The sequence below is a fragment of the Dendropsophus ebraccatus genome, chromosome 2 (genome assembly GCF_027789765.1).
Source record: "Dendropsophus ebraccatus isolate aDenEbr1 chromosome 2, aDenEbr1.pat, whole genome shotgun sequence".
Classification (NCBI taxonomy): Eukaryota; Metazoa; Chordata; class Amphibia; order Anura; family Hylidae; genus Dendropsophus; species Dendropsophus ebraccatus.
Window position 1 is genome coordinate 188,624,032 of NC_091455.1, and position 144,179 is coordinate 188,768,210.

Here is a 144,179-nt window from a genome sequence, read left to right on the forward strand (position 1 = left end):
AAAAAACTACTAATTGTAAAGAAATCTCGTGTCTGGGACAAACTTTCATCCCTTAACTAACTTATGGGCCTATTACACAGGACGTTTAGAGGAGCAAACGAGCGCTCTCAGCGCTATTCAACGCGGCTGCAGTGAGCGGGAGGGGGCGGCAGGGAGCTGCGGGGGGGCTGCCCGGGGGATCGCTAGATCGTCCGGGCAGCCCATAGGATATAGCAGCGTCGTATTCAATGGAGCGACAGCAGCAGATCGCTGCTATATCAGTCGCTTGTTTTTCAACATGAACCATGTCGGCTGATAGTTGCACTCTATTCCACGATATCGCCCGAATACGAACGATAATCGTTCCGTGGAATAGGGCCTTTAGGCATGAGAAAAAAAAAAAAAGAAGAAGAATTATGACCACAGTGAGCCTCTCTCTCTCATGTTAACTTCCACTTTCTATTCCTCTATCTTCCATATCATTCTGATAAAGATGTAGTATGGGTTTCTTTACCTCCCCCTCCCCCAATAAAAATAAACCACAACAACACAACACTGTTTTCTTTTTGTTTTGCACCTAATAGTACATAAAAATAAGTCATGCAGAAATTCTGGGGTAAGGCCTCTTTCTCCCCAATATCATAATTGTAATATAGTTTAACAGCAATGTTTATCACATAGAGCTTCTTCCCATATGTCAGTCAGTCCAATGTAGTTTCCTCCAGCACGCTAGTAAAATGGCAGAGGTAACTGCGGCTGAAAGGACAAACAGGTAACTTCTTAGAGGCGTTTTCCAATCTGGCTTTAAAAATTTGGTAGTGGTGAAAAAGCCTGATGGGATTTTGTCATAATTGTGGGGTCAAAACCTAATCCTGATCCTTGTGGTCCTCTCTCCTCCTCTCTGCTTCCTGTTTCCCATGACACCTCAACCCCACAGGCACTGGTGTAGCTACCATAGAGGCAGGGTAGGCAGCTGCTATGGGGCCCATGGGGGAGGGGGGCCCAGGTGATGCACAGGGAAGATAACACTCCTGTGTCCTTCTTCTTAACCCCTTCTCAACCCCTGTACTGCTGTGACCCAGTGTTCACTTACATGCTGCAACATAAAAAAAAGGTTAATATGCAGAGGACAACGAGATCTCTGCTTTACTGCTCTGATAACCCTTGACCTCTGTGACGCAATCAAGTAGAAAAATCTGCCAGAGGTCAGGGGTTATCAGTGCAGGAGCAGTGAAGTAGAGATCTCCATGTCTTCCTTTTTAACTCTTTTTTTTTGTGTTCCAGCATGTAAGAGAACTTTGGGTCACTTACGCACTGCAATACATAAGGGGTTACCTGTACCTATGTATTTAATCATAAGGGCTCCTAATGGGCCATTGGGTCTCTGCTCTGCCAGTCACTTTTGCAGCTGCAGGCAGGATTTTGCCTCTGGCCACACGAGATTTTAGTTTTTGTCCACATCATCGAGCCTGTATATATATATGCGCAGTACTTTGTGTTTTGCATAGGGGAGGAAGGCCTCATGATTTTTTTGGCACAATGAATCCTAGCTACGCCCCTGCCCACAGGAACTGCCTAATCATTGACCACGGCACTGTAGGGTTAACTTACCAGATGAACCAGGAGGCAGTGGGAAGCGATGAGGATTGGGAAGATTGGAACAGCAGCGGCAGGGGATCAGGGCAGGAGAGTATTGCACTTCTTTTTTATTTTTATGTCATCATATGTCATTTTTATATCATCCTGAGGCCCTTGTAAGTTTTTTTTGTTGTTGTCTTTTTTGAGTTGTTGCCCCCTCAACATTACTGCCCTAAGCACAGGACCATAGGGGCCTAATGGCAAATACAGCCCTGAGCCCTACCAGTAACATCTCTTATGCTTCTAACCACAAGTTTTATAGACAACAGCTGGTAAATACCTTTAATTTGGAAAAACCTCAGAACTAATACTAAACAACCCTGCATCGATTTATGTTAGCTTAGTAATTAATCATTCTATTTAACATGATCACAGCGGCGGTTTATTATTGGTACAAAGCTCTTTATAATGCAGACTATAAATTATAGCAGAATGAGGTGAATTCATTACAATCTATACCTCCGCACAACCCATTACCGAGCACATAGAAACCTGGTGTGTTAGCTTTCTGCTTTCCTAGAAAGATTCCTGATAATTTATAGTAGCTTAATAAACAATCTCCAAAGTACAAGTTGTTTTAATGGAAAAAAAAACTTGAAAGGTCCTATGTTATATAGAATACTGCTTAATTTATAGGCTGCTGGGATTTCCTTTCTAGGATTTAGGAGAAAGTCTGAGTATGTATTGAAAATAAGAACCCCTGATGAAAGGATCAATGACCTAACCCACACTGGAGAGCCCTTTAATATCTTATAAATTACTCTGCACTATACAACTATGTAGCATATAAAAGTGCAAAACCGACAAGATGATCAAAACTTAAAGAGGTTGTCCAGAAAAAATTAACTTATCCCCTTTCCACAGGATAGATAGTAAGAGATTACGGGAACACAGAAGGGACACAGAAGGCATTATTACTACATAGGGGCACAGAAGGCATTATTACTAAATGGGGCACAGAAGGCATTATTACTACATAGGGGCACAGAAGGCATTATTACTAAATGGGGGCACAGAAGGCATTATTACTACATAGGGGCACAAAAGGCATTATTACTAAATGGGGGCACAGAAAGCATTATTACTACATGGGGGCACAGAAAACATTATTACTATGTGGGTAGAATTAATAAAAAATTGTATTGTTTTGAATGTCTAGAAAAGGAGCCTATCAACTTCTAATATGCCTGGCCCATTTACCTGATGAACTCCCTGCACCACTCCCTGTTTGCAAATACAAATTATGGTTAGGCTCCGTGCACACGGAGCAAAAGTGTCGGAATTCTGCGGTGGAATTCTCTGCCGCAGAATGCCGCCAGCCTCCCTGTCATAATGACAGTCTATGGGAGGCCTGTGCACCTCCTCTCCCCGCGCTGAAGAATGAACATGTATATCAGGCAGTCCCGCCTGTCACTTTTTTGAGCGGAGAGCGGCAGCCAGGGGCGTAGCTAGGATTCAAAGGGCCCCATAGCAAAATTTTTAAGGGGCCCCCCTCGCATACGCACAACACAAAGCACTGCGCATATATATATATATATATATATATATATATATATATATATATATACTTTACTGCTGGTACACTGATAACCCCTGACCTCTGCGAGGAGCTCAGCACATTTTCCTTTCCTACTTTATTGCCAGCTGGAGAACAGAGGTCAGGGGTCAGTGAAGCAGAGATCTCTGTCTTCTGCTTGTTAAACCTTTTTGTGTTGCAGCATGTAAGTAAACATTGGGCCACTTACACACTGCAGTACATAAGGGGTTAAGCAGAAGGACACACCTTACCTTCTTCCCCGGGCCCCCCTCCTGCACGGGCCCCATAGCAACTGCCTACCCTGCCTCTATGGTAGCTACGCCACTGGCGGCAGCAGCGGAGGAGCACGCTCTCTCCCATAGAGAATCAAGGTCACAATGACGCAGCGGTATGCTCAGTGTGAACCCTAATCATGACAGGTGTGAATACACGTCCTATCAGGAAAGAAGAATCTTATTACATTGATGGCTGATGGCTATCTATGTTATCTGATATTTCTTAAATGTACTGTGAAGGGTTAATATTCCTTTTTATTACTATATACAAACATGTTAAAATAGCCGTGTGTTTATTAAGTAAAGCGTTTACTTTGGAGGGCACGTCTACTTTTATTTTCATAGTCCGTGACCTTTTTTTTTCCTCTTTTTAAATCAATGTTTTATAAAATTAGGCCCAAGAATAACATCTCGGAGGACAGTCTGTCATAATAGAATAATAAACAAGTGGTAAATGAGAGACAACAGCTAAAGCCTACACAGACCTATGCGACCAGGAATGCAGATGTGATGGGGAGCAGCATGGAGCTGGCTCACGAATCAGAAGCGGAGAACTACGCGACATCTCTTTTATACCAAATTTCTGGTTCTGTAATATGCGTAATCCAAAATAAGCAGGGCCCTGCCATATGTCTACCTTAAAGGGAACCTGTCATTAGTTTCATATCAACTAAATCAGAGTTAGGGAACCTTGGCTCTTCAGCTGTTGCAAAACTACAACTCCCATCATGCCTGGACAGCCAAAGCTAAAGCTTTGGCTGTCCAGGCATGATGAGAGTTGTAGTTTTGCAACAGCTGGAGAGCCAAGGTTCTCTAGCACTGTCCTAAATGATAAGTCACTGTGGTGGTCTTTAGTATGTGTTTCCCTATATGCAAACACGGAGAGATCTGCCATTTGAAGGGGTTATCCAGCGAAAATCTTTTTCTTTCAAATCAACTGGTGTCAGAAAGTTATATAGATTTGTAATATACTTCTATTTTAAAATCTCAAGTCTTTCCATACTTATCAGCTTCTGTATGTCCTGCAGGAAATGTTTTCTTTTCAATCTAAAACAGTGGATTCTGCTGACATCGCTGTGCGGGACAGGAACTGTCCAGAGCAGGAGAGGTTTCCTATTGGGATTTACTCCTGCTTTGGACAGTTCCTGACATGGACAGAGATGGCAGCAGAGAGCCCTGTGTCAGACTGGAAAGAAAACAACATCAACAAGTTTCGGAAGATGAGATTTTTAAATAGAAGTAAATGACAAATCTATATAACTTTCTGAAACCAATTGATTTGAAAAAAAAAAATGAAAAAAAAGAAAAAAGATTTTCGCTGGAGTACCCCTCTGTCCTTTTAGACTGTTAGCTCCGCCCCCAGAGTGCCAATCCTCCCCTTCTAATAATTATTAGTCAAGCAGGCCATCCGGGGGCGAGCCGAATAGGTGCTCTGGGGGCGGAGCAGTGCTCCAAATGGCCTTACAGGGAAGAGCACTACATTAAAACAGCACAGGAATGGCGCAGATGATGAAGGTAAGAAACCTGCCTTCATCCTCAGCGCCCTGTGTGAAATAGGGGGCTATTAGCACATTAGATTTGTCTAACCTGCTAATAGTTCCCCTTTAACCCAAAGTCAAAGGTTATTTATGCTCCTAGTTCAATGTAGATGTCTAGCTGTGTTGCAAAAATATCCTTTTTTTTTTAATTTTTTAAATTTGTTTGGGGGAAAAAAAGCAAGTCTGAACATCTATCTTGGAAAGCCTTAGCAACACAGTGATTACCCCATAGGCTTACAACTTGTGTTTTAATTCCTCACCATTTTCACCATCTCCGCTTCTATCATGAGAACATTCTTGGAGTAATCTCTGCTGCTTTAACCCAACTAGAAGAAATAAAGAATATGTTAGTAGAACTTTGAGGACTGAGTTCACTTTTCCCTCCTCCTGGCATATGTTCACATTGTACCTTTCATGTAGTTATGGGAAAAAGAAACGCTCAATTAACCCCCTTGAAGAGATGACTAATGAGACCGACGCATTTCGTTATGCACTTGAATATAACAAATCATATGAATATATAATGCCGTCGCCAAGTCCGTCGCTCTCAATCCATTGCATTCCATTAATGTCGACAAAAATAATGCACCTTCTAATGTCCCCTCCTAACCATAAGTGATAAAATGAAAGACCCGACACCCTATGCAGCCAGGACTTAATTACCAAAATTACTTTACAGCTAGACACACACAGTGATTGACGGAAAATGGCACAGTGTTTGTGTATTCACGATTAACATAGCAAATTAAACACATTTTGAGGACAGTACGTCGGCGTCTTCCATGGTGTCAGCCAAAGAGCATCGTGTGGTGTCAGTGCCAGGTCAATCACATGGGGGGAGGGGGGGAGGGGAAATCTCATAGTAAACAATGAATAAATTATTGCAAACTAAACCAGAATGTTCAACTTTGCGTGATTGCATTTGGCAACATTCACTACCTTGTCATCAGTTTTGGAGGACCACATCCACGCAGAGCTTACTTTTCTCTAAATATTTAGTAAATATAATGATCTTCCCTTTTCTGCACTTGAAGTTCAAGGTATCTATGGCTTAGGCTGGGTTCACACTACATTTGTGCAATCTGTTTTTTTTTTTTTCATCTGTTTTTGCAAAAAAATGGATGGAATAACGGATGCATATGTGTGCATCGGTTTTGATCTGTTTTTCCATTAAGTTTCATTTAAAAAAAACGGATCAAAACTAGCGATGAGCGAACCTCGAGCATGCTCAAGTCGGAGTCCATCCGAACCCGAACTTTCGGCATTTGATTAGCGGTGGCTGCTGAAGTTGGATAAAGCCCTAAGGCTATGTGGAAAACATGGATATAGTCAACCTTAGAGCTTTATCCAAGTTCAGCAGCCCCAGCTAATCAAATGCCGATCGTTCGGGTTCGGATGGACTCGAACCCGGCTCGCTCATCTCTAATCAAAATGCATCTTTTTTTTTTTTAGCGTACACAAAATGTGGTCAACCACGTCTTTTGTACGTTAAAAAAATAAGATGCGTTTTAATCCCTCTTTTTATAATGGAAGTCAATGAAAAAACGCATCAAAACGATGCTCACAAATGCATCTGGTTATTAGCATACAAAAATGTGTGTGCGTGTGTGCGTGTGTGCGGGGGGGGGGGGGGGGGGTTGGGGTTGACAAGCCTGTAACCCTGTAACCCTTCCTTTTTGTCCCTCTTCTTAGGGCAATGGTTTCACCCAGCATTTGTGGTTTGTGGGTATACGGGAGGTAGTATTCAGAACATGTACATCGAATGCGGTTCCTCCAAAACATGCCATGTGGCATCGTCCCATGTAGGTTCCTGTAGACTCCCCCCAAGAGAAGAATGTATACAGCTTGGAAAAGAATCTGCATAGAATGGTGCAGTATGCTGCGATATACTATGTAGCAAATCTAAAAATGTGAACTAATGTATACTGCCCCTTCAGTTGAATAGAGGGAATGGAAATGTACCTATATACAGATCTTCACAGCTATAGCATCACTGCTGGCTGGAACAGCCATGTCCTGCTGTGCCCAACTGAATCTGTGAAAACAAATCAGGAGAGATAGTAAATATATGTATCATTTGTGGGGTTATTTGTGCGTTTGAATGTCAGTAGGGGGCTGCGTTCACACTACGTATATTTCAGTCAGTATATTTCAGTCAGTATTGCAACCAAAACCAGGAGTGGATTAAAAACACAGAAAGGATCTGTTCATACAATGGTGAAATTGAGTGGATGGCCGCCATATAACAGTAAATAACGGCCATTATTTCAATATAACAGCCGTTGTTCTATAATAACAGCAAATATTTGCCATTAAATGACGGCCATCCACTCAATTTCAACATTGTGTGAACAGATCCTTTCTGTGTTTTCAATCCACTCCTGGTTTTGGTTGCAATACTGACTGAAATATACGTAGTGTGAACGCAGCTAAGTGTGTGTATGTGCTAGAGTATATCTACATTTGTGTGCATGTCTGATACCTGCCATCCTTTGAGAAGATATATTAGGGAAATTCCAACATTTTTATGCTTTAGTTCCCGCTCATTTTTATAGGACACTCCCCTAACATATAACATTTGAATCATATATAGCATATATGAGCCCCTGAAAGCCTCTGTACTTATATTTCCCATCTGTCTGTAATGTGTATATCCCTTTAAGATCCACTGACTTGATAGAAGTATTGATTCTGAGCAGAAAACCCTGGTTGTCATCCTAAATTACCTGTCAAGTCCCCTTTACTATCTAAATTCTAATATATTAGTCCAAGAAAAAAGGTACTCCGCCCCCCCCACTCCCATTCTCCATACAGTATGATGCCTGCAACAGTGCTGATCTCTCCATAGTGATGTATAGACCTGCAGAAGCCTTTAGATGGTGTATTAGGTATCATTACTGTCAAGATGGAGGAGCAGCTCAGTTATAACACTGACAATGATAAACTAGATCACAGCCAGTCAATGCAGAGTAACGGGACAGCTGTGTAACACATTATCATTGTTGAGACGCTCAGTCAAGTCATAGTCACAGCCACTTCTTTCCAAATATACTACACTGTTCACACTATATTTATATGGAAAATGCAACTAACAGGGGTCCAACAAGTAACCATGACTGGAAACCAGTCCATACCCAATGATTCCACCAGTCCACAGGTCACTTGGCTGTGCTTCAGCTTCTTTGTTTAATGCAAGATATGAAGCGAGTAGCACAGTGCCTAACCCAAAATGCGTCAGGTGTGTTTGTATCGCACTTCATGATCCTATGCGCTTTATGGATGGTTGAAGATATCTTGCATTGAACAAGTATCCGGGTAGAAAAACAATGAATGTGTCCAACTCCATCATAACAACTACTTGAAACAGTTCGGGGTATGAAGGTAAGGGCGTGTGGAAACATAAAAAAAGTATGCTTACCCATCCCTGTGCACCCCTAGTGTCGCTCCCGGGTCTTGCTGACAGATGTATGTGATGTACCTAGTCGTTGGATTGCCCGCTTAGCCAATCAATGAGTGGGGCGGGACACTGGCTGAGTGGGCAGTCTGTGATGTTGCAGCTGGAGGAGCTGCCGGAGGCCGGTAGCTGTCAGCCAGACCCAGGAGTGGAGCTAATGGGAACCGGGATGGATAATTATAATTTGTTTGTTAAGATCCTGCAACCCCCCTACCTGCCTGACTCTTTTTAAAACTTTATTGGGCTTTTCCTTTAATGTTTCCTCTTTATAGTCCGCTAATGATATTAGGTGTTCTATGTAGCAGTCTTTCCAAGAAACCTTCTGATTTTGCTTTCAAAACACCATTGAATGGTTTCCTGAGGTCTGTACTTATCATTGTTATGTAATTGCAAAGAGTATAAAACTGTAAATGATATGCCGCCACACACCTATACCGATGTATTGTCGCCCGGGTTAGTGAAACCTTTACATACGGAAAAGTATATTTCGTGTGACTTTGTAACCACAAGTGCAAATGGAAGAGTACAGGTTCCTATATTGGACACCACACAGAGCTCCGTATATTAGACACCTGTCAGAGGTTCCTATATTGGACACCTCTCAGAGCTCCGTATTTTAGACACCTGTCAGAGGTTCCTATATTGGACACCTCTCAGAGCTCCGTATTTTAGACACCTGTCAGAGGGTCAGAGCTCCATATATTGGACACCTGTCAGAGCTCCGTATATTAGACACCTGTCAGAGCTCCGTATATTGGACACCTCTCAGAGCTCCGTATATTGGACACCTGTGAGAGCTCCGTATATTGGACACCTGTCAGAGGTTCTTATATTGGACACCTCTCAGAGCTCCATATATTAGACACCTCTCAGAGCTCCGTATATTGGACACCTCTCAGAGCTCCTTATATTGGACACCTGTCAGAGCTCCGTATATTGGACACCTGTCAGAGCTCCGTATATTGGACACCTCTCAGAGCTCCGTATATTGGACACCTCTCAGAGCTCCGTATATTGGACACCTCTCAGAGCTCCGTATATTGGACACCTGTCAGAGCTCCGTATATTGGACACCTCTCAGAGCTCCGTATATTGGACACCTGTCAGAGCTCCGTATATTGGACACCTGTCAGAGGTTCCTATATTGGACACCTCTCAGAGCTCCGTATATTGGACACCTCTCAGAGCTCCGTATATTGGACACCTCTCAGAGCTCCGTATATTGGACACCTGTCAGAGCTCCGTATATTGGACACCTCTCAGAGCTCCGTATATTGGACACCTGTCAGAGCTCCGTATATTAGACACCTCTCAGAGCTCCGTATATTAAACACCTGTCAGAGCTCCGTATATTAAACACCTGTCAGAGGTTCCTATATTGGACACCTCTCAGAGCTCCGTATATTGGACACCTGTCAGAGCTCCGTATATTGGACACCTCTCAGAGCTCCGTATATTAAACACCTGTCAGAGCTCCGTATATTGGACACCACTCAGAGCTCCGTATATTAGACACCTGTCAGAGGTTCCTATATTGGACACCTCTCAGAGCTCCGTATATTGGACACCTCTCGGAGCTCTGTATATTGGACACCTCTCAGAGCTCCGTATATTGGACACCTATCAGAGCTCCTTATATTGATACCTGTCAGAGCTCCGTATATTGGACACCTGTCAGAGGTTCTTATATTGGACACCTCTCAGAGCTCCGTATATTAGACACCTCTCAGAGCTCCGTATATTGGACACCTCTCAGAGCTCCGTATATTGGACACCTCTCAGAGCTCCATATATTAGACACCTCTCAGAGCTCCGTATATTGGACACCTCTCAGAGCTCCGTATATTGGACACCTGTCAGAGCTCCGTATATTGGACACCTGTCAGAGCTCCGTATATTGGACACCTCTCAGAGCTCCGTATATTGGACACCTGTCAGAGCTCCGTATATTAAACACCTCTCAGAGCTCCGTATATTAAACACCTGTCAGAGGTTCCTATATTGGACACCTGTCAGAGCTCCGTATATTGGACACCTGTCAGAGCTCCGTATATTGGACACCTGTCAGAGCTCCGTATATTGGACACCTCTCAGAGCTCCGTATATTGGACACCTCTCAGAGCTCCGTATATTAAACACCTCTCAGAGCTCCGTATATTAAACACCTGTCAGAGGTTCCTATATTGGACACCTCTCAGAGCTCCGTATATTGGACACCTCTCAGAGCTCCGTATATTGGACACCTATCAGAGCTCCTTATATTGGACACCACTCAGAGCTCCGTATATTAGACACCTGTCAGAGGTTCCTATATTGGACACCTCTCAGAGCTCCGTATATTGGACACCTATCAGAGCTCCTTATATTGATACCTGTCAGAGCTCCGTATATTGGACACCTGTCAGAGGTTCCTATATTGGACACCTCTCAGAGCTCCGTATATTGGACACCTGTCAGAGCTCCGTATATTGGACACCACTCAGAGCTCCGTATATTAGACACCTGTCATAGGTTCCTATATTGGACACCTCTCAGAGCTCCGTATATTGGACACCTGTCACAGCTCCTTATATTGGACACCTGTCAGAGCTCCGTATATTGGACACCTCTCAGAGCTCCGTATATTGGACACCTGTCAGAGCTCTGTATATTGGAGACCTGTCAGAGCTCCGTATATTGGAGACCTGTCAGAGCTCCGTATATTGGACACCTGTCAGAGCTCCGTATATTGGACACCTGTCAGAGCTCCGTATATTGGACACCTGTCAGAGCTCCGTATATTGGACACCTCTCAGAGCTCCGTATATTGGACACCTGTCAGAGCTCCGTATATTGGACACCTGTCAGAGCTCCGTATATTGGACACCTCTCAAAGCTCCGTATATTGGACACCTGTAAGAGCTCCGTATATTGTACACCTCTCAGAGCTCTGTATATTGTACACCTCTCAGAGCTCCGTATATTGGACACCTGTCAGAGCTCCGTATATTGGACACCTCTCAGAGCTCTGTATATTGTACACCTCTCAGAGCTCTGTATATTGGACACTTTTCAGAGCTTTGCATATTGGACACCTCTCAAGGCTCTAGAAATTGGGAGAGACTGTTTATGGGAGAGCCCCATAAACCTTGGATAAATTGGGTACAGCCAACTTAAAGTGATATTGTCACCCCCATTACTCTGTATGAGGTTCTCTGCACCATCCACAAGCTCAGATGCTGCTCATCTGATATACTGTATACCTGTATAAAACTTGTCTGTGTCTTCTATTTGCCCTAAAATTGCTCAATTACATCAGTGGACAGTGTCACCTAGGCGGGGCTTCACAGTAGTTGGGCCCCTCCCCCAAGAGAGAGATTACCCAACTGCCATTAGGCCCCACCTAGGTGATATTGTCCACTGCACAGAAGCGCACAAGGGGGTGATGATATCATTTTAAGTATAAGGTGTATGGGGACCTTTGGACTTTGAACAGCAATTGGCCCTTTATTTAAACTCCTCCCAGTTATGACCTTGTCATGTACTGACAAATTATTGTCCTCTTATATGATGAAAAAAAGTGTTTTTATTTGCTGAGTTTTTCCGCATTATGAGTAAAGCCTACTTTCACAGCGGCTATGTCTGAATCTGCCGTCAGATCTCAGAGTAACCTTCATACCCATCTATTATGGAGCACGACAAAGGCTTTAATGGAGGAATGATGTAAAAGATGAATATTTAAAGACTGTGATTCCTTCTAATGAAAACTTTAACCATGGAAGTTCTTCATGCAAGTGAGTAATCTTGGCCCAGTGCAAAATTTTTGACAGGGCTCCTATCTGTCATGTTCTTTCTATAGTGCTGGTGTTTCGTTATGTTGTAGATAGGCTTGAGTCTCTTAGGCATCAGGTCTCGGCTGTGACTGCAACCTCTGCACACTAGAAAGTTGCCCCTTGGTATACATGTGTCCGCCTCATAAAAATTCATGTCAAACTCAACATTTATATTTAACGGGGTCTGTTTATGTTATGCGCTAGCCACAGAATAGAGGATAACAAGCTGATCGGTGAGAGTCCGACTGCTGGAACCAACACTTATTCTAAGAATGGGGACATAATTGTCCCTAAAATTAATAGAGCTTACCTTTCATTCTCTGTGAGGCTGCGAACTTGAAAATGTTACAGTTGGCATAGGCTTATGGCTGGCATGGGCCACGGAGAAGAAAAACCTGCACTTTTTCCGTGGCGCAGATTGGTAAGTGTGCTCCTATGTGTGTACTTACACCTCCCAGATTGCTCATTGCTGTGAGACAAGCATAACTTCCTGGAAGTTGGCAATAACCATCCACCTTTCATTCCTCACAGATTCTTTAAAAAATGAAAGGTGGAATCTGATTGGTTGCTAGGGGCAACTATGACAATTCTACCTTACACCAGTTTGATAAATCTCCCCCGTTATGTTTACCTCTCCACGCTATATGTGTCCTCCTGCCTTATCTCTGGGTCCCCCGCTGACCGAGGCGGGACAGCGCTGTGGCCAGTAATTGGCTGTCACTGCAAAGATGGGTTCATCTGTGGTGGTGGCTGTGGTCAGCTGGGGACCCAGAGATAAGGCAAGAGGACACCGGGGGAGTGCAGAGAGGTAAGCATTACACCTGCATTATTTTTGGCCGCTTCTTAACTATTATGCGGCTTAAGTTTTTATCACCCGTCACATTTAAGCAATTAAAAACTAACAAAACAATTACTTTTATTACCTGTATAGAACAAGCTATTCAAATTTCAAACACACTGTCTAGATCAATTCCTGTAGGGTGTGCGAGCTTGGCAGGGGATGTCCAAAACACTGTTATAAATTGTAAAGAGTAAGGTGTGTGTGTGTGTGTTGTGTGTGTGTGTTGTGTGTGTGTGTGTGTGTCTATACATTTTGGGGCTCATAATCTTAAAATGACTCCTCTAATTCAGAAACTGAAAACCTTACTTGATCAGGTCCTGCTTTACATAATATATATATATATATATATATATATATATATATATATAAACAGTTTTTGTATGCTAATATTTATTTCCATTATATTTAATAAACCAGAAACAATTTTTGTTGTGCCGGTGTTTCCTAGTTTTGGGTTAAGTAAGGGATACTATTAAGTAGTTCTTGAGGACACTTCTCCGGATTCAACACTTTTGCCTTCCCTGGTTTGACCTTGCAAACCATCATTTAAAAGTCAACAACATCTTTAGACAATTCAGGATGTTCATGGCAAAGATTGTCAACCTTTGTATAATCAGAGAAATATAAACTATGTCTGTATCCATATACCCTCAGGTTGAGAAAAACAGAGGTTGAAAGGATGAACTATGCTGTGACATCAGCGTGTTTACTGCCACTTACTAGCAATAGCGTTGGGTTCAGATTCCTTTGAAATCAGATGAATTAAGAGGAATTAAATGAACATGACCTACAGACTGTGAAAGTGTGATATCAAAACTAAAAACCTGCCAGACCAATCTTTGCTGCCATATATATGCAATGAAATCCTTGTTCGTAAAGGACTGTAGTCTATATCAAGAAATGGTATTTGATATCAAAATAAGATGTTGTACACTGTGCAATCTAACATTACATGAGTTGACAGTATCAGAGCTCTCAGACACACAACCAGCACCTTAAAGGGAATGTGTTATCAGGAAATGACTTATGGTTTAAATAATGTTTTTATGTTAAATATATATTTTTTAGAATTTTTGATGACATTATTTCTAATTTTCCATTTTTCTATCTATATTATTAAATAATCCTGAGATCTTGCAGTTTTCATTCTCACCACTGGGGCTAAAAACTAAGCTGAGACTTCCTGGAGGTGGCTGTAAAGTGATCTGTACAGCATTGCAGCAACATGTGGTTGTCAGATATTTCTCTATTGTGCACAAGGCGTTGAGGATGGAGGTCCTATTGCACGGAATGATAAGCCGAATCGGACCAATTCGGCCAATTATCGCTCCATGTAATAGAGACAACTATGAGCCGATGACAACAATCATCGGCTGATCGTTGTCTTAGGTTTGGATCATATAATAGCAATGTGCGGCCAACGGCTGACGATTCCCCAAACACCTGACACCTTACCTCTCTCTGCTCTACAGCCCGATCATTTTAAGAAACTAGCAGATCGGCGCTCGTTTACTGGACCTTTTAGATGGCCCGATAATCTGGCAGTAAGGGCTGCATGGACATTGTTAGTGATATCCATGCAGCCCTTGACCAAACACCTGACACCTTATCTCTCCCCGCTCCCGGGCTTTTCTCCTGTGCTCTGCATCTTCCCTGGCGTCTGCAGCATCTGAGTGGCCTTTTAGCTGACAGGCCACTCAGCCAATCACAGGCCGCGGCCTGATCTGGAAACTGCAGAGCACAGGAGAAAAGACCGGGAGCGGGGAGAGATAAGGTGTCAGGTGTTTGGTCAAGGGCTGCATGGACATCACTAACAATGTCCATGCAGCCCTTACTGCTTGATTATCGGGCCGTCTAAAAGGTCCAGTAAAAGAGCGCCAATCTGCTAGTTTATTAAAATGATCGGGCCGTAGTCGGTCAGTGTAATAGTACCCTAAGTCTCTGCGCTGTGTCAATGCTATTAGGAATTTAATTTGTATGCTAATTAGGCATTTTGGTGCACTGGGGGCAGGACTTTGCCCCAGCCAGAGGGGGGCACTGGGGGTGGGCCAGGGGGTGCACTGGGGGTGATATTTCTGCCCCCACTGCACCAAACATCTAATTAGTATTAACATTGGATATGACGCCGAGAATGAAGGAAGAAACTTACCTTCATCTTCAGTGGCCTGTGCGCTATACTGTCAGGAAGTGTCTAGTTCCCCTTTCATTTGGTGTTGTCTTCTTTTTTCCCCGCACCAGACTCCACCTATATAACTTACTTACTGTATGTCCTGCACACTGCAGCATACCTACTACAGCCTGTAACGGGGTCAAGTGCTTAGTTGTAGTCCATGCCTCAGCTACTGCTCGTTGCTCTTATAGTAAGGAGTCTCCTTTATTATGTTGATATAGGAAGAGTCTTTCCTCTACACATAGAAGGTGCCCCCTTGTTGTAGCTACAGTCCTGGGTATAAATAAATCATGGGAGAGATCTCTGTATTGACCTTCGGTCTATTTCTACATAACTAGGTCACCACTTAGTCGTCATACAAATTTTCCAAAATATTCTTAAATATTTTCTTTGCTTAAATATTTTTATGCTGTTCCCTAATGCCGAAATAGAGTAACTAGCACTTAATAAGCCTAATAAAAAGGTCTCTATTGATGGTATATCATGGTGAGAAGGGTAATGGTGGTTTTAAACGGAACGATTTATCTTTCGAATTCGCACGATAACAATTGAATTCTAACGATAATCGTGTAAACGCAGCGAACGATCAAGCGACGAGCGAGAAATCGTTTATTTTGATCTTTCAACATGTTCTCAAATCGTCGTTGATCGTTCACAAAAAATTTGCAGATCGTTCCGTGTAAACATTCTTTCAACGATTTCACCTATGTGTAAGATAGGCTTAAGCGATCGCAAAACGATCGCATAACGATTTTTCCGTACGATGTATCGTTCCGTTTAAACGCTGATCGTTATAAAAAAAAACATCGTTCATTCAAAATCGTTAATCTTGCGATCTGGGCAAATGATCGCTCCGTGTAAAACCACCATAAGAATGATTACCTGATAAATCCAGCGTCGGTCAAAGGAGGGAGGCAGACGGTGAATAGTCAGTTCTTGAATTGATGTATTGGAAGCAAAAAACAGGGCAACTATAAGGAATGGAGTCTCTTTTACATGAGACAAAATTTTTTTTTAAAAAGATTTTATAAAATTTTCCAACATGAAATACAAAACAGCAAGACGTTGGTCGTTGAGGGGGCAGGGGGAGGGTAAAGGGATAGAAAAAGGGTAATGGAAAAGGTAAGGGTTGGAGACAGTGGGGGATTAAATGTACCCTGGGCCCTGGGCTGTCCACCCAACCTTACCCTCCCCCCAGTGCACAGGCACACTGACGCGGGACTGTAATGCGATGAGCTCTCGCATCAGTGCACCCTCTGTGCATTTTCTATATAGTAGATTGCCCCCTGTGTAGGTCAGCCTATAGTAAATGGCCACCTGTGTAGGTGCCCCTATAGTAAATGGCCCCCTGTGTAGTCCATTTATAGTAGATGGCCTTTGTTGCAGACCCTTTAATAGATGGCCCTCTATGTAGCCCCCTTTAGTAGATGGCTCCCTGTGTAGTCTACCTGTAGTAGATGGCCCCCTGTGTAGTCTCTCTGTAGTAGATGGCCCCCTGTGTAGTCCCCCATTAAGTAGATGGCCTCCAGTCAGTATATGGCACCCAGCGTATTCCTTCTTTAACAGATGGCCCCCAGTATAGTCCCACTTTTGTAGATGGCCCCCAGTGTAGTCCCCTTGTCAGTATATGGCCCCCAGTGTAGTCCCCCTTTAGCAGATTCCCCCAGTATAGTTCCACTTTTGTGGATGGCCCCCAGTGTAGTCCCCCTTTAGCAGAATTCCCCAGTATAGTTCCACTTTAGTAGATGGCCCCCAGTGTAGTCCCCTTTAGGTAAGTACAATAAAAAACAAAACTCACCTCCCACATGCTCCCCCATCACTGCACGTCTATCGACACTTCCCTGCCCTGTTCTCTCTTCTGGCACAGACAGCTTGTGTTCCACCCACCTTTTCTAATATTACCTGTCAGCTTGACGGGGTCATGGCAAAAAATTTTAAATAAATAGATTGTGTTTCTTAGTCTAGTAATGTAATGGTAAACAACAGAACACTCAAAATTCCTTACAAACCAGTTTATTAAAACAGAAAAAAAAACACCCCCATGCTTTTAGAAACAGGAATTCACTGATGTTTAAATCACAAGCCGGAAGTTTTTAATGTAATTACTGAACCTGTAAATTCCTTTCAGACAAAAAAAAATAATATACATATTTACAAAATGTTATTAAAGGGGCAAATAGCAGCCAATCACAGAGCTGCTCCAGGACAGTGTAACATATGGAGTATGAGCTTTGACTGACATGGATAAAGTTTTGTTAAATAAGGCCCCAAAGTCACTTTCATTTGTCCTAAGACACATGCACAAGATAGAAGAATCCCCTGTAATATATTACTTGTGATGTTCATATAACCAAAGAGCCTTTAATAACTGCACACCATTATAACAGATTGAATTACATTTGGTATCATTGTACAGTGGTTACTGTTTTTATGGGAATAAGCGTAAGGTTGGCTTCACACTACTTAAAAAAAAAAACAAAAAAAAACTGATGAAAGGAGCGGATGGAAAAATGGATGCATTTGCATGAATCCGTTTTGGTCCATTTACTTCCATTATATATATATATATATATATATATATATATATATATATATATATATATATATATATATATAAAAAACAACGGATCAATACACATAATTTTTCTTTAGAGTGCACAGAAATGTGTACATTAAAAAAGAGGATGCATCTGTTTTTGAAAAAAAAGGTTCAGTATTGGTGTGTATAGCTTCCTGCCAACATACATAAACAAGAATGACATGTCAATTCTTTGAGCGGGGAGCCACAGAAGTGGAAGAGTGCGAGCCGTCTCATTGAAACAAAAGGCAGGCGGGATTCTGCGGCAGAGAGATCCGACGCGGAATTCTGCCAATTTTACTCTGTGTGAACTGGCCCTAACTGTTAGGGGCGTAGCTAGGAATCATGGGGCCCCATGAATCACCATACTCACATGACCTGGCGCAGTCCCATGGTGTTCGTTCCCCCAGATCCCTGCCACACAAGTGACATCACTGGCATGCAGGAGAGCTGGGACGATGGAATGCTGAGGGACTACAGCAGGTCATGTGAGTATGTGTATCGTAAGGGGGGGGGGGGTCTTGTGGCTGGAGGTGCCACAAGAGAGGCTGGCAGCCCTGCCAGTGGGTGATGTGAGCCATAGCTACCCTGGAGGCAGACCACATCTCACCGGAGGGGCCCCCCTGTTGCATGGGCCCCATAGCAGTTACATGGTCTGCCTTCATGGTAGTATAGTGACCAATCACAGTGGGATTTTTCATTTTTTTCATATCAGAGTAAGAAATAAAAGGTGAGTGCTTTTTTGGCTAACTAGGCAAGTTTTTCTTTTAGTCTTGACAATTTAGAGCCTATTTGTAACCAAACAATCCAGATTTTCTGTACATTTTCAAGTCTTATTTACTAGATGACTCACGAAGAAACATTTTAAACCACTGGGCTGAGTGCTCTTATTTCTGAGCAAAATACCATGTACAGCAAATAGCTGACATTATGCATGACTTCATGACTTTCTAAAAATATCAAAAAGTTTCTCTTTATTAAACATATTTTTTCTGCATTCACTTAAAGTCTACCATACCTAACGAAAGGATTTGGTGGTTTAATGGATGTTTAGGGTGGATATGCACGTCATTTTTTTTTACGCTATGGTCAAATACACCATAAAATCTGCATGCCTTATATCGATACCTTAATGCAAAGAGTAAAATTTGCAACGGGTCCATGAAAAATGTGCATTCAAATCTGAATTTTGCAGCAGGTTTGTCCATGGTGTAAAAATTACACTATGTAAATTAAGTATAGATGATCTGTGAAATTGATAACTCTAGGGTTGCTCTGCTAATATTTACATACCTGGACCTTAAAGGGATTATCTAATAAAAAAACACCTTTCAAAACTTAAAGGGACCTGTCAGACTTGTTCTACATGTGTACTGCATCTTGCACTCATTTGAATAACCAGCAAGGGTATCTAAGACGAACCTGCAGGATAGACTGATCACTGTAAATAAAGGTTGTTTCCCTTACGAAAGTCCAGTTTAGGCTGTGTTCACACACAGTTTTTAGCAGTTATATAACTGTATAAGAGGGGCTTTCATTTCTAGTAGTAAAAAACTGCCGCTTTTGGCTTGGTTCACACTATGTAAAAATGACGGCTGTCTTTCATAACAGCGGGTATCGTTGTGCAAATAATATCTGGTATTTAAAAATAAACTGACATTGATTGAGCTTTTACGGACGTTATTATGAAAGATGGTTATCGTTTTTACATAGTGTGAACCTAGCCTTTTACTTTTTCAGTTGGTTTTTAAATTACTACTGTATTTCTGCCTTTTTTTTGAATTTGTCACTTTTTATCCACTAATTTATATTTTGGGAGGGGCAATTAATCTGTAAGAAATACAGCCATTTTTTCCTTAACATTTTATGCACCTCAAAATGAAACCATGTGTAAACAGGTAAAATGGCGGCTGTTTTTTAAAAAAAATTAAAAAATGGCCACATACAATTACAGCTGTTTTTCCTCTACTGTGTGTGGACTGATGATCAATTCATCTTAGACTTCAATGAAACACATTATAAGGCTCATAAGGTTCATACAGTCTATGACAGCGGCCGTTCTGTGACATGGCCGTGTCCCAGTACGCCTGCTGTCTGTGAAGTTCACGACGGCCACTACGGCAGTACTGGCCTGATGAACTTCAGTTTTGATTTGGAATGCGGGTGTGCCCACATTCCAAGTCACCACCATAGCAATGTAAAGTACGGCCGGAGCCGCACTTTACATTGTCTGCACTGTCAGTTTTCTATGCGGCCGCATGGAATCCTGGCCCGGAGTGTACACAGAGTGTATACACTCTGGCCAGGATTCTATAAGACACAATGCTATTTTAACTTTCAATAAATAGCAGCGTTGCAACGGATGTTATTTATTGAAAATTCACGTTGTTTGAACTTGGCAGTACACTGCAAAATGGACACGTATTTCCACTCAGTGTTATGGCTGTATTTTGGTATTATTTTATTGTGTGTGAACAAAGCCTTAAAAGGACATTTTGAATAATTTTCATGCATATGAGGCCAATCGGGTGACAGTAAATGATACTATGTACATATATATTTTCTTTACTTGATTTACTGGCTGACGTATGTGATTGGTATTTATCTTAACAATAGCACTAGAAGGGAACAGGGAAATATAAATGAGTAATCTGTACAATGTGGGAGAAGGAAGAATGAAGAAATGAGCTACAGATCAGTTTAACAGTAGTGCAGTACAAAACTGTACTACCTGTGTCTCCAGGATCATATATAAATATATATATACATATAAGAAGAGGTATGACAAGCATTGCTTAAAAAGGTTATCCAGGATTAGAAAAAATATGGCTACTTTCTTGTAGAAATAAATAGCGCCATCCCTGTCCTCAGGTTGTGTGTGGTATTACACTTCACCTCCATTCACTCCAATAGAACTTAGTTACAAAATCTCAACCAAACTGAGGACAAGAACGTCGCTGTTTGTAGAAGAAAGCGGCCATATTTTTGTAAGCCAGGATAACCCCTTTAATGTCATAAGAGGCACAAAGAAGAATCACAAGTACTACACCTCAGATCACAGAAATTAAAGAGAACCTGTCCTTCTTTATATGTTTGCTTACTTACAATGAGGTTGTTGGATTTTGATAGTTCTTTTTAGTTAGTAGGGTTCCCTGTATTAAGGTGATCATAGGGTTTCTCTTTATGGGACCTCCAGTGGTAAAGTCTAACCTGTGGAAGAAGTATTCAATTTCCCTACAGCTCCACCATAGGTAAAATGGAGTATTACACAATTCACGTTAAAGTTGATTGTCTTGTGTGCTCTGATGGCTTGGATCCTGCAGAGATAGCTATTAGAGATGAGCGAACCGGGTTCGGGCCGATCCGAACCCGAACGTTCGGCATTTGATTAGCGGGGGCTGCAGAACTTGGATACAGCCAATGTCTATATGACTATATGACTATAGGGCTTTATCCAAATTCAGCAGCCACCGCTAATCAAATGCCGAAAGTTTGGGTTCGGAGCAACTCGAGCATGCTCGAGGTTCGCTCATCTCTAATAGATATGTTCTTTTCCGCTACTCTCAAGTCAAATAATACAAGTGTATCCTGAACAAAGGACATCCTTTATTAGGGTACATTCACACATACCGGATCTGCAGCGGATTTCATGCTGCGAGTTTGCATGCTGCGTGTATGGGACCTGGCCCCTTAAACCCCCGCGCCGCCGGGCGAAAGTGTTGAATGTATCATCTACATTTTTTTTAAACTGATCATAAAGATATGCTTTACAGAAAGCCCCATGGACAATAGGGAGTAATAGACAAGACCTGTCCCATTCTATTTGGTATACCTCTCATATCTACCACTGTCCTGTTCCTGTGATCAGTGCCGGTTTCTTCATATGCACTGGCCTGATCTAGGCACTTGTGGCAGCCTAGGTGCCCCCAGTGTAATGATATCTAGAGATGAGCAAACTGGGTTCGAGTCCATCCGAACCCGAACGATCGGCATTTGATTAGCGGGGGCTGCTGAAGTTGGATAAAGCTCTAAGGTTGTCTGGAAAACATGGGTTCAGCCAATGACTATATCCATGTTTTCCACATAGTCTTAGGGCTTTCTCCAACTTCAGCAGCCACCGCTAATCAAATGCCGAAAGTTCGGGTTTGGATGGACTCGAGCATGCTCCAGGTTCCCTCATCTCTAATGATATCCCTTCCCCTCGGTGACACGCCTCCACTGGAATCAAGTCTGGCCACGTCACCAAAGGGAAGGGATATCGTTATTCTTGGGGATGTTGGGCTGCCTCCAGTGCATAGAGTCGGCCAAAGTGCACATGAAAAAAAACAGTGCCCATTATAGAAACTGGGCAGCGTTTTTTTTTTTTTTTTAATGGACCACTCCACCAGGATCTCCTTGTCGGCACCAACCAGGTAGTGAAAAAAAAATTCACTAAGTGAACTCGTACATTTGCTTTATAAAAATATGTTTAGCATAAAAACGGGATTTACACATTGGAACATTTGGTGTTGAAAATGTTTTTTTTTTCTCTAAAAACTAACTAATATCACCTACAACATACTTACCTCACCCAGTCGCCTTTGTCTGCTCCATTTCCTTGTTGACACTTTCTCCACTCTGTTAATGGTGTTCCAAGCCCACTGAATTCTCAGTGATTGGCCTTAGTGTTTGACTTATTTGCATGAGCAGGGACAGCGCATCATCAGAGTAAGTAAACAGAGGCACTGGGGCAGAAGCGAGTGCTGGACTGGGTGAGGTGAGTATGCTGCAGTTTAGTTTGTAAGTACATTGGGACACCCCTATAATAAATTAATATCCACAGCTGAGGTAATAGCTTGTGTCACAAAAAACATAGTTCATATGTATACATTCAGTAGGTCCTGTAAAAGTGGTGCTTGTCCTATCCAGCATATTTTCTAGTGCACTCACAGTTGATGCAAAGAGGAAAATATCATTGCAAAGATTTGTGGGAATGTTTAAAGTGTGTCACTGTCACTATAACTTTGCAAATCTAAATCAACATTAAATGTGATATAAAGTATGTTTGCAATTTAAATTTTTTTTTATCATGGAAAACACAGCACTTCCTGTGTTCTGTCTTTTTTCCCCAAAAAAAGTCTACACACAGGAAGTCCTGTGTTTCTCTGGTCATCTGCGTGCTTCCAGAGAAGGCAGTCATGTGACTGATGGACTGTGACTCTCTGTACTGGCCGGGACTTCATCCCTTCAGTCTCTTTTTTCAACCAGCACAAGATTAAAACTTCAGGACACTGGACCTGGATTTCTGGTAAGTATAACTTTGTTTTACAGCATAATAACAAAAGGAAAAAAAACTAATGGAAATTGCAAACGTTCTTTATTTCACATCCCCTGCTGATTTAGATTTTGAAAGTTATAACGACAGTGACCCTTTGAGGCGGTGACGAGTGCTCGATGTCTTCAGGTTTAGAAAACCTTTCCAAGAGGTAACAAGTATTATTCTTCATATCTCTAAATAACTGCATGCAGCAAATCCTGAATTGTGGGGAGAAAAAAAAAACACAGAAAAGGGACAGGTCTTCTTTAGAGAGGATTTATTTTGAGCACATCACTATGTATTTTACTTTATGTTTTTTTTTCTATCACTAGAGTAACAAAAACTATACAGTTCCATTGGATATATTTATACAAAAAAGTGGAGCTGCTCCACAGGAAGCTGTTACGCCTGTCTGGTCATTTACATATTCAGAACATGCCTTAAAAAGCCTCCTTTTTTGTATTTCTATATATTTTTATTTGCATTTTTAGTGTTTTTTTTTTTTTTTGCATTTTTTAATGTTATATTTAAATTTTTTTTAGCAAATAGCAAAATATATAGTGACTCCCCAACCACAGGTCCTCTTTAAAGCAATAGAATATTAAATATGAACATGGCATATACAAGGCGTGCACAATCTGTCCACAGAAGTGATACTTTTCATTAACTTTACAATACAATACTCATCTTGTAGATTCATCTATTGTTTAACACATAAATGACAAAATCGGTTTGTTAGCTACCGGTATTTCTCATACATTTACACAAATGTATATAAATACACAATACATTGCCAGCTTTTACCAGTCCATAGAAACAAAAACTTTAATGCTCAAATAAACTGCGTACATCCATAAGACATATATATATATAAAAAGATACATTGTTATAATAAATTAGATGAAAATAAAGGGATGGTAGTAAAAGCCTATAGAGCATAAAGTGTTATAATGAAGTCCTAAAGTTCATGTAAAAGTCCATTGGTCATTCGGGCCACGGTAGCCCTTACTCACTGTACAACCTGAAGCCGTTCCTATCTGCATATTAGTCCTTTGCAGGAGAGTTTAGTCCTTTGCCGGAGAGTTGCAGATGTTAAATGACTGTCGTTTCGGTTTGCATTATGGATGGCGCCCTTGAGTTTCGCTTGAACTGAGAGACACATTCAGAACCATTACGTGAAATGGATAGACTGTGTAGGCGGTAGTCTCGGTTTAAGTATCTGTTCAGATAAAGGCTCCCCCATTTTCTTTTTAATTCTCCTTGAACCTGGCGGAGGAGAAGAGGAAAAATATTTCTTAGTGGTGACAAGAGGAGAAGATGTAAGTGTGTGATAAAGGAAGCGGCAGCATCGTAACTCACGGGGGAAGCAAAACATAGAACACTTGCCAATTCCAGTCTGATGAATCATAATATAAAATTCCTTCCAACCATAATGTTCAGACATCTCGCCATTAAAGTGTATGTTCAATTCAGTGTCATTCAAAGTGTGCACAACCAGAATTAAAGGGGTACTCTGATGAAAAAAAATGTTTTTTAAATCAACTGGTGTCATAAAGGTATACAGATTTGTAAATTACTTTTATAAAAAAATAAATAAAATCTTGTTTTCCAGGACTTATCAGCTGCTGTATGCCCTGCAGGAAGTGGAGTATTCTTTCCAGTCTGACACAGTGTTCTATGTTGCAAGAGAATTTCTATGGGGGATTTGCTACTGCTCTGGACATTTCCTAACATGGACAGAGGTGGCAGCAGAGAGCACTGTGTCAGACTGGAAAGAATACACCACTTCCTGCAGGACATACAGCAGCTCATAAATACTGGAAGTCTTGAGATTTTTAAATAGAAGTAATTTACAAATTTGTATAACTTTCTGACATCAGTTGATTTAAAAACAATTTTAATCAGAATAAAGGGTTCCTTTTATTCAGACAGAGCTCCTCCGCTTTAGTTCATGGATTGCATTTAGTATTGGAGCTCAATCCCATTCCAATAAAGGGGTAGTTCACACAAAAAAAAATCTTTCAAATCAACTGTTGCAGAAAGTGCCAGAGATTGTTAATTTACTTCTATTACCAAATCTCCAGTCTTCCAGTACTTATCAGCTGCTGTGTGTCCTGCATGAAGTGGTGTTTTATTTCCAGTCTGGAGAGGTTTTCTATGGGGATTTGCTACTACTCTGGACAGTTCCTGACATGGACAAAGGTGGCAACAGAGAGCACTGTGTCAGACTGGAAAGAATATACCAAGTCCTGCATGACATACAGCAGCTAATAAGTACAGGAATACTTGAGATTTTTAAATAGAAGTAAATTACAAATCTCTGTCACTTTCTGGCACCAGTTGATTTGAAAAACATTTTTGGTGAACTACCCTTTTAAACAATTGGGCTATAATTACTAAAGGCCATTAACACTAGATTAGTGGGAGTCCAACTCGTGGTACCCCCAAGATCAGCCAGTTAAATAGTCTGTTACATTCACTGTTTACCAGGTGCAGTGCTGTACAGATTTTAGTGGCTGTGCCTGGTACTGCAGATCAGTCCCACTCACATAAATGGGACTGAGATGCAAAGAGCTGCACAGTATAGTCACTACCAGGTGTACACAGTTATTCTTGGTAAACAATGAAGGCATTTGCTGAAGCTTTCTATTAGCCAATCAGTGAAGGTATATACAGTATGTGATTGTCCATAGATTTACAATAGCTACAAACTGGGATAGGATCACAGGGCAGGGTGTGATGTCACAGGAGGCTTAGCTGGATCCCCCAATCACCATCTCTGACCAGCCAGAAGCAGCTGCTGCACTAATTTTACTGATTGTGATGGGTGGGGGACTGATGATCAGCTGAGGGAAAGCATTGCATTCTGGGAAATGCTAAACCAGAAAGGACAGAAACACAATACAGAACAAAAAAAACCCAAACAAATGGATTTTGGGTAGTTTCAAAACTGGGATAGACAGGCTAGTAATGCTATATGCTTCTGCAGAAGTTTCATTTTTTTTAACCTCTACCTGAAGTTCCCTTTTAACCCATCCAAAACACAAATTGTACTTACCTCTGTATTCAAGAAACAGTAGAGAATGGCCACCACCAATCCCTATAAAGAAAATAATATTCAGATGAAATACCTACTGATAGTGTCAGAGAGTTTTCATGAGTATTTTCATTACTTCTGAATTACCTGAAAGGATCCAATGCAAAGTTCAAACCAAATCTGACATTCACTTAAACTTGACATTGGAAAAACAGCAAACACCATATAGTGAACTCCAAAAAGTGGGATAAGCAAAAGGGTAGATTTTGTAAGTCGCCTGTAATAAAGCAGGAGAAAGCTCCGTGAAGACACAATATATTCACACTATCTATATATATATATATGGTCTATTATAGTACACTGAAAGAGGTCACCCACATTAGACAGCCTAATGTGGTAAACCACTGATGGTAAACTGATCAGAAATTGTAACTCTGCTGAGACCTATAGGGATCAGCTGTAATCTGTGGTGAAAGCTGGCAGTAGGCGATTGGTTTCCCGACAGCGCCATCAAAAGAAAAATGAGGCATTACATCATGGCTATTCCAATCAATGGATTGTCTGTGTAGTACAGGACAGATTCTCCTTGCAGGAATATATATATATATATATATATATATATATATATATATATAGAGATAGATAGATAGTTAGATAGATATAGATATATATAGATAGATAGATAAATAGATAGATAGATATAGATATATATGAATAGGAGATGTTATTTTATAACAACCATTCCTTCTGTCTAAGAAAAAACCCTGAATAAAGGGCACTAATCTATTAAGCCAGAATTCGCAGGAGGGTATGGGAAAATGGCTATTTTTAATGAGGTTGTGTGGTGTCCCACCATGGGTGTTGCTATTGGTTACACCCTTCGCAAAAGTCTGCACTAGTATGTGTAAGTGGTAATGTAGTAGTACCAAAAGTTTGCCACTAGATGGCATTATCACAAGTATGTGAACCTAGATATTGCACGGCTGTAAAAGTTAAAGGGTTATTGTTTTGCTTATGAGTCACATGGATCTGTACACCAATGAGAGTTCTTTCTCTTTCTTTCCTATCACCTTTCTCTTTACATCTTTCACATGCACTCCTCACCCACTCACAGCACACCTTACATGCGCTATAGGAAGGAAGTCACATTGGTAGAGGAAGTATGCAGTGTGAAGTCGCTACTAGAGAGGTCAAGTCAGGGATCACCCCAACCCACGCCATGGACCAGAGGAACACAGTGCTGGACAGTATCCACAAAAGAAGTAAGGAACTGATCTGTATAGAGCAAAGTTGCTAGAAGCCTATGCACTCTCTCTCACAGCGTGGGTGTCATCAGAGAACTCTGCCCACCTTTGGCATTTTATAAATAAAACACATAAAAATAAATAAATAAATAAATAAAGAAACATTATATACTGTAGCGTGTGTAATCGTCCCATCTAATAAAATAAATCAATATTGTTCCCGCACGGTGAACCGTGTAAAAAAAGAGCGGTAAAAAATGCCAGGATTGATTATTTTTATTGCATTTTATTTAAAATAAAATGAATAAAAATTGATCAATTATGTCTCACTACACAAGTATGGTATTAATAAAAAGTAGAAAAAGGGCCATTGTAATCACACCTATTTGCAAAAAAAAAAAAAAAAGTTTTACTGTTAATAAAATAAGTAAGACATTATATAAAAGCTATATAACCTGCCTATCGCTGTATTCAGACTGACCTATAAAATAAAGATAAAATGTCAATTTTACTGTAAGGTGCATCATGTAAACAGGACCCCCCCCCCCCCCCAATTTGCAGAATTGCATTTTTCCCAAATTCACCCCATAAATAATATTTTGGGGGTTCCTTTGTTCGTTTTATGGTAGATCCAAAGGGGCCTTTACAAAGAACACCTGTTCCTGAAAAAAACAAGCCCTTACATGGCTCTTTAGCTAGAAAAATAAAAGAATTACAGCTCTTAGTAGACAAGGATGAAAAAACGAAAAAGCTAAATTGAAAATTGTCCCGGTGTCAGTACTCGGGCCGTGCGCTCGGTTCCTGGCATCGCCGATGTGTGCGGCCAAAGCATTCATAACAACTGCTCAGGCCGGTTGCTGGGGGCGCGGCGATGGCGTCCATAGCAGCCGGACTGCTTCTTATGTTTTTCACCTACTCTGCTCTGGTATTCTATGTTGTAGCAGAGCCCAGGGTTTTACTCCCCTGGCTGATCAGCATAGGTGTTGTGTGTGCTCACTGATTGTTCACTGACAGCTGACTCACCAGTTAGCTGTCGGTATCTGTGCAGGACCTGGAGCCTTGGCCCCAATCAAGTCTGGGGCTGGGACTTCAGACTCCATAAGTACCAGCAAAGGTATCATGTTCTTGCCTGTGATAGTATCTAGCTCCTAGTTTACTTGACCTAGCGGTTTCCTACATTTATTCCTTGGTTAACTGACTTCTGCTATTAACCCTTTAACTACCCTTTGGACACAATTTTGTACTTTGCTGCTCGGTTGGTTTTGACTTGGACTCCTGACTCCCTTTTTTGTGTTGTGTATTGTCTTGTTTTGTTCTGTGGTCCACTCAGTGAGATCAGGGACTGCCGTCCAGTTGTCCGTTGCTGTTAGAGCTTCTTAGGCAAGTAGGTAGGGAAAGCGTGGCGGGTACCAGCTTCAGGGCTTACCTGTCCTTGTGTTTCCCTGTCCCTATCCTAACATCTGGTCCTTAAGGCCATTTTGGGCTCTGTCCTTAAGGGGTTAAATGACTCAAGCTCTTTCTTGCTGGGCTGGGCAAAGTACGTTCAGCACAGCAAGTAGGACACTGGCTTAAAAAGGGTTAAGTGGGGAACAAATATTATCACCATACATATTACCATCATACTGCTACTGAAGAAAGCCCGCTGTACTGACAACATCATATAATCACCAAATAATACCATCAGACAATGACCGCAAAATACCACTTCATAGTGGCTAAATATTATCATAATATTATCATCAATTTTACCCCTACACAAGGGAAAAATAATACCTCCACATCCTGAGCATGACTGATAAATACCACCAGCACTGCTACTAAATAAAAAAACACTGTATAGAGTCCCGCATTACACCCGCATAGTTACAGTATAGTGATTACAGTGCAGTTACATCAAGTGACTCACAGGAGACGTTTTCTCTTATCAGAGTTGTTCACTTTCTTTTTTCTTCTCCATTTGGTCCAGGCCATCATTAGGACTTCTTTTAGCCATGACTTGTCCCAGCTCCATCTATTGGAAAAACATTTTAGGCTCCACATGTTACCAGCACCCTTCTCCAAGTAGTGATAATCCCCTCTCCTATGCCACCAAGTAGTGATGATCCTCCCTCCTGTGCCCTTAAGTAGCGACCATCTACCCCTCCTGTGCCCCCAGTAGTGATCATCTACCCCTCCTTTGCCCCCAGTAGTGATAATCCTCCTCTTGTGCCCCAAGTAGCAATAATCCCCCTTCTTTGCCTAGAAATAACAATACTTGTCTATCCTGTGCTCCCCAAGTAGCAATTGTTTTCCTTTCTATGTCCAGAAATAGCAATAACCCCCCATCATGTGCCTCCAGTAGTGATTAGCCCCTTTGCACCCCAGTAGTAATGATTTCCCCCTCCTTTCCCCCAGTAGTGATGATTCCAACTCCTGTGCCCCTCAGTAGTGATGATCCCTCCTCCTGTGCCCCCTAGTAGTGATGATCTGCCCCTCATGTGTCCCTAGTAGTGATAATATGCCCCTTCTTTGCCTCTCAGTAGTAAAAATCTCCCCTCCTGTGCCCCCTAATAGTAATCATCCCCTCCTGTGCCCCCAGTAGTGATAATCCCCCTCATGTGGCCCCAATTGTGGCAATGCCCCTTCTGTATCCCCAGTAGTGATGATTCCCCTGTGCCCACAGTAGTAATTATCCTCCCATGTACCCCCAGTAGTGATAATTCTCCCTCTTGTGGCCCCAGTAGTGATGATTCCTCTCCTGTGCCCCCCCCCGGTAGTGATGATCTGCCCCTCCTGTGCTCTCCAGTAGTAATAATCCTCCCTGTGTCCCCCGGTATTTATGATCCCCTAGGCCACCAGTAGTGCTAATCCCCCTCCTGTGCTCCTCAGTAGTTATGATCCCATCTTTTGTGATAGTTCCCCTTCTGTGCTCCCCAGTAGTCCACTTTGTTCCCCCGCCCCCCCCCCCACTGTAGTTATAAGCCCTCCTCCTGTGTCCCCCAGTAATGATAAGTCCCCATCCTGTGCTACCCTCCCCAATCTTCTTCCATAAATGAAATAAAAACACATTACTCACCACTCCAGTCGCTCCCACGCTGCTGTGCCTGGCTGGATGCTTCCTGTTGCAGGCTGATCGCTGAACTGATGGAGCATTCATAACTAGCTGCTCCAGATCCTTTCTAGATCACAGGCCTAATGAAGCCTATGATCCAGAAGTGAGACACAGAGCAGCGAGATTATGCTCTTTGCTCCGTGCCTGTCAGCTGTGTCTGTAAACAGAAGACAGCAGTGGTGCCCGGTTCAGAAGCAGGGTGGCATCAGACTGGAGTCCCTGCTTATGTATGCATATTCCATTGTGTTATATGCTAATAACTGAATATGTGTACAGGAACAGAGACATCAGTCTCCCTACTCCTGCACTGTAATAAGCAGTAGTGAACTGCCCCACCCCCATTAACATAAATAAATATAATAAAAATATATATATATTTTTTAACTGTGTAGGTACCACTCCCCACAGGGTGCTGCCCCTGTAATACTCCTGGTAACACCTACTTGAATTGTGACTGGTCATTGCCCCCCACATCAGGGGATCGCAGCTTCTGCAGCAGAATACGGATGATATTAATAAATAGGCAGAAGTTTACCTGCAATAAAGCACAAATGTTCCTGCATTACTAAACAGAACTGACTCCCTGCTCTTCTGTACACACTCAGAGAGGGATAGTATCTTATCATGGAGGAATCAGTATTTGTTTTTAACCACAGAGACACAGTGGTCTGCATATATGTTTATGCAGAATATTTGTCTCTATGGTAACAGACTACAAACAATCCATGCGGAGTCAGAACCTACATTCATAATTTTTTTTTTTTTTTGGGGGGGGGGGGGGGGGAGAGGAGGACCGCTGCTCCCCTAATCCCATAGGCAAGATGGAATTTAAACATTTACAGAGCGTAAGTATTGATAACAAAAAGTGACTATTATTTTTAAAGGAGTTTGCCACTTTATTATAAAATTGCTTAGTATACAGTATACTCACAGCCCTTACTGACAGCAGTTCCCTGTGTACCTCATAGAGCTAAAATCAGGCTCCCTTCCTCTAGGCTGTGATGCCCTGCTCTGTGGTGATTCTGTCCATAAAATGGCCGACATGGAGGAGCAAGTGACCATGCCCTGCCTTCAGTGTCCTTCATAGGTATATACAGGCTCAGTGGTGGACACAGGAAGCAGGGCATGGCCACATGCTCCTCCATGTCCGCCATCTTATGTACAGAATCACCACAGAGCAGGGCAGCACAGCCTGGAGGATGGAGTCTGATTTTAGCTCTATGAGGTACACAGGGAGCTGCTGTCAATATATACAGTGAGTACACTGAACAATTTTACTATAAAGTGGCCATCCCCTTTAATAATAATACATAGATAAAATATAGGTGATGAATTCCCTTTATTTTTGGCCCGGGAGTACACACAGGATCTATGCAAGGTGCTATAGTTAAGTTCTAATTATATTGCTACTGATATCATGAAACATACCTGTGGGGTTTACACTGTTATTATTGACTTCTTAACAAACCCTGTATATACATCATGCTATAACAATATAGGAATCCCCAGTATGGGTAAGTAGGACTAAATGAGTCTTAATCCTTTCAGTAGTCATCCAACAGAAACTGACCTTCAGCTACTATCATGATGCGTATTGATGTTGAATTACTTCCACACAGCGACTATATTGATATATCCACATGTGGCAGATTAGTTGAATACATTTTCACAACTGTCTCATTTATCTGAAAAGAACCTGCAGGACTCCATGTGCTCAGTGCCCAAAACTGCCCAGATGAATAGACCTGATGTTCAGTCATTGAGGTTTTGCTACCTGTGAATATACCCTATTTAGAGATGAGCGAACCTGGAGCATGCTGGAGTCGATCCGAACCCGAACTTTCGGCATTTGATTAGCTGGGGCTGCTGAACTTGGATAAAGCCCTAAGGCTATGTGGAAATCATGGATATAGTCATTGGCTGTATCCATGTTTTCCAGACAACCTTAGAGCTTTATCCAAGTTCAGCAGCCCCAGCTTATCAAATGCAGAACGTTCGGGTTCCGATCGACTCAAACCCGAACCTGGTTCGCTCATCTCTAACCCTGTTGCATCTTTGTTCATGTGTTGATGTGGCCCAATCTACCATGAGTAGCATACAGGTCTGATGGCCACAGAAAACAAAACTTTGAGGCTACCCTAAGTTCTTTCTACACTTTTCTCTATTTTCAATATTTCTTTCTATTATAAATAAACAATAGAGATAAGCGAACCTCAAGCTTTCTCGGGTTCGTCTTAAAACGAACGCTCTGCATTTGATTACCAGTGGCTGAAAAAGTTGCATGCAGCCCTAGGGAGTCCTGGAAAACATACAGCCTATGGCCTATGGCTGTATCCATGTTTTCCAGGCAGCCAAAATGTCCTATTACACAAAACAATTATCGTCCGAGCTTGGCCGATTACTGGCCGTTCCGGACGATAATCGTTTTTTTGTGATTACTCATGTTGAAAGGCACGATGTCGGCTGTCTTTCAACATGTTTTAAATACACAATGATAATAGTGACAATCTGCTGCCATTGTTACACATCTAGTGGCGAACTTAGTACTGCTTTCATCACCACACTAGTACAATAAGTACAGACTTTTGCGAGGGGTGTACATATATACGTAACACCTGTGGTAGGACACCACATGTAGATCCTGCTAGATGCAGCAATTTTTAATGATAAACGGTTGCACACAAGAGCTACCTAAAATCGTTAACCATATTACACAGAAGAATAGTCATTAGTTATGATCGTTCCTAAAATCCTTACCACGATCGTTTACTCCATCTGATTCCAGAACGAACAATGTGGAATAACACTGAATGATTAGTAAACGAATGCGGGACTACAGTGAACCATTAGCAATGATTTTAGGTTCAGCTCAAAAGATGCGATCAACGACACACAAACAACTTTTAGATCGTTGCCTGCATTTACACAACATGATTATCTTTTAAATTTGAATGATATAACAATTTTTCGCACAATAATCGTCCCGTGTAAAAGGGCTGCATCCGACTTCTTCAGCCACTGGTAAACAAATGCGGAGTGTTCAGAACGGGACTAACCCGAGCTTGCTCTAGGTTCTCTCATCTTTATTGAATAATAGGAAAACTTGAACATAAGATTGAGACAATTCACTAGAGAATGTATATATTAGAGGTAAAAGGAAATGTACTCACGATAATGGAAATAATGATTGGTATCCGTATAACCCACCATGGAATACTATGTTCATTGGTATCCCAGCATCTGTAACAAGAAGCATATTGAGAAAATTACAGGTAGATGTTTACGCTTTAATAAAACGCATCCTGTATAGAGTCACGAATTGGGATTGTACATACCCCGTATCTTCCAGATAAATTCTTGTAAATATCCATACAATAATACATATAGTAGGAATACCTGGTGAAGAACAGAGTATAATGTAAAAACTGTTAAGGAATCCCTATCAGTACAGTATGGCCCCCCATTTTCTATTTACAGATTTAGGCTATGCTCAGACGCTGTACGAGACCAGCCATTCCGTAACCCGGCCGGGTCACGGAACGGCTGGTCTCATTAAAGGTCATCCTGGATGATCTTTAGCGCTGCTGAGTTCTGATGCGGGTGCATCCGTGTGCGCCCGCATCAGAACTCCCCACTGCACACTATGGAGCGTGCGGCCGGAGCCGCTCACTCCACTGTGTGAACTGACAGGGTTTTCTGTGGCCGCTATTCAATGAATAGCGGCCGCAGAAAACTGACATGTCAGCTTTTTGCGGTACCACTAGAGATCTCGGCCGGAGCGTATACTATGTGTATACGCTCGGGCCGGGATTCCATAAACGGCAAGGTAACGTATATTTTCGTATAGATCACGGCCGTTGTTGCAATCGGCAACAGTGTGTGAATGTGGCCTTATACTAGAAAGGACCCTGACCCAGGTGCTGTTCTATTTACAGACACAGGCCGGGGGTGAAGCATTGGAGGCAGGCGGGCCTCCCCCCCTCTATGACGCGGCAATGTACTGATGGTACATTCGCTTTAAGATATCATAGGAGAGGTTGTATAACCAAACGCTGAATATCAAATAGAACTATAGCATATGTTCCCCCTGAAGAAGCAGGTAAGTCAGCAAAACATGTCGGGGAGGCTTGGCATCTACATTTCAACTGCAACTTAAAGTGAAAGTACAGATGGTACATTTGTTTAAGATATCATAGGAGAGGTTATATAACCACAGCTGAACATCAAATAGAACTATAGCATTTGTTCCCCTAAAGAAACAGGTCAGCAAAACATGTCGGGAGGGCTTATCGTCCTTATTGTTTTGATACAGCTTGAATTCCATACAGTTGGCTTACTTTGTACATATTAATCTTTTTTTATTGTTATTTTATCTGTGCTTATAACTGTTTCTGGGATAGACTTTTTTTTTTATTAATGTGAGCAATCTCTATGTCATGCTTTTTTCATTGTCTCACATGATATTACATCTAAATGTTTCCAACACCACACGCTGTTATCATTTACAAAAGAGGTAGGAGATCTGCAATTTCAGCAAAATTCTGCAGTCAGACTTTTTAAAAAATATCAATCACGACTTGCAAATAATAAGCAACACTTCTGAAGGACAAAATTCCGAACAAATGTTCCTGGTGAGGACTGGCACCTCTAGCGCTGCCATAGCTTTTAGGACCCTCTTGTGTTAAAAAAAAAGAAGCAAATGTTACATGAGCCCCACTGGCAGAAAACTGTTATTTGTGAGCCATTTCTGCCAGTACTTCACAGCACTTCTCTCAATAGAGAACGAGAACTGAAAACTTTTTAATGTTTGTTTCTATGGAGATCTTAGGCATTATGTTATGTAATCGGCTCGGTGGAGTGGGGGGCGGGGGGTGGGGGGGGGACAACGACCAGGAAAAAAATCAATTACTGAGCAGAAAAAGAAATTAAAAAAACAGCTTACCCCATCCGATGAGGAGATATATTATAAAATGTCTGTTGGGAGAGAATATAACCACTAGCAGAGTGTGCAAATAGAGTCCTTCAACTAACAGCCAGTAGAAATTTGCTGTTACACAGTAATGAACAAACGCTAATATGATCTTACAGCCGGTCTGAAAAAGAGGAGAAAGAGGATCAGATATACAAAACCACTCCAATTGATTTGTACTTTGATCCTTCTTTATTATTTTGTAGCTCCTGAAGTAGGGATTTTACCACTCATTAAAACAAAACACTCTACCACCATTAAAACACAACAGTCACTGAGCTCAAGGAGATCATCAAATAAAATCCAATGGAGTGCTCTATCAAGAGTCTCTAGTGATACACTGCCACTAGAGATGAGTGAACCGGGTTCGAGTCGATCCGAACCCGAACGTTCGGTATTTGATTAGCTGGGGCTGCTGACATTGGATAAAGCTCTAAGGTTGTCTGGAAAACATGGATACAGCCAATGACTATATCCATGATATCCACATAGCCTTAGGGCTTTATCTAACTTCAGCAGCCACCGCTAATCAAATGCCGAAAGTTCGGGTTCAGATGGACTCCAGCATGCTAGAGGTTCGCTCATCTCTAACTGCTACCTGAAAAATGTGAATATGCATAGAGCCTCAGTTACGGGTCTCAAAACACGGCAATAGCCAGTTATTCCTCCAGGGAAGGAAAACCCGTTGCTAAGGGGCGCCTCCCAGTGCGGAGATCACCAAACCACCTGATATGTTGTCCCTTAAAGGGAACCTGTCACCCCGGTCAGCCCCCCCAACCCACCCCACCCTCGGACAGGGCCCCGCATATATACCCACTCTTGCGTATCTCAGTGCCGGTCCCGCCGAGGAGATCATTTGCACACTAAATATGCAAATAAGCAGAGATGGGTTCGACGGCCATAGGAAATCACTGTGTGGGAACATAGGGTTCACACTGTGTTTTTGTAGTCCACGGATCCGTTTTTAAATGGTTACCTTTAACGTAGAGAAAAACCACGTTTTCTGTGTAAGCTAACAAAAACCAACAAAAATAAAACAGATCCCTTTTTAATAGAAGCCAATGGAAAAACGGATCCAAACAGATGCACACAATTGCATCTCCCCCATAAAGTGAATACGTTAACACATTGTGAACCCAGAATAACTAAAGAGCAATGGTGAATGTGTAAAGTTATGGTGTGTTTACACAGACAGATTTAGCTGACAGATTTTTGAAGCCAAAGCCAGGAAAGCATTTGAAAAGAGGAGAAATCTAGGGGGGAGAATTGGCTCAGTTGCACTTGCAACTGAGCCAATTCTCCCCCTTAGATTTCTCCTCTTTTCAAATGCACCAATCAGATTCCACTTTTCATCCCTCACGGACTCTTTGAAAAATGAAAGGTGGAATCTGATTGGTTGCTAGGGGCCACTAATACAATCTTACTTTACACCAGTTTGATAAATGTCCCCCTTAGGGTACTATTACACCAACAGATCTGACAACAGATTATCTGCCAAAGATTTGAAGCCAAACCCAGGAACAGACTATAATCAGAGAACAGGTCATAAAGGAAAGACTGGATTTCTCCTCTTTTCACATCCACTCCTGGGTTTGGCTTCAAATCTTTGGCAGATAATCCATCGTCAGATCTGTTGGTGGAATAGGGCCTTAGTCTTTCCTTTATGACCTGTTCTCTGTTTATAGTCTGTTCCTGGCTTTGGCTTCAAAAATCTGTCAGATAAATCTCTCTGTGTAAAAGCACTCTAAGGCCATGTTCACATGGCGTAAGAGACCTGCCGGGTGACGGAGCGGCCGGTCTCTGAAAAGATAATCTTTCCTACCGCAGAGTTCTGATGCAGGCGCCTCCGTGCGCGCTCGCATCAGAACTCCTCACTGCCAGCTATGAAGCTTGCGGCCGCTCGCTTCATAGTGTGCACTGACATGGTTTCCAATGGCCGCTATTCACTGAATACGGACGCAGAAATCTGACATGTCAGTTGTTTGCGGCGCCGCGAGGGGTCCCGGCCGGAGTGTATATCATGTGTATACACTGCAGCCGGAATCCCGTAGACATCCGGCCAATGTATTTTCTCGTATTAACTACGGCCATTGTTGCAAATACGAAAAAATAAGTTGTGTGAACATAGCCTCATGGTGCGTTTACACAGACAGATTTATCTGAAAGATTATTGAAGCCAAAGATAGGAACAGACTATAAACAGAGAACAGGTCATAAAGGAAAGACTGAGATTTCTCCTCTTTTCCAATCTTTACTTTATGACCTTTTCCCTGTTTATAGTCTGTTCCTGGCTTTGGCTTCAATTATCTAACAGATAAATCTGTCTGTGTACACATCCCAAAACGGCAAGATTGCTTCTGTCAATTGATTTGTAGTCCTATCTATGCATTGCAGCCGTGGTCCTCCCACATGAATCAATACAGATTATTCCGTCCTTTGTAGGTCTATGGGGAATGGTATTTTTGAAAGAGGCCTCATTGAGTCTCATTGGTGCTGGGTTACCAGATATAAAGGTCCCGTTGAGAGTCTATTGTGTAGAGTACTTCTCTGTGACGCAAGCTCAGCAGACATTTCTATCCATCGCTGACATCAGTAAATAACCTTTAGTGACTTTGATGGAGAGTATTGTAGGAGATAAATGATTGGAAGCAGCATACATACATCAAGTAACGCAGAAGAAAATGGAATTACCAGAGACTCCGGACAGGGATAATAACCAGAATAGAGGAAATCGTCCTTCATTAATACTGAGATAGCTTTCAAAATGAAAGAGAGGAACAAGTTCAGATGGATGTAGTTTCTCGTACAGTGAAGTTTTCTAGATTGAGAAGAAGAGAAAACAATCAAAATCAAAATGACTCTGAAAGATATCACTTTATACCTAACACCGTAATGATAAAGCTCATTTTGTTCTTAAGGACCACAGGAATTTTGTTGTTTTGTCTATCAGTGTTCTATGAATCCTTTCAGCATCCTCTCGAATTTTTGTCCTGCTTAGGCTAGAGTCACACTAGGTTTTTGCAATCAGATTAAGGCTATGTTCGCATATTCGTATATTTTTGTAAAAGTATGGCCGTTGTTGCAATTGGCAACAATGGCCGTACTTTGTACGAAAACATACGTTGCCTTGCCTTCTATGGGGCCCCGGCCGGAGCGTATACACATAGTATACGCTCCGGCCGGGATCTCTCGCTGCGCCGTAGAAAAATGACATGTCAGTTTTCTGCGGCTGCTATTCAGTGAATAGCGGCCACAGAAAACCCTGTCAGTGCACACTATGGAGCAAGCGGCTCCGGCCGCTCGCTCCATAGTGTGCAGTTGGGAGTTCGGATGCGGGTGCGCACGGATGCATCCGCATCACAACTCTGCGGTCCTAAAAATCATGATCTTTTCAGAGACCGGCGGTTTAAATAATGGAAGTCAATGAAGAAATGGATCAAAACAGATGCTCACAAATGCATCTGTTTTTTCCATCTGTTTTCTGCAAAAAAAAGGATGAAAACGGATTGCAAAAACGTAGTGTAGCCTTATGAATGTTTTTTTTTTTTGCCAAGTTGTATTTATTTTACTAAATGTAATCTGAAAGTTATACAGATTTCTACATTTCTTCTATTAAAAAATGTCCAGTTTTCCAGTACTTATGAGTTGCTGTATGTCCTGCAGGAAGTGGTGTATTCTTCTTAGTCTGACACAGTGCTCTCTGCTGCCACCCCTGTCCATGTCAGGAACTGTCCAGAGTAGGAAAGGTATTCTATGGGGATTTGCTCCTGCTCTGGACAGTTCCTGACTTGGACAGAGGTGGCAGCAGAGGGCAGCGTGTCAGATTGGAAGGACCACACCACTTCCTGCAGGGCAGACAAAAAAGGATTGCTGATTTTTTTTGTTTTGTTGAATATCAGAAAAAAATTATAAAACGAAAAATATTTTTAAAAAATTAACAAATAGGATACTAATAAAAACTAGCAATTGTGGCACAAAAATGGCACCCCAATTATTCCTGTTGGTGGAAAAATAAAAGTACTATGGTTCTCAGAAGGCGAGGAGGAAAAAATTAAAATAAAATAAAAAAAATTAAAAAAACACCTGGTGTGGTCCTTAAAGGGGTTATCCAGTGCAACAAAAACATGGCCATTTTCTTTCAGAGAGAACACGACTATTGTCTCCAGTTCAGGTGTGGTTTGCAATTATAATCCATTCACTTCAATGGAACTGAGCAGCAAAACCCCGCCCAAGCTTGAGACAAGATCGGGCTGTCTCTGGAAGAAAGTGGCCGTGTTTTTGTAGCGCTGGATAATCCCTTTAAGACCACGGTGTCCTTAAGGGGTTAAGCAGTGCATATAACTCCCTAAGTTCCTGCTTTTTCTCCTGCGATGTCCAGATTTACTAAACTGTCTAATTCTTAGCAAATTTAGACTAAACAATCTAAGAATGCATTTATCATAGGGACTATCATGTCTAGTCTAAGTTTAGAGGAACTATTAGTTGGCTTACATTAATCCAAATTGTTATGCCAGAAATTTGCCCCATTTTTGTGGCGTATAGAGTCACACACGACAAAGGATAAAGCCACACCCACTTTCTGCTAAGCCACACCCCTTGTCTATGAACGCACTAAAGTGTCCAAAACCTATAATAAAAATGTAAGTCATATAATCCTGTTTTTGGGGGGTATTTGCAATAAATTAGGCAATGTTCACACAACGTATGTTTTGCATAAATCACGGCCTTTGTTGCAATTTGCAACAACGGCCATGATTTATGCAAAACATACCTTGTATTTGAATGAATGGAATCCCAGCTAGAGCGTATACACACAGTATCCAACCGGCCGCATGAAAAACTGACATGTCAGTTTTCGCGGTTGCTATTCATTGAATAGCGGTCGCACATAACATGTCAGTTCACACAATAGAAAGTGCGGCCAGCCGCACTCTCCATTGTGTGCAATGGTGAATTGGGATGCGGGCGCACACGGGTGTGCCCGCATCGGAATTCAACAGAAATGAAGATCATCTGGCCCCTACTGCAATACCGGCTGGGATGATCTTCACTAACAACGGCCGTTCTGTAACCCAGATGGGTTACAGAACAGCCTGTGTTTCAGGTAGTGTGAACCCGGCCATATACTGTATACATTTAGATCTGGAGACCGTCAATACCACTGAAACTAAAAAAGAATATACATGAATCCACTGTGCCAGATCTTCAACAATACAATAACCAGAATTTATTGCTATAAACTATAACGGCCGTCTATATTTTAGGAAAAGAAGTCGGTCATTTGGAAAACAACGTGGAAAGTTCTCCGGAGCTCAGCCACTCATTTTGCTGCTCAGATGGTGTAAAATATTTAATTGTTGACTCGCCTAAGGTTATTACCTCGCAGCATGTCTGTCTCTTCTCAACCTTGAAGGACATAAAAGATCATTCAAAACACTAACATTTTCCACATAAGAATAGTTATTGCATAACAGCTACCAGCATGCCCATAATAGCACATGCAGGAGATTACACTGATACGGGAGGGTGCTGCTTTTCTGTGCAATTTACAGAAATTACTGTATTGCTTTATGTTGTTATAGTTATTTACAGTCATCTATTAAGATTGATTCAGACTCGGCAGGTTTGTTGTATAAAGGTCCGCAACCGTTCCATAGCAGAAATACATGTATGTGCCGAAGAAGAGGTGTACGCTAGAGGGTTTTATTTGCAGTAATTGTTGTGACAAATCATATATTAGGCTGGAATTAGAGATGAGGGAATCTACAGTAAGGGTCCTATTCCATGGGCCGAGCAGGGCCCGATCAATGATGTAAAAGAGCGCGGATCTGCTAGATCAGCGCTCGTTTACTGGGCCTATCCCACGGCCCCGATATCGTTAAGCGAGGGCTGCAGGGACATTGTTACCGATGTCCTTGCAGCCCTTGTTTCATACATTACCTGTCCGGGCTGCAGGTCTTCTCCTTCTTCCTTCCGGTCCCGCGCCGCAGCAGCTTCAGAGCGGGGCTGTCTGGACTGTTAGGTCTGAACCTAAATGAACAATCAGCCGATGACACGATCATCGGCTGATCGTTCTCTCTATTCCACGGAGCGTTAATCGGCCGAATCGGGCCGATTCGGCTGATTATCGCTCTAATTTGGCCGATTATCGCTCCGTGAACTAGGCCCCTAAGAACAAATCGCTTTGTTCCTATCTGTATTCTGCTCATCAGGCTGTGAGCTTTGAAGTCTGCTCCGCACCCTCGGAAAAGATGGATCCCGTCCTGGAAGAAACTGCCCATGTGCCCTCGGTGGAATCCTCCCCAGCTAGAAGCATGTCCGTTTAGTATTTCTACTAACTCACTCCGCCAGTCACTGACTACTTTGCAGACACAACCTTGGGGTTTACCAGAAGTGAAGTTAAGAACCGTGTACAGGGACACTTACCAATCATGAAGCTACTGTGCCACTGCCAATGCCGTGATTTTGGGTACTTACCGAAATAAACAAAGAATTGCACTCCCAATTGTGAGAGCTATCAGAGAGGCACTGTGCCCGAGTGTGTAGATTGCCTTCACTATTACATAGAAAGACAGCTGGGAAGAGAAGAAAATACATTTAGTAACAGTAATCCAAAATTTACACACAAACTAACATCACTAATATACAATGGGAATACTTGGTTAACTATCGATTTAAAAAAAAAAAAAAAAAAAATAATAATATATATATATATATATTTATATATATATATATATATATATATATATATATATATATATATATATTTCACATAAAACTAATGTTTTGTTTGGAAATGCAAAGATTTTCCTCTTTTTTATTTATTTATTTTTATTATAGGTTCAGAACTTTTTGTATTCCATCAAACCACTATAAGTCATTGAAATAACAACATAGAAAGCCATTCTAATAGCTGGCGAAACTTCTTGGCAGGGCCCTCTTACTTATGTATAACTGTTTTATCACTTCTGCTACTTTACTGAATTAGAAGCCCCTAAGCATCACGATAGCGCTATAAGAAGAAAACAAGATATTAACGTGAATAACACATTGAAGATTTGTACCAATGTTCTGTAAAACATACTGTTAGTTTAATTGGCTTCCTATGAAACTGTTTATAGTATGCGTGTATCCAAGATTCTACTAAGGACCCTACTGAGGACAGGGAATGGTGTGAGTGACTGATCATTCCATTATCTGCACAAAAAGATAGCAAGCAACAGGACATAAAAATCTAATCACACCACTAAAGATATATCCACACATAAAAACTACAACTAACTACAGCCAGGGGCTCTTTTCCTCCCAAAAAGTAATGAAAACTATAATAATATACAAGAGTATATGGAACGACAACAATGAAACTACTATCATACACACTGCACCATTATATATGGTCCTTGATAAAATATTATATCACACAGAACCTCCGGCTCTATTCAAAACTAAGGAGCCAGGGGCTGATTTAGAGAACACCAGGGTACAGAGGTTAGACCCCCCGCAACCTCTTACGTGTCCTGTCCCCTATCCTGGGTATAGAGGACAAGTAAGTCTTAATCAGAGAATCCCTTTAACGGTATGGACACTTTAAACAAGCAATTATGGTTTATTTTCTTGTTTTGTATGCATATGGAGCCAAAACATTTTCTTTGTGAGTCTTTATTAAAATGTTGCTTACTTCTACAAACTCCAGGGTTTCTCTCCCCTGTCTATTATCTTTGCTGCTGTATAACATTTTCTTGCTGTTATCTCTAGGGCTATGTTCACAAAACATATCTTTTCGTAAAAGTACATCCGTTGTTGCAATCGGCAACAACGGCCGTACTTTTTACAAAAAGATACGTTGCTTAGTTTTGTATGGGATCTCGGGCGAACCGTATACACATGGTATACGCTCTGGCCAGGATCCCTCACAGCACCGCAAACAACTGACATGTCGTTTTTCTGCGGCCGCAATTCAGTGAATAGTGGCCGTAGAAAACCATGTCAGTGCACACTATGAAGCGAGTGGCTCTGGCCGCTTGCTTCATAGTGTGCAATGAGGAGTTCTGATGCGGGCGCGCACGGATGCGCCCACATCAGAACACTGTGGCCGAAAGGATCATCTGGCCGGGATGATCTTTTCAGAGACCGGCCGCTCCGTGACCCGGCCGGGTCATGTAACGGCCGGTCTCTTACGCCATGTGAACATGGCCTAACACTAAGGCTGCATTCACACGTTTCGGGAAGTTGTCCGTGCTCACAGATCCATGCGCACGGACAATTTTACAGCCCACTGCTTTCTATTGGGCTATTCAGATGTTCCGTGATTTCACGGATCCGTGATCCGTTCCGTTAAAAAATAGGACATGTCATTACTCGGAACGGATGCACGGAAAGGATTCCCCATAGAAATCAATGAGATCTGTGTTTTTCACAGATGTACACGGATGTGGCATACGTGTTCATCCGTGAAAAACACGGATGTGATGCAATCAATATAATTTAAAATGCTTTAACACAGATCCATGAAAAAAACGGACACGGATACAAAACGGATGCAAAACGGATGCAAAACGGACTGTTTTGCACGGATCACGGAGGTTGCTGCCGGACCACAATCATAGACGGGGAAAAACACTGAACGTGTGAATCTAGCCTTAAAGTTAATCTAATGTATTTAGCTTTGGCTGAAGCAGCTAAAGTGTATGAAAAGAATAGGGCTCCTTAAACACATTACTAATTTGGACTCTGCAAATTTACTTTACAGTCTTACGGACAGTAAAGGGCCAATAAAGTTTATGGGCCAATGCAAATTATTGTGGATGGCCATTTGTCTGAAGCCTGGACAAGCAAAAAATATGACCTGCCAATATATGGTCTAGAATGTGGTCCATGCTCCATAGTTTCTTCACAAGTGCATGGTCCATGATTTTGGACGGAACACAGAGTATTATTAGTAAACTCCCACAAGATGTATCAAGAGGCGCATGCTTAAAGCTGGTTCAGATTTCCATTTCCAGTGTTGTAAATTTGGGTGGCCACACCCCTGCCATAAAGCCACACTCAGTTTGCTGCAAGCTCCGCCTACTCGATGATTGCAGTGCAGTTTTGGCATCTCGAATTTGAGTCTAGAAAAATCCAACCTAAACCTTTTCCGGGGTTGACCTTCTCTCCAGAACTGACTGTTCCTCAGCCCTTATAGCTATAGCCATTCTTATGCACACGTGGTCTACATATTTACATACAGCAGACACCATAAAAGCCGTTTTATTGACATTTTAATGCCGATAAGTTATTTTAATAATTCAGCAGATGTTATGGAGTTAAAAATCCTTTTTATTATCAACACGTAGCCTGTCATGGGATTATAATGAATGGTTTGTCACATAATTATCCACACCTAGGTGACAATATGCATGCACAGCTCCATGTAATTAACATTTAATTAACACTACTTGGCTACATTATAATTATGTCCGCGTAAGAGCTGAGATCCCTTTCTCATTATATAGACTTTACTCTGGAGCGGTAACATATGTGTGCCTGCCATTACCGAGGACATTTTGCCCCTTCCATCCAAGTGTCCTCAGCACATAAATAGTCGCTGTAATTGTGTTGTCGCACAGCAGAAAGCGACCAAACACAAGAATTAACTGTGTAATCGAAGGGTAGTTAAGATTATATTAGTAATATTATTTTCCCTTAAAATGTTTTTTGATCACTTTTCTAACAGAACATGGGTATTCCTTACTATACTTCCATGCTCCATGTCGCTAAGGGTGCCTAGGTTCTCTGTCAAAAGTTATTTTTAGTGCATATTTAACATCAAAATTTTAATTAAACAATAAGTTATTTCTAATGACACATTCCCTTTAATATCTTTATGATAAAGTGTTGAAGTTGAATCCAATGGTCACGTCTGTGATGTTTTTTCATACACTCTGTGCTTTGGTAATTTATGGCATTGAAAAAATCATGCCTTTGGCAAGAGGGGGTGATATACACAAACGATTGCGAGACCGGGAAGCTTTTTGGCAATTTATGTTGGGCACACGTGCCCCTGAGGGCATGAATATACGTCGGGAGTTATTATTCCATTATTAATTTTATTTATATCATCAGTTGCTGCCTTCTAGTTTCCCTCGGATACACACACATACATTTATCATTTTTGTTAGTTATGTGTTTTTAGGTGTAATCTCAATCACGTTATGTTTGTGAATATGCCCCTTGTTCACACTTATGCAATGCACAGCGTCTTTTCTATATGGTGATTCCATAGTCAGTTGGTGTGTATTTTCCACTGTCCATACATATCTAATTATAACATTTATTTATTAGTATATAACAGGTATGTTTTGGAACTGCTTAGGATTTATACATGTATACATCTATTGTATACATCCATGTATACATCTACTGGTATCCTAAGAATATGTAGATCTATCATCTATTACCATTATGTCCATCTCTTACTCGGCTGTCTGTTTATCCGAAAATGTTTTTACTGTTTACTTTTGTACATATGTATTTTGTAAATGGAAGTGCTGAGAGTGGTGGCTACACCAACAGCACACCATATGTTCATTTATTCACTCCCTCTGTTATTTAAATCACCTGGCTGTAAGGTATTTAGGAAGGAATGCAGTGGGGTGGGATTATCAGTGAACAAGAGTGCGCATGCGCTTGAAACGCGTCTGAATCCTGTGGGGTCCCTGCACTATGGTGTATCACATGCTTGATTTGCAATGAAAAATAAAGGCAACGTTCTTCGTAAGTGCTGGATCATTGTTTTCCTTGTATGCTTTGGTAAGATACCTAAGCATTAGGTGTGTAGCTAGGGTTCATGGGGCCCCATAAAAAGAAACTGTACGGGGCCCCATGAATCATGGATGGGCCCATCCCCCCAGATTCACATGACCCTGCTCAGTCCTGTAGTGTTCCATTCTACCAAATCCCCAATGTGGCGTAGAGGGACTGTGCCGGGTCACAAGAGAGCCTTGCAGTGGGTGCTGGGTACTACCATGGAGGCAGACCACGTTTTGCTGGGGTGGCTCGCTTGAGTGGCAACTGCCACACAGGCCCCGTAGCAATTGCATGGTCTGCCTTCATGGTAGCTAGGCCACTGCCTTGCATAACATTATGTTGTTATATTATATTGTACTAAAAGCAATGTCTCTGGAGGAACATATCTATGTATTAGGACATCTGATGGAGCATGGAATTATAACAGAGGCATAACTACCACCTTAGCAGCCATAGCAGCTGCTACAGGGCCCGCCGCATCAAGGGGCCCACCAGAGGACCCCCAGCTTTAGAACTTGCACTAACACTGACTGACTTGTTGTTTCTGACTGGTTCTTCATTGGTGGGCCCCCAGGATCATTTCCTCTGGTGGGCTCCAGATACCCCAGTCCAACACTGGGCCCAGTGTCCCACTCATGTCATATACTGGGCCCCCTGAGTCGCCATCATTTGCAGCTCCAGGTGGCTGTCAAATGCTTGCAGTGTATGACTACAATTGACGGCTTAGTTGTCAGTCTGGGGGGGTCAATCAAAGGTTTGCTACGGGGTCCAGCCATTTCTAGTTACGGCCCTAAATCGGAAGGTAACACTATTGTCCCCTACACTATTATTGGTATTGTATTATAGCCCTAAACAGTTCAGAGGTTGCACAGGGTCATAATAGGGCCATATGCATGATGCCTTTTAGTCTAACAAGGAATGTAAGAGAAATGGAAAGACATAGTTGGTAGGATACCTGATCCTCTTATTTATAGACCAGGAAACTGCTTTCTTTCTGGTGAGATTTCAGCTTTCAAACTGAACAGTAATCAGTCCTGTTATTATTAGCTCGGAATTTCCATATTTATTTCAGTACATTCTCAGAATGACAGAGATGCATTTATGGGACTACATGCCCATTGCTCATAGAAGAGAGACTGCGGAAAGATTGCCGTACACTTTTATTTAGCATTTTTTGTGTTCACTACTTAGTGTGATAATTAAACAAGCATGGCGCCTCGTCGTCTCTCGTGCGTTCAGACTACGGAATTCGCGTTAATAAATTCCGGCGGATTCCGTTGCCTGTACGCGCTCACGGCCTCTCCGCCCGTGCCATAGACACCGTTCTATGCACAGGCGGATTCCACCGATAGAATTGACACGTCAATTCTTTCGGCGGATAGCGGAATCGGCCGGCCCATAGAATGGTGCGCGGCCGTAAGTGGGTACGAGCTATGGAATCCAGGGGAATTTATCTGTGTGAGTTCCGTAGTCTGAACGCACCCTAAAGGTTAAAATGTAAGTAGGTGCTCACTAAATTCACTAGTTTCGTCCACACATGGACGTCATCAGTAGCCCTCCTCCTGATGACGTCCATGTATGAACCAGACTAGTTCCCGGCCGGACTTCTCCTTTAACAAGTCACAGATCATGAATCACAATAAAATTAAACATATTCCATAACCCTTCAACACCACTACATACTAATTGTATTACGGTATGTTACTCTAAAACCACATTTAAACCTTTCAAATAACTCATTCTATACATAATAAAACCCAATGCCATAACTAATTAGGACACTTAAGTAATTTATAACAGACAAGATTGGGATTTCAGTTACCTAATCTGTAATCCTAATGTCTTGTTCTACCATTCACTTTTCAGCGGAGAAGAGGAAGAGATATCCCTGTAGCAGTTCTCTGCCTGATTCATCATCACGGTTCTTCACTGCTTCATAGAATTAATGTGATCAAGAATAAAGTCATTAACTTCTCTCTGCTAAAGTATATTGCTCCATTATAAATCATTTTCATTAAATTAGGATTTACGTTACCAGTATGAAATGGGGACTAAGTGCTCAGTACAAGTAATAGCACAAGCGAAGGGGAGAATATACATGGAGTGTATGGAGCATTTAATCTGCACTTATTATACACTTGAGCTCTAAAAGTAATGTTCAGATCCTGCAGCTTAACCCCTTGCCTCTAAAGCCTGTTTTGGCCTTAATGACCAGGCTCATTTTTCAAAATCTGACCTGTCTCACTTTATGCGCTTATAGCTCAGTGATGCTTTAACATATGCTAGCGATTCTGAGATTGTTTTTTCGTCACATATGACACTTTATATTAGTAGCAAAATTTGGTCACTACTTTGTGTATTTTTTGTGAAAAACATCAAAATATCATGAAAAATTTGAAAATTTTGCATTTTATGAACTTCTGAAATTCTCTGCTTCTAAAAAAGGAAGTCACAGCACATAAATTAGTTACTAAATCACATTACCAATATGTCCTCTTTATTCTGGCATAATTTGGGAAACATATTTTACTTTTTTAGGGTGTTACGGGGCTTAGAAATTTATTAGCAAATTATCACATTTTGTGAAAATTTCCAAAACTGATTTTTTTTAGGGACCAGTTCTTTTTTTAAATGGATTTAGAAGGCTTGTATACTGGAAATCCCCATAAGTGACCCCATTTTGGAAACTAGATACCTTAAAGAATTAATCTAGGGGTATAATGAGCATTTTAACCCTACAGGGGCTGGAGGAAATTATTCACAATTAGGCCGTAAAAAAATCGAAAATTTAAATTTTCAAATAATATATACGTTTAGATTAAAGTTTCTCATTTTCAAAAGGAACATGAGAAAAAAAGCATGCCAAATTTTGTAACGCAGGTTCTCCTGAATACAACGGTACCCCAGATGTGGGCGTAAACCACTGTATGGGCACACAGCCGGGCTCAGAAGGGAAGGAGCACCAATTAGCTTTTTTAATGCAGATTTTGCTGAAGAAGTTTCTGAGCGCCAGGTGCATTTGCAGAGCCCCTGTAGTGTCCGCAGAATAGAATCCCCCCAAAAGTCACCCCATTTTCGAAAGTACACCCCTCAAAGGATTCATCTTTGGGTAGGATGAGCATTTTGACCCCACATGCATTAGAGGAAAGTATTCAAAATTAGACAGTAAAAATGAAAAACACAAATTTTTCCAACAATATGTTTGTTTAGTTTGAAATTTCTCAATTTCACGAGGAACAAGAGAAAAAAAGTACCCCAAAATTTGTAAAGAAGGTTCCCCTGAATACAACGGTACCCCATATGTGGGCATAAAACACTGTATGGGCACACAGCGGGGCTCAGAAGAAAAGGAGCGCCAATTAGCTTTTTCAATGCAGATTTTGCTGAAGAAGTTTCTGAGCGCCAGGTCCGTTTGCAGAGCCCCTGTAGTGTCCGCAGAAGAGAAACCCCCCAAAAGTCACCCCATTTTGGAAAGTACACCCCTCAAAGAATTCATCTTGGGGTGTGGTGACCATTTTGACCCCACAGGTATTAGAGGAAAGTATTCAAAATACTTGAATTTTTCCAATAATATGTTCGTTTAGTTTGAAATTTCTCAATTTCACAAGGAACATGAGAGAATCTGCACCCCAAAATTTGTAACGCAGGTTCTCCTGAGTACAACGGTACCCCATATGTGGGCATAAACCACTGTATGGCCACACAGGAGGGCTCAGAAGGAAGGGAGCGCCAATTAGCATTTTCAGTTCAGATTTTGCTGAAGTAGTTTCTGAGCGCCAGGTGCGTTTGCAGTGCCCCTGTAGTGTCCGCAGAAGAGAACCCCCCCCCAAAAGTCACCCCATTTTGGAAAGTACACCCCTCAAAGAATTCATCTTGGGGTGTGGTGACCATTTTGACCCCACAGGTATTAGAGGAAAGTATTCAAAATAAGACAGTAAAATTGAAAAACTAGAATTTTTCCAATAATATGTTCGTTTAGTTTGAAATTTCTCAATTTCACTAGGAACAGGGGAGAAGCTGCATGCCCAAATCTGTAACGCAGGTTCTCCTGAGTAGAACTGTACCCCATATGTGGGCATAAACCACTGTATGGGCACCCAGCCGGGGTCAGAAGGGAAGGAGCGCCAATAAGCATTTTCAGTGCAGATTTTTACGAAGAAGTTTCTGAGCGCCAGGTGCGTTTGCAGCGCCCCTGTAGTGTCAGCAGAATAGAACCCCCCCAAAAGTCACCCCATTTTTGAAAGTACACCCCTCAAAGAATTCATCTTGGGGTGTGGTGACCATTTTGACCCCACAGGTATTAGAGGAAAGTATTCAAAATAAGACAGTAAAATTTAAAAACTAGAATTTTTCCAATAATATATTCGTTTAGTTTGAAATTTCTCAATTTCACTAGGAACAGGGGAGAAGCTGCATGCCCAAATCTGTAACGCAGGTTCTCCTGAGTAGAACGGTACCCCATATGTGGGCATAAACCACTGTATGGGCACACAGCCGGGCTCAGAAGGGAAGGAGCGCCAATTAGCATTTTCAGTGCAGATTTTTCCGAAGAAGTTTCTGAGCGCCAGGTGCGTTTGCAGTGCCCCTGTAGTGTCAGCAGAATAGAACTCCCCCAAAGGTCACCCCATTTAGGAAAGTACACCCCTGAAAGAATTCATCTTGGGGTGCAGTGAGCGGTTTGACCCCACAGGTATTAGAGGAAAGTATTCAAAATAAGACAGTAAAAATGAAAAACTGGAATTTTTCCAATTATATGTTTGTTTAGTTAAAAATTTCTTAATTTCACGAGGAATGGGAGAAAAAACGTACCCCAAAATCTGTAACGCAGCTTCTTCTGAGTAAAACGGTACCCCATATGTGGGCATAAACCACAGTATGGGCACACAGCAGGGCTCAGAAGGAAGGGAGCGCCAATTTGCTGGAGCAAAACCGCAGCTAGAAATAGTTATTAGAATAGCGCAGTTACTAAAATACAATAAAAAATGAGATTACAGGTAATGTGGGGTGGTCACGGGCAACCTGGGGTGGTCACGGGCAACCTGGGGGGGTCACGGGCAACCTGGTGTGGTCACGGGCAACCTGGTGTGGTTATGGGCAACCTGCGGTGGTTATGGGCAACCTGCGGTGGTTACAGACAATCTGGGGTGGTTACGGGCAACGTGGGGTGGTTACGGGCAACGTGGGGTGGTAATGGGCAACGTGGGGTGGTAACGGGCAACGTGGGGTGGTTACAGATAAACTGAAGTGCTTATAGGTAATCTGGGATGGGTACCTGTAATTTGGGGTCGTTACAGGCAATCTGGCGTGGTTACGGGAAATCTGGAGAGGATCACTGGCAATTTGGGGTGGTTAGAGGCAACGTGCGGTGGTTATAGGCAACGTGCGGTGGTTATAGGCAACGTGTGGTGGTCAGAGGCAACGTGCGGTGTTCAGAGGCAACGTGCGGTGGTCAGAAGCAACGTGCGGTGGTTACGTGCAATCTGGGGGGTTACGGGCAATCGGGGTTGATTACGCACCATCTGGAGGGGGTCACTGGCAATTCGGGGTGGTTACGGTCAACATGTGGTGGTTACAGGCAACGTGCGGTGGTTATAGGCAACGTGCGGTGGTTAGAGGCAACGTGCGGTGGTTAGGGGCAACGTGCGGGGGTTAGGGGCAACGTGCGGTGGTTAGGGGCGACGTGCGGTGGTTAGGGGCGACGTGCGGTGGTTAGAGGCGATGTGCGGTGGTTAGGGACAACGTGCGGTGGTTAGGGACAACGTGCGGTGGTTAGGGACAACGTGCGGTGGTTAGGGGCGACGTGCGGTGGTTAGGGGCGACGTGCGGTGGTTAGAGGCGACGTGCGGTGGTTAGGGGCGACGTGCGGTGGTTAGGGGCGACGTGCGGTGGTTAGAGGCGACGTGCGGTGGTTAGGGGTAATTTGGGAGTAAACTGCAATTATTACTATAATAAAAAGTGTGTGTTTTATTTTTTTGTATGTTTTTCACTTTTTGTACTTTATACATTCATTTTCACTGTATTACTATGATTACTGTGATATTTTCTATCACAGTAATCATAGTTCAGTGACAGAGACCAAATTGGTCTCTGTAACTTTAAATTTTCAGAGCTGGCTGGTTGTGAAGCGCATGCGCACTTCATAACCAGCCAGGACACCGAAGAGGAAGGAGCTCCAGGATCAGGTAACGTATATGGGGAAGGGGGGGTGGGGTGACTGGGGGACGGGGGTGACAGGGGGGGGGTGGGGGGCGACTTGGGGGGCGACACACTAAAACTTTTTATCCCCTGTCACCAATGATTTATGGTGACAGGGGATAAAAAGTGCTTTTTTGCACTGGGAACAGGCGATCAGCGGTATATAGTATATACCGCCGATCACCTGCTCCGGGACCACACGGGGGGTCCCCGATCACTGCCCCATGCTCTCCGCTACCTCCGGTGGCGGAGAGCATGGGGCTTTGATCATTTATTCATTTCCATCCCTGCGAACAAACATCGTTTGTTCGCAGGGATGGGGGCGGCCATCTTGGATGTGATGGCCGCCCGGGGAGGGGAGGGTTAGTGATCGCCCACTAGGGAGGCTGATCTGGGGTCTGATTTATACATTTTCATTTCCCCCACCGTGGATTCACGGTGGGGGGAGATGAAAGCGATCGACGGCGCTGGTAATACCCGTTACCGGTGGATCGCCGCTATAACGGTAATATCGGCGATCCGCCGGTTTCGAAGGACGAGGGGGGGGGGCCAGGGGACACATCAGATGTGGCGGCGGGAGGAGGCAACGTTCTGCAGCCTCCTCCCGCCGCCCAATCGGCGGGGGAACTCAAATCTCCCCCATAGACGCTGCGGTCGCATTGACCGCGGCGTTTATGGGGTTAACTGCCCACGGGGAGCGCGGCTCCCCTCCGGGCAGATGCAGCGGGAGGATGCTATGTGACATAGCCTCCTCCCGCTGCCCGATCACCGTCAGGGACAGCGGGGGGAGGCAGGGAAAGCATGACGTTTGGGGAACATCATGTTGCGGGAACTACTTGTTTTACATGGCGTTCCCCAAACGTAATTTTGCGGCAAGGGGTTAAAGTGTCAGTCGTTTCATTTTTTTTTTTTTTTGCAGAAATCAATAATCCAGGCAATTTTAAGACACTTTGCAATTGGGTTTATAAGGCAAATATGCCATTATCTGCATTCAAAAAGACTTTCCCCCGGTCCCCCCCTCTCTCCTCTCTCTCTCATTCACTGCTCATTATCAGGAAATCTCAACTCTTTTACATCAGTCGGACTCTGTCTGTTTTATGGAGAGGGGAGGGGAGGAAGAGGAAGGAGGGATATTAGTCGGCAGCAGAGAGCAGAGAACAAAGGATTACACAGCAGGGAGTCGCTGAAAGCCCCTAAAGATATGTATGCAGTGGGTGCCAAACACCACTTCTCCACCATTGGTTTTACAACATCTACCAACCTATACAGAATAGTTACAGTAAAGTTTTTTTTACCCTTTATTAAAAAAAAATGTTTTTTTGAAATGTTTAAAATATTTTTAGGTATATATTTATTTTTATTTAAAACCCACCCTTTCTTTCTCTCGGGCTTGTCCTGTCATACTCTATACTATAGTCACATATGCCCAACAGAGAGAGAGAAAGTGGATGTGGGTGACAAACTTTTTTTTTTTTTTTTTTTAACAGGGGATGAGTTTCTCAGTTTACAAGTCTAGTAAACAGACGGTAGTAAAAGAACAGCATGTTCCTCTACACAGAAATGTTGTCATTATATATGAGCAGGCAGAGGGATATACACATCTTGACACATTCTTGTATTTCATCACTGTAGAAAATAATATAAAAGCAACAGCATCTTATTTTTTTCTTTGCTAGAGTTTAAAATAAACTGATAATTCCCCTGATGCTTACTCATGTCTTGCAACATATTTATGCTTTAGATCCATAGACTGACATGTTATAGATAGAGATAGATAGAAAGATAGATAGATAGATAGATAGATAGATAGATAGATAGATAGATAGATAGATAGATAGGAGATAGATAGATAGGAGATAGATAGATAGGAGATAGATAGATAGATAGGAGATAGGAGATAGATCGATAGATAGATAGATAGATAGGAGATAGACAGATAGATAGATACATCCAGGAGAGATTAATAGACAGATAGATAGATAGATAGATAGATAGATAGATAGATAGATAAATAGATAGATATGGTGTCTTTAACCTCATGAACATAGACAATACACAGTTTAGATGAATGTGAAACATTACTGAGCATACTCTGTGACCAATGTTCACCGGGGAGCTGTTATTGTCTTATTCTATCTATCTATCTATCTATCTATCTATCTATCTATCTATCTATCTATCTATCTATCTATCTATCTATCTATCTATCTATCTATCTATCTATCTATCGGTATCATATGTCACTGTAATGCTGTACAGATCACTTTACAGCAGCCTCCTCTTTATCATCACAGGAAACAGTAAGTCTCAGCTTAGGTTTAGACCTAGTAGTGAGAATAAAAACTGCAAGATTTCAGGATTTCAGATTTTTATTTGATCATTCCTCTGTCCACTGCCTGCCCTGACCCGTGACCATGACTGAGTACTCTCTTTCTGTACTGGCCTGTTGCCTTTCTCCTTTATTAGCGCAAACTCCGACGGCTCTGACCTTGTGCCTGAACATCCTGGTTTCATCATTTATACCTAAAACTAATGAAAGTTTAATGCCATTTGTTTTTCAGGATCAATTAGAGAAAAACAGTAATGGAGTTGCTCAATGCTGAGGGAACAATTAGTGAATGACCTTGACATTAACATTTGTAAAATACAAACTTACACAAGTCGATTCATGCTAATTAGTTTTAGTTAAAAGAACAAAAGTGCTTACAGACCTTGACTGACTAAAAGGTGAAGCCATTTTTCAGGATGATAATGCATTTTGCCAGAGAGCAAAGTAAGTCACTGGGCTCTTACATGAGTCATAATCCTCTGCTACCACTAGCCTGCCCAGGCCTATACACATATATATCCTACAAAAATGGGCTATACACCAATGTAATCACAATCTCAAAAAATCTTTATTCAATAATTCATATTTTTTAAAGTATAGATGCAGAACAGAATAAAAACTAGATTTGCATTTCCAGGGAAATACATAGTGCTTGAAAAGAGCGCCCGTTTACCAGTGACTTCCTTTTAACTTTAATGCTGGGTGCCGTCAATTTAAGAGTGACTTGGGTCCCATCCCTTTAAGAGCAACTTGGCTCCCGTCCCTTTAAGAGCGACATGGGTCCTTTGGCTCTTAAAGGGACCCAGGTCGCTCTTAAAGAGACCCATTTAGCTCTTAAAGGGACCCATTTTGCTCTTAAAGGGACCCAGGTCGCTCTTAAAGGGACCCAGGTCGTTCTTAAAGGGACCCAGGTCGCTCTTAAAGGGAACCAGGTCGCTCTTTAAGGGACCCAGGTCGCTCTTAACGGGACCCATTTCGCTCTTAAAGGGACCCAGATCACTCTTATAGAGACCCAGGTCGCTCTTAAAGGGTTTCAGATCGCTCTTAAAGGGACCCAGGTCACTCTTAAAGGGCCCGAGGTCGCTTTTAAAGGGACCCATTTCGCTCTTAAAGGGCCGCAGGTCGCTTTTAAAGGGACCCATTTCGCTCTTAAAGGGACCCATTTTGCTCTTAAAGGGACCCAGGTCGCTCTTAAAAGGACCCATTTTGCTCTTAAAGGGACATATTTTGCTCTTAAAGAGACCCAGGTCGCTCTTAAAGGGACCCAGGTCGCTCTTAAAGGGACTCAGCTCGCTCTTAAAGGGACCCAGGTCGCTCTTAAAGGGACATATTTCGCTCTTGAAGGGACATATTTTGCTCTTAAAAGGACCCAGGTCGCTCTTAAAGGGACCCAGGTCGCTCATAAAGGGACCCAGGTCACTCATAAAGGGACCCAGGTTACTCATAAAGGGACCCAGGTCGCTCTTAAAGGGACCCGGGTCGCTCTTAAAGGGACCCGGGTCACTCTTAAAGGGACCCAGGTCGCTCTAGCGATATGGGTCTCTTTAAGAGCGACATGGGTCCCATACCTTTTGGAGTGACTTGGGTCCCTTTAAGAGCAACATTTGTCCCGTCCGTTTAAGAGCAACTTGGGTCCCGTCCCTTTAAGAGCGACTTGGATCCCTTTAAGAGCTACATGGGACCCTTTCAGAGCGACTTGGGTCCCGTCCCTTTAATAGCGACTTGGGTCCCTTTAAGAACGACTTGGGTCCCTTTAAGAGCGACATGGCTCCTGTCCTGTTAAGAGCAACTTGGGTCCCTTTAAGAACGACTTGTGTTCCTTTAAGGGCGACCTGGGTCCCTTTAAGAGTGACTTAGGTACTTATAATGGTAAAGATCATTGCTCGGTTACCATGACAACCTTACTCATGTCAGTGAGACAAAATTGTTAAGGACCTTCCATATATTACATCTTCTATTGGCCAATAGTGGACATGTGACTGTGGATGGTGTGATACATTGCCTGACGAGACTGTTGGCTGTTAACGGTTAGAGTGTGGCCATTATTTGCAATGGGCCATTATTTTCTATGGGAAATTAGGGGTCTTTAAACGTAAATTTCTTAAAAACAACAAATCTGATCAAAACGAAAAATAGATAGCACACCACACACCACCGAGGGCTTCGAAACGCAGTTTGAACGGAGTGTATGCACAAAGCGGTTCGGGCTGTATTACGCGCAGAAAAATGGTTGGAAGAAGAAGAAGAAACGGAAGAAGAAGAATACGGATTACAATATAGTGCTATAGTGCTTTTCAAGCACTATAATAATCCTTCACACAGGATGGCAATTCACAACAACATTAAGTAATAGAGGACAATTGAATGCAGCACAATGTAAACATAAGCCCACAGTGGGTAAAGTAGCATGACCACACAAGTCTCTATTGCACTGCACCTACAAGGTGCTAAGAACCTCTATACTCCCTACAGATCCTAAAGTGCCCGTGCAAACTTAATCACATATACACAGAAAGGATGGAGAAATAAAAGGCAATGATATTACCAGAACTGCTGTGTGTAGTCCCCCCCCCCCCCCCCACAGCAGTACAGGTAATATCACAGCCTTTTATTCCTCGATCCTTTCTATGTATATGTGATTCAGTTTGCACGGGCACTTTAGGATCTGTAGGGAGTATAGAGGTTCTTAGCACCTTGTAGGGGCAGTGCAATAGAGACTTGTGTGGTCATGCTACTTTACCCACTGTGGGCTTGTGTTTACATTGTGCTGCATTCAATTGTCCTCAATTAATGTTGTTGTGAATTGCCATCCTGTGTAAAGGATTATTTTTAATCTTTTCTGCATCTATACTTTTAAAAATATGAATTATTGAATAAAGATTTTTTGAGATTGTGATTAAATTGGTGTATAGCCCATTTTTGTAGGATATATATCTTACATGCGTCAGTATCAGCTGTGGTTTCTGTGTGCGACTCTCCGTTGCAGGAGGCGTCAGTGGCAAGTCATAAGTCTGACAATGATTGACCACTAATTGTGTGTGGCACCTAGATTTACTTCATCACCTAAGTGATGATCACATACACTAACAGCAGCAACAATCAGATACACTAGCAGCAACGACAATCAGATACACTAACAGGAACAACAATTAGGTAAACAAACAAGAGCACAAATCAGGTACAGCTACTGGGGACAGGGATGACTTTCAGGTACAGTAACAGGGGTTTAGAGGACAACAGGTACAGTGATGGAGGCTATCAGGTACAGGAACAGAGGGCAGGGACGGATAACCATTAGGTACAGCAACAGGTGACAGGGACAACTATCAGGTATAGTAACAGGGATACAGGGGAACAATAGGTACAGTAATGGAGACTATCAGGTACAGCAACAGGGGACAGGGACGGATGAATATTAGGTACAGCAAAAGGTGACAGCGATGACTATTAGGCACAGCAACAGGGATGAGGGGCAATTATTACATACAGTAACATTGGACAGTGGCAACAATCATTGTAGAATAGGGTTAATTTGTGTATGTGTTTGTGTTTGTGCTTACTGTGTGTGAGTGCTTATCATCTCTCTGGCTCTTAACTCATCCCACACAAGGAGGAGATCAGAGATGGGAGGGCTATCAGATGCTGCCCCTCCTGTCATTCTTACTGTAACTGGTCCGCCAGTAATGACATACCAATCTCAGTGATCCCCAGCCAAGGTAAGTAGTGATAGCTCCCTGGCTAGTTGCTGGGACCTGTCACCACGCACTGATGTCAATCAGAGTTAAACAATCACATGGCGAAAGCTTAACTCATTCATGTCCATGTACATAAGGTTCCAATAACATGCAGCAACCCCAGACATACATGTACGTGAAAAGATTAAAAATGATGTAAAAACATAATAAGTATACTTACCCATCCCTGTGCCCCTGCAGCAATGCCTTAGCGACTTCTGACAGCCGCCAGCCTCCTGCAGCTTCTGCTGTTGCAATGTTACCCAGCTGATAGATTGCTCGCCAATCAGTGACTGAGGCGGGACACTGCTGCAGTTACTGACTGGCTAAGCGGGCAATCCATCGGCAGGACCATGACGTTGCAGCAGAAGGAGCTGGGGCAGTGACGTACTATGAAGTCAGCCATAAAACACATCAGAAAGCGATGAGAGCGGCACTACGGGAGCATGGGGACTGGTAAGTATACTTTCTTTATTATGTTCCTTTACTGGTTCTATCCCTTTTCTTCAACTTCATCTGGAAAACCATATGCCATTAATTAAAATAATAATTTCCCTTTATTTGTTTGAGGAATGTTCCAGAACATAATTGATATAAAATATAAAAATGCTAGGTGAACACTCTAATTAACCTTTTAGAGAGTAGGTTAGGAATATATTGAAAATAGAAAATTGAAAGGCAGTTCATCTTAAAGTTGCTTTTGAGCATCAAATCCAAAAAATGATAGATAGATAGATAGATAGATAGATAGATAGATAGATAGACAGGTGTATAGGAAATAGATTGGCTTATTAAGAAACCAATAGGAGAAGAAAAGGTAAAGTAAATAAACTCACTGGGGGAGATTCATCAAACATGGTATAAAGTAGAATTGGCTGAGTTGCCCCTAGCAACCAATCAGATTCCAACTTTCATTTTCCTAAGAATCTGTGAGGAAAGAAAAGTGGAATCTGATTGGTTGCTAGGGGCAACTGAGCCAGTTTCACTTTACACCATGTTTGATAAATCTCCCCATTATAGTCATATGAATGTATTGATATATTGAAAGATAAATGGATGGGATAGATATAAATGACTTTTACAAAACAAATACTTTCTGTGGAAACCCAGGAACGCAATTTACGTTTTTTGTAATTATAAAATATCAGATGCAAAATAAAAAATAAAATAAAATGCGTACTTATTTTATGTTTAAGAAGAGCTAATTATAAGGTATGCTAACAAGCATATGTATAAAACAATTTCTGCTTATGGAGCAGCTCATTACCGGAGGCACGCTTAATATATGGCGCTCTGTGTTATCCGTGTTTTGAAGGTGACCTCTTTTCTGTTTTATCAGGGACACACCAGAACACACTGAAATAAAAAATCCTGGCTGGGAGCCCAGATACAAGGCTACACTTGTCACTTTAAGGCACTGTATAAAAGTCAGTTGCCTTGGCTGAGAAAGATTATAATATAAACTAACTCGGGGAAACGTTGCACTTCTTAACTCTACATTACAGTCCATAATTCAAGAGTCATGAAAGAGTGTCTGAAGGCCGAGATAATAATGTAAACATAAAAGATTCACGTAGGTTTGAGTAAGGAAGGTTTGATGTAGCCACCAATCATGTCGTAGATTCAATAGATGTTTGAGTTTAGGAATTCCAAACATAAAACATTCGTTTTCCAGCTTTGGAAATTCAGGGAAGTGGCAAGTGATCATAGGACCCAATAACAAACTACAGAATGGGGACCAGCCCAACTTTTTGTTCTAGTAGACCTTGGTTAAAAGTCAGGCAATCATGGTGGTCTTTGGAAGGACTGGCTGACTATCCAATTTATATGGGGGCCTCCCGACTATTCCTTAAAGATGATGTTAGGGGAGAGAAGGATCAAGCATGTTGGATTAAACCTGTCCAACTCTTTTTCTCTCTGGAAGATAAACCACCATCAGAGAAATCCCCTTTCCTTATCAAAACATAAGAATTTTTTGCCGAGCTAAACATTTATGTACAGTATATAGGGGTATCAGTAGAGACAGGACCTTTACTTTGGTCACCAATCCATACGGTGTGTCTTTCCCTAAAGTAACAGAACAGGGATGATGTACAAAGTGATGTAACAATATAGAGATAATGTACATAGTAATGTCGCAGTATGGGGATACTGTACCTAATGTCACATTACATCTTATCGTTTACAGAATTTTGGGGCCTTTGGTATTGGATTTAGAGTCTAGTAAATAGGCTGGGTAATTTCTTTTTTAGGGTCTGAATTCTTATTTGGGTCCGGGGTCTTGACTCATTTGGGTATTTAAACTGGGGTATTGATAAGTTTTAGTGTTTGGTCTGGGATCTCAGTTTATTTCGGGGTGTGGTCAATATTAGATCCACCCACTGGACTAGTTTAAATTAATTTGTCTAAATTTGAATAAACGTCCCTTTTTCCATTCAGTTCATTGGAAATATGCAGGAACATGGCCTAAGAGTGTTACACGACATAAGTGCCAATGGACATAGTAGCTGCATCATGTAAGATAGATTGCGTATTTAGGTTAAATGGCACCTTTCGTTTATATGCAGTATAGTGGTACCATTTAAGTAGTCAAGCAACAGAAGTCATGGGTCCACCAAACCAACACTAGCGATGACATAAACCAAACCAGGGAGCAGAGTCTAAGGGGCCACTAGTCTTTACCAGAGCCAACCACAAGGTAGGATGTATTTGCTGCAGCAGATGACCCTCAGGCCTCTACCCCTGGCTTGGCTTGCTAGTGGTGGCAGGCGAGGTGTAGCTGGAGACATGTAGACAGGTCAGCCGGCAGAAACACAACAGGAATCTATGGCAGGACTCAGACAGACACAAAGCAGAAATCTTGGGCAGGAATTACGGGCAGGAGAGCTGGCACCACAATTCTTAGGGTAGCAAGCAGAGGCTCCGACGGCGGGGTCAGAACAAGGGCAGGAATTTATAGGAAAGTGCTTGGTGCAATCAACCAGTTAAGGGCACACTGCCCCTTTAAATTTTCTAGAGCAGAAGCGCACGTGCCCTTGAAGGCTGGATAGAGCAAGACAGAGCAGGAGCGTGGAGAGTAGAAGCGGGCGGGGGGGGGGGGGTGTTTGAAGGATCGTGGGCTCCGGCGTTCACGCCTGCATCTGGGCTCCGGCGTCCACTGGGAACAGCTGTCGTGGAGAGTGTGGCGCGGGTGGCGGTCCAGAGCATGGGATTGCCGCCACAGCCATGACAAGTAGTGTATTGTCTTTGATCCCAAAGTTTGTTGTATTCCAAATATAGCAGTGAATGAGTCACCTTTCCCATTCTCTTCTCTGCGATTGTGGCTAACGGACTCTTCCAGGCGCTGTGTTATTCACAGTTACTCCAGTAACATTATTGTTTAGGGAAAATGAAGTAACAAGTCATAAATACATTTTCACTTTCAGTCTTGAGAGGCATTTGGAAAGTAAACACAATGATGAGTTGTCTGTACTGGCTTCAGATCTACGTGTTGTCTCTGGTTTCTTCATATCATCAATTGTCTGTTAGTACTTATTGCTATTGGCATAGACACATGTGGCAGGTCAACAACCTCAGAAGATGCTAAGGGTCCTGCTGGGAATTGGGGACCACTAGATTCTGGGTAAACATGCTATATGTCTAGTTACAGGTGTGGTAATAGAGGGACCATGCGCCTCTGTTGTCTAAAGACTGCCATCTATGTGGAGCTACTTGGCACATCAATAAGTCATGGCTCCATGCTCTGTAAGTGTCCTTCATAGATGCCAGGAAAGAGTAAAATATACCCTATACTAGCAATATCACCAACACTCACTGCTCCTATAGAGCTTCTTAAGAAGAAATGATGGGCAACTGAGGAACAGTGAACCAAATAGTGTATCAGACAGATATTTTTATTTATCCCCAGAGAAAATAAGCCCAATCTCCATCTATAAAGTAAAAATTGACAATAAATTTACATGTAACATTTTATATGTATGCTCCTATGTATTGCACAGCTGACACTAACAAAGGGTTATTGTTTTAAGTGTGCCATGTTTTTGCCAGCCTATAGGAGATACTCTTTCTTTCTGGCCTATCACTCTTCTTCTTTTCCTCACACACATTCCTTTCCACCACTCACAGGGTAGATAACACATCCCCTGTAGGAAGTTACTTGGTGGGAGGAGGTATAGCCTGAGTTCTGGTCAGATTCTCGTGGAAGAAGGACACACAGAGCAGACATCCCTGCTGTAGCCAAGCCAGGGCCTGTGTCTGCCAGGACCCTTGCCCGGGAAAAGTCAGTTCAGACAGTCTAGTCTAAGACACGAGTGTGGTCAGAAGCCGCTAGGGACAACCAGTTCTACTACTATTTCTACTAAAGCTACTATGCAATGCTAAACTGTACAAGAGAGAATAGAGCCTATGCTGTGAACCAGTCTAAAAAGTGCAGGGTAGTATCCTACTGGATAGAACAAAGCTACCAGAAGGTCTACGTATTCTAACTCGCAGTGCAAGTAAACAGGGAAGACTCGGACACTTAGCTTCATCCAGGTAACCATGACTGGGGCTTGTATCACCCTATTAAAATGGGTAACTCAACACTGTAGGGCAGAAGGTAGTCAGACTATAGTCTATCCCCAGGTACAAGTATCTCTCACTCTCAGCACAACTGAGTTTGAGTACCAAAACCAAAAGTTGTTCTCTTGTCCTATCACTGGGACTCAGTCATTCTTTTCTTCGCACCAGCACCTAGATAACCGCATACCTTGGGTTATCTTCCCCTTTTCGGTGAGTGACGGTACCGATAATTTGCGTGGGTGAGTTGCCACTCAGGACTACCATGACAAGAGCCCAAGGGACCCATCACCACCCGGCAGGTTGCCAACTATTTGGGGACATGCTAACGGTCATATACAAAGCAAGTACCAACATCACACCTGTGTGCTGAACTAGCACCGGCATCCTGACACAACATCTCTGACCAGGTAGCGCAGCACACTAGTCCTACCTTATTGTGCATTGCTACTGAGATCAGTAATTTAAGTGATCTTGAAATATAAAAGTAGACATAATATTGTGACAATCTGAACAACACAGAAAATGTATATCATTTTGTTACTGACTGCTGTAATAATAAATATATTTGATCTAGGGAATATTACATTGGATACACTCCATCCTCGTACACTGCCCACAAGCCAAAATACCAACAATTTGGCAGTATGAATATTGTAAGGCACTTTACATAGCTTGTCATTGTTCAAATCAGTCCCTGTCCCCATTAGGTCTCACATTCTAAACCCATCTACGTGTATGTTTTTGGAGTGTTTGAGGAAAACCAAACACAAACACAAGGGGAACATACTAACTCCTTGCAGATGTTGTCCTCGGTGGGATTCGAACCCAGGACCCCATTTAGCCAGCACTGCTGTCCTTCATCAAGTAACTTCCTTACCCGTGTTTATACTATACGTTGCATTGCTATCGGCCGCCAGCCTTAAACATTATGATTTAAAAAGAGGTTCCACATTACAACTTTTATCATTGTTGTTGATAAACTTAGGGTGGTATTACATGGGACGATTATCGTTCTAAAAATCGTTAGATCGTTCAGATTTAAACGATAATTGTTTCGTGTAATAGCAGTCAACAATTAAACGTTTGATTGTTTGATAGAATCTGGACCTATTTTCATCATTGATCGTTCACAATTCGTTCGAACATCGTACGGTGTAATAACGCCTTCTTTGGTCTTTCCTTGGTCTATCAGCTAGGAAAGGACGAGCACAAGAACGTCCGTAAGTAATGAAGTAATTGTTTGTCATAGCGGTTGTTTGAGATTGTTTATTGTTATCGCTGAAAAATCGTCCCATGTAATAGCACCCTTAGTCCGGACACGATGTTCATTTTATATGCACTGGCAGAATAGAGATTGGCTGCTTAAAGGGGTTGTCCGGCGATAAAAAATTATTCACAGAATAACACACATTACAAAGTTATACAACTTTGTAATGTATGTTATGTCTGTGAATGGCCCCCTTCCCGTGTCCCACCACCCCCACCCGTGTACCCGGAAGTGTGGTGCGCTATACATTACCTGTCACGTGCCGACCACGGTCTCCGATCCTCAGCAGTGACGTCTTCTTCGGGAGGCCGGCGGATCTTCCCGAGTGCCGGCCGCCCTCTGAGTGCCAGTTATTCTCAGCCAATCGCGGCTGAGCTTCGGATGACGCTGCAGAGGGTGGCCGGCACTCGGGAAGATCCGCCGGCCTCCCGAAGAAGACGTCACTGCTGAGGATCGGAGACCGTGGACGACACGAGATGCGGTGAGTATAATGCACCACACTTCCGGGTCTAGCGTGGGTGGGGGGAAACACGGGGAAGGGGGCCATTCACAGACATAACATACATTACAAAGTTGTATAACTTTGTAATGTGTGTTATTCTGTGAATAATTTTTTATCGCCGGACAACCCCTTTAATAAGCAATTTCTTGTCCATTATTGGGACTGCAATCCAGAAAACTATGCGAAGCGTTCAGACTAATTTGTCATTCTCTTCAAGACTGAATGGAAATATCATATTTATACCCAAGAAACATAGGCACCAAATTTGGATAAAGTATGTCCAGGCCATTGAGTCACATTGTCTGAAAGTCTTACATCAGTTTTGTAGACTGGAAGCGCTAATGATGTGAGACTGGGTGTAGTATATTATACACATATTATTTTGACTGTCTTGTCTACTCTTGTGTTATGTAAAATGTTACGCAATTGCTAACCCATCCACTGATAAAAGAAACCTAAGAAAATTAAAAGAATGTGAGAGCGTGAAAGCTAAGTGGTGTAAGCTCCATTATTTGTACCATGGCGGCCCCTTTGAATACCACTTGAAGGCATGCTTCTAAGCTGTCGTTTATCCAGGATAGCCTAATAGGAAACTAAATGTGGATTAGGCCTTGCTTCACATTTACTACTTTGTTTGGTATGTTCCGGTATGACAAGAAAACATGCTCGCCCCCGCACAGCGAAACTGACTGGAATTCGACGTATTTCAAGTGTGAACGAGTAGGGAGAGGACCATGCTGTCACATGCTCCTATTCCTACACTGTGTCTGCGACCTAGACGGACCCCATAGGCCCTATTCCACAGTAACGGCCCCATTTGGCCCGATTCGGCCGATTATCGCTCTGTGAAATAGAGAGAACGATCAGCCGATGATGGTGTAATCGGCTGATCGTTCATTTAGGGCCAGACCTAAAATCATCATTCCCCCACTGCGCATCGCTACGGTTGAATAGCGGTGCACGGCGGGCGATCGATGATTTGAGAAGCAGCAGCAGCATACATTACCTGTCAGGTCTTCTGCTCCGCTCCGTCCTCCTCCCCGGGTCCCGCGCGCTCTGGCTTCAGAATGGCCTGTCAGCTGACGGAGCACTCAGCCAATCACAGGCCGGGACCCCCGCGGCCTCTGATTGGCTGAGCGGCCTGTCGGCTGACCGGCCATTCTGAAGCTAGAGCGCGCGGGACCCGGGGAGGAGGACGGAGTGAAGCAGAAGACCTGACAGGTAATGTATGCTGCAAGGGCTGCAAGGACATCGGTAACAATGTCCCTGCAGCCCTCGCTCAACGATCATCGATCGTTGCCCCTGGAATAGGACCCTTACACTGGAAATCCTTCTAGGTCATGTGACAGATGCGGATAACAATCTTAAAGATTGTTGCTCAGACGGGTTTTTAGAGGTGTTTTTTTGCCAATGTCGATCGTGGCAATTTGTTCATGTGTTTGAATTTTTTAGGCGTTTTCGTGAAGTTTTAAGGTAGTGTAAAACCAGCCTAAAAAAGACTTTAAGATGTCTTAATGATTGTGTAATCACAGCTGCTGTTTATACAGTGAGATTTGTGGCCAACAAAAGATGATTTTTAGCTCCACATAAACAATACAATCAGGCATTGAATGGTTTCTGGTAAGCCCCTTCCTTGATCAAATTAGCATAATGTTCAAATTTACATTTTATCCATAATACACACATTTTTGATAATAAAAAAAAAAAACCTAACAAACTATTGGTTAAACTCAATTTACTAATTTATTAGTTAAACCTAATTTACTAACAACGTGTCACTTTTAGGCTATGTTCACACTGCGTATAAGTCCAGCCGCATTTCGTACGCTGCCGTACATGTGCGGCTGAAACTACGGGCGTGGGAAGAATCGACATGTGTCCAGATGCGTACGAACCGCGAACATACGCCCGTAGTACAGTTATGCTTCCCTAGCTTGTTTTGAAGCGATCTGAAACAGGTCATTTACTTGGAAATCTTCGCCCAGCCCAATAAACCACACAGAACCTTTTGGATCGAAAAATCAAGTTCAATTTGGCTGAAATGAGTACTTCGTACGGGACCGCATGGAAATCCACGGCCGTGAGTTGGAACATTTTCTTCCTCAAACAATGGTCTTGTTCATTTTTCACGGCGCTGTATATGATCCGGCCGTAAGCTCATACGTAGTGTGCACTGTGCGGGCGTATATCGTATACTTTTAAGCGAACGCATCAACCTCAAAATTACGTGCGTATATTCGCAGTTCGCACTACGTCCGGACTCATACGCAGTGTGAACATAGCCTCAAGCTGTTATGCTTTTTGTTGTGTCTTTTTTTTTTTTTTGCGTCAAATTCATTAATATGGTGCATTCCCTTACTAAATTTGGAATTTTTTTCAAATCAACCAACCTGAAGTGCCTGAAAAGAAAACCCCTAAAAAATTACAGTTTGTTTAATTAATCTGTCGATTGTGGTGTGTTTTAAAGGACACACCCATGACACGCTCCCATTTGGCTGTTTTTTGGACAAAAATTATGATTTGCCGGGTTTTTGGAAAAATTGTGTTGCACACCTTGCAAACACATATCGCAAAATGATAGGGAAAGTTTTAAAAAAACTGTCAATTTTCTGTTGGGAACACATTAGTAAATAAGCCCCAATGTTTTTTGTTTTTTTTTTACAAGAAACACATACACAATGGGGGCTATAAAAAAAAACAGGTTGACTTCATAACTTCATAATTACATAAATCAGAGCTGTTTACTTATGAACTGCTGAAACAAGATACTTCTCCACCAAAGCCAACAGTATTTCCTACCAAACTCCTGATAACAGTGGCTAACGTTTTCCTCCAGTCCTCCATTTATATTGCAGTATTTGAATATTGGATTGTCTTCTAGGTTGACTCATTACATATGATTGCTTGATTTATAGATAGTTTAACTTATTTATTCTTAATAAATGATTCAGTTTCTTCATTGTTCACTAAGCTCTATGTCATATTTCTATCTTATAAAGATAAATCTGCACTCTAATATATTATGTTTAATCAGTTATAATTAGAGATGAGCGAACCTCGAGCATGCTCAAGTCGATCCGAACCCGAACCTTCGGCATTTGATTAGCGGTGGCTGCTGAACTTGGATAAAGCCCTAAGGCTATGTGGAAAACATGGATATAGTCATTGGCTGTATCCATGTTTCCCAGACAACCTTAGAGCTTTATCAAACTTCAGCAGCCCCCGCTAATCAAATACCGAACGTCCTTAAAAGTACTTAAAAGTTAGGGTGTAAAATATAAGTGAAAGCGATTGTACTATTAGGTACATCGTCTTTTTTTTTTTACAGTAACAGATTGGCGTGGGTACGGAGATCATGGTGGTGCGGTCCTTTTTTGAAGCGCTGGACGATTCCCTCATTCGGCAATGTTCTTTTGCCATGCACTGACCCGGCTCTATGCACTGGGGGAAGGCCTGCCGACCCCAATGAGACCATATCCGCTCACTTCTGTGCACCAGCCCAGTGCATAGAGCCAAGGCGGTGCACAGCAAAAGAATGGGGCCAAACACAGGAACCGAGCAGCGTTTCAAAAAAAGGACTGCTCCACCGAGAACCCCGTTCTGGTGCTGATCTGCTACTGTAAAAAAAAATAGCGATGTACCTAATATTATATATTAGGTTTAAATGGTCACTGTCATTGAAAGGAGAAGTCCAGCGGATTTTAAAAATACTGCAGCTGGCAGGGGCAGATGGGAAATTAATTACAAGTATGAAATTACCTCTCCCCGGGCCCACGGTGAGCGCTGTGGCTTGACATGGGACCCTCACCAGGCTCCGGGATCCCCAGAGATGGCACGTCACGACCCTGATGGACTCCAGTCACGGATTGGCTGAGCGGCCACTCCATCAGCCGGGTGGGGTAAGTTAGTACTTGTAATCAATATCCCTCCTACCCCTGCCGGCTGCAGGGTTTTATAATCTGCCAGACTTCTCCTTTAAAATAACTTCCCTACGTATGAAACAACGTGACCTATAAATTTAAATCACTTTATTTACCAAAAATAACCCCTTACCCCAGAAAAACAACTTTAAAGTCTTAACCACTAGGTTTGTCGCTTCTTTGCTATCTGCTGTCCACTGCCTATTGTATAGTCACCAGATTACTATCGACCCCGGCCGCCATCTTGGGTCGAATTACATAATCTTCGGGAGGCTGGCCGGACCACTCCAGCCGCCCCTTATGCTGGCCCCCCTCTGCCGCGTCATCAGCTGCTCAGCCGTGTTATTTAGTGAATAATTTTTTAACGCCGCACTACCCCTTTAAGGCATGTTCACAGCTCTGAAGGTAGGGAAATGTTTTTATAGCCTTTTACTCCGTGTCTGATTGCTCTTTCCACTTAATTTGATGGGATTCTTTATCAGATGAATTTAGAGTGATAGCTACCATTGAAATTACAAAGACTTCACAGCAAACTAAATGATAACCACATACACATTGACTGAAAGCTGTAATGAGTTTTACCATGGTAAATTCAGCACTGCTTCATCTATAGACGAATTAGATTTGGTGGACTGGTTAACAATATGGCAGCATCCTACCTTATTGACTTGAGTAACATTTTCATTGTGCCCACAAGCGTCAAATATGTCTGGATATGTGTCGGTCCATCCATGCACTGTGCACGTCCTGCTAATATTTCCTGCAGAGAAAAATAGTGAGACTATTAGGATAGGATTATGCTGTATAGAAGGTGGACAACAAAAGAAGACATAATAACATGGTCACTTCTAAAAATAGCATACAAATAACCCAGCAACTACAAGTAGAAAGCAATGAAGACCTATTGTACGCGGAATCCGTCTATTGATTATTAAAGGTAACATATAATTTGTTTTTTAGCTTTTCACTTTTCTATAAAGAGAAGAATCATAGGAAATGTTTTTTGTTGTTTTTTTTTATTTTTATCAATCTTTTATCTTGACAAAGGCGCCCAGTAGAAGGAGCATAAATGTTGCCCTTACCTACGTAGATGAATAAAAATGAATGTGCATTGAATGTATAGAGTGCTCGCCATGGTTTTATCCTTACAGTATAGCTTTGTATCTGTGGGCCTGGCCAGCCTTTGTGTACACTGGGGTCTGAGCCCCGCCATACGCCAACTGTCTTCATCAAGTTAGGCTGGGTTCACACTACGTTTTTGCAAACAGTTTTTTTCATCCATTTTTTTGCAAAAAACGGATTAAAAAAAACTGTTGATAAAAATGGATGCAATTGTGTTTTTCCTTTGACCTTCATTATAAAAACACAGATCAAAACGGATTACTTTTTTTTTTCCGGACATAAAAATGAGATCGACTACTTTTTGTGTACGTTAAAAAAAAAATGATTAGGAATTATGGAAGTCAATGGAAAAATGGATCAAAACGGATGCACACTATTGCATCTGTTTTTTCCATCATTTTGCTAAAAAGCAGATGAAAAAATAAATTGCAAAAACCCAGCCTTAATGATCGACCCAATCTTGTAGAACTGAGAAAATAGCCCTAACGTCGCATTAAAATGAAAAACGCATAATTGAGCATGAGATAAGATTTGCAGGCCCTCTATCGGAGACTACAATACTACTAGAATGTGTGTGAAAATCAGCTAGGAGGCGTACACAGCTATTTATCCTGGATTGCTCATTTATCCATCTATAACATCGTGATCAGTGACAATCTATGATCAGGCTATTTTTAACTTCAAGTCAAGTTTTCCCCTCAGCCTATTCAAGAACATTCCCATCTGACGAAGTTATACCTTATGTACAGGCTAAAAAATGTAGTAGGACCATGTCTCTGAGGACACCTTAATGTGGTGACATGGTACACTCTGTTTGATCAAATAGTTTGCCAAGATTCAAATTTTTAAAATCTATAGGGCAGGTTTTTATTATGAGTACACCGGGGGAAGTATATAGCACTTGCACCTGTAGGTTGCTGTTGCCCTGTTTTTTTGTCTGTACTTAAGCCACATGCAACCTGCAACCTGCAGTGAACAGAGGCATAGAGGTGCTGCCATTTTTTTTACCTTTTTTTCAGTTGTATGTGGGTGGAGTGGCTACCTCCTGTTGGCCTGTACTCCACCCATGTCTTGCAAGTGTTATAAATACAGATTTGGCTCCTATCTGCCCAGTTGTAGGCTTATTCTGCCCAGGAGAGGCCATTGCTAGCGTGAAATTGCTAGAGTAGGACCATGTCTCTGAGGACACCTTAACATAGTGACATGGTACACTCTGATCAAATAGTTTGCTATGATCCTAATTTTTTAATATCTATAGAGCAGGTTTTTATTGTGTGTACACTGGGGGGAGTATATACGGTAGGCACTTGCACATGTAGGTTTCTGTTGCATTTTTTTTTTTCGTTATGTACAGAATAAGGAATAACAAGCTGATCAGAGGGGGTCTAACTGCTTAGACCCTTACAGATCCTGAGAACAAAATCATCCCTGGAATGAATGGGGTATACCACATGTGTGTATTCCATTCATTCTTTACAGGGTCACCCAACACTGCGGAGCACTAAACTCAGTCCCATGAAGGTCAGGAGCGGTGTGCTCCATTCATTCTGAGGACAATGTTATCCCTTTAGGAGGTGGTTTTGCTTGTGTGCTTCTGCTGTATAACCCATATAGTGATGGGCTGCTCAGTCTCTTTCAGGATTTTTTGATAATCTGATGGTTCCATCAATTATGACAGGTTCTGGAAAAGTAAAGCAGTGACAGACCATGATACTACCACCATCGCCATGTTTGACTATTGGCAAGCCCTTCTTACTTTGGAAAGTGGTGTTAGCTTTACACCAGATGTAAGGGGACTAATGGCTTGGAAAGAGTTCCACCATTTTTTCACTCGGCACAGCATACCGCTGCCAAACGCTGCCTTCAGCAACATACTCCCTTCTACTGGTAAGGTCTGTTGACCGAAACATTACTTTTACTGTAATCCTGGTTACCTTTCTTAATTGTTGAATTAAGGATTCCATCTTGAGTGCAGAGTACCTCTTTCTAGTACTCACGAGTTATTCCCTTCTCCTGTACACCCAAGAACCCAAGGCCCATCTAGTGGGGATCTCAAAAAGAAATTTTTGTGAAGTTTTGACAAGTGGAATGGATCACATGAGCTCAAGGTAGCCCATAATGCATTGTACATAGCTCTCCCAATTATCTAGAACACAGTTAAAGGGGTGATATCAGAGCCATCATAAAAGTCTGTGCACATAGCTTCACCACACGCAAACAGGAGACAGATGTGGCGCTGTATTCAGAAGAAGGCAATTATGTTTTCTTAATTCTGGATAAGCCCTTTAACTCATTTGTCAATTGAATTTGGTTAAATAGTTGATTTGTTATCTACAGTAGTTTGATGATCTGAAGCAATCTAATATAAAAAAAAATATGTAAAAAATAAAACAAATGGGGCAAATACTTTTACAACACTATAAGCTGTAAAAGAATCCTCGTATAAAATAGGAATCTATCAGCATAATACAGTATATTGGTCTCTCAGGGATTTCAGTGCCTTGTGCTAAGTCGATATGAGGTCTCATATGGTCGATGAAGAAAACGGGGCACATATGATTACGTCTTTTGATGTGATATCTCTGTGCGTCACTTACCGTCCTTGCTAAAGAAATGTCTCAGCACTAAAGGGCACGTCTGAGTAACCGTCTCTCCAAATTTAGCTTGGTCCCAACATGTAATATTATCCCAAACTCCCAAACATCCTATAAGCAAAGGAGAGAAGAGATTATTAAGGTTGTCAATTATATATTCTATTCTATTCTATTCCCAGGGCTGTGCTATTGAGATTACATATACTGACATATAGGTATAATAACATTGATGAAATGTTATGTATTAGAGGGCTTGTAAATCAACGCAATCTAATGGCAGAAAATTGCCGAGCTGCGACATAAATACAATGCTAAATGGAACATTACAGACAGACATATAACCCACCAGAGACGTGAAAGTGTATGATACATATAGAGTGAATTCTATAGTTAGTAATATTTTTCCAGGCATATAAGCTATCATGTAATTCAGTAGGCTAATATGGCAGTTATGGGATGTGAATCTGATTGTTCATTACTGTGATGTAATTCAGTAGGCTAATATGGCAGTTATGGGATGTGAATCTGATTGTTCATTACTGTGATGTAATTCAGTAGGCTAATATGGCAGTTATGGGATGTGAATGTGATTGCTCATTACAGGTAGGGGATCTGGGGGTTGTAATTGGGGCCTTTATGGTTGTACCTGCATGAGAGCTTTATAGATAACAAACTTTGTGCCAACTGCATTGGCACTATGTGGAGGATCTGTGGCTGCTACTGTATACGGTTCTTTGGCTGTCTTTGTGGTATCCACTATGTACAGTACTTGCCATGTGCCTGGCACTTTATAGGACTCCTTGGCTCTGAGGTTGATCATGTTAAGGGACACTTGAGGGGATAAATTTAAACTGTTGAATTCTTAGACAGTGTAAACTTAGACTAGACATCCTAAGAATGGGCCGGATTTTTACAGTGATTCATGGTGTTTGATAACTTACACATCCTTAGACTGTCTACCCTAAATTTAGAGACTGGTGCTGTTCTGGGCGCTCTGCTGTTGGCAGTTTTATAGGAGTCTGTACACACCAATCTTGGCTGTTGTGAGGGCAGGGAATGTGGCCGCTGATCTCCGATGCATGCCTATAACAACCAATCACAGTTCAGCTTTTATGTCTTACCTGTCCCTAAAAATAACTTTTGACACATCATTAGACATGCCAAAAATTATTGATCACGGTGGGTCTCACTGCTGAGACCCACTCTGATCTAAAGATATAGTTGTGGAGAGATCACAGCAGCACGATCCATTCCCCAGGGAGTGGATGGTGCAGCCACAGTCTCTCTATGTTTTCCTTTCTTTGATATGTAGTTTTTTATGTGATTATTTGCTACTCCCCTCTCGGTCATGTGATTACACACTGTTCCGCCTGGGTTGGGGCATTCCCACATATCTTTTTGTACATAAATGTTCAATATTATATGATACAATAGCCATGACTAAGGGACTGGGTCCCAAAATGCTTTTGTGTGTTTTAATCCTGACTGTAAAGATTTTAAGGATATAGAATAAAGCTTGAATATTTTATACCATGGAGATGTGGATTTTTCTCATATTATGATTACGTTGCCGGCAGGGGCAGATTAACTTTACCATAGGCCCCGGGATGTTCACCAAGCCTGAGCCCCCCCTACCCCACTTTAACTATGGCAGCACTAGCGTGGTGTTCATAGTATAGGATAGACAATATGATGCCCTGATTTGGGCAAAATTGCGGTAAAAAAAGCAGCGATTCTTTGCAAATCATGGCAGAAACGTAGCCAGGAGACAGTATACCATTGAAAGTATAAGTCTTTTTTGGTGGCCATGGGCCCCCCAGGAGCTCAGGGCCCCGGGCTACCGCCTGAAAAGAACCTACTATACTCCGCTACTGGTTGCCGGTGAGTGGCCCAGATTCTTGCTCTTTCTTGCTCCCATCACCTGACTGGCTACTTATGCACATGTTGAGCTGCTATCTTCTTCTCATATTGCTCCTCATCAGTGAGACCCACTGTGATCAATGACTTTTAACATGTCTGATGAGAATTTTTTTTCAAAAAATCTTTAGAACAGTTTTTTTTTATTGTGTGTACGACAGGTTGAAGTATGTAAGTCCTGGCATTTGCAGGTGGCTGTTGCACTTTACTGTTTTTGTCTGTATATTAGCTACAGTGGTGTGCAACCTGTATATTGTGAACAATGGTATTGGAGTTCTGTCCTTTTTGTATTTTATTGTGTTATATGTGGGGGGTGTGGCTACCTCTTCTCGCTTACCCCATCTCCTATCGATGTTTTAAACAGAGTTTGTTGGATCCTTCATGCCCAGGGCCCTATTACACAGATCGATAATTGGCTAAATCAGCCCGATTTGGATCATTATCAGCCAATGAAACAATTATCTTTACTTGCCCCAAGGTTAAAACTTAACAAAGACCAAGTCTACAAAGAACAAAGACTAAAGGCCCTATTCCACGGATCGATTATCGTCCGTTACGTCCGATAATCGTCCCGTGGAATAGAAGGCAATGATCAGCCGACATCGTTCATGTCGGCTGATCGTTGCAGTCGTTTGTTTTTCAACCATGTTGAAAAACAAACGACTGTGATAGCAGCGATCTGCTGCCATCGCTCCGTGGAATAGGAGCAGCCGCAGCAGACCTCTATGGGCTGCCCGGACGATCTAGTGATCACCCGGGCAGCCCCCCCGCAGCTCCCCGCGGCCCCTCCCAGTGGCAGTGAGCAGGGAATGAGGAGCAAACGAGCGCTGACAGTGCTCGTTTGCTCCTCATAGTCGCTCTGTGGAATAGGGGCTTAAGTCTACAAACATGCACAAACAATAACTTTAGTCACACAACAATAAACTAAGTGCGCATCCGGAAATAACTGCAAAATAAAGACAATCAACATGTGCAGACACTAACCTGAGTCTTTGAACAGATTACAAAGTCCACAAACATGCGCATTAGACAACAAACAATGATACAAAATCTAAGTCTAAATACATGCGCAATCAACGAACTAACCCTGAGATAGAGCCTAAGTTCGGAAACATGCGCAATAAACACCACACTTCAACTGCTAATAGGCGGTACCCAAAGGATGGCGCCCGCCACATCTTTCAAAAACTAAGCATTACATAGCCAATCAGAAATAAAGCCCATCATCAACCGTCGGATCTATTACGAAGCAACACAGTGATAGGTTTTTGCACGGACGACCATGGGTGACATGTACCAGAAGGGTATAAGAAACCAGTTGGTGACCCACCGGCCAGTGCCAAAACTTTGAAAAAGTCAGCAAGACTGATGAAATTAGTCAGGAGTAAGGCATGGTACTTTTAAATTAGCTGTATCTGGACCATCTTATGTCCGCCAACAAATAATTGTATACATCTAGCACAGAGGTACAATGTAGCAAGAGAGTTTCACAAACCTCCTACATTAACCCCTCACTCAGGAACGCTATTACCTACCGTATCTCACTCACGCGGCAACACCGCAGAGAACGATGCGGCGCACCTAATGCAGGAGAACCATACGACGATATCGTAAAGAAACAAGGGAGTGATACAATCGGAGTGAAGTAACCCCGTTAGCTTACCCTCAGCCAAGTCACCTTATCTACATCTGCAAATATTGCCAATCATATGTATCGCACTGTTAGACTAAATGGATAGCAGGACAATACTGGCCGTAGTACAACTATTTTAACTTAGCACTGTATATACACAACCATCACAAGAATCTTTTATAACTAATTGCAATAAAAGTTAAGTTTTACCCTTGGGGCAAGTAAAGGTATTCTGCCTACCCGGCACAAAAAAGAAACTGATACAATACCCTCCCACAAGGTCGGGATCATCATTCTTATAATGAAACAATCATCAGCGGATTGTTTCTTTAAGTCCAGACCTAAAATCACTAGGTGCTCAGCATGCATCCCTACGTGTAATAGCAATGCGTGGCCAATGGCTGACAATTCAACAGACAGTTTACATTACCTGTCCACGTTCCCGGTCTTCTCCTGTGCTCTGTATGCGTACCGGCACCGAGCGATACAGCCTCAGAGCGGCCTGTCTGAGCTGACTGGGCGCTCAGCCAATCACTGGCCCCGGTGGTCCCGGCTAGTGATTGGCTGAGTAGCCTTTCAGCTCAGATGTGCCGCTCTGAGGCTGCGAAGCATGGGACCAGGGAGGAAACTGAGATCAGAAGACCGAGAGCATAACTGGTGATGTAAACTGTTTAAGCAAAGGCTGAACAGATATCGCTAACAATAACCATGCAGCTCTTGCTAAACGATTATCGGGCCATGTAATAGGCCCAGTAAACAATCACCTATATAGCAGATCGGCACTTGTTTACAGTATTGATCAGTCTGCCATCAGCCCATCTAAAAGGTCCCTTATAGTCCGAGAGAGGCCAGTGTTAGGAACCATCTCTCTGAGGTCACCTTAACGTGTTGAGATGGTGAACTCTATTTGATCAAATAGTAAGAACCTCATTAAAAAAAAAATCTTTAGGGTGCGTTCACACCTACCGGATCCGCAGCTGATTTTCATGCTGCGAGTTTGCAGTGAAATCAGCTGCGGGTCCTGTACTGTGAAGCTCAATGGGTCCCATACACGCAGTGGATCCACTGCCTGCATGGGATCCGATCGGGTGTGCGGGGGGGGGGGGGGGGGGGGGGTCGCAGCGATCGGGTGTGCGGGGGGGCCAGGACGGCGATCGGGCGTGCGGGCGGTGCGGGGGTTTAAGGGGGCCGGGACTGTAAGCTGTTGGTGGCCGGCGGCTCAGGGGTTAAAGGGGCTGGGTCCCATGCAGGCAGCAGATCCGCTGCGTGTATGGGACCCATTGAGCTCCACAGTACAGGATCCACAGCGATTTCACTGCAAACTCGCAGCATGAAAATCTGCGGATCCTGTAGGTGTGAACGCACCCTTAGGGTAGCTTCACACGTACCGTGTGAAAATCATGTGAAAATCAAAACGCGCATGTAAAAAATGCAGCAAAAACGCAGCGTTAAAGACACACCGTTAAAAACGCACCGTTAAAAACGCAGCGATACGGTACGTGTGAAGCTACCCTTAGAGGAGTTTTTTTTTATCTTGTGTTCGACTAGGGGAGTATATAGGTAAAGTCCTAGCACGTGCAGGTTGCTGTTGCACTTTTCTATTATGTCTGATGACATGCCAAAAGTTATTTATAGTGCCTATCCCCATTTAACAAGCTCTGGTACTGTGAACTACTAACTGTGAGTGATTGTTTTCTTTGGTCTTCTCAATAACATCAATAGTCAATGGGGGAGATTTGTCAAACATGGTGTAAAGGGAAACTGGCTCAGTTGCCCCTAGCAACCAATCAGATTCCATCTTTCATTTTCCAAAGAGTCTGTGAGGAATGAAAGGTGGAATCTGATTGGTTACTAGGGGCAACTGAGCCAGTTTCACTTTACACCATGTTTGATAACTGTCCCCCATTAATGTGTTAATCTGGGATTACTTAGCATAACTTTTTAAGGGTTGAGCAATGTGAAGAAAGGAAATATACACACAATTCTGCACACTGGGCAAGAGAACATAGTAAGCGAAAGCAAAGTGATTATTTTTCTTGCTGAGACATAGTCATTGACATACGCTTTATTTATTTTATGGGCTAAATTACCGTGTTCATATTTCCCTGTGGTGACATTTTACATCCTAACATCTATGTGAAGGGGAAAACACTTCATAACCTGCAATTCACTTCAGCAGGTGAGAAAATACTGTAAAACATTGGGTGAATCAGTAAAATGTGTCAGAATTCTCCAGTCGCATAAAAAAAATTGGGGTACATGGTTGTGTGACAAATTTATTATGTTTAGGCTATTTTTTTTTTTAATTAAAGGGGACCTCCAGGGAAAAAAAAGGGTTCAGATCAACTGGTGTCAGAAAGTAAAAATTTCCAGCCTTTCAGTACTTATCAGCTGCTGTATGTCTTGCAGGAAGTGGTGTATTCTTTCCAGTCTGACACAGTGCTCTCTGCTGCCATCTCTGTTCATGTCAGGAACTGTCCAGAGTAGTAGCAAATCACCATAGAAAATCTCTCCTGCTCTGGACAGTTCCTGACATGGACAGAAACAAAAGCGGATGAAAAAACAAAATACAAAAACGGATGCAATTGTGTGCAATCTGGATTGACTGTTTTTCCATTGACCTCCATTATAAAGACAAAAACGTATCAAAACGGATGCCTTTTTTTCCTTTTTTTCCAATCCCATTTATGTGTATTGTAAAAGTAACTATTTAAAAATGGATACGTTCAATGGACGGCAAAAGTGCAGTGTGAACCCAACCTAAGGCTATGTTCACACTACGTAAGAGACCAGCCGTTCCGTACTGCAGTATTGGCTGGATGATCATTAGCACCCGCATCAGAACTCCTCACTGTACACTATGGAGCATGCGGCCAGAGCTACTCGCTCCATAGTGTACACTGACAGGGTTTTATGTGGCTGCTATTCAATGAATAGCATTGTGTGTGCACAGGCTATCTCGTATGGCCGCTGTTCACATGTCAGTTTTCTACGGCACCACTAGGGATCTCGGCCGGAGTGTATACTATGTGTATACACTCCGGCCGGGATTCCCTCAGAAGGCAGCACTACGTAAGTTCCATGGGAATGACGGCAGTTGTAACAACGGCAGTGACTCCTACGGAACTTACGCTGTGTAAACATGGCCTAATACAGTATATGCAGCGCGATGCACCAAATCTATCACATGACACACTCACCATGCAGATCTTGTCAGATCCTCTCTAATGTTATGTCTGAATGTAAGGTCATATTCCCACATTCCGTGCACAGTCCATATATACAGACGGTGTTCAACAGAACGGATTATCGGAACTCCCGGCATTATGTATCATTATGCAGCCGCGCGTCTATATCAGTACAGTACAGCAAAGATTAAGACAGTTTCAAAGCTCCCAGCATCATATGTTATTCCAAAAACCTGTTCATTTGAAATCCGTCCATAATACAGGCTGTGCACGAAACATTATTTATGCCATAAGCACATTATATATATATATATATATATATATATATATATATATATATGTATATATATCTATATCTCAAAGTGTTATATTTCCTATACATAAGTGAACATACCTCTAAATCCAGGATGCGGCGGCTTGCTTAACTTAGCCAGACATTTTCTTTGCTCATCTTTAATTTCCAGCTGTAGCTTACATTCTGGGTGAAAACCATGAACCTTAAGAACAAGAGGAAAACTATAAGTTTCTCTTATCTACGATGAACAAAGCGGATAAATCTGTGTATTATCACATCCACTGTTTTATAAGTATATAAGTATTTAGAAGGTGATAGTCACAGCTAGGGCTATAGCAGTATATAACACTTGTCACATAGCCTCCGGAGCTCCTGTGTCCTTGATCTATTAAAATTATCTGCAGTTATTGGTCAAAATCCAAACTGCTAAGTGAAGTCAGGAGCATGTGCACGTTCTCTACACTTTGTTGTGGAAACACTATGAGGCTTTCAAAGAGCTCAGAGGATCTCGGCTTACTTTCATCTTGTTATTTCAGACAGGTCTGTACTGATAAATGCCTGATGGAAAGAATCAAGAAGCGAGGCACAAAGGAACAGGGAACGCGGTAGATTTATATCTGAAGAGTATTAAAAAAAAAAAATGAAAATGTCCTTATGGCTGTGGATTTACAGATTTTTATTGAAAACAAAAGGAGACACAAGTAAGTGCCTGAGAAAAGACAGATGGTGCCGTGCCGATGTGGAGTTACTGTACCAAATAATCTTATGGGAGTCCGTATGTTGTGAAGTTGTGAAGGAATGGACGTGACATTGTTGCTTTATGTTTGTGGTAATATTTATGTTATATATTATAGGACTATAATAGTATTTCTATTATATATGGTTAAACTACTATATAAACACTGAGAAAAACAAATATTAAGGGGGGAGCCCCTCAAAGAACAAAGTTTCAATTTGTAGTTATTGAGCATTTAAACTTTAAGGAGTGTTCACACATGGCAAGAACGTTGGCCATTGTTTGACATGGCCGGTGTCTGACGTGTCTCAGACGTTCATCCTGAAGTATTGGCCGGGTGAACATCACTTCATTTTAATTGGAATGCGGGCACATTCGGTGTGCCTGCCCTCCAACTGGCCATAGAGCACAATGTAAAGTATGGTCAGGAGCCGTACTTTACATTGTGTGCACAGGCTATCTTGCATGGCTGCTGTTCACTAAATAGTGGCCGCACAAAATAGACCAGTCGATTATTTTGTGCAGATGCAGAGTACAACGGCCACAGTGTATACAGTGTGTATACACTACGGCCGTGGTTCCATAGGCTGTAATGTAATCGGCCGCTGTGAGTAAACAACAACCGTTGTTGCAAATTGCAATAACGGTAGTTATTTATTGTAAAAATATGTAGTGTGAACGTGGCCTAAGAATACATACATACTACAAATAGTACATATCATAGGTGTGGGGGTCACAGATTATCCAATCCAGGCCATTTTACCACCTAGATGCTTCAGTCAATTGTAACTGTGGCATCTAGATGGTGAAACAAAGTCCAAAAAATTTCTACACCTACATAAATTTGTATACCTTGCCCTCTGGGCCTCTTTGGCTCCAATGACCTGCTTCTTAAAGAAATTGACAGATGAACCAGTGTTTAGCTGGAATATATCACTCGTAAGGGTGCAATTCCGCCTTAACATTCTCCCTGTGCGGTTTATGCCAAAATCTGCACCTTTTCCATAACATACGCCAGGCGCGTAAATGATAAATTCCCCCCCTCCTCCATTGGCAAGTAAAGGTGAAAAATTAAAACTGCTATTTAAATTAATTCTGGACATGGATGGGCTGGTTTTTCATGAAATTCAACATAACTTTTGTATGGTTCTGTATGTAATAGAAGTACAACAAAGGCTATATGCACTAAAATAGGAGATAGACCACACAAAACTAAATTTCCTTATGTCTTCTGACATTTTTATTCCCCCTGCCTTTAAGTAATGTGCTTAAAGGGAATCTGCCACTAGATTTATGTTGCCTTAAATAAGAGCAGTGTAAAATAGTGACAGAAATGCTGAACAGAACGGTGTATTCTTACATTATTCTGTCCAGACATTCTCCTGATAACAGACGACATGACTGGGGGTAATGTAAATTCTACCACAAATCTCACCTGCCTAACACAACAAGAAGTAAGGTGTCGCCTTAAAAATATTAAAATCCATATATCCCTGGGCCTAGAAGGTATCCATCCCAGAGTTTTGCAGAAATTAAGTACAGTGTTAGACAGACCCTTATTCCTTATATTTAAAGATTCTATAATAAAAGGGATTGTTCCACAAGACTGGCACATAGCTAATGTGGCTGGAGATATTCAAGCAGGGGTCAAAAATTATACTGGAAACTATAGGCCTGTAAGTCTAACATCTATTGTGGGTAAAGTATTTGAGGGGTTTGTAAGAGATGCTATACTGGTGTATCTTAATGAAGATAATCTTATGACGCAGCATGGGTCACATTGATGGTGATCAGGAAACCACTCCAGAAGGAACCAATCACATTGATGGTGATCAGGAAACCACTCCAGAAGGAACCAATCACATTGATGGTGCTCAGTAAACCACCCCAGAAGGAACCGATCACATTGATGGTTCTCATTTAACCACCCCAGTACCTTATAGCTGCCGAACACAATGCTGGGAAGCTAGAGAGGTAGTCTGCGGAGGCATTTTTGTAATATAGATCTTTAATCCTCACTCTCGGCATTTGGCAGAGCCAAAGCAACATGTAGTCAGCATGATATCCTGAGTGACGGGAACTTAAAGTGGCTGCCTAGGGAGTAGAAGACGAAGCCTCACATTCTGTGACTACATGTCTCAGAGATGGGTGTATATCATGGAGAAACCTCTTCTGCACATGATGTCCAATAGCTGCAGGAAGTGATCACCATCATCTGCTCTCCAGACACCCCTTTAATACCAATCAAGTGTGAGTGGCTGGGAGGAGGTCAGAGGCAGCGGGACTACATGGCCCTGTGGCTCTGCCTGCTAGGTTCCTACGGTCTATATGGCGGCTGCAGAGCATCTCTCTAAATACAGATAGCAGAACGTTGCAGCAGCTCAAGCAAGATGACAATCAGAAAATAAAACAGACAAAAAGTAAAGACTCTGTATGAGGTTCTGGTATCAAGAGCTGTGTTTGTCTTTCCGAATGAATGTTCTTTGTTTACTAACAATGTAGAATGTTTTAGTCATTCGTGAAATAACAAATCTGCAGTTCTCTATGGTTCATTTAGTTCGTAGTTACATGAAAACCCAAAACCCTTTTGGTTGCCTTGGTGTTATTGCACATCGCATGCTAGGGAGTATTGTAATAAAATCTTATGCAATGCATTGTGGGAGACATATTTTACTCTATATCAGACTACTTGTACAATGCCAAGTGTAAACAATATGTACATCACCCAGAGTTCTAAGCGGTAGGACATTTTACTGACACTGAATCAGCAGGGTTGTCTCATATATGTAAATATGCCCATATACATTAGATTGAAGGAGCCATTTTTGGTGAGAAATAATAATGTGTATGGAAATCCTTGACTTTCCTGATGACAGATGTCCAGGGAAGGAATCATCAGGTGCTTTAGCATGTCCAGTCCTTTGTTCTAAAGAAAGATAAGTTGCAAGAGGTGTCTGGCAGCTGTTTACTCTCTACTCTCCATTAAAGGGGTACTCCAGTGGGGAAAAAAAATCTTTCAAAACAAATATTGTCAGAAAGTGCCAGAGATTTGTAATTTACTTCAATTAAAAATTTTCCAGCCTTCCAGTACTTATCAGCTGCTGTATGTCCTGCAGGAAGTGGTGAATTCTTTCCAGTTTGGAGAGCAGGAGAGGTTTTTTATGGGGATTTGCTGCTGCTCTGGACAGTTCCTGTCACGGACAGAGGTGGCAGCAGAGAGCACTGTGTCAGACTGGAAGGAAAACACAACTTCCAGCAGGACATACAGCTGGTAAGAACTGGATGTTTTAAATAGAAGTAAATCTCTGGCACTTTGATACCAGCTGATTTGAAAGAATTATTATTTTTTTTTTCCAAAGTAGTACGTCTTTAAGATCATGTGTATGCTTGTGTGAGGGGGTTTACAAATATTTTTAAATTATTGTGAGAAAGAAGATATATCAAGTGGTTCTCCGGCTGCTGCAAAACCACTACTTCCAGCAAGCCCTGTTACATGCCCTGACTGTATTACCTGGCCCAATGTGCCAGGGAAGCGAGCGACTACCTGTCAGCTTAGCGCTTGCTTCTCCCTTGTACCCTGCTGGCCACATTGTGCTATTAAACGCACAGACAGTGAGCGGGGAGCAGCGAGAGAGCCCACCCATGCAATCTTTAGATTGGGTGGCTCATTGAAGTCATGTTGGAGAGACAAAAAGGAATGTACCACTGTAGAGCACAGTGCAAGGCAGCCGCTCTCTACTGAACTTCGCTCGGCTGAGTAGGAAGGAAACTACTAGCTAGATACGCACAGAGACAGAGGCCTGGGACTCGTACTACCCGACACTGAGAAGCAGAAGGCGGTCAGATGAGATAACTAGTACTTATCTGTAGGTGAGTAGGAGGAGTTTTTCAAGTCACTATATACACTTCACCACATCCCGGCAGACTACTCACTACATTAGACAAGGGCCCTTCTATCTGGTCCCTGACACCTGCTACTACTCTACTTTATTCTATCTACTTTTCTTCTACAAGCTACTACTGCTATTACCAAGTTTTACACTAAGTCCCTAAGCACTGTTAATTTGTGTTGCATTGAAGACTAATTCTTGCATTGAAGACTAATTAGTCCTACCCAAGGTCCGGTTGCCATGTGTCTGGGTTGGGTGTTACCACTCCTGGCCACCGTGACAAGTAGCCCCCAAGATACCAGAGCCCGATGGCAGGTTCACTACCAGTCCCAGCAACCCAGGCCACGGCAAGTTACCATCTTAACAGTGTATTTGTTCTGTAAATGCGTGTATGTAAAGACCCTATTACACCGAGCAATTATTGGCCATTGTGGCCGATAATCACTTGGTGTAATAGCTAGTTTTAAAAGGCAACAATCAGTCTTTTAACATGTTTAAAGCGAATGTACCATCAAAAAATGGACCGCGGCATCGGCTTCCCTGTGCCGGCATCGATCTATCCGTGGGTCCTGTTAAAGCGAATGTACCTGATGATCCATTCTCTTTCAAAAAATGACAACACTAAAAAAAAAGGAGAAAAAATACTGCGGGAGCGGCTAGATTCTTATAAATAGAAACTCAAAAAAGACACCAAAGAAAAAACACACTTACACCACTCACAAAGAAACAACGGCAATACACTCGGATCCAATGGTTTCAGCTGGGATCGCTACACCCTCCGGACACTGTTGAGAGCTCCGGCTCGTATAGGTGGAAGAAAGCGCCAACAAGCACAAGAAAAATATAAAAGTGGGGAGCTATCAACTTCTAAACCAGCTCTATTATACAATGAAAGGAAAGATAAACTAATGTTCACTCACTTCTCGGAGGGGAAATCGACCTACTCCCCCCCGTTGCCCGGATCGCTTGTATACGGATAGGCGGTATTCTACTGCTGGAAGTCCTCCCAGAGTCTTCAGTTACGGCATGTATGTTACGGACTCCCGTGGTGATCCTCCCGGGTGAACTCTCACTACACCCGGATTGGTGCACACCGCACTTGGAAATAAACTGTGAGTATAACTAAAACAAGTAGACAACTTTATTCTGTTGTCTACTTGTTTTAGTTATACTCACAGTTTATTTTCAAGTGCGGTGTGCACCAATCCGGGTGTAGTGAGAGTTCACCCGGGAGGATCACCACGGGAGTCCGTAACATACATGCCGTAACTGAAGACTCTGGGAGGACTTCCAGCAGTAGAATACCGCCTATCCTTATACAAGCGATCCGGGCAACGGGGGGGGGGAGTAAGTCGATCTCCCCTCCGAGAAGTGAGTGAACATTGGTTTATCTTTCCTTTCATTGTATAATAGAGCTGGTTTAGAAGTTGATAGCTCCCCACTTTTATATTTTTCTTGTGCTTGTTGCCGCTTTCATCCACAAAAAATGACAACAATAATGTGCAAAAGGAGCTGCGGCACCCCCGTGCACGTCCTATCCCCTCCTGCAGCTACCCGCACCACGCTTCTCCCCAGCCCCGCTCTTACCGGTTCGCCGTCGGTGTGTGTAATAGCGCCGGCAGCGAGTGGGGAACGAGGAGCAAGCTTAAGCTGACCTGACAGGTTGGCCCTCGCTTGCTCCTCCAGGTTGGCCCATGTAATAGGGCTTTACATCTCTTTTTTAATTACCTGTAAACCCCCTACGGCTTGTACAGTGGAAGGACTGTGCTACCTATAGGATATATACAATCTACATAAAATCTGGTCTAATTACATGTGTGCAAGATAAAAATGGCTTCAGATGGGAAAGAATTGGCATCAAATTGCACGTCTTTCATTTGTAGCCTGTAACAAAGACAAAATAAGTTTTTCACTGTATATACAGTATAGAGCTAATATTGAGATGTTAGGCGTAAAGCTGAACGTGTATGACAGCTGTAGTGATAGCCGGTGTGGATGGAGAACAGAGCTGTCAGATCTGACAGCTACCACTATGATGTGCTGCATAATGGGTTTTATCAGGTCTCCATGCAAACAAGTAGAGATGAAATGAAAAGCTCGAGAAAGGTTTCATCTAAATCAGATGAAGCTGTTGTCTGAACTGTGAGCAGCCGTGCTCTGTGCTCTGCCAAATGCTAATAGCATATCTGCATTACTGTCATTCAGGTGGAGGTAGACAAAGCTGCACTAAACCATTAGGGAGAGGTTTGTATTAGGAAGTCTGCACTACAGTGATACCTCCGTGTTCGAACTCGAATTGTTCGGTATTCAAACAAAAATTTACACAGGAGGCAATCAAATGTTTTTGCAGGTGTGGATTGTGGGTTTTACCTGGTGAGTTTAGCACTGGTAAAGCTTCAAATACAGTACAGTGCTGTAGAAGACTGCTTGAGTGCATATACAGTACAGTAGTAGTACAGTCAGTGCACCACCATCTCCCATCCTGTACTGTATACGACTGCTGGAGTGCATATACAGTACAGTAGTAGTACAGTCAGTGCACCACCATCTCCCATCCTGTACTGTATAAGACTGCTGGAGTGTATATACAGTACAGTAGCAGTACAGTCAGTGCACCACCATCTCCCATCCTGTACTGTATACGACTGCTGAAGTGTATATACAGTACAGTAGCAGTACAGTCAGTGCACCACCATCTCCCATCCTGTACTGTATACGACTGCTGAATTGCATATACAGTACAGTAGTAGTACAGTCAGTGCACCACCATCTCCCATCCTGTACTGTATAAGACTGCTGGAGTGTATATACAGTACAGTAGTAGTACAGTCAGTGCACCACCATCTCCCATCCTGTACTGTATACGACTGCTGAAGTGCATATACAGTACAGTAGTAGTACAGTCAGTGCACCACCATCTCCCATCCTGTACTGTATACGACTGCTGAAGTGCATATACAGTACAGTAGTAGTACAGTCAGTGCACCATCATCTCCCATCCTGTACTGTATAAGACTGCTGGAGTGTATATACAGTACAGTAGTAGTACAGTCAGTGCACCATCATCTCCCATTCTGTACAGTACAGTATAAGACTTCTGGAGTGCATATACAGTACAGTAGTAGTACAGTCAGTGCACCATCATCTCCCATCCTGTACTGTATAAGACTGCTGGAGTGTATATACAGTACAGTAGTAGTACAGTCAGTGCACCATCATCTCCCATCCTGTACTGTATAAGACTGCTGGAGTGTATATACAGTACAGTAGTAGTACAGTCAGTGCACCATCATCTCCCATTCTGTACAGTACAGTATAAGACTGCTGGAGTGCATATACAGTACAGTAGTAGTACAGTCAGTGCACCATCATCTCCCATTCTGTACAGTACAGTATAAGACTTCTGGAGTGCATATACAGTAAAGGATGAGTGAGGTGTTGGTGACTACTGTACTATAATTGCTGGTTTTGTTGAACTTTTCTTGTTTTAAATGTCCTGTACAGTATAGTGCTGTTCTGTACTGTACTGCAGTGATTTAACTAGGCACTTTTCAATGTAATAAATTTGTACCTTAGTAAAGTATAACTTTTTTTTTTTTTTTTTTTTTTTAGAAATTAATAGTACAAGCAATTTTAAGAAACTCTGTAATAGGTTTTATTAGTCAAAAAAGCCTCTTTCTGTACTCAAGAAGCTGTTTTCCTACCTCGCCCCTCACTACTTATCTGTGCATTATCAGGCAAAGTCGTCTTCATTACAAAGGAGCAAAGTGAAGACGGGTCCATTATAACCTATAGAGGGGGAGGGGGAGGAGTGAGCAGGAAAAGCAGACATACACCCCAACCATTTGTAGACTGTACATGCACATAAAACACTGGATTCAGAGGTCAGAAAGGTCAGTGTTTATCTGGGAGCTTGGTGAGAAAAGATTCCATGATGATGTTATGTGCAGGGATGACTTTTTTCCTGTCCGTGCTCACTCATCCCCCTCGGCCCCTCCCCTCTCTATAGAGCATAATGGACACAGAAATCCTGCTTCTGAAGTGAAGATAGGGGGGGGGGGGGGGGGGGTTAGGAAAACAGCTTTTTGAGTACAGAAGGAAACTTTTGCTTAATAAAACCTATGTCTTAAAATTGCTTGTACTATTAATATTTATTAGATTCTGAAAAATAACATTTAAATGACAGTTACACTTTAATTATTGGTGGGTTCTGGAACCAATAAAACACATTTACATTATTTCCTATGGAAAGACACTGCTCATTTCTTAAACTACCTTCCTGACCAATTATGTTTGAGAACCAAAGTACCACCGTATTACATATTAATTGCTCCAATGGGAAAACCAGGATATATACAGTAGTATGTAATATTGATTTACCTCAACATTTAAAGTCTGTTAGCATTAGCTCAGTGCAGCCTCTTATAGTAACTCCTTGGGGGCTGTATTACTTGTCAAGGGAACATAGTACTTTAGCTTTTACCTGCTCTATGAAAGCATTGAGTTATATTGTGAGGCTGTGTTCATCCTGTGTTTTGATCCTTTTTTTTTTTTACAATAGAGGTCAATGGACACAAATGCATCCGTTTTTTTCATCTGTTTTTTTTCTTCAAAAAACGGAAGGAAAAAAAACGGATTGCAAAAACGCAGTGTGAACCGAGCCTTATACACATAAGATTGTTAACTTCTCCCACTACGTTGGGGGGTTAAGCCAAAATGTATTTATTGTGTGATTTAGTACAGAGTTTTGTGATCTCATACTGAGTTGTACCAGATTACAAACCTGGCACTGCCACATCAAATAAACAATATTGTAATGTCATTACTATAGGCGCACCACATCACAAAGTCTGCACTGCTACATCTAACAAACATTATTGACATGTCATGATGAGTTGGACCAGATAACAAACACTTCATTGCTACATCCCATAAACAATATTGTGATGATATAATTGGGTGTATCAGATAACAAACCCTGCACTGCTACATCTAACAAACTTTACCATGATGTTATAAGGAGTTGTACCACATGACAAAGCCTTTTCTGCTAAATCAAACCAACTTTTTTTTTATAATATATAATAAGTTGTACCAGATAAACTTTACACCTAACAAATGTATTTGTGATTTCATGAGTTGTAACAAGTAACACGCTCAGCTCTACTATGTGTAGACCATTGCTTTTGTTCTATCATAATTAATTGTACCAGAGATGGTTAGTAACCATACATTACTATCATCTACCATCATTAAGTAAAATCAATTTAAACATTATTATGTTCTTTTTTCCATATTACTATTCTCTATCAGTATATATACACTGAAGGTAAAGATGGAGTTGTGCCCGCATGGACCCTGTCACATAAACATACAGTGACTCAAACAAAAATATTTCCACATCTAAGCAATTCTATGTTTAGCAAACCTGCCACAATGTATATTATAATGCCTGCCTCTATGGAAACAAGATAAAAGTAGACAAGCGTATATACAGTACACTACAACCCACGCATAATACAATGTAAAGAGAAGCCCTGCTTGGTTAGGAATACAAGGAGTGAGATACTTTTGTAAAAATATTTTCCAAAAAAAGAAGAAAAAAACATAAACTAGAATAAGACAGGGATGACCTTGTCATGATGTGGAAATGTAACATTTGTTATCCAAGACAATGTATAAGGATTTAAATGTAGAAGTAAAGAGAAATCTGTTCACTGTGTAATGTATTAAAAACACTAAAAAGGTAGTTGTCATAACAAAATCGTAGTAAAATGACACAATAACAAAGCTGAACTTTACAAGACACACTACCTAATCACCTACATGTACCATTCATTGAAGGGCAATAGAGCCCTCTGCAGGTAGTCATGACAAACTGCAGGAACTGCACAAACTGTGGTCTGTCTATCTATCTATCTATCTATCTATCTATCTATCTATCTATCTATCTATGTATCCCATATCTATCTATCTATCTATCTATCCATCTATCTGTCTATCTCCTATCTATCTATCTATCTATCTATCTATCTATCTATCTATCTATCTATCCCATATCTATCTATCTATCTATCTATCTATCTATCTATCTATCTATCTATCTATCTCCTATCTATCTATCTATCTATCTATCTCCTATCTATATCTATCTATCTCCTATCTATATCTATCTATCTATCTATCTATCTATCTATCTACCTACCTGTCTATTGTCTACTATCTATCGCTATCTATCTATCTATCTATCTATCTATCTATCTATCTATCTATCATCTGTCCTATAAGTTCTCTAAGTCATATGTCCCTAGGGTATAAGCTACTAATGACACAGACAGTATAACCAGGATATATTGTTTATGAATCTGTTTGGTGTACAAAGCAGCCTATAATATTTGTTTAAAAGTACACAAAGCAGAAGGTTTAGTGTTTTCTAGGGGGGAAAAAAAACTTTTGCATGGTATCCTATTGCATGGTATCTGTCTAGATTCACACATGCAAAGGAGTGGATACAAAAGAGAAAGGTAAGTCTTTTCTTTAAATTTTGCACTTTGGCAATAATAATAATAATAATAATAATAGTTCCAAAAAGTAAATCAAGATCTACAGGTATGAATCCATCCAAGTTTTGTTGAGGCTAATGTGACTGGATTAACATTTTGTACAGAGCAGCAGAATATGTTGGCGCTATTATACAATGCAGCACAAATAGGTTGTATCTTGGCACAATTCACTGTGATATCACAATGTAGTTGTCAGATGAGTTGTCAGATCTCACTAAGTTGTCATGGAGCACATAAAATAAACAAATCTAATGTTGCTAAACTTTAGAATACAGATGATGATGATGATTACAATAATAAAGTAATAATATTAATAATAGTTAAGTTCTACTTGTTTACATAAACAATACACAATAAACAAATACAAACTATTGTAAAATAATACTGTAAAGCTATACAGCAAATAACCTATAAGGCTCTGTTAATAAATTTGCTTCAATATAACTGTAAAATAATAGGGTCCTATGGTTAAAATTTCTTTTTTCCAAGAAGAAGCCTTGTGCGCAGAGACATATCCCAAAGATTTACACAATCCAGATACTCACAAAAAGCAGTAGAGGAAAAGTTACAATAAGCACAGATGGTATAGTCTTCATCTTACAGAGTAGTTCAAGTTAGGAAGATTCCTGGGTGGTCATGGGTATACATTAGATCCAAAAGCATGAGGTCCTAGTCAAATATCACAATCAATAGGATATAGGAAGACAATAAGATGTTACGTCCTCAATGTGAATGGAAGAAGTCTTCTTAGGAGTGAGGATTTCCTTGCAGTGATTGGATCCTGGGCAGTCAGGGAGTAAAAGCTTCAGCAGCACCTTTACAGACCAAGTGAATAGTGTCAGCACTACCCTCTGTCCTCCACCAGAGCTGTGCATTCAAAGCTCTCATTGCACTTACTAACTCAACTTCAGCATTACAGGAGCTTCTGTATAAGAAGAAAAAAAATCCACATTACAGGCAGTAATACATTACATAGTGTAATTCCTGAGTGGGCAGGGACAGGATAAGAAGCATAGTGGCTTTCATGGTCTTACAGTATATAAGTGCAGAATTCAGCTCTAACCATAGACTCCAGCTTTATATTCCTGTCCCTTTAAATGTCAGTACAGCAGAACTATGAGCAGATTTTTTTCTCTCTCTCTTGTGCTCGCACAGGTTAGTTAGCACTCGTGGCTCCATAAACCCTCTAATGTTTCTAACACCCATTGCATTCTAAGTGAAAATATTGCAAATGATGATGATGTAGGTATTCTATATTATGAATAAGAATAACTGTAAATGTTATAATCTAATACAGGTAATTCTAGGATATAAATTTAGAAAGCAATGCCGATACTTGCCTTCCTCCTTGGTTTTCCATTGATCTAATTTGGAAATCTATAGATTCCGTCTCCTGCAACGGGTCACATTGAGGAGTGGGGGGAGAAGCGCATAGCCGCGCACTTCACCCAGCTACAGACTTGGATCATTTTATGTCGATGCTTCCTCAAGATTTCCTCAAGATGTGTTCAAGACATTTGGACTTTAGTTAGGCGGTATGAGATATGGGGGGACCACTTTGGTACTAGATCCTCTGCCTCTTCTGTTTCTTCTGGGGTGCTGCTATACCACAGCTCCCCTTGTATTGCTTGTTGCCAAAAGGCTCTTTTATACAATGTCTCCATCCTACTGTGGCCACTATCAATGTCCCAATAGGGACAGTGCTTGGAACTAGAAAAGAATAAGGTATTAAGCCATAAAGAGCAAAAAAAATGTATCTTTATAAAATAGGATTTATGATCCTATTCCAGGATAGCTCTTGGCACACGCAGACAGATAAAAGTGGTACCCTGGGACGTCTTCTTGTCCTTTAGTGGGAAGAAAGGAAATGCAAAATAGCTCTCACACCTCTTGAGCAAAGATGTCTCTTCAAGTCAAGTCTCGCTCAGTCAAAGAGCAACACCATGCTCTGCACTGATGAGGGGCAAAAACCCTGAAATAGCTATCTGTAGATAGCTGGAGAGATTGTTTGGCTTGGTATAAAATCCCCAGTCAATGTTCTAAGGCTCCTTGACTGAGCGAGACTTGACTTGAAGGGACATCTCTTTGCTCAAGAGGTGTGAGAGCTATTTTGCATATCCTTTCTTCCCACTAAAGGACAAGAAGACGTCCCAGGGTACCACTTTTATCTGTCTGCGTGTGCCAAGAGCTATCCTGGAATAGGATCATAAATCCCATTTTATGGCTTAATACCTTATTCTTTTCTAGTTCCAAGCACTGTCCCAAGGACAAGAAGACGTCCCAGGGAACCACTTTTATCTGCCTGCGTGTCTTCCTAGAATTCTCAGTGGAGCAGCAATGGTCTGTAAGTCTCCACACGTCTTTATGACGAGCTCTCCTTAAGGAGAGTCACTACCCCTTTGACCCAGGTCGATAGACCTCTCACTAGCCAGCCAACACCCTGCTCTGCACTGATGAGGGGCAAAACCCCGAAATAGCTGTCTGCAGATGGGAAATATTTCTTTTTGTAGAGATTGTTTGGCTTGGCATAAAATCCCCAGTCAATGTTCTAAGGCTCCTTGACTGAGTAAGACTTTACTTGAAGGGACATCTCTTTGCTCAAGAGGTGTGAGAGCTATGAGGTGCTTAATTGTATTTGTGGTTATTTCATGTTCTTTACCTTTATTTTAAGTGATGGACATGGTTATCTTCAGATTCTCCATGCCAAGTCATCACGGTGATGTCCTTTCTGTACCTAGGATTTGCTGAACATGCTTGTTGCCCCCACCCCCCACTACTGCCCACTCTTTTTGATTACAGGGTCTCAGCTGCTCCCTGCTTTCTGGTCCCTGTCCCAACACACAGATAATGGCTTCTCTGTCAAAGCTCACCTTCAGCTCATTCTTTGTTCAGTCCATGGCAGCAGGTGGTTGGCGGCATCCACTCTCCGATTGGGATTGGGATTGCTGGCTCTACAGTGTGCTTCCAATCTTCTACTATGTTCCATGGTGCTGTTTGACCATTTTTTTATGTCATCAGACATGTCAAAAGTTACCAATTGCACCAGGTCTCAGTCCTGAGACCCACCAAGACCCATAGATACAGTTTGGGGGAGTGCGGGGCAGGGCTAGTGTCAGACTGGGCCGGAGGTCCCTCCGGTGGGCCCCCAGCTTTAGAAGCTGCACAAACACTGACTGAGGTCAAGGGGTCCAGTCCAGGCTATTGTTACCCGATTACTCTTTTGGATTCCCTTTTTTGTACCTTGCTGCCCATTAGGTTTTGACCCAGCTCATTCACTATCCTTAACTTTAAGTTTGTCTTGTCTCCATCTTGTGTTTCACTTATCGCAAGTCACAGAGAGGAGCAAACGAGCGTTGTCAGTGCTCGCCTGCTCCTCTTTCCCTGCTCACTGCTGCCACTATTACATGCGTCGACAGTGAGCGGGTGAGTACAGGGGGCCGCGGGGAGCTTCAGGGGGGCTGCCCGGGTAATCAGTAGATCGTACGGGCAGCCCATAGCAGATAGCAGGGTTTTTTTTGCAAAAAAACAAAAACAAAAAAAAAACACTTGAAGCACTAAATAACATAAGTCACAAAAATTGTGCACGAAGGAGAGCTCAGAGAACACATCTGTTTCTTAAGGCCCTATTCCACGGAACGATTATCGTTCGTATTCGGCCGATATCGGCCGCTACGGACAATAATCGTCCGGTGGAATAGAGTGCAATGATCAGCCGATATCGTTCATGTCGGATGATCGTTGCAGTCGCTTGTTTTTCAACATGTTGAAAAACAAGCGACTGATATAGCAGCGATCTGCTGCCGTCGCTCCGTTGAATAGGAGCATCGGCAGCAGACGCTGCTATATCCTATGGGCTGCCCGGACGATCAGCGATCCCCCGGGCAGCCCCCCCGCAGATCCCCGCCGCCCCCTCCCGCACTCACCCGCTCGCTGCCGCCGCGTTGAATAGCGGCGGCAGCGAGCGGGGAACGAGGAACAAGTGAGCGCTGCTCCTCTAAACGACCTGTGGAATAGGGGCATTAGGCATGCCTGCTTTACTACAATTCTTATCCAGCCTGTGAAAATAAATGAATTGTGTTAATTATTGTTTGTCTACTTAAGTCCTTAGATAACAAATGTTGAAAAGATTTTCTTCTTCGGGGGTAATAAAACCTTGTTTTGTGTAACATCACATGTAGAGAACAGGTTTTTGTGAGATAAGAGTTTAGGCAGTAAAGTAAAGCAATACCAGCGATCGTACATGGAGAAGTAAAGGTTTCTTTTAGGTCAGACCCAGGGATTAGTCAGACGGCGGGAAGAACATTCTAGTAAGTACATAATCAAGCTGTGTTCTGGAGGGAATGTAGGAGAGAAACAAGCAAGAGAGGGGGATGAAGAAAATGCTTTCGTATATGTTCATAGATAATCAGCAAACCAGGGATTAGCCATTTTTATTAGAATCCACAGGTGATGACACCGGCTCCTACAGAAAAACAGATGAGGGGGTTTATAATGAATAAAAAATAATCTGCCGATGTAACAATACCAAAAGAGTAAATTTTAGAAAAGTTCTGTGATGCAATAATGTGGAGCTTGTGTGTCCAGGGAAATGGAGTAAGGTCTCATTCACATGTCCAGTGCTTTTCACGGAGCTTGATTTTGTACGCTCCATGAAAAATAGACTTGGTGAAAGGAGCAGGGGAGAGACAGGAGCTGGAACAAGAGCAGGGTAGAGACAGGAGCGGGGGAGACGTGAGTGGTGACAGGAGATGGGGAGAGATGGGAGCGGTGACAGGAGATGGGGTTAAAGGAGCGGGGGAGATGGGAGTGGGTGAAAGGAGTGGGGGAGAGACAGGAGCTTGTGACAGGAGCAGGGGAAACGTGAGCGGTGACAGGAGCGGGGGGGAGAGAAGGGAGCGATGACAGGAGCTGGGAAGACGGGAGTGGGTGAAAGGAGGGGGGGAGAGACAGGAGCTTGTGACAGGAGCTGGGGAGACAGATCGGTGACAGGAGCTGGGGTTAAAGAAGCTGATGAAAGAAGCAGGGGAGAGACAGGAGCGGGGGAGACGGTAGCAGTGACAGGAGCGGGGAAGAGAAGGGAGCGGTGACAGGAGCCGTCCTATTTTTTTTGTGGCAAGGATCACGGCACGGATGGCGTAAATGCACACTTAGGATTTAATGGGACCTAAAATTTTACATTACAGTTTTTGCTCCCCCCACCAAGTTTTACTATATGGTTGATGTTCACTGAATGGTAATCACACCCCCTGATTCTACCCATCTTACCCCATTATAAAGTTATGGCCTATTGTGAAAAGTCATGGCCTACAGTGAAAATATCAGATAAGCTACCATGTGTGTACATGAGGAGTAGCACTATATCTGGCCTTCACAAATCCAATACGGTGGGGGAATATTTATTTGATGCACTTCTGATTTTACAGGTTTTTCCTCCTGCAATTTATAAAGCATCGCTGATACTCATCTTACTTCTTGGGTCGCCACTTGATCTGACAGGTCAGAATGAGGAGTGGGGAGTGAGGCACATAGACAGCTACAAGACTTTTATGATGATATGTTGATATATCCTCAAGTTCAGGACTTACTGGAAATACAGTGGGAAAAATGAGTATTTGATACAATAGAAAAACAGAACTTAAAGGGGTTCTAACTATGCTGTCGGCGCTGCTGGGAAAGTGTTAGTGATATATACTTATCTGTCCCATTCCGCTACCACTGCCGGGTGCTGGGCCCCCAGTTCTCCACCGCTGTCAATGGTTTCAAAACACCCAGTAATGCACCATGCCCATTGGAAATGAAAGCCCAGCATAGGCTCTAAACTAAACCATTGTTTGCAATTATAGAGGTCAGACGTTTCCTGTAGTTCTTGACCAGATTGAAACGCACTGGAGCATTATTTCTTTCCCATTCCTCCATATAGATCTTCTCCAGATCTTTCAGGTTTCGGGGCTGTCGCTGGGCATCCTTAAGTTTCAGCTCCCTCCAAAGATTTTCTATTGGGTTCACATCTGGCTAGGCCACTTCAGGATCTTAAAATGCTTCTTATGGAGCCACTCCTTAGCCATGACCCATCTCTAATGCTCTTACTTCACAGTTAGGACTGTTTACGGCGAGTTGAATTGCAAAGTTCTATTTTGGTCTCATCTGACTAAGTGAGCTTCTCCCATGCCTCCGATGGATTATCCAGATGGTCATTGGCAATCTTCAAACAGGCATGGACAAGAAGGCGGACCTTGCGTGCCCTTCAGGATTTTATCTATGATCTATGATGGTGCAGTGTGTTACTATTGGTAATCTTTGAGACTGTGGTCCCAGCTTTCTTCAGGTGATAGAACAGGTCCTCCTGTGTAGTTCTGGCATGATTCCTGATCTTTTTTAGAACCATTCTTACCCTACGAGGCAAGCTCTTGCCTGGAGCCCCAGACTGAGGAAGATGGACAGTCATCCTGTGTTTCTTCCATGTTTTAATAATTGTGCCAACAATTGTTGCCTTCTCGCCAAGCTGCTTGCCTATATTTCTGTCCCTTGTGTCTTTAGACAGCTCTGTGGTCGTGGCCATGGTGGAGAGGTTGAAGTGTGATGGATTCAGTGTGTGGACAGATGATTTTTATACAGTTAAACAGGTGCAATTAATACAGGTAATAAGTGCAGAGTACTGTAGGAGTAGCTTCTTAAAGGGATTGTGTCATCAGAGGTTGACCTATTGTTTGCATCAGTAACCCATTCTCCTCCATGCTGTGCAGCCTGTGCAGTGAATTTTCACCATCACTATGTCATGGGATAGCATTGAGAAGTATGTGCTTTGATTGGCCAAAAAAGTGTAGAACAGAAGTTTGAGTACTGCTGGCAAACGGTCCAAGTTTGGTTCTGACTACAGAAATGGAGAGAATGAGAAATAGCTAAGCACCATGGAGGTGACCTTCAGTAACAGCAGTAAGCATCCAAAAATCACCTTTTACCAATGAAGAGTTAAACCAACAAAATTGTGCAGGTTTCGAAATATCTTTTCAAATGATAGGTACACGTTAATTCACCTTAAACTCTTTAAAGGGCATCTACTATTACAGCTGCTCTAAAAGCATTTAAAAGCTATCTATAAAAAGGTTAAATCGGTGTTCACAAAATGTTCTCCTTTTACAGCCACCTCTTTGGGGGCCGTGTACTGTTACCTCCTACATATATATATATATATATATATATATATATATATATATATATATATATCTTATGTAAATGGTATCTAGTACATCCCTAGCCCGGGGATAGAGCAAAAGTATGAAATGGGGGTTAATTCCGACTTTTGTGCCCCCTGGGGACCTCTAGATCGCCACCTCATCTCCTTTGTTATGAATGGAGCTGTGGGTGGGTGTGTGACACACATTTATTTTCTATGAAGCCATCGGAAAAGCTTCAAGACATATAACTTACTAATATAGTTTTATCACTAATAGTACTGGCCTATGTGCATTGTCAGCAATTTCCCAGATTCACCTCAAGGAGGGACTGTGGTAAACACCGGGATTGAACCTATTCATGCTAGGATGTAGTGTTGGTTTCTACCTACACAAGTTTACTAAGGTATTGTACAAGTCAGTAGTTAAGCTAAGCGCAAAGGCCGAGTCTTTACTGCCAACGCGGTAGGTTCCTAAGGGGTACTCCTGACAGCTAGCTCTCCCACTAGGTGGACTTGTAATCCCTGACCGAGTGTCACTCGGTGCCTGCAAGATAGCTGAGGTGGATTTTTATAACCTTTGATACAGGACTCTATTTTAGTACCTCACGCCTAAATATGTCTCCAGGTCTGTAGCCTGAAGATTTTCCAAAACCACAGTTACTACAAGTCATTTTTGGTGATTTTAGGAAAGGAAATGACAGGTAAGCAATGCTATATGCTTGATGTTTACAGTGTACCCCTTTAATAAAAAAGAAAAGGTTTAAAAAATAGTATATTGATCTCCAGTTTAGGGGGTACACAACATGGCATTTACTAGTTTAACCTTTTATGGATAATTTTATTATCGCTGCCAATCTGCTTATATCCACTTCTTCCTAAATAGGTGCATTTTATTTAGAATAATGGAATGGAATTTTTCTAGCAAAACTAGTCAGCATCTAAGAAAATTCAGTTTAGTCGTCATTCCTACCTTACTCAACCACATGTTATTAGTAGTATATACAGGCTAAGGGTTTTGTGTATGAGCATTTTATTTCCGTGAGTTGGATTTCTGTGACTATGTCCAAGTTATAACGCACTTACCGCAACCGTGTGATTTAATAATGGAATGTGACCTCGCTAAAAATAACAAATTCCTAATAAACCCTTTCACCTCTCAGGGAATCTCCCACACTTAGTCACACCTTCTGCTGCATTTCTGTCTGCTTTCTGACATAGCAAATGGAATGTGCACTGTTCACAGCTTGTAGATATTTCCCTGTATTTATTAATAGTAGCACGCCACCTGGATCCATACTATTACACTTAAACCCTAAATGATCAAGGCCCAGTTCACTCTGGGTTTTTGCTGTCTGTTTAACGAATCCATTTTTAAATGGTTACTTTTAGGCTGGGTTCACACACTGTATACTTCAGGCAGTATTTGGTCCTCAAGTCAGGTCCTCATAGCAACCAAAACCAGGAGTGGATTGAAAACACAGAAAGGCTCTGTTCACACAATGTTGAAATTGAGTGGATGGCCGTCATATAACGGTAAATAACTGCCATTATTTCAATATAACAGCCGTTGTTTTAAAATAACAGCAAAAATTTGCCATTAAATGACGGCCATCCACTCAATTACAACATTATGTGAACATAGCCTTTCTGTGTTTTCAATCCACTCCTGGTTTTGGTTGCTATACAGCCTCACAAATACAGCCTCAAATATACGTAGTGTGAACCCAGCCTCTACGTGCACAAAAACATAGGCAACCACGATTTTGTCTACACTAAAAAAAAGAACAAATATAGCATGTTTTAATCTTTTTTTTTTTTTTTTATAATGGAAGTAAATGGAAAATGGGTCAAAAACAGCAAACTGCAAGTGTCATATAGCATTTTAGTTTTTTGTTAAAAATGTTTTAGAAAAAATAAGGTTTGATCAAACAGATGTACCAAATCAAAGCTTAATGTGCATGCAGCTCTGCCGCTGAAAGTCTTCTACTTCTCGTTATGGCACAGTTGTGTTTTAGCGCTGCCAGTTTGTGCCGTGACGTCAGCTGCAGTGGGTGTTTCTTGGTGGATTTTAGATTTTTTTTATTTAAACTATAAAAAAGGGGGGGCTGTGAATAAAATTGTTAATACATGGATTTAAAAAAATATATATTTTACATAAAAAATTTTTTAGGCCCTCCAGGAGACTTAATTATGTAATCCCTTGATGGTTTGTACTGTTCACTGCAATATATACGCATTGCAGTAAACTGTCATTTCAGCAATTTACTGTTATTGACGATTGAACACCAGAAGTTGCTGTGGCACTGCATCTGACCATCTAGGTCAGGGGTCCCCAAACTTTTTACATCATGTAAAAGCTGGGATCTTTGGAAGCAGCCTCTGCCTTTCCTCTGTGCGGGTCTCTGTTTGCAGGTGCTGGGGCAGCAGGGAAGATCAGAGTAACCAGGAGTATACGCTGAGCCCTGTAATGGGCACCTGTGGTTTCTCTCTTGTGTTCCTTCCTGCTGGGGGGGAAGGGCTGCTAGAGAGGTCAGCTGCTATTCCCATGTGGTCGCTTTAGGGTTAACTTCTGTCAGCTTTGCTGCTGCTGTACCTGGAAGGATTAATGAATCCCAGCACTGGATCTTCTTGCGGTATGTCTGCAGTGCGGTCAGCTGTAGTTGGTAGTAGGGATGGTCCGAACCCGCCGAGGTTCGGGTTCGGATGAACCCAAACGCTCGGCATCAGATTCCCGCTGTCTGCCCGCTCCGTGCAGCGGGCAGATACAACGGGAGGACCGCCTGGAAAACTGGGATACAGCCTATGGCTATGGCTGTATCCCAGTTTTCCAGGCGGTCCTCCCGCTGGATCCGCCTGCTGCACGGAGCGGGCAGACAGTTGGAATCATTACCGAGGGTGCTCATTATAATCCGCCTATGGGGAGGATACCTGCTGTCGGCGCTGGAGCAGTATCAATTCGCTCCTCTCACTGACCACCAATGAAAGAGGTGCCCATTCTGGAAGTGCGGCGGGGGCCGGATAAAAAAGCATCAGGGGGCCACATGCGGGCCATAGTTTGGGAACCCCTGATCTAGGTGGTTAAACAATATTCCAGCTAGCACCAAAGCCTGTTAGGGACTGCGGCTAAAAAAGCTGACCGCTACCCAGTATGAAGAGGTCATGGGGCATTAAGAAGTATTAAAGGGGTGGTCTGGTGCACCAAAGTTACTAATGTATTCTATTTATGGCTATGCCACTTTTGGTCCCTATATTTCAAAATATATTTACCACTGGAAGTCACCCTTCTTCCTCCTTCAGTCTTGACGGTCGACCCTGGTTCTCTTGGACCCCCGTCATCTTGTGTCAATGCCTCATTGACTTACGCCCCACAGGGGGAGGCCTATTCTAGACCCGGCTTAATACACCAAACCCCTCTCTGACACGCCTCAATGACGACACGCCCCTGCCCTGCTATTGGCCGAGACATAGGGACTGGGCAGATAGGAAGGGTGGAGCTAGCCAGAAGCTGGGTGGATTTAGGAGCAAGCTGGGTGGGTATGGTGGGCCTGGATTACAGATATAAGATGAGATGCGAGAGTTGGATGTGCAGGGAGAAATGGGAGAAGACCCAAAATAGTGAGAATACAGTGGATGCGGAAGCCACCAAACACTGCACTATAACGGTCTGTAAATACAGAGTTCTGTGATAATTTTGCATTTTTTTTGTAAATGCCGGAAACCCCCTTTAAGTTAATTTAAACATTGGGTCAATTTATCATGTAAATATTCAGGGACATATAGTTCATAGGCAGCAATTGGAGACAGATGAAAAAAACTAGACAATGTTTTTAGCCTACAACATATGGGATTAATATGAGCAGATGAAAGAATTCTGTATGAGATTGAACAGGTCATGTTTATAACATGTGCGTGTGTATATTAGAAAAAGCTACAGGAATATGTTAGTAGCCAACAGCACTGATGATTTTTCATCTGATTCACCCAATAATGGTCATTGCTGCTGATAATAGTCCTGTCCACCATGCCAAATTGATCATTTCAAGCAACTGGAAATCTTTTCCATCTGTTACAAGACATTTTTCTAGACATTCCACAGACGACAATTCCTAAATTATTGTTGGAGTATTAATACATTTTTGCCATAAAGGACAATTTAAAATAATAATGAGAAAGGCAGCTGCTTCATGGCTTCTGTACTTTACATAGGTCACCACATTGGCCCAGATTTATTATTCTGCCTGGTAAATTCCAACATATTGTTATATGATGGAGCTTGTATAGGTCCTTTACGGTTTGTACTGTTTCAAACTGAGCCTTAAAGTGTACCTGTTGTTTCAAAAAACCTTTGACGTGTCAAAAAGTTTTGATTTGGTCCGGGTCTGATGGTGAGAATGAGTGGGGAGAGAACCATGTTGCAGCGTGGCCCACTCCCCGGTACAGATTTGAACACTCAGACCTAGACTGCTCAAAACGTTTGACATGTCTCTGACATGTGAAAAGTTTTTTTTAAACAAGTGACACTTTAAAGCGAATGTACCATCAGGTATATCATTGCACTTTTTTTTTTTTTTTACCTTGATCTATCTGCGCCGGCGCGGGGTGCCGGTGACCTATACACACAATAGAAATTATACAAAATGGAAACTCAGGACACAGGCGTATTATATTAAGACAACAACCTGGAGATAATAAGTGCAGAGATGGAAATTCTCTTTGTAGGTGCTGAAATAATTCTATTCTTTCTGCTACTTGAGTCTAAAGGTGTTAGGGCCATGGCGGCGTCCCGTGCTCCGGACCATCGCCGCACCCTCTCTCCCACTTCTGCAGCAGCCCGTGTCCATATGCTAGGACACGGCGCTGCTGTTGCTTCGGCCCCGGGGGGCGCCTCACCTCACCACGCTCCTGTCCGTCGCTGTGTCTCAGATTTAAAGGGGCAGTGCGCTCCTAATTGGCTTCTATGTCAATCACTCCCCTATAAGTTCCAGCCCTGCCCCCTTCCAGGTGTTGGAGCCTCTACATGCTTCCCATAGCGTTTGGCCCAGCTCCCTGTTGTTCCTGATTCCTGTCAGCTACCTGGTCCCTAGTCCTTGTTCCTGATTCCTGTCCGCTACCTGGTCCCTAGTCCTCGTTCCTGGTTCCTGCTCCTCTGTTACACTCTTGCTCCTGTGTTCAGCCTGTCACCTGCGGTTACGCCTACAGACCTCTGCCAGCACTATCTCCTGCCTACTGCTCCTGCCACGCCTCGCCTGCCATCACTAGCAACCAAGCCAGGGGTAGCGACCTGGGGGTCGCCTGCCGTAGCAAGTCCATCCCGCCTTGCGGCGGGCTCTGGTGAAAACCAGCGGCCCCTTAGACTCCGCTCCCTGGTGAGGTTAGTGCCATCGCTAGTGACGGTCCAGTGGATCCACTACTCCAGGCGTTACAAAAGGTAAAATGGCACCCCTTTCTTTCAAGTGTGAAAGAAAAACACTTGCAGCATGCTGTTTTTGCCTTGGACCTGTAGCCAACCCCCTTAAAAATGAGCTGTTACTGTCCTTAAAGGGATACTCCAGCCATTAAAATTTTTTGATATGGTACTGGGGCTAAATAGAAAATAATAGACATCCTATTATTACCTAACCATGCTCTCTCGGTGTCCTCCTGTGGTATCGTCCGATCCCCTACTTAACAGTCTGACCACTCGTCTTAGCAATTATAGCCAATCACTGACTGAAGCGGGACAGTGCCATGGAAAGTAATTAGTTGAGTGGTAGCCCACCTCCAGGTCTTCATGCTGGGCCAGTGCTCGGCAATAGACTGGGCTGGTACAGCGATGCCGGTGGCAAGGCCCTGTTTTTTTAACCAACACCTGGTTCCCACACATGTTCTGTTAATGTAAAAAACCCAAAGCGATGTACCTGGTGGTACATTTGCTTTAACTTTTAAAATTCCAGGTAGTCTACTTGACTAAAAGCTTGTTCCAAGTTGTTTATTTAATTTTTTAAAATACACACAGGCACACTCTTACACACATTCCCACATTTTTCTTTACCCATTGGCACATATTTACACACGTACTGTACTTCTGAACACAGAAACATGCTTTTGCATATTTACACATGCAGATGTCTTTTGCACTAGTATACTATTTATTACACTACCTATACACAGTATATTACTTACCTGCTTCACATTGTGTGCCTCTTAAGTCTTGCCTGACTTTCCTCAACTGAAGCAACCCAGTAAAATTGACAGCAGTAGACCTCTAAAAAACAGGAAACTTGCTACTTCTTATCTCTTAAGATATTTAAGGAAGCCCCTTTAAGTTTTACAGCATTACTTATGTTAGGTGAGTGTTGGGCAAGGGGTGGCATAGGGAGAGAGAAAAGGTCACCGGGTCATCTACATGCAGAGCGGGAGTAGAACACTCAGGCCCCCTGATGTCTGGTAATCAGCTCAGCCAGTGAGGGTCTGTGCTGTTAGATACTGCTCTCTGCATGGGCTATTATCAGAAGTGAGATTTTCCAGTAGATTTTTGGGCCCACTGGGAGCCCGGGCCCCATAGCAGCTGCCTTGTCTGCCTACATGATAGCTACGCCACTAAATACAATGATAAACTTCGCTCCCAGACTCTGCATAGCAGTGCATGTATAGCTCCTTCAAAATTAAGTTGACTTCTTAAGTATTTAAGTATAGGAGGATTTTTCCCCTGAAGAAAAATATCTCAGTACATGTGGAGTCCAAGGAAGCATGTCAATTTTTTTTCTAGAAATAATACATCTGTATATGGCATCCAACAGAGGACTTGCAGCTCCGTACTAGGAAGACATTTGGTCCCTGTGCACTTCCATGTAAGCTCTTTGCGCAGGTGTCTAGCCTGTGCACCAGCCCTAAGTGGCTGTAAGTGCTGCCTCTGCCATTAACTCTAAGCAGTTACATAGAAGGAAGCTAATAGTATGCAAGATGAAATATTGTGTAATTTGCATATCGTGTAATTCACATATAGGTACAATGGATCATGAATTAAAGTTTATTAGTAAAACATTTAAGTAAATGTTTTTCTGTAAAAAAAAAAAAAAAAAGTGACAGGTTCCTTTTTAGTTCATAGTATAGTCTAATAGACTGACTTTATTTCTGTATGGATAAATTCACCCTTTATTATATATACTATATGAATGTAATGGCGCTGTAAAAAAACACGTCCAGAATGTAACCGAAAGGTCTGTATAAACCCAGAAAGCTGTCAGGAAGTTATAATTTCCAGTTGTCATGGAAACGCCAGATTTTATAACAGGTATTGAGAATTCTTGCATATCGTCGAGAAGAGGTTAACCAGGTGAACATTGTAGCACAGGATTATTATTGATGGGAATATATTTGCTTTTCGGCTACAGTTAAAGTAATAATATATGTATAAAACAATCTTTTCATTCAATACATAAACCTGTAAAACAATCATTTAATATCCCGGTAGTGATGAACTGTAACTAGAATCTGCAGGGGATCTGGCTTCCCCTGAACTGTAGGTTATATATCTACCGTCACTGTGATCAGCTGCATTCTCGGACAGAAACTTTACATAAAGTACAGATCAATGTTTTCTCAATGAACGATTTGACTGAACATTTTTATATGTGTTGGTATAACAATCTTGTACATGTAGGTGGCACTTTGTTACAGATAAACGTATCTCATGCCCGGATAGCTCTTTTATGTGGATAGGGATGGGATAAAAATAAAAATGAAAGTCTGTCTGTCTTTCTGTCTGTCTGTCCGTCTGTTCCCTATAGACTTCCAAACGCCTGAACCGTTTGACCCCAAATTTGGCACACAGATACATAGGGTGCCCGGGAAGGTTAGAGCAAAGGTCCCGTCCCCGCTAGATGTACAGGAGAGGAGGGGTAAGAGCGCCCCATAGAGATGAATGGGAGAATCTCCACACTGCACACACAGGTGATATAATTAGTGCTGAAGCTGACCAGCAGAAACGGCAGTCTAAAGCCTTAGCAACCAATAGGATTACTACTTTCATTTTCAAAGGGAGCTGGAATCTGATTGGTTGCTAGGGCCAGCTGCCTCAGAACATCCACAGAAATAAATACAGTAAGGGTGCCTGCACACCTACCGAATCCGCAGCGGTTTTCACGCTGCGAATTCACAGCGAAATCCACTGCGGATCCAATGTCATTCAACCGAATGACACTATATACTCGCAGGGGGATTGACATTCCGCTGCGAGTATGTAAAATAACCCCCTCGGTGGCCAGAGCGTAACTTACACTGACAGAGGCACCCATCATCCCGCCCGCACAGACCGCTGTTAGATCGTGCAGGCTTCCCTCCAGTGTGCTAAGCGCTGTGCTGCTGCTGCCAGGCACGGCTCTCTCCTCACGGCTCTGGACGCTGCACACACCGCTCCGGCTTGCTTCGGGGGGGGGGGGACGTCCAGAGCCGTGAGGAGAGAGCCGTGCCTGGCAGCAGCAGCACAGCGCTGAACACACTGGAGGGGAGCCTGCACGATCTAACAGCGGTCTGTGCGGGAGGGATGATGTGTGCCTCTGTCAGTGTAAGTTACGCTCCGGCCGCCGAGGTCAATCCCACTGCGAGTATGTAGTGTCTTAGGGTTGAATGACATTGGATCCGCAGTTGATTTCACTACTGGATCCGGTAGGTGTGAAGGCACCCTAACAGTGTACAGTATATATACAGTGTATACAGTAAGGGGCTTACCTGCTGGGTGGTGGTGTTGGGAAATGTATACAGTAAGGGGTTGTTAGAGAATGTATACAGCATGGGGGCTACCTGGGGGGGGGGGGGGTTTATACAGCATGGGGCTACTTGAAGGGGGAGGTGTATACAGCATGGGGGCTACCTGAAGGGGGCAGTGTATACAGCATGGGGGCTACCTGCAGGGGGGAGTGTATACAGCATGGGCGCTACCTGCAGAGGGGAGTGTATACAGCATGGGGGCTATCTGCAGGGGGGAGTTTGTACAGCATGGAGGCTACCTGAAGGGGGGAGTGTATACAGTATGGGTGCTATCTGCAATGGGGGCAGTGTATACAGTATGGGGGATACCTGCAGGGGGGAGTGTATACAGTACGGGGGATACCTGCAGGGGGGAGTGTTTACAGTATGGGGGCAACTTGCAAGAAGGGGGGAAGTGTATACAGTATGGGGGCTACCTGCAAGGGGGGGTGTATACAGTATGGGGGCTACCTGCGGGGGTGGAGTGTATAGAGTATAAGGACTACCTGCAAGGGGGGGTGTATTGAGTATAGGGCCACCTGCAAGTGGGGGAATGTATAGAGTATGGGGGCCACCTACAGGGGTGGGGGTGTATACAGTATGGGGGCTACCTTCGGGGGGAGTGTATACAACATGGGGGCTACCTACAGGGAGGGAGTGTATACAGTATAGGAGTACCTGCAAGGGGGAGTGTATACAGTACCGGAGCTACCTGCAGGGGGGGGGGAGTGTTTACAGTATTAGAAACTTTGAAACCTCTTCTGTGTTGTCCTCACCAAGGATGAAAGGTAGTGCCGAAGAGGGCCAGATTATGATGGTGCAGGATTGTGTATGCACTTATTATTATAAGCTGCAGGTTTTCTGCACACACACCTTACTTATGGTCTGCAGTCGGTGTGGGGGGGGGGACCCCAAACCACACATATACAGGACCTCCACCAACTATATACTACAGGTATACAGGACCTCTACTAAGACTTTCAATGTTGTATATAACCAGGCTCAGCATAACACTACCAATGTTGTATATAACACTGCCAATGTTGTATATAACCAGGCTGTATATAACACTGCCAATATTGTATATAACCAGGCTCAGCATAACACTACCAATGTTGTATATAACACTGCCAATGTTGTATATAACCAGGCTGTATATAACACTGCCAATGTTGTATATAACCAGGCTCAGTATAACACTGTTAATGTTGTATACTAGGCTGTATACTGTATAACACTGCCAATGTTGCATATAACCAGGCTGTCTATTACACGGACAATGTTGCATATAACCAGGCTGTATATAACACTGACAATGTTGTATATAACCAGGCTCTGTATATAAAACTGACAATGTTGTATAAAACCAGGCTCTGTATACAGTCTGATCACATGATGACATCTCAGTTTGGCTATTAGGTATTTAGGATGTTTAAAATTTTTAGTTTATTTCTAACCTACAATTTACATAAACAGTGCAGAACTGTTGGGGTATTTAGTGTATGTAGGGGTATATAAGGCTCCTGGCGATTTCCCTGTAAACAAAAAAACACAAGGGCATAGATTTGCCTCCTGGGCGACCTTGGAACAAATCTAATTAACACACTGACACTTTATACCCGGGCAATGCCGGGTACATTTTCTAGTATACTCATATTTACTCACCTTCCCTAATCCCTTACAGCTGCTTCACCAATGCTACCAGTTACCAGTTATTACGGCTACATCCTGGTTACTGATGATGCATCATACTGCAGGAACTCCCCTGTTCAACCAGTCATTGACTGAAGGGGACACAGTTGCGTCCGGAAAGGGCTGAACTGAGGGTTCCTGTGGGGATGGCGCATCATCAGCAACCAGGAAGTAGCCAAGAAGACCAGGCACTTGGAGCATTGGTATGGTGGCTGAAGGGGATCAGGGTAGGTAGGTATAGGTTTTTTTATTTTTACCCCATCCCCAGCCACATATACCTTTTTATGTCTAGCTAACCCTATTAATCATTAAAAAAGATATAAAAAGTATTCAACCCTTTATTTCACGTTTCATCTTCTCTTCTGAGGTATCCCTATCTGGTCTGTGTTACTTTGTACCAGAATACAACTGCTTGCTATTTTCAAACATTTTTTTGGCAACTTGTTCTTTTTATTGGACCCTAACATCAGTGGTTCCAACCCAGACTGTTTCAGACAAAATTATGGTCTTGTAAGCTATCCTTCTCTACTGGTTCCACTAGGGCTCTCTAAGGCACCACCTCTAATTCTCCATCTGAAAACTGGAGATTGTCTGATCTATTTAGACTTCACTTTCATGGACCCCATTTTACCATCACCAATGGGCAAGCAACTTTCAGGGCTTTCCATTGGCTTAACTAGGCCATATGTATAGGCCCAATTTTCTAGACTACTCTTTAGGTCTACAGAGAAACAGATCACTGATCTCAGGGAGACCAGCCAAACGATAACACTGCCAGCTGCTAGTGAAAGCGCTCAATGCAGTGAAATCCTAGGTGCATTGCCCCTTGGGAAACATGAATATGCAAAAGAAGAGCGCGTGGAGCCTCATTACAGAGCCTCGAAACACAGGACCAACCAGATATCCCTCCGGGAAGGACCCAGCCAAGTGGGGGCTCCTGTAGGGAAACCACCAAAACCACCATATTAAGTTGCCCTAAAAGTCAATGTAATGACAAGGGAAAAACCAAGGCCATGTATCCATCCACATACAGCTGTTTCGAGGTGTTGCCCCCTCATCAGCGTGGAGCAGGATTTTGGCTAGGTGGGAGCAATGTCTAGTAGAGCCATAAGAGAAACAGATCGCTGATCTCAGGTAGACCAGCCAAATGATAACACCATCGGCTGCTAGTGAAATCGCTTAATGCACCTAGGATTTCACTGCATTGATCGCTTTCACTAGCAGCCGGCAGTGTTATTGTTTGGGTGGTCTCCCAAAGATCAGCAACAGAGGCTCCACTGGCTCTTCTTTTGCATATTCACTTTAGGTCTGTAGTCATTTTCACTATAGCTATCCATCATCCCACCAAGTCTAGGGATTGCCCCTAAGCTCTCAAGATGGACCTAACTACTGTCTCCACCAGGTTTGATCCCTCTTTAAAGGCTGAGGGTTGGGTTCACTTTATCCCACAGCCCCAGTAGACTCCTCAGAATTTGCTACTCGAATGGTTAAGGGTCCACTGGTCCCACAGTAACAGCTTTAACAACATCTCACACAGTACTATACATACCACCCACTTATGTCCACCAAATATTAAAAGTAGCACACCATCTGCTCCAGGGCTGCTTGTCAAAGCAACATTACTGATCTCCATGCATAGGTGACGCTCATGCTCATTTATACATGATAATTGATGGTGGAAAAAGACTACCTGATCCATCTAGTCCGCCCTTATATTACTTTCTTCATTTAGATTATGTTAGGATAGCTACATGGACATGGTACTATTCAGCATACTTTTAAATTAACTGCTTAAGAGCCAGAGAAGAGCTAGATAGCATCAGATATTGTTTTTTGAGATCCCCAACACTATGCTGCTTTATATGGACAACTGTGTCAGCTCCATAGCTATAACTATACATAAATACACAATTTTGAGGCTACATATGCCAAATACCTTACTGTTATGACTGCACCTTTAGGGACCTTGGAGCGGTTCTCAGTTCATAAGATCCGAATAAGATCGCGTTTTCGGCCATGAATTGTTTTTGTTCTTTGCCTTATTTTGCGTTTGTCAGAACTTAGGCTTAACTTTGTCCTATGCCTTTTTGCTAGGTTTATGGTTTACCAGTTACACCCATAGCTGCTCCGCTGAGTTCCCACTGGTCATCTCACAGTTAACTTGGTTTTCCTCTCGTGATTGATAGCTGGGTTCTCCTATCACATCTTGGACCTGACCCCTGGTCTCCTATATTGGCATCAGTGCCTGCCATACATTGCTAGCTATTTGACTAGGTTCCCTGGTTTGCTGGTATACTGTGTTATTTCTGTGCTATTCCCTGGCTTTGCGGATCTTTGCTTCTGTACTGTGACTATCCCGGTTTTCTGCCTGCCCTGACCTTTTTGGCTTTGTTACTGACTGTTCTCTGGATATCGTTTATGTACTTCTGCTGCCCACACGTTGTGACCTTGGCCCATTTTATCCCTTCTTGTTGTCTGTCTTGTCCGTGTTTGGTCTTGCCCTTTACCCAGGACAGGGACAGTCGCCCAGTTGCCAACAGTCACTTAGGACTGTTTGAGGCAAGTAGGCAGGAACAATGGGCAGGGACCAGTTCAGGGTTCACTGTCCATGTCTCCCCATCCCTTTCCTGACCAATTGGCAGCAGCATGTTCCTGACACTTACTGTATGCCTATATAATATAGCATTGAATACAGTACATTACAACATTGTCTGAGGTATACACATCTTCAAAGGTATACATATGTACAGTCTTCCTGACATATACATCTGATGGAAGGCCAAAATGATATGTTATAGCCTTATATTCGAGACACAATGTGTGGGGCTATGAAAAAGCTTATTTTAGTATATAGGACAAGATGTCTTTGGTGGCAAATTCTGCAAATGTAAGAAGTGGTATGAAGACATGAAGATCTTCACCAGATGGAGAAGACGCAAATGACTACAGAGAAGACGTCACCCGTGAATCACTGAATGTAAATGTTTATTCTGCTTCTGCGTCTGATCGGTACTATAGTCACTCATAAGGTTTCTGGCTATTTATCTTTAGTTTTCTGTATGCACAAATTTGTAGTCTCAAAGGGAAACCTAAAGGGCTGTAGAAGTGAGAGGGCAAACCTATCTTAACAGCAACCTATAGGAGACATCATAGAGGTCTGGATGGAAAAGGAAAGAGAATGACTACAAGTAGTACTTTGCAGCCAATCAGCCCTGTGTTCTTTTGCATTGTAATAATGTCCTACAGACTTTCTGTAGACCACTATATAATCACGGTGGGATTATTGGTTATATTTGTACAAACTAAATTTCCCACTGATGTTTTGCTCGGTACTTAAACATTGCTCGGTATCCGAACAAAATCAGGGGGATAACTGTCAGCTGAACTGATGTTCAGCTGACAGTAAGAGGTGTTCGGGAACAGAGAGAGGCAGGAGCGGGCGGCTATTTAAACTTGCTGCTGCGCTCCTGCTCCACTCAGCTGCGGGGGACACCCTGTAAAGAAGTGGGGAATCCCATCATAATGAGGGGAATCCTCGCTTCTTTACAGGGTGTCCCCCGCAGCTGAGTGGAGCAGGAGCACGACGGCAAGTTTAAATAGCCGCCCGCTCCTGCCTCTGAATGCGGGGACGCCGTGTAAAGAAGCCGGCTCCCTGCACTGTCTTGTCTCTCCCCACATCCCCCCCGCCGTCCCGGAGCGCTTCCTATGCTTACCCAGCTGGTACTCTTCTATAGCCTGCGGCGTGCCCGTGCTGTTGCGCCCGCAGCCTCGCTCACCAGCTTCTTAGCTTCTCCCGCTGCTCCCCGCCGCCTCAGCAGACTCTACTTCACCCTGCAGAGGCGGCAGGGAGTACTGGGAGGAAGAAATTAAGAAGCTGGTAAGCGGGGCTGCGGGCGCAACAGCTCCTGCTCCTCTCAGCTGCCGGGACACCCTGTGAAGAATCGGGGATTCCCCTCATTATAATGGTATTCCCCACTTTTTTACAGGGTGTCCCCTGCAGCTGAGAGGAGCAGGAGCAAGGTGGCAAGTTTAAATAGCCGCCCGCTCCTGCCTCTCTCTGTTGCGGGGGATATGGAGTGTTTTTACACTCTGTGGGCCGGGTGCTCTGCACCTGACCAACGGAGTGTAAGAACCAATTAATCACATTTACATTGTTCCCTATGGGAACTTACAGCTCGGTTCTCGAACTGCTCGGTTCTGAAACAGCCTTCCAGAACCAATTATGTTCGAGAACCGGGGTACCATTGTATTTGTATAGTGGTACTATATACTAGTCTGTGACTGATAAAAGCAAGTGTACAGATGTAACATTGCGATAGAACAGGATACTGTATGCATTGCCGCTCACTACACAAAGCAATCAGCCTGGAGACTGTTAAAGGGAAACTATCAGCAGGTTGGAAGCATCTAACCTGCTGATATACGCCTATGGCGCACGGGGTGCTGAGGATGAAGTAAAAAAATTTTTACCTTGATTCTCAGAGCCATTTTGGGGAATTTTGTAGTTTATTAGATATAAGATAGATATAAATGAGGTGGTCTGGTGCACTGGGGACAGGACTACCACCTTCAGTGCACGGATCCACTCTGGCCAGCCTGTCACTTCTAATAGTGTCCTAGTAGTGCTCCTAGCTCCTGCCGCTCCCACTGAAGTTATCCCCAAGTGGACAAGTGTATATAAGTAAGTAGAGATGAGTGAACCGGGTTCGAGTCGATACAAACCCGAACGATCGGCAATTTATTAGCAGGGGCTGCTGAACTTGGATAAAGCTCTAAGGTTGTCTGGAAAACATGGATACAGCCAATGACTATATCCATGTTTTCCACATAGCCTTAGGGCTTTATCCAACTTCAGCAGCCACCGCTAATCAAATGCCGAAACTTCGGGTTCGGATCGACTCGAGCATGCTCAAGGTTCGCTGATCATCTCTATAAGTAAGGCTATGCACTAAAGCGACATCTAGTGGTCGTCTTTAGTAATACTTTAGCTGCAATAAGACCACAAAAAGTACAGACTTTTACAAAGGGTGTGAATAATAGTAACAACCCTAGTGCAACACTAAATATAAATATATATATATATATATATATATATATATATATATAATTTTACAGCTGAGCTGTGCCTCTTATCTGGAGAGGCTTGTTTCATGGTCACATCCTATTCAATACCCCTCGATTTCTTTGCTACACTCTGCGACATGACTGGTCTTCCTTCCGCCATGACTATTTATTTCACTCATTAATTAATGCGCAGTGTGACTATTTTCTTCATAATGAATAACCGTTATGGGTGACACAGCGCTTCACATGGATGCACAGACTCCAGGCTGTCTACTGTAAATGCGGAGCGGATGAGATTGTCTACACTAGTCCTGTGTTCTTCGCTCGGTGAACTTGAGCATCATTAGCACTTTCGGGAAAATATATCTGCTGTGTACACTGGGTCATCTTCAGGCCACTAACACGGATAGACAACACGCAGTGAACTTTACATGGCCTAACTAAAGCAAGCCCGGAGCATAGTTCAATGAGCTAGATAGCTGGCAGTAATAATGATCAGAAGGAGGACGGACTGATACATTGAAGCGCTATAAATAAAGATGGCATTCTGTATGTGCAGAGGCAGATTGACTAATCAATAGGGAAAGAAGCAGGGCTGGGTGGATAGCTTCATGGCTTACTATGTGCAGCTTTGTGTGCTTATAGTGCATTATTTTTGTGATATCAAATACTAAATATTTTTATATTACAGACTCTACGCACAATGGGGGAGATTTATCAAACATGGTGTAAAGTGAAACTGGCTCAGTTGCCCCTAAGCTAGTTCTACTTTACACCATGATTGATAAATCTCCCCCAATGACTTATTTGTAATCGAATAGCAATAAAATACAATGACATACATTATGTAGGCAATGACTAGAATAGATTTCCATATATTTGTATAGGGACACAACTGCTGCCATAACCTGGAGCTAATGGGCCGCCCAAATAAAACCAGCATTTTTAATATTGATACTTCTTTATGTGAATGTGTCATCAGAAAATTATGTACTGTTTAAATAAAGTTTTTATAGTAAACATATTTTATTTTATTTTTTTATTATTATTACACTGCACAATATTCTGAGTAATCAAGCGCTGATTGTCACCGATTACATGGCCCGACTATTGTTAGCGATGTCCGTGCAGCCCTTGCTGTATATAGAATTTTTTTAAAAAAAACATATTTACCTCTTTAAGCTCCACGGGTGACCTTCTAGCTTTTCCCCACTGTCAGGAGCTGCCAAAAAACGTCTACACCTGTCTCAACTAATCACTGACAGAGACGGGACAGCGCCACGGTCAGTGGTGTGGCAAGAAGCCTATTCTCCTGCATATTAGGAAAATAGCTGAACAGACTGATGTAACTAATACACTGATCTGTTCAGCATTTCTATCACTAGTTTATGCTGCCCTCATTTAAGTCAGCATAAACCTAGTGACAGATTCCCTTTAAATTTTGGTAAAAACATTGTCAGGACTGTGCGCTGGCGCTCCTTGGTTCGAGCTGTGCGGCCAAGAAGGCGCTGAGTTGGTCCATTCCAGAATCCTGTCTGAACACAGGTTTATTTTAGGTTTGTTCAGCCCCACCCGTCTTGCTTGTTGTGCCTTGGCAGCTTCAGGGTTAACCTGCTGCTTTCAGGTGAGCTGTGTGGAGGATCAGGGGCTGGTTCAATCAGCTGCTGGACTGAGTTTCTGATCCTGTATAAATAGTAGGTAAGCCCAGCATTCTGAGCTGGCTATTAGTTGTTACTAGTCCCAGCTCCTCAACTCCTTTCCCAGCATTCCCCTGTCCTTATACCCTTGCTATTGCTCTGCCAGTCTTCTGACCTTTTGACTGACCTCCGACTATCCGATCTCTTTCTGATTTTGTACTGCGTTGTCCGTTTGGTTTTGACTTGGCTAGCTGACTCTCCCCCATTTTGTTTATTTGTCTGTCTACGTTCTGTGTGTTCACCTACTCAGTGTAGGGACCGACTCTGTGGTTGTCCCCGGCCATTTAGGACCGTGCGTGGCAAGTAGGCAGGGACATTGGTTGGGGCAAGTTCAGGGCTCACTGTCTTGTCCGTGTCTCCCCAACCTGACAAACATATCAGACAAAATTGGCTGCAATGTTCCTAGTTGAAAAACACACAATGGTGTCTCCACAGTGTTTTGGTTGATCTCCCTGATACCAACCATGATTCTTTTGAATGCACTTACTAGGCTTTGCTCCCACTAGCCAGAATCCTACTCCACACTGATGAGAGGCAAATACCCCGAGAGAGCTGTATTTGGATGGATGCCTTGCATGGGTATTTTCCAAGTCATGTCATTTTTTACTGCCGCTTGTTGAAAGGAAGCTTTCTTGACTGGAGGATCCACCCCCACCACCTACCCATCCTGCCTTGGTCATTTCTCCCCAGTAGAAGGTCTGGCTAGGTCACTGATTTTGAGAAACACGTGATGGTGTCTCTGTAGTGTTTTGGTTGATCTCTCTGAGGTAACAGGTATCCTATTGGATCCATTATTAGGTTCCCCCAGCGTCAGGGGATCAGGCAGGTAAGTATCCCATACTTTTGATTGTTGTGGCATTCTTACCTTTTTGAAAACACACTTAATTTGCCATTTAAATCCCAATTAAGGTACAGACTAGGCCGCATCCACAAGGGGATTAAACAGGCAAAGCATGCAGGTGGCGAAAACAATAAAAGACACAGACCGAAAACAAGAACTGACAGGATCTCGGCATGTGCCAGGTGCAGATAAAATGTACAGAGCATATTAAGAACTACAATAAATGCCTTTGAACCTTGGAAGACCTCGATGGGGATTATCATTTCATGTTTTATAGTGATCTGTGAAACAGCAATTAAACTGGTGTGTTATTTGTACTGTAAGAAATATAACATGGAAACAATTTACGAGTCCTACCGGTATAATTGGGAGGAAACTAGACTTTTTATGGCCTCAGCATTGGATTGCTGTAGAGATAAACAGTCTATTAAATATGCTGGATTAATTCATTAAGGCCATTTGGGTTCAGGGTGGCCATACACATTGGATAGCTGTTCTTCTTCAGGCCACAATACAGATAGGGTCTCAACTCAGCCAAGCACGCATGTGTTCTCAGTGGAGAGAAGGGAATACGCCTCTAGCAGACACCTCTGGCGGCCGCATATATCCTGCGAGAGCAGAGTTTTGGGCCCAATTCTTCTTTCTCCAGACATCTGCCTTTGAGGGGACAACTTCACTTTCATCCTGTAACTTTAAATGATTATTTTGCTCTTTTAACACTGGTTAGTGGACATTCAGTATGAGGTGGGGGGGGGGCACTATTGATGAAGGGCGGTTCCTCACTGGGAGGGCCTGTCCCAAGGATGTTGACCTGCTAGATACTGACTGGCTATAGATGTTGATGGCTTGCAGCTGCAGCTGAAGTGGCTGAGTGCATTGTCAGCCTGCTAGCAAATAGCTCTTTGGAATCCATTGGGGTTGTGGGTTAAAATCAGCAGGATGTGGGAACATAAAAAAATATATTGATGTCATTGAGATGTTTGGGGGACGTTGTAATCCCCAACTGTCAGCAATAAGAGGTTTCAGATTTGGTGCCATTCCAAACTATAAAAAACAATACAAATGAATATAAAAAGATGAAAATAAAACTTGGAATGCCCCAGGAATATGTTAGCATAGCTTGGGGCAAAATATGTCCCCAGTGCTGTACCCTTAATTTGCCATTCAATTTTGCCCTAAAATGTTATGGTGTAAAGCAGGGGTAGGGAACCTTGGCTCTCCAGCTGTTGCAAAACTATAACTTCCATCATGCCTAGACAGCCAAAGCTAAGGCATATTGGGAGTTATAATTTTGCAACTGCTTGAGAGCCAAGGTTCCCTACCCCTGGTGTAAAGAGTTAAAATGTAATTATAATAACAAAATTCCATAACCTTTCAGTTATTTTGACTGTTCTCAACCACTGATCCCTGTATACACATAAAAAATGGCAATCCTTTTCTTCATTAACTTGGCACCAGTTGTTCTTTTAAATAACCATGAACATTAAAACATATGATCATAAAGCGTATCGGAGCTGGAGAAGATTTCAGATGCATCTTGGCCTCTGTAGATCATAGAATTATCCATTCTCTCAATTTTCTCTGGTATGGTTTCATTCCTCCTTCCATATAACTTGATGGTAAAGCCAGTATACTTGTATTTCCTGCCTACTTGGTAGCCAACACAAAAATATATATATCTTTTATATGAAATAACTGGGACTGATGTGAGTTATTGCCTTATACATAGCTGCAGACAATATGCTATATAAAATATTGGCAAATAGGGGGCTTCTTCATCTTTTTCACCGCATGATATGTTTCCAATCCAGAAACACTGTTTAAAATAGACAGAATTTATGCACTAGCAACAAAATATCCCCGTACACAACCATAAAATAGGATAATTGATTGGGATTGATTTTGCGAGGTAAACATGGAAATATACAAAATATCAAAAATTTCCTATCACATGAAATCTAGTGCCCATAACTTATAATATTATATTTATTGAGAAAAGCATCTAGAACTAATTTAATGAATCAGCCATGACAGCTTTACTATAAAGTGACAAAACCCTTTAATGGTGCGTTCACACCTACAGGATCTGCAGCTGATTTTCTGCAGCAGATTTCAGTTAAATAACTGAACACAGCATCAGATTTGATGCTGTGTTCAGTTATTTAACTGAAATCTGCTGCAGAAAATCAGCTGCAGATCCTGTAGGTGTGAACGCACCCTAAAGGAGAGGCCCAGCGAATTTTAAAATCTGGCAGCTGGCAGGGAGAAATTTGATCAGGAGTACAAACGTACCTCTCCTCATGCCCGTGGTAAGCGCCGGGACTGCCCTCAGGACCCCCACCGGGCCCTGGGATCTCACTGGGATGTCACAACCCGGCTCATGGACTGGCCACTCAGCCAGTCAGTGATTGGGGCGGGACGAGACTCCAGTCACTGATTGGCTGAGCGGCCAGTCCATGAGCCGGGACAGGCATCACAAGCCGGGGGGGAAATACCTTTTGCCAGGAATCCCAGGGCCTGTCCCGCTGCTCACAGCAGGCACAGGAAAAGAGATAAGTTCCTGATCATATTTCCAGCTGCCGGCTGCCAGATTTTAAAATTGGCTGGACTTCTCCTTTAAGATGTAGCAATTGCAATAGCAAGCTTACAAAAAACACTTTGGCAACCCAGTCTCTTCTTCTGTAAACATCAGGGCTTTGGAAGGAAATATTGCAACTGTCTTATGTTTCCAGTTTAATCAGAGAGTGGAGCATTAATGATTAGCAGACTCATTCAGCACATGCATATCATGTAATAATCAGACTTGGGTTACATATCACAGGGTTACTAAGGGAAAAGAGTGTTTTCCCTGCACCTGTGTTTATCCATTGGGATTAGGCCAGATCGTTTACTACATTTTATTTTATGTATTGTATTTGTTTTAGGGCTGAAAAAACGTGTTCGACTGACATCTTGGTGCCTTAAGAAAAACTGATATGAGGTAATGCATGATCACAATCCGCCAAGAGAATAAGTAAAACATTTCCAATGAATGGCCTCATGGGGAGAATTAGCACTTGATTTTGTAAAACAAAAATTATGTTGTTTTTTTTTTAAATAGTTTACATAGTTTTTCTTGTATTTCAAATCATTGCTTCAGCTGTCACTACATTTTGCTTAAGTGGCGGTGTGCTGTTATTATTTACTGTACATCAGGGCCGTTTACAGGCTTTCTGCCGCCTGAGGCAAACCTGAGATGACACCGACCCCCCGAGTGCCCATGCCACCCTATCTCCCTGCCCCCGCCCTGATCATTCACTTCAGCAAGCCCCCACAGGACGAGTTTACTGCGCCCCCACCCCAGCGGGCTTCCTGTCCATCCACGGGTATACTCACCAAAGTGCAGGAGAAGGTTGGTGATGAGAGTGTAGATCTGCAGCGGATGTCCGTGGCCACGCACCCAATCGGTGCAGCCCAGAGGTACATGCAGACGGCGGTGAGCGCGGGCGGCAGGACATCGGGGTAGGTAAGTGGCTGCCCACGGGCTGCCCTGGCTGCTGTCATTTTAAGTTAAACTTAACTAAAATGACAGCGGCGGGGAAGATTATGCTGCCCCCTACGAGACCGCAGAATTTGCCGTTTGAGGCGGAATACTCATTCCGCCTCATGGCAGAAGTGTCCCTGCTGTACATTAGAGATGTGTGAGTCGAGCCTCCCAAACCCAGATTCGTTCCGAAATTTTTAAAAAGTTCGGTTCGCCACTGAACTGAACTTTTTTGTTTGGATCAAGTTTGGGAAGATGGCAAGCGCACATCTAAAAAACAAAAAAAAAGATATTCTCACCTGTCCGCACTCTCCCGGAGTCTTCTTGCAGCTCTCCAGTGTCTTTAGCTGCCTGTAGAGTGACGGCCCGCTTAGCCAATCACTGGCTGCTGTGCTGTCCTGTCCCAGTCAGCATGTGATTGGCTGAGTGGGCTGTCACTGGAGAAGATAACACCGGAACAGAGAAGAAGGACACTAGAGGAGTGCAGACAGGTAAGTATGATGAGCGACCTGCAATTGTTTAGCTGTTTTAATGCGGTTCGTTAAAGTTCAGTTCAGGGGGAACCCAAACTTTACATTAAAGTTTGGCAAACCTGCTGAACCAAACTTTTGAGAAGTTCGCTCATCTCTACTGTACACTTCATCCCAAGACATTGAATATACAGGCATATCGATGGCTGTTACTATAGGCATAGAACTGAGAGGTGATATTTTGCACTATTGTTTGGAGGCTGTAGGCCCCAATACCCATTAGAACCCACTTCCATTGGTGAGACCGGCTGACTGATTAAACTGCATGGGCATCAACCACCAAACAAGTGGGAAGCTCTGAGCACAGACCGGAGCAGAGAGGCAGAGGTAACATAATAAATTTGATTTATTTTCTGAAGTAAACGCATTTCGGGGTCAATCTGGTCGATCTTCAGGCATGGTTATTAAAAGCCGTTGGAGCAGCAACCTTCATCATGCTGTTACAAGTGCTTTACAGTGTTCTATCTGTGTCTGCACTACCAGTTTTGATAAGCCTTGCTGTAGGTGGTGGTTGTGTTATTTCTATTTACCTACATATTCCTCTGCACTTTCTATCTATAGTAATCTGTATGGGGACCTCCCAACTGTCAGGATCAGGCATGTGGGATTTCAACTGTCCGATCCTTTTGTTGTCATAGTGACAAGCTCCTACCAGAGGAAACTTCCAACACTTTACTTCTTCTCTTTCTATTAGGAACACATGTATATTTTGCTGAGCTAAACAGTCATGTATATAAAGATATCAGGAGAGAAAGTTGATGGCCAACAGCTATTATATGTGTATGGGAAACTTTACAAGGCATGCAATACTCTCCTGGGCAAAAAATATGAAAATGAACTGACCTCTAAAAGAAAAAACTTTTTGGTGCCGCTTATTAGATTTGACATCCCTGCAAGTCAATGCCTGACCCCTTTAAGAGCCTTGAAACATGACATGAGGGTGAAAGAAGAAAGCAGCTTCTTTATGGAGCATAGGGACTTTGTATATTTTTCCTAGTGGATCATTGAATGGCCTATAAGACTCCACATACCGGTTCGATGCTCTCCTCTTCAGTGATGAGCAAACATCCCGATGTTCGTTTCGGATCCTGAACACAAACATAAAAAAGTGATCGTGATCGATTAATGTTCGTGGGAGCCGAACATTCACGAACAAATAACAAACGTATAGTAGAAGCGTACGTTTCGGTCTATGCACATGCGTACAGATTATCAGGTGCAAAGTGTAAATTATGCAGTTGTGTACTCATTTGTGTACGCATTTGCATACAGATTGCGTATGTTTTGGTCTAGAGTTACACACATGTGTTAAGCTATGTTCACACTACGTATATGTCCGTCCGCATATTTTTGCGGCCGGACATATACGTGTTAAACTCCGGCCAGGGATTTACGTAAGTTGCGGCCGGCTACGTACGGTCCGCGAACTTACGCCCGTAGTCTGCTTACGCTTCCCGAGCGCTCTACGTAGCGATCTGACAGCGGTCTTTTACTTGGAAATCTTCGGCTAGCCCCGGACACCCAACAGAACCTTTTGGATCGGCAAAGAAAAGTGCAAAAATGAAGAAATCACCACTACGTACGGGACCGCATGTTACGCTACGGGCGTAAGTTACAGCATTTCCGTACTGAAACAATGGTCTGGTTAATTTTTTACGGCGCCGCATACGAACCGGGCGTAAGTTCTTACGTAGTGTGAACTGTGCAGCCGTAGATCGTATACTTTCCATTGTACGCAAACTATGTAAATCTCCGGCCGCTTATTCACGGAGCGCGCTACGTCCGGATACTTACGTAGTGTGAACATAGCCCAAAAGCGTAAATTACGCAGTTTTGTGCGTTTGCAAGTTCGAATACGTTCGAAAATGATCCTTATAACCATTCTGATCATCGAACAAATTGTTCGTGATCGGCTAACAAGAAAAATTTGCGTCATGTTCGTACGAACTTACAAAAATTTACGAACATGTTCGCTCATCCCTATTCCTCTAGGAGAAACATTATGCATTTGATCCCATAACAAAGCCCTGTCTGTTAGTCCTCTGCTCTGTACTGATCATGGATAGGAAACCTGAACAGCAAATCCCATACCCTCCTTCTAGGGATTAATAGGGACCCTAAACTCTGTTCAACTCTGCAGTAATTTAAGGGGCTCTGGGTTTTTTTAAAAAATTTTTGTTAATGAGATCCTTTGCTTCAAGCTTCGACTTTCAACCACATCTGCGTCTTTCCACAGCTGTTTTGCCTGGCTGGAGATGTGATCAAGTAGACCTCAACATACCGCAGCCACACACACCCCTACGAGGTGCACCAGCAATCACATCCCTCCTCTTTGGAACTATGGATTTTTAGATCAGCAGCAGTGAAGTTTATCAACAGAGATAAACAGTAAACTACATACTTGAGAAAAAAGGGTGGGGCCACTAAAGATGGTGGGTGTGCTCGAAAGAGTTCAACTTGACTATGTAGAAACAGTGTTCTTCTTGTATAATGATTTGACTATTATCCTAAGATAATAAGAAAGGGATGCTAAAACAGCAGAATAGATGGACTGTCCTTTTTCTGCTGACAATTCTCTATGTTGTCTGTATGATAAACACGTTTTTTTTCTGTAAATTGTGCACCTGCCAACATTCCCAATTTTTTATAGGAAACACTGAAACAGCTGTCCAGCACTGCCCACCGAAGGCTCATAAGGATGAATAAAGTTCGGACACTCAGAAAGAAGCGAATAGTTGAATATACTTCAGGCTGCGAGGAGAGCAAATAGTAAATGGAAGAAAAAATCCAGCACTCACCTAATATGAACTTCAACGCTTTATTCCATAAACTCTTGCAAGGAGGGGGTCAGGTGGAGTGTAAGAGGTGCAGGTGCGTCACCCTTCTTCCGTGCCTGCACCTCTTACACGCCACCTGATCCCCCTCCTGCAAAAGTTTATGGAATAAAGCACTGAAGTTCATATCCGGTGAGTGCTGGATTTTTTCTACCGTTTAGTATTCCCAATTTTTGATTTGTCCTAATAAGACAGCAATGAAGTGGGACTGTCATTCCCTGGACCCTAAGACTACTATACTGTATGTCCTCCTCTTTGCAAAAAAGAGCCAACACTGTTCAGACAGCACAGAGAGGTGTAACAGTGCTCAGGCCCAGGGGGCAATAGGCCCCTCCTTCTTGACCCTATTCATGTCCCAAATTAAATCCTTTTAATATGAAAATTAAAAAAAACACAGGGCAACAAAAGTATGTTCTGAAAGTTGCTTTAAAATACTTCATGATTTGGGACTAAGATATTTGAAGCAATGTTATTCCTATTGGAAAGGGGGTATAAAAACTATATTTACCATGAAAATGAAACAATATTATGTAAAACAGTAAACTAAACTCCACAATAGTAGAGCTACCACCAATGGCCAAGGATAATTATGAAGCATGAACAATAAAACTGGGAATATTTGACTTGGCTCAACCTTTTTGTTTTTTTTAAATTAAAAATTATTTATCTGAATAAACGTCAAAAAAAAAAAAATAATCAGTTGGAGAACCCCTTAAAGCTTAAAGGGGTTGGCCACTTCATAGTAAAATTGTCCAGCGTACAGTATTAGTAACTGTACTCACAGCACTTACTGACAGCAGCTCCCTGTGTACCTCATAGAGCAAAAACAGACTCCAGGCTGTGCTGTCCTGCCCTGTGGTAATTCTTTACATAAGATGGCTGACATGGAGGAGCATTTGACCATGCCCCACCCCCCTGTGTTAACCACTAACCCTATATATGCCTAAGGAGGACACTAGGGGCGGGGCATGGTCACATGCTCCTCCATGTCCGCCATCTTATGGACAGACTCACCACAGAACAGGACAGCACAGCCTGGAGGAGGCAAGTACAGTGAGTACTTACTAATACTGTACACTAAGCTATTTTACTATAAAGTGGCCAACCCCTTTAAGTGGGAACAAAAGAAATAACAATGCATTATAGAATTATTCCTCACGTTGGGACCTTGTTTAAATAACGTGAAATTTCATAGAAAACATCTCTTATAGATTAACTCTCCAAGCTCCTTACTCCTTCACCTAAGCTCCTTACAGAGAGCAGGTGCCTTCTACGAAATGATAATTAAAGATGTTATCCCGTTCTACCGTCAAGTGCAGGAAAGGTAATTTAGTCTGTCACAGTAAAGAAAATAATTGACTGTATTCCCCGCTGTGAGTTCTCCATTGGGAATGTCATTATAGAACCTTTTGTGAGATTTTATCTTGTTTTGATGTTCTTTTTATTTTACAATGTGTAGTTTAGGATTTTCCATATGTCCTTTATAATTTCCAGGTTTATTACTTAATTAAATAATATGAATAAATTATAATTAGACATGAGCGAGTCCTAAAATGCATGTTACCCGAGTATTTTTAAATGCTTCACTGCTTGATTCGAGTAACAGACCCCATTAAAGTCAATGGAAGAATCAAGGATTTTTTTCAGGGGCCTCCTATTCAGCAGAGGAGAGGGTGTCTGGTGCAAATGAAAACCTCAGATAGTGAAGGAAACACTGAGGAAATGGAACTGGCACAGCAGGGGGAGCATGCATGGATGCATTAAAGACTCACAGGTTGCTGTATTAAAAGGACTTTTGGATAAGAGGGGGCAATATTGTAGATTAGGACTACATAAGAGCTGTGCCCAGAATCAATCAAACTATAAGTGCCAGATCAGGGGCCACAAAGCTACTCCCAAAACCCCTTATGGCCTTACTCCTGCAACACCTCCTGGAATTACTTCTGCAACACCTCCTGGCATTACTCTTACAACACCTCCTAACATTACTCCAGCAACACCTCTTAACATTACTCCAGCAACACCTCCTGGCATTACCCTTACAACACCTCCTTATATTACTCCTACAACACCTCCTTACACTACTCCTACAACACCTCCTGAAATTACTCCTGCAACACCTCCTGGAAATACTCCTGCAACACCTCCTGGAATTACTCCTGTACACCTCCTGGAATTACTCCTGCAACACCTCCTGGAATTACTCCTGTACACCTCCTGGAATTACTCCTGCAACACCTCCTTACATTACTCCTACAACACCTCCTTACACTACTCCTACAACACCTCCTGGAATTACTCCTGCAACACCTCCTGGAATTACTCCTGTGCACCTCCTGGAAATACTCCTGCAACACCTCCTGGCATTACCCTTACAACTCCTCCTAACATAACTCCTACAACATCTCAAGGTTATACTTCTTAACACCTCCTGGTATTACACTTATAACACCTCCTGGTCTTTCTCCTACAAAACCTCCTGACACTACTTCTGAACATCCCTTGGTATTACTCCTACAACACCTTCTGGTTATACTTTTGAACACCTCCTGGAATTACTCCTATAACATCTCCTGGATATACTCCGGCAACACCCCCTGGAATTACTCCTAAAACACCTCCTAACATTACTTCTACAACACCCCCTAGTTATACTTGTGAACACCTCCTGGTAATACATTTACAACACCTCCTGGCGTTACTCCTACAAAGCCTGCTGGAATTACTCCTACAACACCTCCTGGCATTGTCTACCTCACAAGCCACACTAAGCCCTACACCTGCTCTGTCCCTGCTCCCTGTCATTTAACAGACCACAAGTGAATGGAGCATTAGGAGACCTGGGTCTTTATACACCCAGGTCACCTGACAGCTGGCCAATCACTGCTATGCTTGCGGCCAACATAGCTGTGGCACAGCAGGATGTGCCAGCCCCTTCCCTGCATGTTTATTGGCTAATTAACGCTGCCAAACATGTGGGGAGGAGACTATAATTTTTACTTAGTCCAATATTGAGTACTTGCGAGGGAGCATTTTCGCTCATCTCTAATTATAATATATTTTACATATTTCTTTATCAACCTGAAACTCTAGATTTTGTATTTAACTATGCCTGATGAAAAGACCTAAGAAATAATAAAAGCTTATACTTTATAATAATCTATTCAGTCAGCCATAAGGAAATATTAATTATGATGAATATAGAAAGGTCTCTTGATTATATTTACTAAAATGGTGACACTGGTTATGGGCTATAACTTGCACATGGCTCCAGGAGAAGATACCCATAGTGCTCGCTGAACATAAACACTAAACCTGGTAGGACGGTTTTTAGTTAAACATTTAGTGAAACCATGGTGCTCTGATGTCAGCGCAGGATTGTGTTCAGCATGTAGAAGGGAACTGCAGGAAAGCTATGCTTCCCATTCTAATTGTTCTAGTTTATTATTTACATCAGTTTACTATAATTCACAAGTTCATTGTTCTTAATGTAAGGCTTCTATCAGACCTAAATGTTGCATGGTGCTAACAAAAAGTTGTGTTTACCGACCTAAAGCAAAGACTTGTTGATTAACTGCAACTGGAATGTAATATTAAAGGGGTACTCTGGAGAAAAACAATGCTTTTAAGTCAGAAAGTTATACAGATTTGTAACTTACTTCAATGTAAAAAATTCAAGTTTCCCAGTACTTATCATCTGCTGTATGTCCTGTGACACAGTGCTCTCTGCTGCCACCTCTGTCTGTGACAGGAATTGTCCAAAGCAGTAACAAATCCCCATAGAAAACCTCTCCTTCTCTGGACAGTTCCTGATATGGACAGAGGTGGGAGCAGAGAGCACTGTGTCAGAGTGGAAAGAATATCCCACTTCCTGCAGGACATACAGCAGCTGATAAGTAGTAGTAATTTACAGTAGTAGAAGTAATTTACAAATCTTTATAAAAACAACACTAGTTGATTTGAAACCCCTTCAAAGCCATACTAGAAGATGTTTCATTCTGCCAGGTGACACAGGGAGAGGGGTGGTAACTATCTGGGCGGGGAGCCACGCAGGGAGAGAAATAAGGCATCCCCCAAAAATAAGACATAGGGGGAGATTTATCAAACAGATGTGAAGTAGAATCGGCTCAGTTGCCCCTAGCAACCAATCAGATTCCACCTTTTATTCCTCAAAGAGTCTTTGAAAAATTAAAGGTGGAATCTGATTGGTTGCTAGGGACAACTGAGCCAGTTTCACTTTACACCAGTTTGATAAATCTCCCCCATAGTGCCTGTTTTTGAGGAAAAAAATATAAGGCACTGTCTTATTTTCGGGGAAACATGGTACTTATAATTAATATATTCTATGACAGGTGCCATAAATTATTCTATTTTATTTTGCTTAATATAGACAATAGGTTTTCTATCATTATCACTTGGAGGCATATCTTACATCTGAATCAGGGAATAACACTTATTTTTTTATGCTTCCCATTCTAAAAGTTTATTTCTTAGGTTCAGATTCTTCAGGGGAGAAATACAACATTTCAGGGAACATATAAATATTTGACTAATCTCATCTGCTTCATTACATCTGCACATGTGAGTTTAACCCCCCGCCATGACAAGCAAAACAGAACTAAGAAAACAACTGTAAAACAAACAACCAAGCAATACAAATATTACACAACCATTGGTTTTGATAATAAAGAACCTTCCTAAAACTTTCACAGATGGCAAGTCCTAATAAACATTGGGATACTACAGTGCATCAAACTTAAACATACAGCTAATCCCTCTCCCCGGAATCCTCTTCCTCTGCCTCGGGGAACAATGCTGGAATCTGGTTAACTTCTAGGAAGACCTGATTGCAGAACAGGTCACACTAGAGCAGTGCTTCTCAAACTGTGAGGCGGGCCTCACCAGTGAGGCGCCCCGTAGTTGTTGGTGAGGCCCAGCTGGGGAGCCAGTTTACAAAAAATTAAATTAAATTAAAATTGCACAATCCTTTTGCTGTTTGCAAAAATCTCAATTTTAGAAACATTATTAATTTATTTTGTACTTGCTTTATTAGTATATAGAGCTTGGGAGACGGGTGAAATGTAGCCCACACCACATTTAGTGAGGCCCAGGCACCCTCTTGGTCAATCTGGTGAGGCGCGGGCATTGCCTTGGTCTGTTGGGTGAGGCTCCATTATAAAAAGTTTGAGAAGCACTGCACTAGAGTATACTACTTAACGGCAAAATGCTGAGCTGAACATAATGGGAAGTACACAATAACATTGACTAAATTATGTTGATAAATGGAAATGGTATGTCCAGCTGGGAAGTAATCGTGAGTAGAAGGAATAATAAAATATTTTTTTCATAAGTCTCATAAGTTGATATGAGCTATTACAGAACAAATGCTGAGTTAACCATTCACCCCATCCCTTGATGTCAAGGAGAACTTCATCTTTCTGACAAGGATGGCAACAGAAAGTTATAATTTCCTGAAGATTAAAGGGGTTATCCACCTAGGAGCTAAAATATATAATGCTTACCAAGTCCCCTTGAGTATTTTGAGCCATCCCCCATCTTTCTAGCTGCTGCCGTTCCTGAATTACAAGTTTTTCTAAAAGCCGATCTATATCCAAGATGGCGCCAGCCAGGAAACTACATTTCCCATCATGCAGTGCTTCTCTTTGATTGGTCTGTTTGCATACCCTCCCACTTAGCTTTCTTTCTTGCCCTCTGCAGTCATTACTATTGCACAGTAAACACAGGACTGTTTTTTCACAAATTTTGCATCACATCACCCCAATATGTATTCTATACTAGCTAATGATGCAGCTGAGCTGATGCGTGCACAATGTAGCAGAGCTGATGCATGCATGATGTAGAAGAGCTGATGCATACATGATGTAGCAGAGCTGATAACCCCTTTAATGAATTAAACAGCTATTGCTGCCACCAACTTTAACAACGGCTCACAACTCTTTTTCCTTGGTGTGCTTCACTATCGATGTAACTCACCATGAAAGGTGGGACCCCCTGCTCCTGTACACTAGGAGAGCGCCTGGCCTGGTGAATGTATTGTGGCAAAACATCCAACATCAGCACCCACCTTCAGGTGTCCATACACATTTGCGGAGCACTCATCCAAAAGGGTGTGTTGAATGACAGTGCACACAGTACTACGTGCATCAACGCTCACTGTCTTACGCAGTGAATGTAGTGGGTGGCAATGTCTATGTATGCATCCCAACTTACAGGAACACATTTACAAAGTTTAATATGTGTGAAAATTTCTCAAGGAGGTTATAAGCTAGTTGCAGGGATTTGACCTCTGGGGCTTCCCATGACCTTGAGCATTGGAACTCTGCTGAATAAAGTCGTGGGCTGCACATATGTGCTCCCTTTATTCTCTACAGAGCTGCCAAAGAGAGACGCATGCAGCTCCTGTGGATACTATAGATAGGGCATAACTCCTTTAAATGGGAATACACCTATAATGGGCCCATCAGCTTTTTTGTCAGGGTTCTGGTATCTTTGACTGTAAGAAGAGTGCTACTATTCTTGCTCTCTAAAATACTGGAAAGGTTCATTGAAAACAGTCGTTATTTCCAGGGTTCTGAATGTAAATGTGAATAAGTAAAACAAGATTCCGTGGAGCCTCGGGTGCGAGTCTCAAAACAAGTTATAGCCAGATATCTCTAGCCTGTTGCCACAGGATGCCTCCATGATGGGGAGAGCACCACACCACCCTGATAGGTAGCCCCTGAAATCTCACTCGGTTGCGAGTATTGGAACATAAATAGGGAAACAACAGGGTGGCCCCTTTTGTGTCAAAGTCTAACTCAAGGTGCGAGTATTGCGACATTACAAGGGCAGGCATCCATCCACTGACAGCTGTTTCGAGGTATTTGCCCCTCGTCAGTGTGGAGCAGGATTCTGGCTAGTTGGGGCAATGACAAATCAACCAACAAAACACAGTAATCACTGAACTCAAGGAGATCAGTGAAAAAATTCCAATGAAGTACTCAGTCAAGAGTCTCCACTGATGCCCCCAAGCATTTAAATATGCAAAACAGGAGTCCGTGGAGCCTCGGTTGCAAGTCTCAAAACACGGGAATAACCAGATAAATGTGAACAAAGTCTAAGGAGTTTTGCATCTGTTACTGTAATCTATGGGTACTGGGAGCTCAATATACCATTTTTTTTTATATAAGGCATTGCATAGTTATATCATCTCTAGATTACACAACTCTCTAGAACCACCAGACTATTCATCCTTGTATATAAGAGACTGTTTCCAGCGACCTACTGTATTTATCATCACATCACTTATAAACTAGGGAGACCTGTAAATATTTACCCTGTCGCAATCGGGGAGTAGAGCAAAATGTTCGGCCTACAGAATTAAACAGAGCACCAGCTCTCCGCAGCTCTGTATATAGAAATCCCCAGATATTTATTACACTTCAGATTGTTTTACTGAAACAAAGACATGCAGAGTTTATATTCCTCTCATCCTATGTATGATCTGTCAGACACATAATCTGATTTATGACCACCCAGAACAGACTCTGAAGAAAAGGAAACAGTACATAGGAGATTTCATATTAGAGTCACTATATGTGAAGGAGTAGAAATGACTTATCATCTTTTTCTGTGACTCTTTTCATGACCTTTGCACTTACTAAGGAGAAAACACTTAGGGCCACATTTATCATCCGGCGGACGGATGATTTTTGGCGGAAAGTGCCGATTTGCGTATTATTTTATACGCAAATGGCCGATTTGCGAATAAAATAATCGCAAATCGGCACTTTCCGCCGAGTACGCCAGGGGGCGGAAAGGGGGCGGAAAGTAGGCGGGAAGTGGGCGGAACGGAGGGCGCGGACTCAGAGTCCGCGCGATTTATCATCCGTTCCGCCCAAATGTACTCCGAAAACCTACTCCAGTCCTCAGCTGGCGTAGGTTTTCGGCGGTGCGCACCGGCGCGCACAGGATTTATGTACAGGCAGTCCGCCTCTACATAAATCCCCGTACCGCCGGAGCTGCGGGGGCATTTTTAAGTCCGGCGTAAAAAACGCCGGACTTAATAAATGCCTCCCATAATGTAATGCTCTGATCATCACAGATACTACTACACAACATGACAGACAGTCTCTAGGGGCTGTAGGCTGGGAATAATGTTATTAATACAAGGGATCTGCCAATGCACCATGGCTTAAAAAGTTACTGTCATTTTCCAAAACTTTTGACATGTCATAAAGTTTTTTGGGGGAAAACTTGATGGGGGTCAACACCAATCTTTAGAATGAACTGGGAGAAGCACTTAATGCAGAAGACAGGCTATTGTATCTTTAAAGAGTACTTCTCATTAAAAATACCTTGTGATATGTCATCAAGCATGTTAAAACTTATTGATCACGGTGGGTCTCTGCTGAGACCTACTGTGATCATGAGATACAGCTGTAGCACGATCCACTCCCCAGACGTATCTACGCAACAGTTAATTCTGATGTATGTAAATCTGTGAGACTTCTAATGTAAGTCTATAAGACTGCATAGACAAAATGCGAACAGCTGGGGAGTGGATCGCACTGCTTTCATACTCACTCGCCAGCTGTATTCCAGAAAGTCTCAACAGTAAGACCTGCTGCGATCAATCAACTTTTGACAAGTTACTTTTAATGACATGTACTCTTTAAAGTGTTACTTTCAAAATCTACTTATCATGGAAAACACGGCACTTCCTGTTTTCTGACTTTTTTTTTTCTCAAAGAGTCAGAAAACAGGAAGTCCTGTGTATCCCAGGCCATCTGAGCGCTCACAGAGAGAAGGCAGTCATGTGATTGATGGACACATTGAGCCGTGATTCTCTGTACTGGCCGGAATTCCTGTGTTTAGTCCTGGACCTGGATTTCTGGTAAGTTCAGCTTTGTTTTACAGCATGATAACAACAACAAAAATAATGAATGTATATTGCAAACTTGCTTCATTTCACAAATACTGTTGATTTAGATTTTGAAAGTTATAATGACAGGTACACTTTAAATGGTGGGACAGTGTAATGGGTGTCTGATGAACATAACATAACACCCACTCCTGTAAGTATGAGCTATTGTCGAAACCACAGCTCTACTCAGCTACCTACTACAAACAGGTAGAGGTGTATGTAAGCTTTACATGACATACAGCCTGTGTAGTACACATACTTTGGAAACTGAATAAAAAGTACTGGGACCTTCCCAATAGTCAAAAAAAAAAAAATAACAATAGTGAGAACTCCATTCCAAGTTTAATGCCATTTATGCTAAAGCTTAAAGTGTCACTGTCATTATAACTCATGTCATGTAAAGTAAATTGTCTGATGAATGTGGAAACAAGTGATACGGTTACTATGTGGACGTCTTACTCAGTTATTTGTGCTTGGTTACCACCATTCCAGTATATCAGATCTTTAAGAGTTTGTGGAACCCGCTTCATTTATTTCATTAAGTCTAGGAAGGGATGTAAGTAGGGCAAAGTCTCATTATATAGCAAAGCTTTGAGAATTGATAACATCGAGGCCTCGCTCTGCACAGGGATTAAAGTCTAAAGTAGCTTCAAATATAAATCATTCTTGGACATTCATTTACTATGTAACATTAACTACCTACACAGCTCTCGCTAGTATCCATTTTCTTCATCCGCTGCAGCAGATCATTTATTAAGCAGCAAGAACTGGTAGAATGTATAACCTTTTAGAAGCTGTAACCTGATAGAGAAAGCTTGGCTAAAACTTCTATTAGGTTATATGGGATTGTACTTTGGTGTCAAAAGACATAACATGGTCCCATAATATTTCTTATATATGTAACAGACAGACAGACAGACAGACAGACAGACAGACAGACAGACAGATAGATAGATAGATAGATAGATAGATAGATAGATAGATAGAATTAGGGGTCTAGGAACATAGTGGAACATTAGGCCATGTGCACACAGGCAAAAACTTCAGCCGTGTACAGCACTGGTTTCAATGGAGTGGAGCTATGCGGGACAAATGTAACACCACTTTTTCTGTGTGGTTCGCCGTCTTCTAATGAAATCAGTGTAAGATTTATTTTTCTAAAGTAACCGTTTGTGGTTTTGGATGTGGAAGTCAGTTTCCACATGAAATATAATACATTTAATGCCCTTGTGAACATGCCCTTAGACGGACCTACAGATACTGTAAATGACCGAGTCAACATTCACTTTTTTAAAGAGATTCTGGTTTGGCATACAATCCTTAGTCATGTTTCATGGCTCGTAAAAGGGGAACTATCAGAAGGTTAGACAAATCCAAACTGCAGATAGTCCCCTATAGCACCTGGGACGCTGAGGAGGAAGGTATGTTTCTTACATTTCTCCTCTGCGCTGGTCCAGCGCTGTTAATCGGAGTAATCTTCGCTCGGGTGCACTGTTAGGAGCACTACCGTGTCGTCGGCCCGCCCCTTCTAATGATAATCAATGGAGTGGGAGGGCCAGATGACATAGCAGTGCTCCTAACAGTGTACCAGAGCGAAGATTACTCCAACTAACAGTGCGGGACTGGCGCCAAGGAGGATGGTAAGACACATACCTTCTCTTTAGCATCTCGGGCACTATAAATGAGATTCGTCTAACCTGCTGATAGTTCCCTTTAATTGGTGAAAGATGGGCCTTAGGGGTGCACAGTGATAATTACCCTCACATATACTCAAAGGAGGCACCAGCTTCCCTACAGATTCCTTCTCTCCAGCATTCCCCCTTTTCCATCTCTTGCCCCCCAAACCTTTACATACCCTTCCTTCCTGTACAACATCTCCAGGATAATTCAGCTGCTGGCCCTGTGCATTTGGTGCCATAAGCTCAATCTAAATTATTGGGATCCCAAAATCCAGTGAACAGGCTGCTGCTCCATTTATACTCTATGAAGCAGCTGAAGAGACCTGAATGAAGCTTTAGGTTCCTTTCGGTAGCTCCATAGAGAATGAATGAAGAGGCAGTATGCATGCATGGCCCACAGCTCTATTCCATGGGGATCAAGGGGTTTATGTACTGAAGATTCTAAGATATCTCTTAGTTAAACTCTATCCTATGCTCAATGTGAATAGGGCACAATCTGTCCAGATAGGAATACCCCTTTGGGCAGTTGTTGAACCCCCTTTTCCTTCCATCACACATCTCTATCTTAATTCTTTCCGTCCCCCCCGTCCCTCTTCCACCTTAAACTGCCCCCCTCCCCCGCTAGCTCTCCTGTGCTGTCCTACAGTCCCTCCTTCCCTCACATATTAAAGTGACTCTGTACCCACAATCTGTCCCCCCAAACCACTTGTACCTTCGGATAGCTGCTTTTAATCCAAGATCTGTCCTGGGGTCCGTTCGGCAGGTGATGCAGTTATTGTCCTAAAAAAATACTTTTAAACTTGCAGCCCTGTGCCCAACGGGAGTATCTGTGCCCTAACTTTGCATCACCCCTCCGTCCCTCCTCCCCACCCTCTTCATCATTAGGAATGCCACTGAAATATTTTCTCCATGCTGAACATTACACAGGTCCTTAACGATCCAGCCCATGTGCCGGGCTGCCACAGGTGGGGAATAGGAGGCAATCTGCCTGGAGCATTCCTAATGATGAGGAGGGTGGGAAGGAGGGACAGAGGGGCAGGGGTGATTCTAGCCTCTCTGCTGCCCGAGGCGAACTATAGAATGACGCCCCCCCCCCCCCCCCCCGTCAATTCGCCCACATTATAATCCACTACTGCCCCCCCCCACTGCTGTCCCCAATAAACATAATGTTTGGTCCCTTGCTGCACAGAGGATGTCAGGAGAGGAGGGGGCTGACTTTATAGGAGAGGTCCCAGCAGCACAGAGGATGTCAGGAGAGGAGGGGGCTAATCCTATAGGAGAGGTCCCAGCAGCACAGAGGATGTCAGGAGATGAGGGTGCTAATCCTATAGGAGAGGTCCCAGCAGCACAGAGGATGTCAGGAGAGGAGGGTGCTAATCCTATAGGAGAAGTCCCAGCAGCACAGAGGATGTCAGGAGAGGAGGGTGCTGATCTTTTAGGAGATGGTCCCCCTCTTCCCCCCTTATAGATGGTCCCCCTCTTCCCCCCCTTATAGATGGTCCCCTCTCCCTTATAGATGGTCCCCCTCCCCCCCTTATACATGGTCCCCCTCTCCCCCCTCCCTTATAGATGGTCCCCCTCTTCCCTCTCCCCCTCCCTTATAGATGGTCACCCTCCCCCCCTTATACATGGTCCCCCTCTTCCCCCCCCTTATAGACGGTCCCCCTCCCTTATAGATGGTCCCCCCCTTATAGATGGTCCCCCTCTTTCCCCCCTCCCTTATAGATGGCCCCCCCTTATAGATGGTCCCCCTCTTTCCCCCCTCCCTTATAGATGGTCCCCCTCTTTCCCCCCTCCCTTATAGATGGTCCCCTTCCCCCCCCCCTATAGATGGTCCCCCTCTTCTCTCTCCCCCTCCCTTATAGATGGTCCCCCCCCTTATAGATCGTCCCCCTCCCTTATAGATGGTCCCCCTCTTTCCCCCCTCCCTTATAGATGGTCCCCTTCCCCCCCCTATAGATAGTCCCCCTCTTACCTCTCCCCCTCCCTTATAGATGGCCCCCCCCTTATAGATGGCCCCCCCTTATAGATGGTCCCCCTCTTTCCCCCCTCCCTTATAGATGGCCCCCCCCTTATAGATGGTCCCCCTCTTTCCCCCCTCCCTTATAGATGGTCCCCTCCCCCCCCCTATAGATGGTCCCCCTCTTCCCTCTCCCTTATAGATGGTCCCCCCCCCTTATAGATCGTCCCCCTCCCTTATAGATGGTCCCCCTCTTTCCCCCCTCCCTTATAGATGGTCCCCTTCCCCCCCCCCTATAGATAGTCCCCCTCTTCCCTCTCCCCCTCCCTTATAGATGGCCCCCCCCTTATAGATGGTCCCCCTCTTTCCCCCCTCCCTTATAGATGGTCCCCTTCTCCCCCCTATAGATAGTCCCCCTCTTCCCTCTCCCCCTCCCTTATAGATGGCCCCCCCCTTATAGATGGTCCCCCTCTTTCCCCCCTCCCTTATAGATGGTCCCCTTCTCCCCCCTATAGATAGTCCCCCTCTTCCCTCTCCCCCTCCCTTATAGATGGTCCCCCCCCTTATAGATGGTTTCCCCTTATAGATCGTCCCCCTCTTTCCCCCCCTCCCTTATAGATCGTCCCCCTCTTTCCCCCCTCCCTTATAGATCGTCCCCCTCTTTCCCCCCTACCTTATAGATGGTCCCCCTCTCCCCCCCCCCCCCCTGCACAGCAGATAAAACAAAAACAAAAAACAGCACACAACTCACCTGCCCTCCGTTCCCCCGTCGAGCCTCTCTGGTCTTGTCCCGGGTGATGCGCGGCTGCCGGAGGTGTCCCGTCCTGTCCCCGGCAGCGCGCGCATCACAGATCTCCCCGTGCGCCTGCGGCTGTGACTTCCGGCGCACGGGGAGCTCTCTGATGCGCGCGCTGCCGGGGACAGGATGGGACACCTCCGGCAGCCGCGCATCACCCGGGGGACTAAAGGCTGCATTCCCACGTTCCGTGATCCTGACGGATCACGGACGTGGAATGCATGTACTGGAGCCCCCCCGCCCCCGGGCAGTATCTGTAATGAGATGCTGGGAGCGGGGGGGACTGTATTCATAAGCGCCGCGCTGTAGTAACAGCACCGCGCGGCTGATTCATTACAGCGCGGCGCTTATGAATACAGTCTCCCCCGCTCACAGCATCTCATTACAGATACTGCCCGGGGGCGGGGGGGCTCCAGTACATGGTACAGTCAGTGGCGGATTATAATGTGGGCGGCCGCCGAACCGCTCATATTATAATCTGCCACTGAATGCCGCCCCCATGGTGACAGCTAGTGGCGCCGCCTGAGGCAGACGATTCAGGTCGCCTCATGATTGCGGCGCCCCTGCAGAGGGGTTGTGCAAAGTTAGGGCACAGATACTCCCGTTGGGCACAGGGCTGCAAGTTTAAAAGTATTTTTTAGGACAATAACTGCATCACCTGCCGAACGGATCCCAGGACAGATCTTGGATTAAAAGCAGTGTTTTCCCTAATGGCTCTTTCAGCAGGATAATGCCTAAGGTTACCCTCTTCATCCTCTTCATCTAAAAAAAAATTTCCCCACACTTGGTTAAAGGGTTTGTCCAGAATAAAATTAGATTTAACTATACTGCCGGGGCTGCGGGGTATATTTCAGTGAGGTATACTTCCCTCTCCTGCTCTGCCAGTGCCGCTGGGTCCCACACTGCCTGCTCCCTGCCACTCTCAGCAATTTCAAAACATCCAGTGACGTGCCGTTTCCACTGGAAATGTAAGCTAATCTTCCACTTCTGGAGGGAACAGCACGTCGCTGGATGTTTTGAAATCACTGAGAGCAGTGGAGAGCAGGCAGCCTGGAACCCAGCGGTGCTGGCAGAGCCGGACAGGTAAGTATACCTCATTGATATATCATGAATATATAGTGAATATATTGGACTGGCTATGAACACAGCTATATTGGCTTTAAACACAGCACATTTGTACTTTACTTTCTAAATTTGTAATTTACTTTTATTTAAAAAATCTCGTCTTTCCATATTTATCAGCTGCAGGAAGTGGTGTTTTATTTCCATTCTGACCTGCCACTCTTTGTTGCCATCTCTGTCCATGTCAGGAACTGTGCAAAGCAGGAGCAAATCCCAATAAAAAAAAAACTCTCTCGTTCTAGACAGTTCCTCACATGGACAGAGATGGCAGTAGAGAGCACTGTGTCAGACTTGAACAATACACCACTTCCTGCAAGACATACAGCAGCTGATAAGTACTGAAAGACTTTTTTTAAATAGAAGTAAATTACAAATCTATATAACTTTCTGACACCGGTCGATTAAAAAAAAATATATAGTAGAGTTCCATATGCAGCTCATCAAACTAGATAGAAATTACCTAACTTCATACAATAGTAGATTGGAAGTCCATATCTCTAGTCTCCAAAAATATCACGGGATATATAGATATCACGGGATATATAGATTTCACCGGATTTATAGATATATAGATGTTTATGATGAATATGATATAGATATGGTATATAGTATATGGTATATAGAACGTGGTACATATGGTATATATGGTACATATGGTACATGGTATATGATACATATGGTATATAGATAGGATATAGATGTATATGATGAATAGAAAAATAGAAAATAGAAAATAGACAGCAGTTACCTAACTTCTTACAATAGTAGATTAGAAGTCCATATCTCTAGTCTCCAAAAAAGAAAAAAAAACATAAGCACTGTGTTTATATGCTCCAAAACTGAGCAGATTTTTGTGCACTTTGATGGATGGATCCTGTTCCTGGCCTTTATCACACAGTTTGTAAAAAAAAACAAAAAAACTTCACTCGTCGGAGAGGGGGTTGGATAAAAAATGGTTCTTGTTGTTTACACAGTCCTGTCCTAATGGCTGACCTCAGAAGATGTCTGCTTATTGAAAATATTCTTCTTTAAAACGGAGGGACAAGAGCTTCTCAGAAGAAGAGGGGAAACTTCACAAATATTTGGAGCTACGACATCTGCCATATTGAATTGCTCATTGTGACTCATTAACAGCCTCGAGAAAAACTTCACACTATGACAGTCGGGAATTCTTTACTTTTACTATTAAAGTGGTTATCCAGCGAAAATATCTTTCTTTCAAATCAACTGGTTTCAGAAAGTTATATAGATTTGTAATTTACTTCTATTAAAAAAATCTCAAGTATTCCCATACTTATCAGCTGCTGTATGTCCTGCAGGAAATGTTTTCTTTTCAGTCTGACACAGCGCTCTCTAGTGACATCTCCACAATTGTGGACTGAAAATTATGGATGTGTATACTGGACCTAAAGAAAAAACTTCAAAGAGTTCATTAACTGTAACTGGAATGTTTATCTATATATATATATATATATATATATATATGATAGATATACTTTTAAGTCAACTGGTTTTAGAAAGTTATACAGATTTGTAAATTATTTCAATAAAAAAAAAAAAAAAAAAGTCTTCCAGTTCTTATCAGTTTATGTATGTGCCGTAGGAAGTGGTATATTCTTTCCAGTCTGACACAGTGCTCTTTGCTGCCACCTCTGTCTGTGACAGGAGCTATCCAGAGCAGTAGCAAATTCCCATATAAAACCTCTCCTGCTGTGGACAGTTCCTGTCTTGGACAGAGGTGGCAGCAGAGAGCACTGTGTCAGACTGGAAAGAATACACCACTTCCTGCAGCACATACAAAAGCTGATAAGTACTGGAATTTAATTGAAGTAATTTACAAATCTGTATAACTTTCTAACCCTAGTTGACTTAAAAGCATTTCCCCTCCATATTACCCCTTTAATATAAATAAATATATATATATATATATATATATATATATATATTGTGAGGGGATTAGCTCATGGGATCACCATCTCCTGGGTTAGATGGGCGCTTTTTGGCACAAAACACAGTCCACACCAGCTAGTAAGGTGCAACTGGCCGCAACCAGTTTTATTTTTCTTTGCAGCAGATAAAAGAAACAATAATACAAAAGAAAACCTACGCCGTCTGGCGACTAACTAAACAGTTATCAACTCACTAACCAGAGCTGAGCCTACTGCACAGCTCTCAAACAAAACATGCAGCACAGTGTACTCATAATGAAGTTTTAGGGTATAAACCCACACACCGTATATGCAGCAGATATGCAACAAATACGCAGCAGATTTGTTGGTACAGATTTGATGCTGTGTTCAGTTATTTAGATCTAATCTGCTGCGAGTTTGCTGCGTATCGCAGCAGTAAATACGCTGCATATACGGTGTGTGGGTTTATACCCTAACCCAGGAGCAGAGAGAGACATCATCCTGTGAGCTGTCTGCCCTGTTATAGCACACACAGGCTTGCACCTGAGTAACCAGAGTCACTCCCAATACCTGGAGTGGCCAAGTGGAGTAGGAGCCCACCCATCTCTCCCCTACTCCAAAGCAGCCAGGCCCTATTTTCTAGTCTTTGCCAAAACCTATAGCAAGGAAACATATTCTCCTTGCTATCCTAACTCCCTGCCTGCCTATTTAACACACATATGACAGGAACCTAGGTGAAACATACATTCCATCCACTACTTTGCCCCTGGTCCTGTCACAATATATATATATAACTTTTGGAAAGCAGTTGATTTAAAAGAACAAGATTTTCGCTGGACAATCCCTTTAACTTGTATAAATATATTGACTGCAATTTATCTTTAAATTATTCTACAATGTGACACTGAAGCCAAAAAAAAGGGGGAAAAAGCGGTATATCTCCTGTGTTTACAGGATGTGAATTATGCAAGTTTAGACATTCCAGACATTTGTACTTTCCTTCCAATGTACCAGAATGCAACGCAGCAATATAAACTCAACGTTACTCTTTAGTGTCTGGCCCAAAAGTAATAATCATGAATGGATGAATTAATCATGGTTACATAAAATGCACCGTCCTTCCATTACCAAAACAGGATTAAACATCTTCTCGCCAGTGAAATATCTGCTGAAGTCTAATATGGTGATTTTCAGGGCTGAATAATTACCAACATGCAATCCAGATCCATTGATTGCTCGCAGAAACACAATCACACAATGGCCGCCCGCCAAGCTGGAGGTTTGAGGTGGATTTTTATAGAAATGATAAAACTTGAATTGTGCTTATTATATCCAAATGATCCTATATACCGGGAGAAAAGAGGCTGAAAAATGATGTGCACACTGGGGGCATTACTTCCACACGGGTGTACAGAGGTATTATTACTGTATAGGGCAGAATGGAGGTATTATTGCTGTACTGTAACACAGGGGCACAGTGGGAGCATCATTACTACAAAGGGGGTACAGGGGATAATAGCATTGCATAGGGGCACAATGAGGGCATTATTACTCCACAGGGCAAAAGTGGGGTTGTTATTATTATTGCTTTATGGAACAGAGGACATTATTACTGCATCGGGGAATAGTAGGGGTGGTGTTACTGCATGGGTGGGCAGTGGAGACAATAGCACTGCATGGGGACACATTAGGGGTATTATTACTGCATGGGGGCACAGTGGGGTATTATTACTGCATGAGGGCACAGTAGGGGTATTATTACTGCATGGGGGTATTATTACTGCATAGGGGCACAGTAGGGGTATTATTACTGCATGGGGGCACAGTAAGGGTATTATTACTACATAGGGGCACAGTAGGGGTATTATTACTGCATGGGGGCACAGTAAGGGTATTATTACTACATAGGGGCACAGTAGGGGTATTATTACTGCATGGGGGCACAGTAAGGGTATTATTACTACATAGGGGCACAGTAGGGGTATTATTACTGCATGGGGGCACAGAAGGGGTATTATTGCTGCATAGGGGCACAGTATGAGTATTATTACTGCATGGGGCAAAGTAGGGGTATTATTACTGCATAGGGGCACAGTAGGGGTATTATTACTGCATTGGGGCACAGTAGGGGTATTATTACTGCATGGGGCCCCGTAGGGGTATTATTACTGCATGGAGGAACAGTGGGGGTATTATTACCACATGGGGGCACAGTAGGGGTATTATTACTGCATGAGAGACCAGTAGGAGTATTATTACTGCATGGGGGCCCAATAGGGGTATTATTACTGCATGGGGGCAAAGTAGGGGTATTGTTACCTAATGTGTGGACAGAGAGGACATTAATACCACATGGAGCATAGGAGGGAGTATTACTAGATAAGGCAAAATGGGGACATTATTATTGTATGGGGGGCATGGTAGAGGTATGATAATTGCATGGAGCACAGTAGGGACATTATTAATAGGGTACTCCGGCAAAAACCTCCCCCCCCCCCCAATCAACTGGTTTCAGTAAGTTATATAGATTTGTAATTTATTTCTTTTTAGAAATCTCAAGTCTTCCCATACTCATCAGCTGCTGTATGTCCTCTCTGCTCTCTGCTGCCACCTCTGTCCATGACAGGAACTGCCCAGAGCAGGAGAGGTTTTCAGAGGTGGCAGCAGAGAGCACTGTGTCAGACTGGGCAGAATACACAACTTCCTGCAAGGCATACAGCAGCTGATAAGTATGGGAAGACTAGAGATTTTTAAATAGAAATAAATTACAAATCTCTGGCACTTTATGGCACCAGTTCATTTGAAAGAATAAAACATTTGGTGAACAAACCCTTTAATGAGTTATTGAAATGTGTAAACTATGTTTTGTAAGTGTTTATATGACAAAAGCCTAAAACAATGTGTCCCACGATGACTAGACCACATCTAGCCCCATACACTATCAGCATTGAAGTTATTAATATTTGCTAATGGTTTTATCACTGAAGCAACAACCACCACAATCTGTGACAAATCTCCTCCAAGAGCGGGAAACCTTCCTCCCGATAACGTAATTGTGTCAGAGCTAATTGTTTCCTAATGCAAATAGATTGATGTAAAATGTGTTTGCAAATCGGCACACATGTAATTTCACATGAACCTTCTATTTATTCTGCATTATACTCAGATTCGGCAGATAATAATATCAATGGAAGGGAAAATATTCCAAGGTTGCATCACAAGGAGATGGGCTTCATCTAGAGCTCATTGACTTCTCTTACAAAGATAGACTGGGAGGAGGGAGGTAATGACTACAATATCTTTAGAGCCATTAAAATCTTTGAACCAATGAAACATTTTTCAACATCCTTAGAGAAGACTATGGGGGAGATTTATCAAACATGGTGTAAAGTGAAACTGGCTCAGTTGCCCCTAGCAACCAATCAGATTCCATCTTTCATTCCTCACAGACTCTTTGGAAAATGAAAGGTGGAATCTGATTGGTTGCTAGGGGCAACTGAGCCAGTTTCACTTTACACCATGTTTGATAAATCTCCCCTATATGTTCACTGCTATGTTCACACAACGATTAACGATAAACCTAGTGACAGATTCACTTTGATGTCCAAAATAATTTTATTCTCATCCTGACGTGACTTTTTTTTTGTTTACTTTTTTTAATAAATAACTGTAGATTTGGTTTTGCATAGATTCGACTTATATAACAAGCAATTTCACAGTAGGAGAGTAGAAAGATCCAGAATAACAAGTATATAAAATAAGGGGAAAAAATAGAATTTGGCTAGGTGATAAGAATGTATCTTAGGTCCGGTAATGATATGTAGTCCAGCGGTATTAGTCGAACTCTGCAATTCCCTCTATGAGCAAGATTTTGTCTGTTTAATTGTGTTATTAACTCAGTTTCCAGACGGATATATATAATAATATGGGATGGAATAAAAAAAAAAAAATTAAAATTTTTCAAATTAAAATTTTATTTTAATTATACTAAGAAATACAGAGACAGGAGTATGACACATGACAAGAACTGTAGAGTCCATTAGAATATATAGGCTTTGAGGCTTGCACATAATGTAACTGTAATGGCCCAGAACGGTATTTATTGTCAGGCGTCTGGAGATGTGTTGTTGCTATTGGCAACCCTAGACTGCCTGTATTAAGGGCCTATGTATTTACTGCTCTTCCCTAACTCTCTTGTAGTAGTATTGTTTTCTGCTATGTATTTATTTAATATGTTGATATGTATTAATTTCTAATGAGACAAGTGTTGAGTTTGATCAGTGCTGCTCCCCTGCAACCTATTACACTCTTGTGATTGGCCAGGGGAAAGTTAGCTCCGCCCACCTCCTACCCAGAGGGGCTGTGCAGTCTCCTCAGTGACAGTTGGAGCTCTGGCTCCGCCGGAGGTGGACCTAACCTCCCCACGTCACCTCAGTGATCCTGTCAGACTCTATCTTCCACCACCTAACCTGTTTCCAGACAGTCATAAGGACTAATACGTGCCTCCTAAGTCTAAGCAGGATATACTCTGTATTTATTGGTGCCTGCTGTCGGATTGGTGAGATGTTTGAGGGTCTCCCGCTCACCGTCCACATCTTCCTGGCCTCCATGTCAGTGTGTTCATCCGTCTTCCTCCTACATGATAGCGAGCGTCGACAGCGTCAAGTCTTCTGCTTCTATGCATCTTCCTCCTGCAAGTCAGTGAGTGTTGGCAGCATCATTTTCTCCTAGTAACTCAAGTCACACGTATCCTTATAAAGGCTGAAAGCTTTAAAGTCACTGGAACCAGTTTGTTTGTGTCATCCGTGGGATGTGTGGTCAAGCCACCAAATGTCTAAAGTGTACCAAGTTATCTCATAAGTAAAATTACAATATACTTTCACCGCTGTTGTGTGAAGACTTTTATTAAAAAGATATATGTCCCTGTGTGTATGCTGAAGAAGACAAGGGCCCCAGCACCCTCGGACCCCACCGTGACAGGAAGGTTTCAGAAGGTGAGCCCTAAGGTTGCA

The 144,179-nt window shown here is 42.7% G+C and overlaps 1 protein-coding gene and 1 long non-coding RNA gene across 4 annotated transcripts; one reads left to right on the forward strand and one right to left on the reverse strand.

Annotated features, from left to right (window-relative positions):
* Positions 1-23,156: 23,156 nt before the first annotated feature.
* On the reverse strand, positions 23,157-91,601 carry VIPR2 (vasoactive intestinal peptide receptor 2). 2 transcript variants are annotated; one of them, XM_069958909.1, is made up of 13 exons: positions 91,238-91,601; positions 79,603-79,705; positions 72,474-72,581; positions 69,414-69,514; positions 41,937-42,034; positions 38,151-38,277; positions 35,433-35,583; positions 33,826-33,886; positions 33,661-33,730; positions 30,934-31,025; positions 26,303-26,432; positions 26,177-26,218; positions 23,157-24,384 (listed from the first exon to the last, which is right to left on the reverse strand). In XM_069958909.1, exons 1-13 carry the CDS (start codon positions 91,286-91,288, stop codon positions 24,211-24,213), a joined length of 1,308 nt encoding a protein of 435 aa, XP_069815010.1. In that variant the 5' UTR covers positions 91,289-91,601; the 3' UTR covers positions 23,157-24,210. The 2 variants fall into 2 exon arrangements, with proteins under 2 accessions (XP_069815010.1, XP_069815012.1); XM_069958911.1 differs by lacking the exons at positions 79,603-79,705; positions 91,238-91,601 and adding an exon at positions 77,700-77,784.
* Positions 77,902-116,066, forward strand: LOC138783780 (uncharacterized). Of its 2 annotated transcripts, none has more exons than XR_011361743.1 (3): positions 77,902-78,199; positions 80,040-80,204; positions 115,956-116,066. It is a non-coding gene; the product is annotated as an uncharacterized lncRNA (long non-coding RNA). The 2 variants fall into 2 exon arrangements; XR_011361742.1 differs by lacking the exon at positions 115,956-116,066 and adding an exon at positions 82,382-82,791.
* The last annotated feature ends 28,113 nt before the right edge of the window (positions 116,067-144,179 follow it).

Coding starts and splice junctions, on each gene's coding strand:
- VIPR2 (XM_069958909.1), bottom strand. CDS start 91,288: ATGAAGACTATACCATCTGTGCTTATTGTAACTTTTCCTCTACTGCTT. Junction 35,584..38,150: donor ATCCCTGTCCGGAGTCTCTG/GTAATTCCATTT, acceptor CCTCTTTTTCAG/ACCGGCTGTAAGATCATATT. Junction 26,433..30,933: donor AATGACCAGTCACAATTCAA/GTAGGTGTTACC, acceptor GCTTTATTACAG/GCGACTTACAAAATCTACCC.